Source organism: Hyperolius riggenbachi, chromosome 11 (genome assembly GCF_040937935.1).
Source record: "Hyperolius riggenbachi isolate aHypRig1 chromosome 11, aHypRig1.pri, whole genome shotgun sequence".
Classification (NCBI taxonomy): Eukaryota; Metazoa; Chordata; class Amphibia; order Anura; family Hyperoliidae; genus Hyperolius; species Hyperolius riggenbachi.
The window spans coordinates 27,338,540-27,474,499 of NC_090656.1; the positions used below are offsets into that span (position 1 = coordinate 27,338,540).

At 46.0% G+C, this 135,960-nt stretch overlaps 1 long non-coding RNA gene across 1 annotated transcript; it reads left to right on the plus strand.

Annotated features, from left to right (window-relative positions):
- Window positions 1-28,048: 28,048 nt before the first annotated feature.
- On the plus strand, window positions 28,049-111,181 carry LOC137538162 (uncharacterized). Its single transcript, XR_011024695.1, has 3 exons — window positions 28,049-28,098; window positions 86,719-86,835; window positions 111,028-111,181. It is a non-coding gene; the product is annotated as an uncharacterized lncRNA (long non-coding RNA).
- Window positions 111,182-135,960: the final 24,779 nt, after the last annotated feature.

The window sequence follows — 135,960 nt, forward strand, 5'->3', positions numbered from 1 at the left end:
TTATTTAGTATCAAAAAGGTATTTTTCATTGATTCATTGATTAATCATAATGAAGCCTGTAAAAAGTTTTATATAGCACACCATAATAATGCACAATTTTACATTAAACGGGGTGTTGCCCCACTGTGTCTCAAACAGAAGGTCCTAAAGGACCGTGCACAGACCAGAAAAAAGGTTGACCATATCACACCATCAACATGGGGAGAGGCGGGCACGGACACCTACAATGCCAAAAGATTAAAGCATCTAATATGCTAATTGCATGTCAAACGTGCCCGCATCACCCCATGCCCCAATACCAAAGTGGTCAACCACAATAAAAATGTGCCCCCCCAAAGCCCCCCTATGTCCCCCCGCAAATCACAGCACCATACCCTACATGCAGACCTCCACATCAATTTGCCAGCTAACGTGGGTCGTCACCCACAAAAATCATCAACATGACACTTGAACATATAAGTGGCGTATGTGAAAAGAATGTGTCCCACTGCAGATCCAACTTTCAAAAATGGCAAAAAATAAAGTTCCACATTCAGCATCGAAAAATCACTATGTTTCTTCAAAAAGTCTTTTCAGACCGTTTAAGGCTGGTGCACCTAGCCGATTAGCTGTACTGTGAATTTATAGGCCTATGCAGACAAGATAGTTCAATATTTCAGCCAAGCCATATATCAGGACATCGGATTTTCCATGCATGTAATGCATATAAGCGTTGCAGATGTAGATGCCATATACGTTATTTCACATAGTTACCACCTCCTCTGTTGATGCGACATGCAGTGTCCGCATGGACGACTTTTCACCTGCCCATCTAACCGCAGTATCCACGATATATATTTGCGGGAGTATCAAACTCAGGGCCTCAGACTTGTATTTCATCGACCAAGCGGGAGTTCAGTCCTTGGAAACATACGCCATAATTCCGGGCACCGGATCGGAGCGCGGTGCCCGGAATTATGGCGTATGTTTCCAAGGACTGAACTCCCGCTTGGTCGATGAAATACAAGTCTGAGGCCCTGAGTTTGATACTCCCGCAAATATATATCGTGGATACTGCGGTTAGATGGGCAGGTGAAAAGTCGTCCATGCGGACACTGCATGTCGCATCAACAGAGGAGGTGGTAACTATGTGAAATAACGTATATGGCATCTACATCTGCAACGCTTATATGCATTACATGCATGGAAAATCCGATTTCCTGATATATGGTTTGGCTGAAATATTGAACTATCTTGTCTGCATAGGCCTATAAATTCACAGTACAGCTAATCGGCTAGGTGCACCAGCCTTCAACGGTCTGAAAAGACTTTTTGAAGAAACATAGTGATTTTTCGATGCTGAATGTGGAACTTTATTTTTTGCCATTTTTGAAAGTTGGATCTGCAGTGGGACACATTCTTTTCACATACGCCACTTATATGTTCAAGTGTCATGTTGATGATTTTTGTGGGTGACGACCCACGTTAGCTGGCAAATTGATGTGGAGGTCTGCATGTAGGGCATGGTGCTGTGATTTGCGGGGGGACATAGGGGGGCTTTGGGGGGGCACATTTTTATTGTGGTTGACCACTTTGGTATTGGGGCATGGGGTGATGCGGGCACGTTTGACATGCAATTAGCATATTAGATGCTTTAATCTTTTGGCATTGTAGGTGTCCGTGCCCGCCTCTCCCCATGTTGATGGTGTGATATGGTCAACCTTTTTTCTGGTCTGTGCACGGTCCTTTAGGACCTTCTGTTTGAGACACAGTGGGGCAACACCCCGTTTAATGTAAAATTGTGCATTATTATGGTGTGCTATATAAAACTTTTTACAGGCTTCATTATGATTAATCAATGAATCAATGAAAAATACCTTTTTGATACTAAATAAATGTCAGGTGGTTGAACAGCATATACTGGTAGTGTGTTTGTGACTATTTTTGAATTTTTGACCAGTGCGTGTACCCACCTGTTTAGCACACCCTATTAATTACACTCCTTTGAGTAGTAGGTTTTTGTATCTATTTAAAGTGAACCTGAAGCCAAATTAAAATAATAAAAAAACGAGATACTTACCTAAAGAGAGGGAAGGCTCTGGGGCCTATAGAGCCTTACCGTTCTTTTCCTGGCCCCCTCGTTCCAGAACTGTCTCCCCCGTTAGCAGTCTCCGACCAATGGGAGCTCTCTTCCACCACATGGAGCTATGGAAGTCATCAGGAGCCTGAGTGCTCCCAAAGATGGGCGTGGGCGGCTCCATAGTGTGCACCCTCTCTTGCACACTCATGCATGCGCAATACGGAGCCACGGTCTTCTGGAGCACTCCAGCTCCCTAAGACTTGCAAAGCCTTCCACGGCGGGAGATTTCAACTGGGGAGCCAGCACTGGAATGTGAGGATGGTGAGAGGAACAGGAAGTCTCTATAGGACCCAGAGCCTTCCCCATTCTTAGGTAAGTATCTTTTTTTCTTATTTTAATTTGGCAACAGGCTTGCTTTAAATGTAAAATTCAGAAATGATTTTGTGTATTTTGCAGCATCACCCGTTACAATCTATTATTAAAATGTAAATGTCAATGCTTTTCCCTTGCATAGCGAATGTGATGCCCTTCTACACCTCCCTATAACAAGTACAACCAATGTCACCCACAAACCGTATCTGCATATTCTCCATACCTCCTGATTGCATGTGGCAGCAGCGGCAGAGAGACATATAATTTAATGGCAAGCATTATTATGAAGAAGCTTTTAGAAGAAGAAAAAAAATTCCAGCAAACAGCGCAAAATGATGAACCATGGTTGGGTGGGAGCGTTCCGAAAACTCATCGAGGGCTGCACCTTTGCTGGAGGCTGCTTTTATATTTGTGTCTGCTAATTCTCAATTTATTTTGTCATTAATGTGTAAATTGCCTGCGAGGTAGAAGACTTGTAATCAAAGTTTATAAATGAGAAACCGTAAAAATATTTGGATTCCACGACTAATGCATTTTGCTCTTTACTGTTTTTTTTTCTTGCTGTTTAAATATTTGTTTTAAAACCTTTCTTAAAAAAAGAAAGCGGTTGGTTTTGAACAGAGTTTAGCTTTTAGTTCTACAAATCAGATATTTTTAGATCTATGGGAATTAGAATTAGTAGGAATTAAAGCAAAACTTTTCAAGGAGCTAATCAGAATTTGGAGCTAATTATTTATTAGCTGACATCTTGATGAATTAATCATTATATTCCCAGCCTGGAGAGCCTCACAAAAACTTCTGACTTAGTCCCAGCTGTTTTGGATTCGGGCTGAAGTCAAATATGATTGGTGGCAATTATTATCAGGGGCGCCGCGAGGCATAAAGCGAACCAAGCGGTCGCTTGGGGCCTCAAGATCTTAGGGGCCTCGGCGGCTCCGTGACGTCGGCGTGACGTCACTTTTTCCCCGCAGCCCCGCGGGGCTGGCACTGGCAGAGCAGAGCAGGGCTACAGGAAGATGGCCGCCGCCAAAGCCCTGCTCTGGAGACTATGTCTCCAGTACAGGGCTTCGGGTGGCCATCTTCCCGTAGCCCTGCATGAATCAGCGCGGGAGATTGGAGGAGGGAGCCAGGGAGGGAGCTCCGTGGGAACTGCACGCCTGAGGAGCCGGCCGGGAGAGGAGACGGGGAGAGAAGACTTCTTCCAGTGCCAGCCTGCCAGGTGAGTAAATTCTTTTCTTTTTGCAGCCCTAATTGCGATTGATTTCTGCTGAACTGAGCCCTAATTGCATTTGATATCTGCTGAAAATGTGGCCCTAATTGCCATTGATTTCTGCTGAACTGTGCCCTAATTGCGTTTGATATCTGCTGAAAATGTGGCCCTAATTGCGATTGATTTCTGCTGAACTGTGCCCTAATTGCGTTTGATATCTGCTGAAAATGTGGCCCTAATTGCGTTTGATTTCTGCTGAACTGTGCCCTAATTACGTTTGATTTCTGCTGAAAATGTGGCCCTAATTGCATTTGATTTCTGCTGAACTGTGCCCTAATTATGTTTGATTTCTGCTGAAAATGTGCCCTAATTGCGTTTGATTTCGGCTGAAAATGTGCCCTAATTGCGTTTGATTTCTGCTGAAAATGTGCCCTAATTGCGTTTGATTTCTGCTGAAATGTGGCCCAAATTGCGTTTTTATTTTCTGGTGTCTGGGGTAACTGTTGCTGCATTTATTATTTAATGGTCATAGTTGGCTACATTTGCTGTGCTACGGTTAAGCTTCGCCCATACAATGTCATGGCCACGCCCATATTTTGGCGCGCTACGCGCGCCTCAATCACCCCCACATCCATTTTTCCCCGCAAACAGCCCCGCCCCAATCCGCCCTCCTGCTCCACCCACATGTCATGGCCACGCCCACTTATGCGGGATAACCACACCCATTTTTCGCCGCGGCGCACTTCGCGCGACGCAGGATAGGGCCTCTTGCTACAGTCCGCTTGGGGCCACAAAAACCTTAGCTGCACCCCTGATTATTATGGCCACTTCAATCTTGGGGCACCCAGAGTTGAAGAAAGGACACGGTCCGTCTGTCCTGCCAGTCTCATCCACAGCTCTGTCAGTCTTGTCAGTCAGTTCTGCCACTCCTGGCCACACTTAAAGAGGAACTCCAGCCTAAACAAACATGCTGTCATTAAGTTACATTAGTTATGTTAATTAAAATAGATAGGTAATATAATATCTTACCCACCCTGTTTTAAAAGAACAGGCAAAGGTTTGTGATTTCATGAGGGCAGCCATCTTTTTGGTTAAAAGGAGGTGACAGGAAGGATGAGACACAGTTCCAACTGTCCTGTGTCCTGATCACCCTTCCCAGTTGCTAGGCAATGAGAACAACAACATCAGAAATCCCATCATGCTTTGCATAGCTTCAGGGGAAAAAAGCCCGGGCAGTTTTCTTTGATGGGGCGGAGCTTAGCTAAATAATGCAGCTAAAAATGACACTTCTATAAGAAAAACAGAGTTCTGATGCTGTGAAACTGTTAAAGAAACACCAAGCCTTTTCAGTTCTGCTGAGTAGATTTTTAGTCTGGAGGTTCACTTTCAGTAAGTCTAGTCAGTCAGTTCTGACAGTCCCGTCCACACTTCAGTCAATAAGTCAGTCCTGCCCACAGCTCTGGCTGTCTTGTGAATCAGGTCTGCCAGTCCTGTCCACAGTTCAGTCAGTCTTGTCAGTCAGTCCTGTCAGTCTTGCCCACAGTCAGTTCTGCCAGTCCTGTCCACACTTCAGTCAATAAGTCAGTCCTGACAGTCCTGCCCACAGCTCTGGCTATCGTGTCAGTTAGTTCTGCCAGTCCTGTCCACAGCTCAGTCAGTCTTGTCAGTCATTCCTGACAGTCTTTTCCCCACTTAAGAGTTCTATCAGACTGCTCCCATCAGTTCAGGTTCACAGTGTGTCCCCTCAACTCATCCAGCTTGTCCTGTTTTCTTTCCGTCACTAGTGGGGCAATCCTGGGGGGCTGTGACTCAGTAGCTAAGCAGCACAGCACTCAGCTGCCCCCTAAGCAGCTGAGCTGACTTATCTGAAATGGCTAACTGAACTATTCACCAATACTCTAGTAACAGCCAATCGGCAAATAGTACCCACAAATCTGGCCTTCCCATAGTCACATGTAGGCCATCTTTCCCTTTTAGGAGGACCACATAGTGCCTTAGTTTCTCCTTCTGTCGATTCTCCTAACTTCCTTAGCAACTAATTTCTGTTGTTATGCTGGAGGTGTGAAGCACATCTATTTAGAGTGTCAAAAACTACTTTGCCGAGCTGATTTACCGCACCTCAAGACATAAAGTTTGTAATGTTCATAAACTGCACCATTGAAATTCCGGAGAGAGCATAAACTCTCTCTGCTTGTATTCCATATGTTTACCGCAGAGGCAAGTTATCTGCCATTTATAAACCACAAACTTGTGTTCTGTAAACTCCAATTCATCAACTCCGGACTGATTTATTCCTGGCACTTTTCACTCCTTGCTGCAATTAAATCTATTGTTTTCATTAAAAAAAAAAGGTCTTTTTTTTCTAAGGAGCTGAAAAGGCTCCCACGACTGCCGGTGGGTTGAAAAGTCCACAGCGGCTATTAACCCAGGGGTTCTAAATCAGCCTGCTGTGCTGACTGAGTCAGTCTGATGTTTAAAAAGGAGAAAAACTAATGTGCCACAACAGATGAATGTTGGTTATCAAGATGACAGCGCCGAAAAAGTCAAGGTGACTCCGACTTTGAGGAACAATTTATTTCCATTTAATTTTTATACCTCTTCTGTGGCTGGCCCGGGAATGTGTAATTCCTGCTATTTTATGCTCTGTGTTTTCTACAGGTGGGAGCCATATTTTGACTTTAGTCAGGCAAATGCTGTTAGACACACGAGTGTATGCTGAACCCACGGTTGTTTTTAGGCATAGGCAAGCCAGGCAGTTGCTTGGGGTGACTTTGGTAGGAGGGGGCACCACACAGCTAATCTAAGCCAAATGGGCTTTATTATTATTATTATTTAGTATTTATATAGCGCCGACATCATCCACAGCATTGTACAGAGAACTGAGTTTAAAAACCATTTTCCTTGCATTTTTAAAATTGATTTCTCAAACGACAAAATGTTTGTGAAAACGTATTTTCTCGAAATCTTCTTCTTACAGTGAACCTCCAGACTAAAAATCTACTCAGCAGCACTGAAAAGGCTTGGTGTTTCTTTAGCAGTTTCACAGCATCAGAACCTTGTTTTTCTTACATAAGCCTTATTTTTAGCTTTACAACAGCTAAGCTCCGCCCCATCAAAGAAAACTGCCTGTGCTTTTTTCCCTGATACTGTGCAAAGCATGATGGGATTTCCTATGTTGTTATTCACGTTGCCTAGCAACTGGGAGGAAAACCTCTAGATCCCCCAGAGGTTTCCCACGTCCTCCTCCTGACCACCCACGTTCTCCTCCCAACCACTGCTAAGAGAAATGCAGATACTTACCTTGGTAGAGGGAAATCTCTAGATTCCCCAAAGGTTTTTCAACGTCTTCCTCCCGACAACCCACGTCCTCCTCCCAACCACCGCTGAGATAAAGTCACATACTTACCTAGGTAGAGGGAAGCCTTTGGATCCCCCAGAGGCTTCCCACGTCCTCCTCCTCCAGACAACCCACATCCTCCTCCCAACCAATGCTGGGTATCAAACCCTCTGGAAGTTTGTGTCCATGCTTCTGTCTTTGAATGAGTGTGGCCACATTATGCAGGTGCATGATGTCTAGCACTTGCTCAGTACTGTGCAGGTGTAAGCATGCCTGGATTTACCTCACAGGAGCCTATAGGCACAGATGTCCTGGCACATCAGACTCCGCCCTCCATGAACCTACAAACCGCCACCAAACTGAACCGCAAGTGTTCTGGCTGGCCCAGATGTCACTTCTCCCTTACTTCTCTTGCCTGTCATAGGTAGCTACAGGTGCCCCTTAGTATTAGGTAGCCGTAAGTACCCTCAATATTAAGTAGCTAGAGGTGCCCCCCTCTGCATAGGGAAGGAGGCGCTCGGGGAGGGGAGTGAGCCGCCTTTCCATCAACAGGCGCCTGTAGGCACATGCCTATAGTGCCTTATGGTTAATACGGCCCTGGGTGTAAGGCATCCTGGGCCTACACAGTGCAGCCACTCTTGTTCACTCTTTGACAAGCCCTTGTGAAGGAGGTTCGGCGGGTCCAAGCACTGGAATGCCGAGGTGGAGGGGGGTGAGGAACCCAATTTTGTTCCCTACAGGTACGTTTGATTTTAATGTGTCCCACAACTAACTTACACAAAAACAAGAAAAAATATATATAGTGTATATCTCGTTCTAGAAACGGCTGCAGACATACCTTTCCCCCTTTAGCTAGCTTTGCTTGCTATTATCTGAAACTAATTTGATATGTGGAGTTCAGCCGAGCAGAGTTAGTCATCTCATATAGGATCGGAGGGGGGAGTGGGTGGAAAACAGCATTCCCAGCGTTTCTGGAGATTGAAGGCAAGGCGGGAGCCCGTCGCCGGGTTCCCACCGATAATTAATGACAGCAGCCAGAAACAAAAGTCCAAGCCGGAGCTCCGAGCCATCTTCTCCGCCGAGCTCAAACGGATTCAAATTGTTATTGATTTCAAGCGCGGCTCTTTCTGTAGATTATTGGCTGGCTGTTTCAATTAAAGCTTTGAAAAAACCTAATGCTTCAAAATGGAATTGCCATCTCAGGGAATTGAATACAGACCATTATGACAAGTATGGAGTGTACATTTAGGTTAAGCATCCATAATGTAGTTACTAATTTAAGATTATTATCATAAATGAAAGCATAAGTCTTTTCCTTGTCAGAGATTTACAGTAAGCCTTGCGGGCCGGCGTTACCAGAATCCGCTGATCACATGACGCGATGGGCTATTTTCCTCTTAAGGGAACTTGAGAGGCCTGTATTTATTGGAAGTGGCCTTTGTGCTCCACATCTAGCACCACTTTCCATACCCCCTGCTAGATTTGCCATTATTACATTGCTGTAAGAATCTGGCATCTGGAATGTTATTCCGTTACATCCATTGTTGCACCAGAAATGCTGCATATGTGTGCAAATAGAAATGGCACAAACCAGGGGCGTCGCTAGCCCCAAAGATCAGTGGCATGTTCCCCGGATCTATTCTGGGGTGCCCCTAATGTCCCCCAGGCAGTGTCAGCTGTGTTGCTTCAATGGTGCACATGCTGGGAGCAGTAGTACATCAATCAAGGGTATGCTGGGCGCTGTGGTGACTCTATGTGGGCATACTGGGTACTGTAGTGCCATGCTGGGTGCTGTGATGCCTTTATGGGGCATGCAGGGAGCTGTGGTTCTTCTATGGGGGCATGCTGGAAGTTGGAGTGCCTCAGTGGGAGCACGGGAGGGGTCCACTAGAAGATCAGGGAATGCTATGGGGAGGAACGGCCAGATAACCTTGCGGCAGGCCAGCCTGCCCACCAGAAAGCCAGACCAGCCAGCACAGAAGCCAGGTAACTCTGCCTGGTTATGTTTAAATGACACTGCCTATTTATGTGATATGCTGCATTTTTTTTTCTGTATTAGTGGAGAGGGGGCAGGCCTACTTAGACCGCTTTTAAGTTCATGTAAATGTGGCTCCACCCATGACCACACCCATATTATGGTGCATGGCCCCACCCGTTTTCTGTCTAGAGTACCCAAAGTGCCCCGGAACTCTTAGGATCCTAGCAACACCCCTGGCCCGAATCCTTTGCAAGCGAACTGTCCCTGGGGAATGAACTCTGGGTCACTTCCGTGTTCGTAAGCTTCCATAGTACTGCGCAGACGCTTTCCCAGTGGCTGAGCGTCTATGAGCACACGCCGTCAGCCGGGAGCGCTCTGTGTGACATCATGCACATGGGACAGGGGACACGCCCTCAAGGACCCGCGGCTGCCGGGAAAGCAGCTGTGCAGTACTATGGTAGCTTGCGAACATGAAAGTGACCCCAAGGTCATTCCCCAGGGACTGTTCGCTTGCGAAGAGTTTGGGCCATCTCTATCTGCAAAAAATGTTTACAATTCAGGAAGTGAATGGTGTGCTTTGAGGAGGCCTGGGCCTGCAGCAAGAGGAGACACAACAAGTAAAGGGCCCTCTGGATTTTGCTTGAAGTAAGGAGGAGTTCCAGGCTCCAAACAGTACACAAACCAGGGGTAACCACTGGGAGAGAGAGCAGGATCACCCACCAGGCAAAACAAATCAAAAAGCACAAACCAGTATATGCTGCTCAAAAAACTGCACTTTATTAGAAAGAATTATTTAAAAATACACAAACACTATATTCTGGGTATGTCAGGAAATAAACTGACATAAGAATTATTGCAAATGCAATACAAAGTGCTGCTACTGTACTGGACACTATAGAGAGACCACCAAAAAATAGTACATTACCCCACTGCAATAGTCTGTCAATATAATCAAAGACTGTGCCTTTCGGTAACGCCCACTCTGTGAACATGTGAGGAGACCTGAGATTGAAGGAAAGAGTAAGGTCATAACCACTCACAGAAGACAAAAATAGGTGTGGCCAAATTATCCAGAATTAATCAAGTTGGTGTCACAATAAACCCAACGAATTGACTGTCTAATGAACATATCTTGGTGATGCCTATATCAGCCTCCGTGAGGAGACCATGGAGAAGATTGTTGCAAAAAGGTCATAACCACTCACAGAGGGCATAAATAGGCGTGACCAATATGGTTAATTATCTCAATAATCATAAGATTAGACAGACAGTTTCAGAGAATGACTAAGTTGGTATGAAAAACAACCACAGAGGAAAGCTGTCTAACAAATGTACCCTGGTGATACCTATATCAGCCTCTGCGAGGTGACCAAGAGGGTAGAGATTGCAAAAAGGTCATAACCACTCACAGAGGTCATAAATAGGCGTGACCAGTATGGCCCAATATAGGCAACAGATATATATCTAGACTGACAATAAACATGCTATATTACAGTAGGGATGTTGGAAACACCATATCCTAAATTCACTGAGGGACCTATCGGGTATCAATTTTGTACAAGGTTCATAACCACTCACAGAGGATAATAGGTGCAACCAATATGGTCTAATATATTGTCTATTCATAGAATACATAGATGCCAGCAATTGGTAACATGACTGGGAGCCACTCTCTAGTTAAGTATACCGAGTCTGAAATGTGCTATTAAAGTCACAAAAGTGGAGAAACCAGCCTAAATGTCAGCGCCAAAGCAAACGTTTCTATCTTGCGACAACATGCATGTCAAATCAGCATAATTTCCATATGAACAGCCATTAGGTCTGGCAGTATATGAATTGATCATCCATGGTATAGTTCACAGCCCACATGTAGATATGCAGTAGCTGTGAAGCGCAGAGCACAGTGCTTAAAGTCTCTTATGAGGATAAGATTATAAAATTCCAACACGTATATTGTATACGGATAATGGAGGACTGTGCACTGTACCTGGATTAAAGCAAAGTTCATCTGAGCTGACATGTTCTGCATAGTAATCCCGTAGAACAAAAAGTCACACAGCAGAAGCCAGGCTAGATATTATTATTATTATTTATTGTATTTGTAAAGCGCCAACATATTACGCAGCGCTGGACAATAAATAGGGATACATACAATATTTAGGGGTGACATACAGCAAAATGACAATACCGGAATACAAGAAACATCAGATCATGCAGCACAGTATGAGTACCAGGTAATGCTTAGTCACTGGATGGAGCATGGAGATTAGGCAAGTTAGGTTCACTCAGATGCCTAGCATGGGTTCACAGTAATGGAGGTGCATGATCAGGTAGGACACAAAAGGAGGAGGACCCTGCCCAAAAGCTTACAATCTAAAGGGAGAGGTAGGGACACGAGAGGTAGGAGACCAGAGTTCAGCTGTGGGTTTAGAGCACTTGTGAGGGGTAGTAGGCCAGAGTGAAAAGGTGAGTTATGTACTTCAGCCACCAGGCCGTGCACTGTGTCCAGAAGTATTATGAAACACCTTTTATGCATGCGTAGATTGCAAAGCAAGGCAGCGGTGGATGGCGTGAAGGCAGCTAAAGGTGCATTCACGCGCACGACAGCAGCCAACGACGGGTCCGTCGGCACCTCTCGCTGGGCGGGTTTTCAGTAGACTGTAGTGCGTGTATATGCACTGTCGGTGGACTGATGAGGCTGTTCCTGAACGATCCGCCTGGCAGATCTACCAGCCTTATAAGTCCGCCGACAGTGCGTACACACGCACTACAGTCTGCTGAAAACCCGCCCGGCTGGAGGTGCCGACAGACTCGTCGTTGGCTGCTGTCGTGCGTGTGTACTCACCTTAACATTCAGTCTCTGCAAAATGATCAAGTGCTCTTTGTAAGACACATGTCCCTTTAACATGCATGAACTGCAATACACATCAGCGGTGAGTGCCGCGAAGGGCGGCTGGCACGTAGTCACTGCGTGGTAAACAAGAGTGCATGTAAACTTTAGGCTGGTAGAAGAACATTAGCAGCACTTATCTGGCGTCAGGGCTGTACATAAAGTGCATGAATGGCCACAAGTGGCGGCTGATAGCGGCTGGTAGCAGCTTGGCAAATACAGGCTTCCACGTGCAGCAATGGCGGCGGCTCCTATCGGTCAAGCAGCGGCTCCCAGTACACAGTAGGGCGTAGCATGATGTCTACGCGCTTCGCCCTGCCCACCGGAGCTTCATCAGGACGTGCTATGTCATTCACCAGGCAACCTAGGCAGATGTGTGGGGCCTTGTGGTTGTCAAGGGGACCACCTACCACTTTCTTTGATCTCTCTCCACTTCAGCTTACTAAAAGGACCACGAGGGGCCCCAAATCTACTATCTTGCCTAGGGCCCCATTACATCCATCTTACAGATGCAAGGGGAAGGGTGTAAATCCTGTGAGGGGCTCTAACTACTACCTCCGAAAAAGAGACTCTTCTCCATAGCAGGCTGGTGGCCATAACTATTATATGACCCCTTCCATGAGGGTCAACACATTATGAAGGTAAGGGGAGGAGACTGCTGGTGGGGAGGAGAGGAAATTAGCAGTTACAGCCCCACCCTGGACTAAATAAAGGTGTGTCCTATACAATTTAGATAAAGCAAAATGAACTGCTGAGACACACAACAAAAGCAGGTCAAAGAGAAACTGTGACCAAGAATTGAACGTCATCCCAATCAGTAGCTGATACTCCCTTTCCCATGAGATATCTTTTCCTTTTCACAGATGGATCATCAGGGGGCTCTGCATGGCTGATATTGTGGTGAAACCCCTCCTACAGTGTGATGTCAGGAAGATGGTCCTGACAGTTTCCTGTCTGTGAACCTCATTGCATTGTGAGAAATAACAGCTGTTTACACCTGGGTCCAACTGCCAAAAAAGCAAGCAGCATCTCCTTCCACTGACATCACCTGCCAGCAGTAAAAATGTCACCATGTGGTCAATGTCAGAATGTAAATCAGGGAGAGGAAAGATTTTACAATGGGACTAAATCATGTATACGTAATTATTGTAAAAATGAAGCACTTTTTCATTACATTATTTTCACTGGAGTTCCTCTTTAACTTACCAGTAATGAACATGATTAGAACACAGTGGGCTTGATTCACAAAGATGTGATATAACTCTTATCATGGTCGCGCTAGCGTTTTTACACGCGCTATAATGCACGTAACGGTTTCCACACGCAAGCGCTAGTGCGACCTTGATAAGAGTTATCCAGTAAGCGGTACTCCAACTGTACTTCCACGGAGGCAGACGCATCATTTCTGGCTACTGGCATATCACAGTACTGTGTTCCCAAAAGGTGATTTATATTAAGGTGGCCCAGAAGTTATGAAGAGGGAGCCAAGGCTGGCTTGCTGCCCAATACCAAGATCTTCTCAGCTACTTCTACTAATTCTCTGCAACTACATTGGGTAATACTGTATGTCTGCAGAAGGTGGCTTCAGCTCAAGGCTGGATTTATACTTTTAGTGCCCCTAGGCCAACTTTCTTGTTTCTCCCTATAAATGTGCAGCAGTGCCCCTCCCATTCCATGTGCAGCCCCCTCTTCCATGTGCAGCAGTGCCCCTCCCATTCCATGTGCAGCCCCCTCATCAATATGTAACATCCATGCACAGCATCCCATCTCTTTCATGTACAGTTCTCTTAGACAGCAGAACCCTTCTTCTATGTGTTGTTCCCCTTTTGCAGACTCTCTTTTCAATTTGCCGCCTCCTTCTACCCATACAGTAATGGCTCTTCAATATCCAGCCACCAGCCACCCCCTTGGGCTGCGCCACCCAAAGCCCTGGCCTTCGTGGCCTATCTAAAAATCCGGCCTTGCTTCAGCTATGCAATTAAATGGAACCAGAGAGGAAGCTATGTAAAAAATAGAGAAAGCTTTTATACATACCTGGGGCTTCCTCCAGCCCCATAAACCTGGATCGCTCCCACGCCGCCGTCCTCTGCTTCGTCTATCGGCGGTACCGGGTCCCGTCACTTCCGGCGGACGCGGCTAATTTTCCGCATGAACAGGGGCTCCCTCGATAGCCTTACGTATGGCACGCGTAAGGCTAAGGAGGGAGCCCCTGTGATGCGGAATATTGGTCGTGTCTGCCCGCCGACTGGCCGACTGGCGGAAGTAACGGGAGTCAGTACCGGCGGACATAGGAAGCTGAGGACGGCGGCGTGGGAGCGATCCAGTCTTATGGGGCTGGAGGAAGCCCCAGGTATGTATAAAACCTTTCCTCTCAACATCTCTAGTTCCCTTTAAGAGATGTGATTGCTGCCTGGGAAGAAAGCTATGGCAAGTCTGGAGCAACAAAGTTCAGGATAGCTAAAGTGAGGTGAAAATAAACAGATGAGATAAACAATGATACCAATAGAACTAACGCTAAATAGGATTTTTCTGGAATCCCATGTTGTTACAAGTTAAAGCGGATCCGAGATGAAAAACTAACTATAACAAGTAACTTGTCTATATATCTAGCTGCAAACAGCGTCAACAGTATATGATTATTTCTTCCTGTGATACAATGACAGCAGCCATGTTGTTTGTAAACATTACACACAGGCAAAGCTGATCTGCATCTCCAGCTCTCTGCCTGTGACAAATTCACTCCCTTTCCCCCTCCCTCCTCCCCTCTGCCTCTGAAATCTCTGGCTAGTAACACCTCCTCCTGCTGCCTAGACTGAGCTCCCATAAGCCCTTGCTACAGTGCCAATGCTCTCTGAAAAAGCTGTGAGGAGGCTTGTTTAGTTTATAGGGAATTAGAGTATTAAAACAAAACAAAAAAAGTATTTGGCTTGCGGAATGCCCTATAAACTATAGGAAAGGAACACAATTATGCAATATGAGTAAAAGTTTATCTCGGATCCACTTTAAACAAAATCTATATTTAAAGGGCAACTGAAGTAAGAAGGATGAGATAACAATGCACATTGCCTGGCTGTCCTGCTGATCCTCTGCCTCTAATACTTTTAGACGTAGACCCTGAACAACAAGCATGCAGCAGATCAGGCATTTCTGACATTATTGTTTGTTTCTGGTGTTATTAAGACAAATAGACCAGCAGGGCTGCCAGGTAACTGGGATTAAAACAAAAAGAGGGACACCGAGAGCCCAATATAGAGTAGTATGAACTGGTAAATGAAGGTGTGTGGAAAGAGTATGTGAAATATACTCACAAGTCAGGGTTACCGCATAGGCAACCACTGTAAAAGCAGGTGGGGAGATTAGACCAGGCCCCACTGAGGATTAAAAAGTCGCTCTCTACAGATGAAGGAAAAAAGGGGTAACACCCCTCCACCAAGGGTGGATATGTATAATGTAGTATGGGTACAGAGGCAGCAGAAGAATGAAAAGATCTAAAACGTTTAAAAGTGAGGAGGTAGTGGTGGACTTACCTCCTCAGGGCAGACACAAGAAAATGCCGATCAATTTTCAGCAAAACAATTTATTTACATACCCCAGTAAAATACAACGCGTTTCGCGGGAGTGACCCGCTTCCTCAGGCAATAAGATGGAGCATATACAAAAACAGGTCTGGTACTATTCCAAGCGCCTCTGTCAGACAGAGACAGGGGAATGGCAAAGTACCAGACCTGTTTTTGTATATGCTCCATCTTATTGCCTTAGGAAGCGGTGTGAAAAAAACGCGGAAAAGCCGCCGCGTGTGCTCAGAACAAGGCGGCTGATTCCGCGTCCAACGCGGAGGTTGGCACGCGTAGGCCTACATCTAGTAGTATGGCCGAACGCGGAGAAACCGCCGCATGCCTTGATAGCGGTGTGCCGGTTTCCGCGTCCAGCGCGGCGGGTGCTTTACATCACATGTCTGGTGTGGCTGGGACTGATAGTCCACACAGGTTCAGAAGGACGCGCGCGCGCCGAGAGGCAGAGCTTATATGACAGCCAGAAGGGAGTCAGCTAACCAAGCCGGTCAGCTGACGGCAGTACCACTTCCCATTGGTCCAGAACTTAGGGGAGGCGCTGGAGAGCGCTTTGCTATATATACTGGGTGCTGGTCATTCTCTGGTTGTCTGCCGTTGCGATCACTACGTGGTAGCACTCAGACCTTATTGTTAGAATCTGTGTTATCTCTGTTATACTTCAGACTAGTTCCAGGGTGTTGATGATCAAGGACCTCACACCCAAGATTAGGAATCTGTGTTACCATTCTGTTATACTTCAGACTAGTTCCAGGGTATTGATGACTACGGAGCTCACACCCAAGATTAGGAATTAGCATTACCATCCTGTTATTCTTCAGACTAGTTCCAGAGTGTTGATGATCTAGGAGCTTACAGCTATAGACTAGACATTGTTGATTATTTGTTATGACCTTCTGCTTTCCTGACCTCTCTTCTGATCTCTGATTTGGTACTTCGCAAACCTTGCTTGCCTTAGGACTCTGTATTGTCTCTTCCTCTGTATCTTATCTGTTTGTCTGTTGCCGACCTGGCTTGTCCGACCTCGAGAACTATCTCCTCTGTTTAGAGATAGTTCACAGATCTGTCAGTGACACTCCACCATTGGTGTCACTCACACTCTGGTCCTTCCCACTCTCAGCCTGACTCCTCCCCTTGGGGAGCCTCAGGCCATTAGAAGGAGCTTGTTCTTGGGCAGTATCTCTTACTGCCTTGCACCCTCAATACGGGTGCTCTCCTCAAAGTATTACTGTTGCACCAAACACTCATCTTACTCAGGTGTTCAGAGGTTAGAGATATATCTGATTATCGGTGATACTGCAGATCATCAATAAACGGGTATATATCTGTATTCTCGGTGATACTGCAGATCACCGATAATCAGATCCTCTCTGTGTTACACCGATCGTTACAAACGGGAAGCGGGTCACTCCCGCGAAACGCGTTGTATTTTAACCACTTGAGGACCCACCCTTTACCCCCCCTTAAGGACCAGCGCTAGTTTGATTGATCTGTGCTGGGTGGGCTCTGCAGCCCCCAGCACAGATCAGGGTGCAGGCAGGGAGATCAGATTGCCCCCCTTTTTTCCCCCCTATGGGGATGATGTGCTGGGGGGGTCTGATCTCTGCTGCCTGCGAGTGGCTGGCGGGGGGGGCACCTCAAAGCCCCCCTCCGCGGCGAAATGCTCCCCCTCCCTCTCCTACCTGGCCCCCTTTGGTAAGCCGGGCTGCACAGGACGCTATCCGTCCTGTGCAGCCAGTGACAGGCTGTCTCCTGTCACATGGCGGCGATCCCCGGCCGCTGATTGGCCGGGGATCGCCGATCTGCCTTACGGCGCTGCTGCGCAGCAGCGCCGTACAAATGTAAACAAAGCGGATTATTTCCGCTTGTGTTTACATCTAGCCTGCGAGCCGCCATCGGCGGCCCGCAGGCTATTCACGGAGCCCCCCGCCGTGATTTGACAGGAAGCAGCCGCTCGTACGAGCGGCTGCTTCCTGATTAATTAGGCTGCAGCTGGCGACGCAGTACTGCGTCGCTGGTCCTGCAGCTGCCACTTTGCCGACGCACGTTATGAGTGTGCGGTCGGCAAGTGGTTAATGGGGTATGTAAATAAATTGTTTTGCTGAAAATTGATCAGCATTTTCTTGTGTCTGCCCTGAGTCCACCACTACCTGCTCACTTTTAAACATTTTTTATCCTTCTGGCGCCTCTGTGTCCATACTACATTAGGTAACTGGAATTGTTTCAAAAAGAAAATAAATATGGCAGCCTCTATATGCTTCTCACTACAGATGTCCTTTAAGACATTCAGAGTAATTATGACCTATTAAGCCTTTTAAGTGTTGTATGACCTCTAATTAGTTATCAGGTAGAATTGCAGCAGTTGACTTTATTGACTGCAGATAAACTGTGATTAATAGCCCTGGTTTATTAATAGTTCAATAAATGTGTGTGTGTGTGTGAGAGAGAGAGAGTGCGTGCGTGTGCGTGGTCATAGACAAGTTTTATATAGGTTTGGTACTGTATGTGTACAAGCTTATCTCAACGTGCCCCCATGTCACTTCAGGTACTTTTTACATAGCTGTCAGAGCTGGACTGTAAATAAGAATGAGTACAAAAAATTGCTACCTTTACATTAAACGCTGCAGAAGATGAATGGGGATTCCCTGGACAGCAAGAAAATCTAATCAATTGGTACTTAAAGACTCTAGTTTGCTCGCCCAAGGATTTATAGTAAAATTAAAGCTTAAATAGCTTGGCCACAAGAATCATCGGAGAAGATTCTGATAGTAGCAAAAATTGAGGGGTGGGGGTGTCAGGAAAATGTGCTAGCAAAGGCTTACAGTGAACCCGAGGTGAAAATAATTTTAATTTCTAGTTTCCTTAAAGTGTCCCTAAATGTAAATGCACAAACCATTGACTTTTTTTTTTATCCCCCCTGCTCTCAGAAGTTGTATTTTGCCAGGAAAACTTTTATGGCTGTAATCTGCTCATTAGTGATGTTTACTATATTCCTGACAAGGTGCCGACAAGGCAGAAGCTGTCACTTCCATGCCTAGAAATCAACTCTTTCAGGCAGCAAAATAAAGTAAGACAGCCTGGTAATTAACCTTTTCACCACAAAGGGTTTTTCCTCTTAAAACGGGATTTCCTGCAGGGCTTCCCCGGTCGCCATGGCGACGGGGCGGGATGACGTCACCGACGTCATGGACGTCAGGACGTCACAGGGAATCCCGATCCACCCCTCAGCACTGCCTGGCACTGATTGGCCAGGCTGCGCAGGGGTCTGGGGCGGGGGGGGGACGGCTCGACGCGGCGGGTAGCGGCGAATCGGCGGGTAGCGGCGGCGATCGCGTACTACACGCAGCTAGCAAAGTGCTAGCTGCGTGTAGGAAAAAAAATTATGCTAATCGGCCCAGCGGGGCCTGAGAAATCCTCCTGCACAGGTTACCTCGAGCTCAGAGCTGAGATCAGGATAACCGGCAAGGAGGTTAAATCGTGGTTTAGCTCAACCTTATCTCTTTTTTTTCATGAATAATCTCTCCTTGCTTGTTTATCTCCTGCATTAGCACTCCTTACAGTTAAGGTGAATAATAAGTAACCTTTGTGAATGAACCTCAATGAGAGACAGTTGAGATAGGAGCTTCAAAAGACAGTGCTGTCCACGACTTTATAAAGTTGCAGAGCTCATAGGAGCTTTTTTGTATAGATAACAACTGAAGTTTCTTAACTCTTCCTGCACTGAAAACAATATTAGACTCATATCTGTGCTAATAGTTTGTATTTCTTAGCTGTGCTATACATACAAATCATTAGATCATATTTTTTTTTTCATTTCAGATTTCCTTTAAAGGACACCCGAGGTGACATGTGGCATGATGATATAGACATGGGTATGTACAGTGCCAAGCACACAAATAACTATGCTGTGTTCCTTTTTTTCTTTCTCTGCCTGAAAGTTAAATGTTAAATATCAGGTATGTAAGTGGCTAACTCAGTCCTGACTCAGACAGGAAGTGACTACAGTGTGACCCTCACTGATAAGAAGTTCCAACTATAAAACACTTTTCTAGCAGAAAATGGCTTCTGTGAACAGGAAAGAGACAAAAAGGGTCAATTGTTCATAGATTTTAGCTCTGGCTTACTTAAATGAATGTGTCATTGAGCAAAAACATTAAAACAGTTAAAACTTAAAAAGTAGATTTAAAGGGACTCAGAGCATAAATATAAAAAAAAGATTTATACATACCTGGGGCTTTTTATATTTAAGCTCTGGTACACTTTAAACGTAAAATACAACTGTGGAATATCTTAAAAAGTCATTTTTAGGAGAAGGAAGATAGATACAATCGTTTATTTCATTCGTTTATTTTCCCCTCGGGTGTCCTTTAAGGAGTTGATGAAAATGAATATTTATATATATATAGATAGATAGATAGATAGATAGATAGATAGATAGATAGATAGATAGATATGATTCATTCACTTCCAGCACGTGAAGGTCGAGAAGCTTCGCCGCAATCCATCATTAACACGGACGCGTGTGATCTCAGATAAGTCAGAGACCTCACCAATCTCGCAATTATCTTCTGAGAATTGTGCAGTCAAACACAATACGCATTAACGGTAAATGGCCATTGCTATCTTGAATAGAGAAGTATCCATCAGTGTCGTCAACCTCGGGGAGTAATTATGCACTAATCACATGTCTGCGCCAGGGTTGCATTAATTTCGCAACATCTTAGTCTGGCCTTGTGTCTAAATTACAGATATTTCTTCTGCCGCAGAGTCTGGGGTTATCTGCAATTTTAATCAACTGTATGGAATAATTAGCAGGGCATGTGCCAGCGGCAGAGGGAGCGCACGCAAGATTAATGAGAGAGGTACCTTTGCATTAAAAAGTTTTTTTGAACATCTTTATGTTACCAAGCAGAGGCGAATCAGCACATAAACATTCATCTATTAACGGTAAGAGCTCTCCAGGACTCAGAATGAAGCCTGGAACAACATTCAGAGAATACAGAATAGTTGTGACACGTCCGATCCATCCCCTACTTAAAGTGGACTTACACTTTAATTCCAACAATGGATCAGTGGCGTGCGTACCTAGGGAATTTGACACCCACTGCTGATTATTTACAGACCCAACCCCCAAAAAAAAAAACAACTAACAAACAAAAATAAAAACAATGGGTTAACGGTTTGGGACGCTGAGCAGGTTGCTGCAAATTTTGGGGGATTTTTGGGGAAAAGGAGTCATCAGGATTTGGACAGAAAAAACGTTATGCAACTCTGTAGTACTCTATACAGTGCTGCAGAAGATGTCAGTGCTATATAAATACATAATATTAATATGGTAGGACATTAGAATATGACTATGGTACCATTAGATTGTGAGCTTCTCTGAAGACAGTGGGAAATGGGGAACATACGAAAGAGGGGGATGCATAGGACGTAGTGTTGGGCGAACAGTGTTCGCCACTGTTCAGGTTCTGCAGAACATCACCCTGTTCGGGTGATGTTCGAGTTCGGCCGAACACCTGATGGTGTTCGGCCAAACCGTTCGGCCACATGGCCGAACTAAGAGCGCATGGCCGAACGTTCCCTGAATGTTTGGCTAGCGCTGTGATTGACCGAACGGGTCACGTGGTTCGGACCCGAACGCGCTCTGATTGGCCGAACGTGTCACGTGGTTCGGGTAAATAAATACCCGAACCACGTAATTTCTCCGCCATTTGTCTGTGGGTTTAGCTTTGGGTAGGCAGGCAGGGTAGTTCTCTCTCCAGCCGTACTAGCCAGGGTCCCCCCCAGTCATTGTGTCGCTGCTGGGAACAGTAGTACACCGCTCAGCCACACTATATAGCATTGTGTTTACTGCCACTCTGTGTACACCGCTCACCCAGCACTATATAGCATTGTGTTTACTGCCACTCTGTGTCTGCTGGGAACAGTAGTACACCGCTCACCCGCCACTGTATAGCATTGTGCTCTGTGTCGCTGCTGGCAATAGTGGTACACCGCTCACCCGCCACTGTATAGCATTGTGCTCTGTGTCGCTGCTGGAAATAGTGGTACACCGCTCACCCACCACTGTATAGCATTTCTGTACTGCCACTGTACTGCTGCCAGTCAGCGTGTACTTTAAGGATAAGTGAAATGAGGAAGAAATCCGGTGAAAGAGGGAGGGGCAAGGGAAGAGGTGTTTCCCCTGACGGTTCACGTACAGGCCACAGGGGAGCACCCAAGAAAACCCACTCAATACCGCCCATGTTGTCCAGGACAACAACCCTCAAAAATCCAAAAGAACAGGACCAGATAATTACTTGGATGACCTCTCAAGCGTCCAGCAGTGGGTTAAGCAGCACCAGCACATCACGCACGAGGTCCGAGTCCTCAGCTAGTTACAAGGAGCCAGTGGGCACAAAGCTGACACAACCGGCAGCGACACCACGCACACAACTGCCAGATAACCAGGCCGAAGAATTACCTCAGGACACAATGGGGTATTCGCAGGAGCTATTCCCAGCCCAACAAACTTCCACCTTTGAAAGGTCAATGGAGGAACAGCCAGAAATGTTGTGCCCGGATTCACAACCATTAACTGTGGGAAATGCATCGCGCACTGAAATACAAGGCGAGTCCGAGGACTTTAAAACCAAAATCCCAGAGCAAGTTGGGCAGGAGGGGTTGCAATTGCAGGAGGTCGGCCGAGAAGATCTGGAAGACGACGTTGGAGTGAGCTGCGCAGAGGTTGTTCTGGGGAGCTCTACTCCACGGCGGCCCCCACAATGACATATGACGAGTTTGAGGAGATGGAAGAGGAGGGTATGGACAATGTGGACATAGACCCAGATTTTGTATGTGAACGACAACATCGCCATCGTAGCAGCACAGATGAGTCTGTTGAAGAACCCACTGCTGCATGAGTTCGCCTTGTGCCACAATGTAGGCGGCGCGAAATTTCAGGCACCACAAGCGTGGAAGTTCCTTTGAGACGCAAAAGAGGCGCAAACAGAAATCGCCAGCAAGGCAGGTGCTCCAAAGTCTGGGCTTTCTTTGAAGACTGCACTGAGGATGGTACCATGGCGATTTGCAAGGTGTGCAAGACCCGCCTGAGCAGGGGGAAAAGTATTAACAACCTCTCCACCACCAGCATGAGCCGCCACATGCTATCCAAACATCCCACTCTGTGGGCAAACGCGGCAGGACAGGGTACCAGCAACACTGCCTCCCTTGGGGTCACCAGACTCACCACCAGACCCGCCTCAGCAGCAGCAGTAGCCCAGCCATTGCGTGGTTCACAACATTCACAAACATCAGACGACGCTGACACTGTCACTTTCCGGAGTAGTGCTCTTGAGGTCTCCCAGTGTTCATTAAACACAACAACCAACAGCCCTTCAGTGTGCAGCCCTACGGTTCAGTTGTCTGTCTCGGAGATGTTTGAGCGCAAGAGGAAATTGCCAGCAAATGACCCCCGGGCCGTGGCAGTAACAGCCAGCATAGCCAAGCTTCTGGCCTGCGAAATGCTGCCATATCGAGTGGTGGAGACAAACAGCTTCAAGGGCATGATGTCAGTGGCCATCCCACGTTACGTGGTTCCCAGCCGCTACCACTTTGCGCGCTCTGCAGTGCCTGAGTTGCATGAGCACGTGGTCAGCAAAATAACCCGAAGCTTGAAGAATGCCGTTGCCTGCAAGGTTCACCTCACCACTGACACCTGGACGAGTGCGTTAGGCCAGGGTCGATACATCTCCCTTACCGCGCACTGCGTGAACCTTGTGGAGCCTGGCAGCGATTCCTCACCTGCTACGGCGCGGATATTGCCCACGCCGCAAACAGCTGCACCGCCGTCCCTCCCACTGGATAACAACAGCAGCACCTACCTCTCTGACTCCTTCTCCTCCAACGCATCGCAAAGCTGTACCTCATCCGGAAACGCTAACCCAGCACCAGCAGCAGTAGGATCGTGGAAGCAGTGCAGCACAGCTGTTGGCATGCGTCAGCAAGCGTTGCTGAAGCTGATCTGCCTTGGGGATAAGCAGCACACAGGGGAGGAAATTTGGAGGGGAATAAAGGAACAGCCGGATTTGTGGCTGGCACCGCTGGACCTGAAACCGGGCATGGTTGTGTGTGATAATGGGAGTAATCTCATTCGCGCTTTAAGGTTGGCTAAGCTGACACAACTCCCTTGCCTGGCGCACGTGATGAACCTAGTAGTTCAGCGGTTCCTGAGGACATACCCAGGCGTGGCCGATCTTCTGTTGAAGGTGCGACGAGTGGCCAAGCATTGTAGAAATTCCAGTACTGCTTCGGGGGCACTCGCCAAGATGCAGGAGCGCTTCAATCTCCCCCACCATCGCTTGCTGTGTGATGTCCCTACGCGCTGGAATTCTACGCTGCACATGCTAGCCCGCTTTTACGAGCAGAAGAGTGCAGTGGTCCAGTACATGACGGCGCAGTACCGAGGCGCATCCGGACAGCTGCCAAGCTTCTGTGGATCCGATTGGGCCAACATGTTGGACCTCTGCCAAGTCCTCCAAAATTTTGAGCAATCCACGTTGCTTGTGAGCAGTGACAACTCTTCAGTCAGCATTACCATACCACTGCTGTGTTTACTGAAGAGGTCAATGTTGAAAATCAAGGTAACAGCTGTCATGATGCAACAGGGGGAATCAGAAGGAGAAAACGATCAGCGTGATGGTACCAACATCAGGCCATCTGCCTCAGGAAACGCTGGCCCCAGCAGCTATGACGAAGAAGAGGAGGAGGAACAGCTGGAGTTGGAGCAGGAATTTCATGCCACCACTGACGAGGGCCAGAGCGGTGCACGTTGGACTTCCACAATTCAGCGCGAATGGTCAGCAGAAGCAGACCAGGAAGAAGGTGACGACTATGATGCATCACAACAATCACAACGCCCACAAGAGGATGATGATGGTTCTGGCAGGACTCTGGCACACATGGCTCAATTCATGCTAGACTGCATTGAATGCGACCCACGCATTGTGCGCATTCAGGACAACACCTATTACTGGGTTTATACCCTTCTGGATCCACGGTACAAACACAATGTTCCAAAACTGCTTGAAGAAAGAGTCAGACAGGTCAAAATGGAAGAATACCAGCAGGCACTTGTGGAGACTTTAGCCCTTGTGGAGACTTTAGAGAGGAGATTGACATCCTCACCCTCCTCTAGCCAGTTGTACGCCAACAGACTGACTTCCGCAAACCCAGGACGACCAGGAGGGCAGCAAACAACACAAGCCGCAGCTAGTGCACAAAAGGGAATGGCATCGGCAGTGTCCTTGGAGTGGGAAAATTTTCTGACACCCATGCAGCAGCCCACAGAACAGCAAGCGTGCACATCCACCTCCAACACCGATCGCCTGGAGAAGATGGTCAAGGACTACATGTCAGATGGCGTAGCTGTGTTGAACAATCCATCTGCACCCTTCAACTATTGGGTATCGAAGCTAGACACCTGGCACGAACTGGCAATGTACGCAATAGAGGTGCTGGCTTGCCCGGCAGCCAGCATTATGTCGGAACGCTGTTTCAGTGCTGCCGGAGGCATCGTCGCAGATCGGCGTATCCGCCTCTCCACAGAAAATGCAGACCGTCTGACTCAAATTAAAATGAATCAATCCTGGATTGGAAACGACTACGCAACACTCCAGGACCCCAACCAAGTAACATGAACAATGAACATCTGTGATGCCGGTCTCTTGTTACGGAACCTCTCATCTGTATTACATTTATGACTGCATGGCGGCAAAAAGCATTGCTATATCCGCACGCTTTGTCCTCATGCAAGGCCTGGGTTGTTGTGTCTCAAAAAGCGTGGCCTTCTCCTCCTGCGCCTGCTCCTGTTCCATCACGTGTGCTGCTGCTGCTGGGTTAGCGTTTCCGGTCCCTGTTTATGGAACCTCTTATCTTTATTACATTTATGACTGCATGGCGGTAAAAAGCATGCTATCCGCACGCTTCTTGTCCTCATGCAAGGCCTGGGTTGTTGTGTCTCAAAGCGTGGCCTTCTCCTCCTGCGCCTCCTCCTGTTCCATCACGTGTGCTGCTGCTGCTGGGTTAGCGTTTCCGGTCCCTGTTTATGGAACCTCTTATCTTTATTACATTTATGACTGCATGGCGGTAAAAAGCATGCTATCTGCACGCTTCTTGTCCTCATGCAAGGCCTGGGTTGTTGTGTCTCAAAAAGCGTGGCCTTCTCCTCCTGCGCCTCCTCCTGTTCCATCACGTTTGCTGCTGGTGCTGGGTTAGCGTTTCCGGTCCCTGTTTATGGAACCTCTTATCTTTATTACATTTATGACTACATGGCGGTAAAAAGCATGCTATCTGCACGCTTCTTGTCCTCATGCAAGGCCTGTGTTGTTGTGTCTCAAAGCGTGGCCTTCTCCTCCTGCGCCTCCTCCTGTTCCATCACGTGTGCTGCTGCTGCTGGGTTAGCGTTTCCGGTCCCTGTTTATGGAACCTCTTATCTTTATTACATTTATGACTGCATGGCGGTAAAAAGCATGCTATCCGCACGCTTCTTGTCCTCATGCAAGGCCTGGGTTGTTGTGTCTCAAAGCGTGGCCTTCTCCTCCTGCACCTCCTCCTGTTCCATCACGTGTGCTGCTGCTGGTGCTGGGTTAGCGTTGCCGGTCCCTGTTTATGGAACCTCTTATCTTTATTACATTTATGACTGCATGGCGGTAAAAAGCATGCTATCCGCACGCTTCTTGTCCTCATGCAAGGCCTGGGTTGTTGTGTCTCAAAGCGTGGCCTTCTCCTCCTGCGCCTCCTCCTGTTCCATCACGTGTGCTGCTGCTGCTGGGTTAGCGTTGCCGGTCCCTGTTTATGGAACCTCTTATCTTTATTACATTTATGACTGCATGGCGGCAAAATGCATGCTATCCGCACGCTTCTTGTCCTCATGCAAGGCCTGGGATGTTGTGTCTCAAAGCGTGGCCTTCTCCTCCTGCGCCTGCTCCTGTTCCATCACGTGTGCTGCTGCTGGGTTAGCGTTTCCGGTCCCTGTTTATGGAACCTCTTATATTTATTACATTTATGACTGCATGGCGGCAAAATGCATGCTATCCGCACGCTTCTTGTCCTCATGCAAGGCCTGGGTTGTGTCTCAAAGCGTGGCCTTCTCCTCCTGCGCCGCCCTCCTCCTGTTCCATCACGTGTGCTGCTGCTGGTGCTGGGTTAGCGTTACCGGTCCCTTTTCCTGGAACCTCTTCTCTGTATTACATTTATGACTGCATGGCGACAAAAAGCATGTTACCTGTGCAAAGAAACATGACATTTTCCGCATTTAAAAGACAGTTTTTCCTTTGAAACTTTACAATCAATTTTCTCAAAAACTATAAGCTCTATTTTAAATATTTTTTTTCCTCTTGTACCCACTCCCAAGGTGCACATACCCTGCAAATTTGGGGTATGTAGCATGTAAGGAAGCTTTACAAAGCACGAAAGTTCGGGTCCCCATTGACCTCCATTATGTTCGGAGTTCGGCGCGAACACCCGAACATCGCGGCCATGTTCGGCGAACGTTCGCGAACCCGAACATCCAGGTGTTCGCCCAACACTACATAGGAGGAAGAGGATGGATAAAGAGGTAGAGGCACAAGACAGAGAGCCTGGTGGGAGAGGAGAAATGGCAGGAAGACCTCTCACCAGGACTGCAGACATCACCGGTGCTGTTTAGCAGGGACATGCTGTTAAAAGAAGCCACTAAAACCTGAAAAGAGGAAAGGGTCATGGGGAAGACAACAGGGTGGGAGGGGGAGCTGGGAAAAGAGATGCGACCACCTGCAATCAAGCTAATCTAAATTGCCTGGAGCTTGCTTCTTTGCTCACTACAGAAGTCGGCTGTAAGCACCTGTATCACTGGCTTCTGCAACGGCAGACTGTCCTGCATCATATTTCACGCACACATTCTGAGTGGAGCATTACGGTTGAAAAAGAAGGAAATGCAGCAGTCACATGACTATGAAGACTAGGTGAAGGATACCTATCCTACCTAATAAAAGCCCTGTGTCTCTGCGTCCCATGTCCGTGTGTGTGTGTCCCTGCGTTTGCGCTACTGCGCCGCAGGGACAGCCGTTGTTCGAATGGGAGCAGGACAGCCAGGGGGCCGGCCGGCCGAGGGGGCGTGTGCATGGTCGCGCATGCGCGTTGACAGGTGGCGGCGGTGATGGACCTAGAGCCCGTTATTAAACAGGCTAAGGTCCCTAGTACTGTATAATGTTTCTGTAGCCAACTGAGCTTAAGTAAGGTTTTGAAAATTGTCTCTGTGAAGCGGGGAAAACAGCTACGTTACTTTGATAAAATTGCTCTGTGGTAACAATTAAAAAATGAGGATTCTGCTTCTTAAAAACATCCTCTCTTTAATATAAGTGAGACTTCTTATTTTCCTTAACGGAAATTGAATTTATTTTAAGTGTCAAACTTTTGACAACTTGAGATTTCCATCTCCTGCACTCCTCTTCACAAAATGAGCTTTTCCGCCCGGCGCTCTACCACCCTGACCCAGCTGGTTTATTCAGAAGAAAGTTTGCTGCATACAAATAGCTAAGCAGATAATGTGACAGTTTAATAACAGCTATTTGCTTTTTTTCACTTAATAACAGACATTTTCTGTACAGGAGAGGAAAAAATCTCGGCTCCATTCAGCTAATGTATTTGCAACAAGGTCTGAGGTGAGCTCTGTGTCCTAAGATTTGCACTAGAAATGAAGCTAGTGGTTCCACTGGTGGGATTAGAGTCAGGTAACATATTAGAAGGAAATAGTCCAGGCAACGTAAGCTTTTGAATATGAGTCGGCCTTAAAGAGAATCTGTATTGTTAAAATCACACAAAAGTAAACATACCGGTGTGTTAGGGGACATCTCCTATTACCCTCTGTCACAATTTCGCCGCTCCCCGCCGCATTAAAAGTAGTCAAAAACAGTTTTTAAAAGTTTGTTTGTAAACAAACAAAATGGCCACCAAAACAGAAAGTAGGTTGATGTACAGTATGTCCACACATAGAAAATACATCCATACACAATCAGGCTGTATACAGCCTTCCCTTTGAATTTCAAGAGATCGTTTGTCTGTTTCTTTCCCCCTCCATCTCACTGAAGAGTTATAAGCTGATTGTTTGTTTACTCTTGCAGACAGCTCTGCCCGGTTGTCTGTAATTCTGCAGTATATGACTCATCAGTATGTGAACAGAGGATTTATCCAGCTTGTAAAAGATAAGAGAGCAAAAAAAAAAGCTGGCTAATGTAAATAACACACACACACAGGGGAGTGTGCATAGAGGGGGCATGCATAGCAGATCACACTGAAGAGTTGGCAGCCTTCCAGACACAGGATGACAAGTCCGACAGGGGAAAGATAAGCTGATTTATTACAGAGATGGTGATAGTATAAAGTGCTGCAGTAAGCCAGTGCACATTATAATAGGTTTAGGAACCTGTAGGATGGTAGAAAACACAATGACATTTTTGTTACAGAGTCCCTTTAAAGAAAACCTGAACTGAAATTGAAAGTCAAAATAAGCATACACAAGTCATACTTACCTTCCATGTAGTCTACTCCTCAGTGTCTTTCTCCTGTCCCGCATCCTGTTTGTTCACTGTGATCAAGGGAATTTTCCGTCCTCCATTTTGAAAATGGCCATTACCCATAACAGCTTTCTGGTCAGCACACAGTTAAACTGTAACATTGCCCACTTGAGCCATAGGGAAACATGGACATTTATCTGGTACATCAGTTTTCCTCTCAGCTATAACTGACAGCGACTGATATTTTACTGACAGCAACTGAAATATTTCAGATCTGACAAAATATTGTCAGAACAGGAAGGGATTAATGTCAGAAGAAAATGGTGAGCTTCTGGGAGGAACTGATGGCAAGGTAACTATGTAATGTTCATTTCAAGTTACCTCATGTGTTTATTTTAAATATTTTTACTCAGTGCAGGTCCTTTTTTAAGGTCGGTTTTACACCTGGCTGATGCCCAGCCCTGTCGCATCACACCTCAGCACACAAAATGTCACTCATATGACTCTGCGGCAGAGTGCGCTGACAGGGCCATATATATAGCGCTGCCCCCAGTGCGAATTTTCGCCAAGGTCATTTTCGCATTGAAAATCCTATATTCGATTCGAGAGCATTTTTCACACACAAAAAAATGTCATGTGTTTTTTGCGTTTTTCACAAGAAAAAAAAAACCTCTATATTTTTAAAGCAAAAAGCATGAAAACATGGACAAATTATATTTTTACAGTGAAAATTCACGATAAACGTGAAAAAAAAACAAATTTTTCTATGGATTTTTCAGTCAAAAAATTGAATTTAACATATATTTGTGAAAATGTGTAAAGAATATTGGCATTTTCACTCTTCACTGGGCGGGGCCGTTAGCTCATCACCCCCTCCCTGTATGCTTCTCGCCCAGTGACGTACTCGCTGCTTAATAGGGTTTCATATTCCCGTCATTCCGCGCATGCGGCCACACCACTTGCGCCACGGCTCGGCGGCTGATCAGGCATTGCCTTGCATTGCCATTGCGATACTCTGCAGTAAAACTGGGTAACACAACTCAGAATTCCAATGCAGGTGTAAAAGGAGCCTAAATGTAAAGTTAGAGCAGAGCTTGGAATCATATAGGATTTGGTTGAAGATATCAGATATCGTGGTCTTGTCCCCATCTCCCTGTCCCCATCTCCCTGACCCCACTTTCCTTAACCATCCCCTCCCACACCTAACTTTATCTGCTCCCCATCCAGCCCCCCCCCCCCCCCCCCGCCTAACCCTTTGAGAGACAAAGGTGGGCTCAAAAATATATATATATGAGGCTACTTGATCCTGCGGGAAGGGGGGGGAGCGCAAAAACTGCCCCTCCCCGCTGCTCCCGGGGGCCGAAATGGCCCACTTTCGCTTTCGTGATCTACAGGTCACGCCGCTGCATGGAGAGACTGTGTATCTCTTACAGCGTGCAGGGAGACGAGGGAGCGGCAGGGGGTGCAGCCAGGGAGAGAGAGCTGCCTAATGGCAGCTCTAGAAACCCTACAGGATTGCCCTTGTTGGGCGTTTTGAACAGGGAATCCCTCTCACAAATATTGTTGCTAATCTCAGGGGGCTATAGCGCAGCAGTGGGGGAAGGCAGAGAGCGGCAGTGGGGGGACACAGAGGCATGTCATGGGGCAGATAACATGCCTCTGTTTCCCATCTGCCCACCTCGGGTGCTCTTTAAAAACACTCCCCTCAACGCCCAACCTTAACCAAGTTCCCCACACCTAAACTTAACCAACCACAGCCGCCCTTCCACTGCTATTATGATAATGTTGGGGCACTGACATAGACGTCATTACAAATAGCGGCTATAGTGGGACATTTTTTATTTATCCGGCACCCTTAGTGTGAAATTTGCTATTTATCCGGCGCCCAAATTTCACACTATAGCCGAGATATATATATATATATATATATATATATATATAGATATAGATATATATATATATCTATATATATATACATATATATATATATATATATATATATATATATATATATAAATATATATTTATATTTATATATATATATATATATATATATATATATATATATATATATATATATATAATGGCGCCTGTGGCAGCGCTTCGACAGGGTCTTTCTACATTTAAAAAAATAGGTACTTACGTATTATCCCATCTGGGAAGTTTGGCAGCTTTTTGGTAAAGTTCTTTTTGCTCCCCCAGGAACATCTTACCACTTTTGGAAAGCTAAAAGTCCCAGCTTTCTATTGCACTGGGTCCTGATTCATTATAATTTTCAGTTCCCAAGTTATGGGGTTTTGAAGGAGGGGTGTCCCTTGAACTTGGCTGCAGAAAGTGCAATTACAGAAGTACGGAATGGACCCGACATAATGATAAGCAGCACACCCAGGAGGTCTTCTTCCTTTGCAGCATAAATCCGTGTCTTCAAAACTTATGTCAAGTGCCCTGGGTCTCTCACTGCAGATGAAGGAGCAGCGCAGCTATGCACCCTCGTCTCCTCTCTGTCTTACTGGCATGGGCCGGAGGCTCAATTCCACTGGGCTCTCTGCAGCAAAGTGCAGGGGACCCAGTGCAAAAGAAAGCCGGGACTTTAACCTATTTTGGTTCCTGGACGTAGAAACTACGTCCAGGAACCATGCGCGCTACCGCGCACTACCGCGGCTGATCACGCGCGTGCACGCGCACTCCCGGCCGCGGATTCGGTAGCCAAGGAATCAATGTATCGGGCTATGGTGCCCGATCACTGATTCCTCTCCCCCGCTGAAAAGCGACAGCTTCTCTCGGAAGCTGCACCTTTTCTGGCCGTTCCCTTCCCGATGAGTCACTCTAAGCGTGAGTTACGTTTAGAGTGACGTCATGTAAACAAACTCATGGCCGCCATCTTGTGGCCAAAAAGTAAAACTACAACTAAAATTAAAAAAAAGTTAAACATAACACACAATTACATTATAAAACTATACTTTACATCCCACCCTCCCAAAAATACCCAAATAAAATGTTTAATATAAAAAAAACAAAAACATTGCAATAAAAAAAAAAAAAACGTAAATATTTACCTAAGGGTCTAAACTTTTTAAATATCAATGTAAAGATGAAATATTTCTATATTTTTTTTATTTTAAACTTGTTAATAGTGATGGATGCAAAACGGAAAAAATGCACCTTTATTTCCAAATAAAATATTGTCGCCATACATTGTGATAGGGACATAATTTTAACGGTGTAATAACCGGGACATATGGGCAAATACAAAACGTGAGTTTTAATTATGGAGGCATGTATTATTTTAAAACTATAATGGCTGAAAACTGAGAAATAATGTTTTTTTCCGTTTTTTTCTTATTCTTCCTGTTAAAATGCATTTACAGTAAAGTGGCTCTTAGCAAAATGTACCCCCCAAAGAAAGCCTAATTGGTGGCGGAAAAAAACAAGATATAGATCAGTTCATTGTGATAAGTAGTGATAAAGTTATAGGCTAATGAATGGGAGGTGAACATTTCTCAAGTGAAAACGACGGAACCTGAATGGGTTAAGCTTTCCAAACATGATTAGATCTGGCTAGGGGATCAAACAGAACATTAACAAAAAGCTGCCAAACTTTCCAGATGGGATAATACATATGTACCAAAAAATAAATACATCGGTTACCTTGTTTACATTTTTGTGGTGGTGCTTTTGGCCCACATCGTCAGATTTTTATTTCTGACTGTTTTATAGTTTGACCTGTTTGGGGTTTTCTACCCTTGCCGCACATACTCAGGGTCTCATCAGGCCCAGCTCTACCGCTGACCCCCTTTTGTGCCCACCAACAGAGCATTCTGTTGGTGGGCTCTGATGGCTGCCACTTTGTTTGTTTATTTATTTTTATTTATTTGTTTGTTTTTAAATAAATTTGACTATTTTTTTTTTATATTCAGCCCTCTCTCACTCCCCCCGCCAGCCGATCGCTCTTCTGCCTCCCAGGGGGACAGTCGTGTCACACGGCTGTCCCCAGTACAGCGCTGCCGTAGATTGAACACTGTACAGTGTATATAGATGTTGGTTTCGCCATCTAACAGTCTCCTAGTGGTGATCGCCACTGGGAGACTGATGACAGAGCAGCGCTCCGTCATTGAAGAGGAGATGCTCACGCATCAGCGCGCGCAATCTCCTGCAAAACCCCGCCCCAGGATTTCACACAAATTGGTGTTGATTGGTCCTGGGGCTGCCAGTTTCCGAACAGCAGTCGGCTAAAGGTTAAAGAGGAACTGTAGCGAAAAGGGGTAAAAAATAAATCAAGTCATTGCAAAGTGAGAAGTTAAAAAATAGAAGAGAGATCAATAAATAATTGATATTCGCCATGTAATGTGTTCATATTGTTTGATCTACAAGCAGCCAGCATGTAATCATCTTTACTACTGGTAGACATGAAAAACACAGACAGCACCAACTGCCATCACCTTTAACCACACCCCCTAACAATGTGATAGGCTAAAAGGTTGTCTTTTTTTAAAGATATACAAATGCACAGAGGGAGATACCGTTTTTTCAGCAGTTGGAAAAAACTGTTATTTCCCACAATGCAACAAGAATCACAGACATAAAACTGTCATGACATCACACTGTGGGAGGGGTTTTACCCCAATATCAGCCATACAGAACCCCCGATGATAAAAAAAAAATGGTAAAGAACTTGAATGGGAAAAGGGGTATCAGCTACTGATTGGGATGAAGTTCAATCCTTAGTTATCACTCCTCCTTAAAGTGAGACCGTAACCAGGAATTGGACTTCATCTCAATCAGTAGATGATACCCCATTTCCCATGAGAAATCTATTATTTTTCTCAAACGGATCATCAGGGGGCTGTGTATGGCTGATATTGTGGTGAAACCCCTCCTACAGTAAGATGTCAGCGCCACATAGCTCTGAGGTCCTGACATCACACTGTGGGAGCCTTGTTGCATTGTGGGAAATAACAGCTGTTTCCAACTGCCAAAAAAGCAAGCAGCATCTCCATCCAGTGACATCACCTGCCAGCAGTAGAAATGTTACCATGTGATAAATGTCTGAATGTAAATCAGGGAGAGGAAATATTGTACAATGAGCAAACACTGACTAAATCATTTATACATCATTATTGTAAAAATTAAGCTCTTTTTTATTACATTATTTTCACTGGAGTTCTGCGTTAAGCCCTTTGATGTAAACAAATCCTGTGAATGGATGCCTAATCATAGATGGATTAAAGGACAAAGTGACGTAACATGATGAGATAGACGTGTGTATGTACAGTGCCAAGCACACAAATTATGCTGTGTTCCTTTTTTCCTTTCTCTGCCTGAAAGAGTTAAATATCAGGTATGTAAGTGGCTGACTCAGTCCTGACCCTCACTGATACGAAATTCCAACTATAAGACACTTTCCTAGCATAAAATGGCTTTTGAGAGCAAGAAAGAGATAAAAATGAGAATATCTTATTAGTGAAGGTCACACTGTAGTCACTTTCTGTCAGTCAGGACTGAGTCAGTCAGAAAAACAAAAAAAGGAACACAGCCTAGTTATTTGTGTGCTAGGCACTGTACATACACATGTCTATCTCATCATGTCACGTGTCACCTCTGGTATCCTTTAGGATGTAACGAAGCTCTAGGCAATGTAGTAGATTTGGACCCCTCTTGAGGTCTTTTTGGTAAGCTGAAGCAAAGATAGATCAAACAAGCTGGCAGGGGGGCACCTTGACACACACTAGGCCCCAGGCACCTGTTTAGGTTGCATGGTGGATGATCCCGCTCTGGGCCTAATTCATGACTGTTGACCAATATGCTAACAGAACGAAGAAGAATCAGAAGCACAAACCAACCCTCCATTTCCTCCCAGACTACAATGAGAATTTAGATTTTTCGGTAAGAATAATGGTGGAATTAAAGATGGCATTTCTGTCTACACTTCCGTATTCATATATTCTTCCGTTCTGCTATAACCTGTCTGCAAGGAGACAATCACTTCTATTTCTGTGCATTTCCTAACTGGTGGCTTTAATAGACCACGGCTGATCAGAGACAGGCTCTCTTCCCCGTGGGGAACTGCAGCCCTGGCAAGCAAGTCCTGCCGGTTCATTAAACCCTTCAGGAAGCCACCACGTTGTCACTTTAAACTGTGAAGTGCATAAACATGTCGGCTAGGAGAATCATTAATTGCTGAAAATGTTTGTCATAAATGGTCTGCTGATAAATGAACGCGTCAGGGCTGTAGTCAAGATTCGCCTCATTTCAATATGTCTTCTCTAATTACGGAACATAAGTGGATTGACCTTGAACATGACTCGAATGCTGTCTTACCACGGCTAAATACAAAGAATATATTCATCAAGCGGCAGTGATTATCGTACAGGAATCTATGAAATAAGCCTCCCGGTCACGCCAAACGTAGCGCTTCACCCTCACATTGTGTTTCAAGGATTAAACCAAAGACGTGTTTCAAATAATTTTGTGGAAGTGTGTGTGGACAAATCTGCTTAAAATACTGATACAATTCTGATAAAAAAGAAAATGTATTTCTTCAAACAAAATGGTTATTTATTCTAAATAATGTCTGGACCCGAGATTACTGGGGACTAGTGTTGGGCGAACAGTGTTCGCCACTGTTCGGGTTCTGCAGAACATCACCCTGTTCGGGTGATGTTCGAGTTCGGCCGAACACCTGACGGTGCTCGGCCAAACCGTTCGGCCACATGGCCGAACTAAGAGCGTATGGCCGAACGTTCCCCGAACGTTCGGCTAGCGCTGTGATTGGCCGAACGGGTCACGTGGTTCGGGCCCGAACGCGCTCTGATTGGCCGAACGGTCACGTGGTTCGGGTAAATAAATACCCGAACCACGTCATATCTCCGCCATTTGTCTGTGGGTTTAGCTTTGGGTAGGCAGGCAGGGTAGTTCGCTCTCCAGCCACGCTAGCCAGGGTCCCCCCCAGTCATTGTGTGTCGCTGCTGGGAACAGTAGTACACCGCTCGCTCAGCCACACTATATATAGCATTGTTTACTGCCACTGTGTACCTCGCTCAGCCACGCTATATATATAGCATTGTGTTTTCTGACACTCTGTGTACACGGCTTAGCCTGACTAATATAGCATTGTGTGTACTGCCACTGTGCACCTCGCTCAGCCACGCTATATATAGCATTGTGTGTACTGCCACTGTGCACCTCGCTTAGCCACGCTATATATAGCATTGTGTGTACTGCCACTGTGCACCTCGCTTAGCCACGCTATATATATAGCATTGTGTTTTCTGACACTCTGTGTACACGGCTTAGCCTGACTAATATAGCATTGTGTGTACTGCCACTGTGCACCTCGCTCAGCCACGCTATATATAGCATTGTGTGTACTGCCACTGTGCACCTCGCTCAGCCACGCTATATATAGCATTGTGTGTACTGCCACTGTGCACCTCGCTCAGCCACGCTATATATAGCATTGTGTGTACTGCCACTGTGCACCTCGCTCAGCCACGCTATATATATAGCATTGTGTTTTCTGACACTCTGTGTACACGGCTTAGCCTGACTAATATAGCATTGTGTGTACTGCCACTGTGCACCTCGCTCAGCCACGCTATATATAGCATTGTGTGTACTGCCACTGTGCACCTCGCTCAGCCACGCTATATATAGCATTGTGTGTACTGCCACTGTGCACCTCGCTCAGCCACGCTATATATAGCGTTGTGTGTACTGCCACTGTGCACCTCGCTCAGCCACGCTATATATATAGCATTGTGTTTTCTGACACTCTGTGTACACGGCTTAGCCTGACTAATATAGCATTGTGTGTACTGCCACTGTGCACCTCGCTCAGCCACGCTATATATAGCATTGTGTGTACTGCCACTGTGCACCTCGCTCAGCCACGCTGTATATAGCATTGTGTGTACTGCCACTGTGCACCTCGCTCAGCCACGCTATATATAGCATTGTGTTTTCTGACACTCTGTGTACACGGCTTAGCCTGACTAATATAGCATTGTGTGTACTGCCACTGTGCACCTCGCTCAGCCACGCTATATATAGCATTGTGTTTACTGCCACTCTGTGTACACCGCTCAGCCAGACTATATACCGTTGTTTACTGACACTCTGTGTACACGGCTCAGCCTGACTATAAAGCATTGTGTGTACTGCCACTGTGCACCTCGCTCAGCCACGCTATATATAGCATTGTGTTTTCTGACACTCTGTGTACACGGCTTAGCCTGACTATATAGCATTGTGTGTACTGCCACTGTGCACCTCGCTCAGCCACGCTATATATAGCATTGTGTTTACTGCCACTCTGTGTACACCGCTCAGCCAGACTATATACCATTGTTTACTGACACTCTGTGTACACGGCTCAGCCTGACTATAAAGCATTGTGTGTACTGCCACTGTGCACCTCGCTCAGCCACGCTATATATAGCATTGTGTTTTCTGACACTCTGTGTACACGGCTTAGCCTGACTATATAGCATTGTGTGTACTGCCACTGTGCACCTCGCTCAGCCACGCTATATATAGCATTGTGCTTTCTGACACTCTGTGTACACGGCTTAGCCTGACTAATATAGCATTGTGTGTACTGCCACTGTGCACCTCGCTCAGCCACGCTATATATAGCATTGTGTTTTCTGACACTCTGTGTACACGGCTTAGCCAGACTATATAGCATTGTGTGTACTGCCACTCTGTGTACACCGCTCAGCCAGACTATATAGCATTGTGTTTACTTCCACTCTGTGTCTGCTGGGCCTGGGAACAGTAGTACACCGCTCACCCGCCACTGTATAGCATTGTGCTCTGTGTCGCTGCTGGGAATAGTGGTACTGTATAGCATTTCTGTACTGCCACTGTACTGCTGCCAGTCAGCGTGTACTGTAAGGATAAGTGAAATGAGGAAGAAATCCGGTGAAAGAGGAAGGGGCAAGGGAAGAGGTGTTTCCCCTGACGGTTCACGTACAGGCCACAGGGGAGCACCCAAGAAAACCCACTCAATACCGCCCATGTTGTCCAGGACAACAACCCTCACAAATCCAAAAGAACAGGACCAGATAATTACTTGGATGACCTCTCAAGTGTCCAGCAGTGGGTTAAGCAGCACCAGCACATCACGCACGAGGTCCGAGTCCTCAGCCAGTTACAAGGAGCCAGTGGGCACAAAGCTGACACAACCGGCAGCGACACCACGCACACAACTGCCAGATAACCAGTCCTATGAATTACCTCAGGACACAATGGGGTATTCGCAGGAGCTATTCCCAGCCCAACAAACTTCCACCTATGAAAGGTCAATGGAGGAACAGCCAGAAATGTTGTGCCCGGATTCACAACCATTAACTGTGGGAAATGCACCGCGCACTGAAATACAAGGCGAGTCCGAGGAGGACTCGGAAACCCAAATCCCAGAGCAAGTTGGGCAGGAGGGGTTGCAATTGCAGGAGGTCGGCCGACAAGATCTGGAAGACGACGTTGGAGTGAGCTGCGCAGAGGTTGTTCTGGGGAGCTCTACTCCACGGCGGCGGCCCCCCACAATGACATATGACGAGTTTGAGGAGATGGAAGAGGAGGGTATGGACAATGTGGACAGAGACCCAGATTTTATTTGTGAACGAGAACATCGCCGTCGTAGCAGCAGCACAGATGAGTCTGTTGAAGAACCCACTGCTGCACGAGTTCGCCTTGTGCCACAAGGTAGGCGGCGCGCAATTTCAGGCACCACAAGCGTGGAAGTTAGAGTGAGAAGCAAAAGAGGAGGAAACAGAAATCGCCAGCAAGGAGGCAGGTGCTCCAAAGTCTGGGCTTTCTTTGAAGACTGCACTGAGGATGTTACCATGGCGATTTGCAAGGTGTGCAAGACTCGCCTGAGCAGGGGGAAAAGTATTAACAACCTCTCCACCACCAGCATGAGCCGCCACATGCTATCCAAACATCCCACTCTGTGGGCAAACGCGGCAGGACAGGGTACCAGCAACACTGCCTCCCTTGGGTTCACCAGACTCACCACCAGACCCGCCTCAGCAGCAGCAGTAGCCCAGCCATTGCGTGGTTCACAACATTCACAAACATCAGACGACGCTGACACTGTCACTTTCCGGAGTAGTGCTCTTGAGGTCTCCCAGTGTTCATCAAACACAACAACCAACAGCCCTTCCGTGTGCAGCGCTACGGTTCAGTTGTCTGTGTCGGAGATGTTTGAGCGCAAGAGGAAATTGCCAGCAAATGACCCCCGGGCCGTGGCAGTAACAGCCAGCATAGCCAAGCTTCTGGCCTGCGAAATGCTGCCATATCGAGTGGTGGAGACAAACAGCTTCAAGGGCATGATGTCAGTGGCCATCCCACGTTACGTGGTTCCCAGCCGCTACCACTTTGCGCTCTCTGCAGTGCCTGAGTTGCATGAGCACGTGGTCAGCAAAATAACCCGAAGCTTGAAGAATGCCGTTGCCTGCAAGGTTCACCTCACCACTGACACCTGGACGAGTGTGTTCGGCCAGGGTCGATACATCTCCCTTACCGCGCACTGGGTGAACCTTGTGGAGCCTGGCAGCGATTCCTCACCTGCTACGGCGCGGGTGTTGCCCACGCCGCAAACAGCTGCACCGCCGTCCCTCCCACTGGATAACAACAGCAGCACCTACCTCTCTGACTCCTTCTCCTCCAACGCATCTCAAAGCTGTACCTCATCCGGAAACGCTAACCCAGCAGCAGTAGGATCGTGGAAGCAGTGCAGCACAGCTGTTGGCATGCGTCAGCAAGCGTTGCTGAAGCTGATCTGCCTTGGGGATAAGCAGCACACAGGGGAGGAAATTTGGAGGGGAATAAAGGAACAGACGGATTTGTGGCTGGCACCGCTGGACCTGAAACCGGGCATGGTTGTGTGTGATAATGGGAGTAATCTCATTCGCGCTTTAAGGTTGGCTAAGCTGACACACATCCCTTGCCTGGCGCACGTGATGAACCTAGTAGTTCAGCGGTTCCTGAGGACATACCCAGGCGTGGCCGATCTTCTGTTGAAGGTGTGTCGAGTGGCCAAACATTGTAGAAATTCCAGTACTGCTTCGGGGGCACTCGCCAAGATGCAGGAGCGCTTCAATCTCCCCCACCATCGCTTGCTGTGTGATGTCCCTACGCGCTGGAATTCTACGCTGCACATGCTAGCCCGCTTTTGCGAGCAGAAGAGTGCAGTGGTCCAGTACATGACGGCGCAGTACCGAGGCGCATCCGGCCAGCTGCCAAGCTTCTGTGGATCCGATTGGGCCAACATGTTGGACCTCTGCCAAGTCCTCCAAAATTTTGAGCAATCCACGTTGCTTGTGAGCAGTGACAACTCTTCAGTCAGCATTACCATACCACTGCTGTGTTTACTGAAGAGGTCGATGTTAAAAATCAAGGAAACAGCTGTCATGATGCAACTGGGGGAATCTGAAGGAGAAAACGATCAGCGTGATGGTACCAACATCAGGCCATCCGCCTCAGGGAACGCTGGCCCCAGCAGCTATGACAAAGAAGAGGAGGAGGAACAGCTGGAGTTGGAGCAGGAATTTCATGCCACCACTGACGAGGGCCAGAGCGGTGCACGTTGGACTTCCACAATTCAACGCGAATGGTCAGCAGAAGCAGACCAGGAGGAAGGTGACGACTATGATGCATCACAACAACTATCACAACGCTCACAAGAGGATGATGAGGATTCTGGTAGGACTCTGGCACACATGGCTCAATTCATGCTAGACTGCATTGAACGTGACCCACGCATTGTGCGCATTCTGGACAACACCAATTACTGGGTTTATACCCTTCTGGATCCACGGTACAAACACAATGTTCCAAAACTGCTTGAAGAAAGAGTCAGACAGGTCAAAATGGAAGAATACCAGCAGGCCCTTGTGGAGACTTTAGAAAGGAGATTGACATCCTCCCCCTCCTCTAGCCAGTTGTACGCAGACAGACTGACTTCCGCAAACCCAGGACGACCAGGAGGGCAGCAAACAACGCAAGCCGCAGCTAGTACCCAAAAGGGAACGGTATCGGCAGTGTCCTTGAAGTGGGAAAATTTTCTGACACCCATGCAGCAGCAGCCCACTGAACAGCAAGCGTGCAGATCCACCTCCAACACCGATCGCCTGGAGAAGATGGTCAAGGACTACATGTCAGATGACGTAGCTGTGTCGAACAATCCATCTGCACCCTTCAACTATTGGGTATCGAAGCTAGACACCTGGCACGAACTGGCAATGTACGCAATAGAGGTGCTGGCTTGCCTGGCAGCCAGCGTTATGTCGGAACGCTGTTTCAGTGCTGCCGGAGGCATCGTCACAGATCGGCGTATCCGCCTCTCTACAGAAAATGCAGACCGTCTGACTCAAATTAAAATGAATCAATCCTGGATTGGAAATGACTACGCAACACTCCAGGACCCCAACCAAGTAACATGACCAATGAACATCTGGGATGGTGTAGCGTTTCCGGTCCCTGTTTATTGAACCTCTCATCTGTATTACATTTATGACTGCATGGCGGCAAAAAGCATTGCTGCTATATCCGCACGCTTTTTGTCCTCATGCAAGGCCTGGGTTGTTGTGTCTCAAAAACCGTGGCCTTCTCCTCCTGCGCCTGCTCCTGTTCCATCACGTCTGCTGCTGCTGGGTTAGCGTTGCCGCGTGGTCCCTGTTTATTGAACCACTTATCTTTATTACATTTATGACTGCATGGCGGTACAAAGCATGCTATCCGCACGCTTCTTGCCCTCATGCAAGGCCTGGGTTGTTGTGTCTCACAAAGCGTGTCCTTCTCCTCCTGCGCCTCCTCCTGTTCCATCACGTCTGCTGCTGCTGGGTTAGCGTTGCCGCGTGGTCCCTGTTTATTGAACCACTTATCTTTATTACATTTATGACTGCATGGCGGTACAAAGCATGCTATCCGCACGCTTCTTGCCCTCATGCAAGGCCTGGGTTGTTGTGTCTCACAAAGCGTGGCCTTCTCCTCCTGCGCCTCCTCCTGTTCCATCACGTCTGCTGCTGCTGGGTTAGCGTTGCCGCGTGGTCCCTGTTTATTGAACCACTTATCTTTATTACATTTATGACTGCATGGCGGTAAAAAGCATGCTATCCGCACGCTTTTTGTCCTCATGCAAGGCCTGGGTTGTTGTGTCTCACAAAGCGTGGCCTTCTCCTCCTGCGCCTCCTCCTGTTCCATCACGTGTGCTGTTGCTGCTGCTGCTGGGTTAGCGTTGCCGGTCCTTGTTTATGGAACCTCTTATCTTTATTACATTTATGACTGCATGGCGGTACAAAGCATGCTATCCGCACGCTTCTTGCCCTCATGCAAGGCCGGGGTTGTTGTGTCTCACAAAGCGTGGCCTTCTCCTCCTGCGCCTCCTCCTGTTCCATCACGTCTGCTGCTGCTGGGTTAGCGTTACCGGTCCCTTTTCCTGGAACCTCTTATATGTATTACATTTATGACTGCATGCCGACAAAAAACATGTTACCTGTGCAAAGAAAACAGACATTTCCCGCATTTAAAAGACAGTTTTCCCTTTGAAACTTTAAAATCGATTTTCTCAAAAACTATAAGCTCTTTTTGCTAATTTTTTTTTTCCTCTTGTACCCACTCCCAAGGTGCACATACCCTGTAAATTTGGGGTATGTAGCATGTAAGGAGGCTTTACAAACCACAAAAGTTCGGGTCTACATTGACTTCCATTATGTTCGGAGTTCGGGTCGAACACCCGAACATCGCGGCCATGTTCGGCCTGTTCGGCCCGAACCCGAACATCTAGATGTTCGCCCAACACTACTGGGGACTGCTGTAAATAATAAGTCATTCTGGTTAGACCTGGTCTGGATTTTTTGAAAAATGTTGATTTTTAGGGAACAAAAGTCCAAAGAACTTATCTGGACCATATCAGACAGTACAGAGGAGTGTACAATGCTTAGTGAGTCTACAAGTGGCCAATAGCCATACACTACTCGATTTTGCAGGTTGATTTGATAATTCTAGCCAACCCCTAAGTGTATCTGTATCCCCCCTCCCCAGTGGCAAAGGCTCACCTATCACACCAGCGCAAATCCTGGCATCCTACGGTGTCCGCCATCACCGAGAGCACATCAGTAGTACTACATAACCCCGCACATGTTGTGATGTCTCACATGCACTAGGGCCACGTGGTACAGTCACTAGCAGTGACCCTGGAAACTAGAGGATGTCAGGCATCAGGCTGGTGGCCTGGTGAGCTTTTATGGTCACAGTAGGACACATCAATTTAGAGGGTGGCCAGGCAGGTGACAGAGGCAGCGGCACTAGGCCGGTTTCTGATAGATTTCATGCTTATCGAAAATCAGTGTGCACTGCAGTAGTGTATGAGCAGCCAACACATCCCGCTCTAATCAGATTTGGTCAGAGAAGGTTCTATCTCATGGTCGATCTGTCCATACATCGAGTAGTTTTAGAATGTAAGCCTTGAGCAGCTAAATGTTCTATATTTTTATACGAATGTGATCTGAACAACGTCTTATTTTCAAACAAATTCTTCAAGTAGATGCCAAAAATCTAAAAGAATACAGCAAAACATTATTATACTGTGTTTGTTCATGTTTTTCCTGAAAAAAATCTTTCCGCAACAGTTCATTTAGATACTTTGGCTTGGCCATTCCACAACAACCACTTTATTCTCCTTTGGACCCTACCTTAAGTGACATGTGAAATGATTAGCTAAGCATAGGTACATGTACTATAGTATTAGCCCTACTATGGAATTGTATGAAGTCTCTTCCTGTTTTCCAGTACAGCAAAAGATAAACAACTTGCTAGCTATGTGAATTAACTTTGTTGCCTGAAAAGTTAATAGAAGCCAAAAAAAAGCCACAACTTCTGGGGGTTTGCCACAGCTGCTGTTTAGATTGATGAAGTTTTAAAAGGAAACACTTAAACTTACATTTAAAATATCAGACTCAGTTCTATGTTTAATTTACCTTTAGCAAAAACACAAACAATTAATTATCTCATATGTTTATTTCTATTTCATGTTTTCTTTTAACATTCTTTGGTAGAACGACTTGTGTATTTGGGATGATTGTCTTGTTGTATGACTCGCTCTCTCTTGAGATTCAGGTCACAGACAGATGTCTCAAAGTGATTTATGTTTTGCACTGTACATATACATGTTTATCTCATCATGTCACATGTTGCTTCGGGTACACTTTTACATTTTCCTTTAGAATTTGCCGGTACAAATCAGAATTCATTGTTCCATGAATGAATGTAGCGATACAGGCCTAGTTGCAGCACATCAGGCCCAAAAGAACATCTACCACCATGTTTCACAGACGGGATCAGTTTTTTTTCTGGAATCCAGGGTATTTTTTCCTCCAAATGTCAGGCTTGCTATTCGAGACTAGAATTCTATTTTGGATTCACCTATTCACTAAACATTCTTCCAGTATCCTTCTGATTTATCCATACCACTTTTAGCAATAAGCATTTGGGGGGGGGGGAGGGGGGGGCAATGGCTTTTTCCTTGTCACTCTGCCATACATGAAATTGCTATCGAGCCTTTTCTTGGTGATGGGCTCATGAACATCAACATCTGCCAATGTAAAAAAGGCCTGCAGGTACTAAGAAGCTACCCCAGGTTCCTTAGTAACTTTTCAGACTATTACACACTTACACACTTTGCAGCTGGAGTTATCTTTGATGGTGGACTTCATCTGGATAGAGAAACAAGGGTCTTTCATTTCCTCCATTTGTACCCAATGACAGTTCTTTAAATCACACTGAGGGCCTAATCCAATTTACTTTTTTTTCCTAATGCTGGGTACACACGATGAGATTTACCGTTCGATTCCCGGATCGATTCGATTAAATCAAACATGTTCGATTGGATTTCGATCGATTTTTTCATGATAGGTATGCAAAATCGACGGAAAAAACGATCGAAATCCAATCGAACATGTTTGATTTAATCGAATCGATCCGGGAATCGAACGGGAAATCTCATCGTGTGTACCCAGCATAAGTCTTCTCCTGGGTGAAATTTTCATATCTTAATCTTATCAATAAAATGCCTTTTAACCTCCTTGGTGGTGCATTTCTGTCCGGAATTAAGTCAAAAGCGGTAAATTTGTTTTCAAGAATTTTAGGCCTCCAATTGTTAAGTCATAACTTACCAAAATATATCAGGCCTGGTAGACATTCTGCATCTAAAAAATAAAAGGCTAGAACACAAATTGTTGAATTACATTTATGAGTAAACTTAAAAAATTGTGAAACTGTGCAAATAAGGCAGGCAGAAAGTAGTCAAAATCCAGGCAGAGGTCAGTGGAGGCGGCAGGCAGAGAGTAGTCAAAATCCAGGCAGAGGTCGGTGCAGGCGGCAGGCAGAAAGTAGTCAAAATCCAGGCAGAGGTCGGTGCAGGCGGCAGGCAGAAAGTAGTCAAAATCCAGGCAGACGTCGGTGCAGGCGGCAGGCAGAGAGTAGTCAAAATCCAGGCAGATGGTGCAGGCGGCATATATCTGCGTATATATACATGTGTATATACACATGTATATACATATACATGTGTATATACACATGTATATACTGTACATATATACATATATATGTATATGCATGTATATACATATATACAGTATGTATATTCATATATATGTATATACTGTACATGTGTATATACATACTGTATATATGTGTATATATATGTGTATATACATGCATATATACGCATATATATAAAATCGCTCAGGTCCGCTTAAAATTTACTCCCACACCCCGCTAACGTCACGCCGCAACTACCGCACTGATTGGCCGCCGGGTCCCTGGAAGAATAGCAGGGATGGAGGGGATCCCGGCGGCCTGGGATGAGGTAGAGATGCGGGGGAGAGAAGCCTGGGTTCCGCTGCACAGCTCCGATCATGCGCGGGAACCAGAGAGTGTGCGCACGCAGATTTTTTGCCTGCCCGTCCTGAGCACGGGCTTACCGCCCTCAGCACACAAAGCGGAGCCCATGCTCAGGTCGGGATTACCGTCAGGGGGGTTAAGCCACCCGCAAGATAGAAAACACTCAGAATAATTTTGGCAGTGCTTTTTCACCTAATTTTTAGTACTTTTTCAATTGCCGTGTACTGAAATTACATTTTGAACAGAAGATGTAAATTACTGTATATTACTAATTCTAAAGAATCCCTTTGTTTTTCAATCAAAATCCAGTCATTTCCAACTCTTTGTGACCCCCATGGACCACAGCATGCCAGGCCCCTCTATCCTCTATTTGCCAAATGCAGATGTTTTATTGGATTAAAAAAAAAAATAGGTAGCCATATACAATATTTTTTGTTTTGTTTGTTTACCTAGATATTTTTCATCAACATTTAAACCTTAAAATGGAACTTTGCACCAACAAATTGTGTAGTATATTTCAATTATGTATGTGGGACTTGTTGTTGTTACAATGTTACAAATGAAATGAATTTTTTTTTTCCAAAATTTTGCATTATGATTATGTGAAATGACAGACTCTGACTGGAAGAACTTGCTTATCTTTCTTAAAGGAAGGAAGTACTGTACAAACATCTTCTGATGGGTCACTTAAACTGGGACACACTAAAAGACTTATTAAGTCCCACAGGTGGGGGTGAGCTCTTTGCCCATAGACTTGTCCTGCAAAGGGTGGTGGAGGCTTTGCCCTGTGTGCAAATTACCAGTCAATCCTATGCACCATGCATAAGGGTATTGCTCAAACAGTAGAGCTCCATACTCGTGGGCTCTGCATTCTCTGGGGAACACCAGTCGTCAAGTCTGCATGGGGACAAGTTGTTTAAGTGCTTGACAATGTAGAACTTAGACCAGTTGACTTGAGGAAGAAAAAAAAATACTCTCTGTAGTAAGCAGTTATTGTATTTCAAATTTCAACTCTGGAATCTCAATTCCTAATCACAAAGTCAAAAATCATAATACATAGTTACATGGTTATTTGGGTTGAAAAAAGACATACGTCCATCAAGTTCAATACAGATTACTGGTCCCTAAGAAAGGTATCCAAAGGTAATATTGGCAAATTATTATTATTTTTTTTTTGTTAATGCTAGTTCTGTACAAAAGACCAAGGGCCTTTTCACATTGTGTCCCTTGAATGGCCTCTATTCACTAAGCTTATCTCCTGTCTTTAATAACGTGTCTAGAGTTAGCACCATGGTGATGGGGCATGTAGTATTCAGGAAACATTTTACCTCAGGCACAATTAAAGTTAACTCTTCTGTCTTTAAGATAAGGTGAGATCTCTAAAGTTAACTCTTCAATCCTCAAAATAATAATATAACTACGTTCAGCTTATGCGTAATTGCGTAATTTAATGCATTTTGACACCGGTAGGTGAAAGCTGGTTACACCTACGTAATTACGCTACGCGTAACTGCGAAAAATTACACGTAATTAAACGTAATCGTAGTTTGCTCATTACGAGCAACCCTACTCATTAGTTTATTTTCACCTCGGGTTCATTTTAAGGTATAGAGATAAGTTTTCACAGTGAGAGAGTTATTTTATCACTTCAATCCTTAAGTTACCTCCTCTGTAGTTATTTTCACATGCAGTTAATTAACAGCCTGTCTTTAACTTTAGAATTCTGGAGTAAAGGTGGCCATAAACTGGTCGATTTGCATTTTTTTAAACGTATATCGAGTACATTAGTTCAATCCGAAGTAGTTTCTGCTCACCCCTGTTAATGAGATAAACAATTATATTTATCCTCCTACTCCTCAAAATGACTTTTTATGTACCCCAGGGTTTTCTTTTATATTTAAACATTCACAGTGTAGGTTGAATGTTTTACTATCTCTAATCAGTGGCAGTCTATTAAGTGTCCCAGAGTGAAAATACATGAACTATTGACCTTGTCCTATCTCCTCCTGTTCTCAGAAGTTGTATTCTGCTGAAAAAAAAAAAACTTGTATGGCTCCAATTTGCTTATCTGGGATGTTTACTATATTTCTGACAAGCTACTGACAAGACAGAAGCTGTCACTTCCATACCTAGAAATTAACTCTTTCAGGCAGCAAAATAAAACAATTAAAACAGCCCGGTTATGAATATGTTTAGTACTGTACATACACATGTTCATCTCATCATGTCACATATTGCCTCAGGTTCACTTTAATAAGATAAGATCGATGTGTGGAGGTAAGTTCTCTCTTGTATTATTATCTACAGCATGATCTTAGCGAGTTGTGCCCAATCATTGCATCACAGCAGCAGGTTCTGTCAGAGTAATGCACAGCATGCTGTGTGTTCTCAAGTCAATGTGCAGGTTTAAAGTGACACTGAGGCATACTTTCATTATACCGTATGCCTCACTGTATGGTTGCAGCACAACGATACTGTGCAATGTGATTTTTCAGTTCCATTGCAATGTCATCACATAGCATCATGCAAAATATGAAAGAACCCAAAAGGACAAGAACTACGTATGAAGATTAGGAGACATGATTGACCTTATGAACAGAACTTCTTCACAGTAACAGTGGTTGAAGTGGTTAAAGCGTGAAATGTATTATCACAGTTATGAAACATTATATACTAGACCTAAGGCCCGTTACAATAACGTGTGCTAGGCCTTTCCCCTCACAACCCCCCTCCCCTCCAGCCACTGCCGTCGTATCGGCCACAGGTCAGCATACATGCGCGCACAGCCATGACGCGTTACCACACGCGCAACCCTGATGCATACCCGCGTGCGCACACACACCCGCGCCCCCTGATCTAGTCCTGCAGTCCCATGTGCCGCACGTGCCCGGTAAACCAAACGCACTGACACAGGAACAAAGGAGGACGCAGGGACACAGTGGGCAGGGGCGTAACTAAAAATCGCTGGGCCCCCCTGCAAAAGCTTTGGATGCCCCCCTCGCTTTCTGCACAGGTAAACTGAGAACCAATTTCGTTCAGGGATGCTCGTAGTCAGTCAACTTCGCTATGCTCGAACTACGTGTAGTTTTACGCAATTACGCTTCACCAAACTACGGCTTTGAAATCAAATATTCACTTTGTATGCAATTCGTAGACTACGCCTTAAAATATGCAATTACGCGTAGTGGGAAGCGTAGTGTATGCGGATGCTTAAGCCCGTAGGCAGAAAATTTTACGCATTAATTCCTATGGGAAATGCTTATACTGGTAACTATTCTATGCGTACATTCCCCTTTCCAACGCATAAATTTGTAAGCATGCAATTGCACGCGGAAAATTAGCGCATTCGTAGTTCACTACGCAATGCACATGTTAACTACGCATATTGGGCGTAAGCTACGTGTAGCCGTACTTCGCTACGCGTAAATTTTTAAGCGTAGTTTTGAAACTTCACCTACAAACTACGATGCGTAGATGCGAACTACGATGCATAAATTCACACTGACGTAGTTTCTGCTCATCCCTGATTTAATTCAAATAGTTAGTGCACACTTTAATGTGTTTTACCCTTGCAGGTAAAAACAGACAGCAGTCAAGCACATGGCGTGCAGAAAACATATAAAGAAACCCAACAGATGAGTGTGCTCGTAGCCTCAGCTTCTTATTCCTCTGTTGGAACAGAACTCGCTCTGCAGACTTCTCCAGCATCACTACAGAATATAGCACTTGGGGAGGGGTGGAGAGGTTGGGGGCTGGGCGTTGTACACAAGACCCTGCTGCACACTAAACAGGGACTGTCTACAAATCTTTGTTTACAAAACTTTGTGTGATTCCTTACCAGTGGCTGAGCAGATGCAGTCATTGAGACAATTGTACAGAGAGCAGAAAGGTTCCCCCCCCCCCTCCCTGCCCTTAGTTGTCAGTCTCTCAGGACAGGGAAAAGAAACTTCTCCCCCCTGTGGATTCTAGACCCCCCTGCGGCTACATTCCTTGCAGGGTCTATTGTTACGCCCCTGACGGGATTATTATAGAGGATGTAAGGGAGATTTAGATACACCAGTCAGGTTTAGGATGGTGATAACTTGAGTCAGTCAGTGAGAAAACTTCACCCTTGTAACTGCACCTTCCTCTGAATTAATAAAATGGGAAACTCAGAAGGTTGAATTTGATTGCCATGTGTCTTTTCTCTACCTAGATAATACTGCAACACTAGTCAGTAGCCTTTATTGCAACATAAAATGACATACTAATATAGTATTATGAATAGTTGAATGTAAACACAACACAATATTGCTGGCGTGCTAGAAAGAACGTCTCTAGTAAACATTTTTATTTCTTTATTTAATTTCTGAAGCCTTGTTTGAGGTTTTTTTGTTGTTGTTGTTGTTTATATCTTCTTTTGGCGTTTTATGTGTTGCTATTATGGAACGTTATGGCTTTACTCAATTCAAATAGCTTTTAGCAGAAACTCAGGAGGAGACAAAAGCTCAGTTTCAGCTGTACATTGTGTGTCACTCTGCGGTGAAATGCATAGAATTCTTTGGCACGCGCTATAGTCTCGCATACGTGCAGACTGCGCGGAACTTTTGGCACCTCTCGCGTCTGTTATTATTCACTAAGCAGCTCAGGATATTTTAGCAATTATGGCTTGAATAACATCAAATAACACGAGTTTCAGAGCAAATATTTAAGCCTACAGATAAATAAACATATTGTAGAGAAAGAGAATACATATACAGTATACAATATTAGGCGGGTATCAGAACAGATTGTAGCAGATAAGCTTTTCAATTTGATGAAAACTATTATGCAGCCTTGCAAATGTGGCTGTCTTTGGCATTTCAAACTGAATATGCTTCTCTTAGAATTGTTTTTCTGGTTTATAAAATCTAGAACAGCGTTCCTACGCAGGAATACATATATCTGCAGACTGCTCTTTCTTTTCAAGTTGTTAAAGGACAACTATTAAAGTTAACTACAATTCTAAATGCCACATATAATTCCAGTAATTACTAGCAGATAGCAATACAAAGGTGTTTTTTCTTTTTATTGTTTATGTGAAAACAAATATGACATTGACAGAGTTTTCGCTGTGGGCATTACTATGGAGGACTGTGTCCAGCACACCCAGCATACAGAAACAATCTTCACTCGCTGTTATCTTACTCATGTTGTATAAAGTAAACAGAGATTGCAGCCAGGAAGAGCTCATTCTGAATGGGGTGTACGCATGCAAGTACAGGAATAAAGTACAGGTCCTTCTCTTCAGATCCTTTCTCTGTTGCTGAAAAAATCCCTCAGCTGTTCTCATATGATCTATGAGAAAGCAGTGTGTGGGGGCAGGGCAGGAACAAACAGTAAATCATTCCTCTGTGAATAGTGACAGAGAAGTGGAACCTATCTAAGTGGTATAGCTCTGGCCCAGACGTTGACTTTCTTACAAAAAGCTGATACACAAGGCATTTTTTAACACAGGATGGGATCAGAGACTTCTGTAAAGCCTTCTATTGTTACTGGATCAAAGCTCTATAGGTATGTGGGGTTTACAGAATCACATTGTCTTTGATAGTTCCTCTTTAAAAAGAAACCATAACTAAGAATTGAACGTCATCCCAATCAGTAGCTCACACCCCCTTTCCCATGAGAAATCTATTCCTTTTCTCAAACAGATCATCAGGGGGCTCGGTAAGGCTGATATTGTGGTGAAACTCCTCCCACAGTGTGATGTCAGAGCCTCACAGTACTGAGATACTGACATCACACTGTGGGAGCCTTGTTGCATTGTGGGAAACAACAACTGTTTCCAAATGCCAAAAGAGCAAGCAACATCTCCTTCGGGTGACATCACCTGCCAGCAGTAAAAATGTCACCATATGATAAATGTCAGAATGTAAATCAGGGAGAGGAAATATTTGAAAATGAGCAAACTGACTGAATTATTTATACAGTATTTTTGTAAAAATTAAGCACTTTTTTATTACATTATTTTCACTGGAGTTCCTCTTTAAGTGCTCAAGCCTGGTCATGAACACTCTGTTTAAAAGGTTAGGGAGCTGAGTAGAGTGTGATGATGTCACTGCATGACTCCTCCCAGCACCTGTTATGAAGGTAGTGTTAAATAGATACATTAAATCAATGGGATGCTTTTTCTGTGGAGGGGTAGAGGTTGATAAATTTGCATATGTTGAAGTAGAATTACTTTTCTTTTTAAAGCCTAGGCATAATGAGATTTACTAAGACGCCTCCCGAGATCCCCAAACCTTAATAGAAGGGATATCATAAGTGATCAGGAAAACTGTTATTATACGGTTAGAATTGACCATCTCACCTGGGTCATATTAGATCATGTTAAAGATTGCTGACAGTTCTACCGCCTGAGGAACCCACCTCTCCCGGCCTCATGGGCGGCCCGGGGCTGCTCACGGTCTCTCCCTACTTCTCACCTATTTATTATTGGTCCCCCCCCAAAAAAAAAAATACAATACTAACAATGGGAAAGAGGCACCCAGGTTCAGGGTCATCCCTGAAGTAAGTCATTTCCTTTTATTGCTTTCATCCTTTTATTGCATTTAACCTTGGTGCCTTTTTATTATAACCTGGGCGCCTCTTTTTATAACCTCAATGCCCCTTTATTATGACCTGGGAGCCTCTTTATTATAACCTGGGTTCCCCTTTATTATAAACTGGGTACCTCTTTCCATGCTCTTCATCAAGGATACAGTACTTGCCCAGAGCACCCAATCAGAATCCTCAATCTGAACACCTGATTAGTTGCTCTGGGATTTTGCTCCTGTTTGCTTTGCACCCGTCTGGATGTATCAGCCGCTCCGTGTCTAAACAGCATCACTTTTAATCTACATTCCTGGTGATCAGATTTAAATTACTTTCGGCGAGTTGAAGAAACTTTCCCGTTTCTAGTTGGCAGACGCGATGTTGCTGTCACAGCATGTAAAAATTGAAAGTGATGAGCATAATCTTGTCACATCGATTCTGTTACACAAAATAATGTGAGAGGAGGACGGGGAGATCTGCACACTGGCTCCAGTTAGTGGCACTTCTGCTGTTCTAGAAGTTTTTCTTCTCTGATTTAAAGCAGACCTGTCACTTTTCCAGGAGAAAAAACAGGTACTTTTTATCTATTTATTTTTTTTGCTGCCACGGCTTAAAAAAAAAGTTGTTCCTGAACTTAAAGCGGAACTTTACAAAAAAATTTTAGTATGAGGAGAACATAAATCAAGACATTGCAAAGCAAGAAGCTAAAAAAATATAGGTCAAAAAATGATTGAAATTCACCGTCTAATTTGTTCATGTTGTTTGATCCACCGTGAGCCTAGAGGTCATCATCTTTAACCACTTCAGGATTCTGCGTACGCTTAACTACGCCCCTGAATCCTGAAGTGGTTTCCATGTTCCATGTCAGTTCACGGAGGGTGTCTCCGTGAACACCCTGCGAGCCACCGATTGCGGCTCGCAGGGTAAATGTAAACAAGCGGGGAAGATCTTCCCCGGTGTTTACATATATACGGCGCTGCTGTGCAGCAGCGCCGTAGAGGAGATCGGCGATCCCCGGCCTCTGATTGGCTTTCCGTCCTGCGCCACACACAGGGGACGGGAGAGGGAGGGAAGGAGGCAGAGGGAGGACTAGTGCTGCGGAGGGGGGCTTTGAGGAGCCCCCCCCCCCCCGCTAGGCACAGCAGCGCGGCGGCGATCAGACCCCCCCAGCAGGACATCCCCCTAGTGGGGAAAAAAGGGGGGAGGTCTGGTCGCCCTGCCTGATTTCTGATCTGTGCTGCGGGCTGAAGAGCCCCCGCAGCACAGATCAGCCAAACCACCCGGAATCCGGAAGTGGTTAATGCTGGCAAAAAAGAAAACAAAAACAGACAGCACAAACTGCTATTATCTATAAACACACCCACTAACAATGTGATAGGCTAAAAGGTTTCGATAGATAGATAGATAGATAGATAGATAGATAGATAGATAGATAGATAGATAGTAGAGAAAGCAAATGAATTCCAGGAGAATATCTGCTTTTGCTTTATTGACTATTCAAAAACTTTTTTGACTGTGTAGATCGGGATAGACTGTGGCAGATTCTCATGGAAATGGGTATACCAGGCCATCTCATTTGCCTTCTGAGGAATCCAGGGGCATTGCTAGCTCCAAAGATCAGTGGCACGTGCCCCGAATCTATTCTGGGGTGCCCCGGATGTCTCCCAGGCAGAGTCAGCAGTGGTGCCTAAATGATGGGCATGCTGGGAGCTGGGGTGCAACAATGGGGGGTATGGTATGTTGCCTATCTGTGGTTATACTGGATGCTGTGGTGCCATGCTGGGTGCTGTGATGCCTTTGTGGGGGCAAGCAGGGAACTGTGGTATGTAAATGTGGCTCCACCCATGACCACACCCACATTCTGATGCATGGCCCCACCCATTTTCCGTCTGGAGTGCCCAAAAATGCCCTGGATCTCTTAGGATCCTAGCAACGCCCCTGGAGGAATCTATATGCAAACCAAGAAGCAACAGTTATAACTGAGTATGGAATAACAGACTGGCTCACACTTGGTAAAGGAGTGTAACAAGGTTGCATATTGTTTCTTTGTTTATTTAAATTGTATGCCGAATATGTCATCTGGAAAGCTGGTTTGGAGGAGTCACATCCTGGAATTAACATAGCGGGCAGGAATATTATATAACAAACTGAGATATGCCAGTGATATCACTCTGATGGCCGAAACTGGGAAAGAATTAAAGAGCTTAGTCATGAATGTCAAACAAGAAAGTGCCAAAGATGGTCTACTGCTTGAAAGTTGAAACCAAGAAAACTAAATACATATCATATTGCTTGTGGGTAGTGTTGGGGCTTGAATCCTGGGTCCTTTTAGTGGAGGTTGCACCTTGGGGATCAGGGCCGGTCCTAGACTTTTTGCCGCCTTTTTGCCCCCCCTTCCTCGTCTGGGTCCCCCGATCTGCGCTCCCCTCCAGCTTTAAATAGCGAGTAAGCAGCCGACAGTAAGAGGCACGGGCGGGGGATCACTCACCTCTTCCTCGTTCCAACGTGCGCTCCACTGACATCACTTCCTGCAATGCCGGCCATGTACAATACAGTGGGCGGCGTTGCAGGAAGTGACGTCAGTGGAGCGCACGCTGGAACGAGGAAGAGGTGAGTGATCCTCTTACTGTGGGCTGCTTACTCGCTATTTAAAGCTGGAGGGGAGCGCAGATCGGGGGACCCAGGCGAGGGAGGGGGGGGGTCCGACCCCCCTCCCCACCGCTAGGCCCAATACCCCCGTCCTGCCCGCTACCCCTCCAGCTCGGCAGCCGGCCCCCCCGCACCCACGGACGGGCGGATGCCACCCCTAGAAGTTTGCTGCCTGAGGCAAAAGTTTCACCCCGCCTCATGAGCGGGCCGGCCCTGTTGGGGTTATACACTGCATTGTCTTTTATAGATTATTTAGTAATACATTGATTTATACTTATGTAATTATGGGTGTTTGAACTTTTTTTCATTAGTGTTACAGTGTGCTAAGCACACAATTGTATGTGAATTGTTGACTAAATACATATCATCTGCTCCAATGGACCATCTGCAAATAGATGGAGAACAAGTAGAAGTTGTAACAGATTTCATCTTCCTAGGATTGTAGTTCTCTGCAGGTGGTGACTGCAGCCATGAGATTAAAGGGCACTTGTTGTTACTTGGGAAGAAAGCTATGGCAAATTTGGACAAGATACTAAAGGATGGAGATGTCACCTTACCAACAAAGACCACAATAGTCAGAGCTATAGTTATTTCAGTCGTAACTTATGGCTGTGAAAGTTGGATCAATAAGGTCATGCATAGAAAAATGTATGCTTTTGAACTGTGGATGTGGACAACACTCTTTGGAGAAATCCTTGATGCTTGGAAAAAGGGCATAAAAAGAAGAGCATGACAGAGGCTAAGATGGATAGACAGCATTTGTGAAGCTATGAGGACTACGCCTATTCAACAGCTGAAAGAAGCAGTAATTGACAGAGACACTTGGTGTGTAGAAGTACATATGGTCATGAAGAGTTGGTGTCAAATTAACGAGTTGGAAACAGCCATTATTTCCACAATGCAACAAAGTGCACAGACAGGAAACCGTCAGGGCCGTGGCTCTGACATCACACTGTGGGAGGGATTTCATCCTAATATCAGCTAGACAGACTTCCCAGATGATCTATTTGAGAAAAGGTAAAGTTTTCTCGTGGGAAAGGATGTTATAACTGAGATAAGCCAATGCAAAGCTACGTGGTGTGTGTTAGTACATGTGTGGGCGTATGTGTGTATGTGCCCACCTCTCTGCACTCCAACCTTTGCCACCACTTGGTTTACCGAATTTCGTGCCGTATAGAGAGGCTGTGTAACACTGGACAGTCGACAGTTTGTTGAATTTCTCTCTGAGGCAAGGCCACTCCCCAGGCATGGAATCTAAAGGTGGCCATACATGATACAATTTTTTTCATCCAATCTTACCATTTCTATGTAATATAAGGGAACTGCCTAAATTATCCTTTCAGTATATTCACTTAATTTGCCCTTATACTACATAGAAATGGTAAGATTGGATGAAAAAATTGTACCATGTATGGCCACCATAAGTGACCACAGAATTTCACTAGAACGTCCCTAAATGATCTATGGACTTTGATGCCTTGTGGCCTCCCGGTTGATGTGTTGTTGGGGAGGTTCTGTTTAGGTGCAGAGAAGGGGTTTATGTTGGAGGAATGTTATGTATAGGTGATAGGAAGGGGTTTATGTTGGAGGAATGTTATGTATAGGTGATAGGAAGGGGTTTATGTTGGAGGAATGTTATGTAGAGGTGATAGGAAGGGTTTATGATGGAGGAATGTTATGTATAGGTGATAGGAAGGGTTTTAGGTTGGATGAATTTTATGTATAGGTGATAGGAAGGGGTTTATGGTGGAAAAATGTATGTATAGGTGATAGAAAGGGATTTATGATGGAGGAATTTTATGTATAGGTGATAGGAAGGGGTTTATGTTGATTCGCTCAGCACATATATAGATTCGTTTGAAACAGAGAAATGGATGGTCCTTAAAATTATCCCAACACTTTGATCCAAGGGATTGATGCTATGCCTGATTTTATCCAGATTTCTTTCTTTCTTTTCTTTCTTTCTTTCTTTCTTTCTTTCTTTCTTTCTTTCTTTCTTTCTTTCTTTCTTTCTTTCTTTCTTTCTTTCTTTCTTTCTTTCTTTCTTTCTTTCTTTCTTCCTTCCTTGACCTTTGCATTCTGTTTTGTTCCATCAGTCTGTGAACTTTTGCTTGTTTTGGAAAACCAAAAAAAGTTGAGAAGTGTTTTGAAAGCACTGATTTTCTACATACTACTTATATATTCTTCCTCCGCCAGAAACCGTCGTGCTAATGTAGAGGCATTTTCCGCGGGGAGGCTGTTGAATTCATTCCAGAGAACACTTCAGTCCTTGTTTGTTTGGAAACATTAAACTCTACACTCTCCCTGTAAACTTTCATGTTCCTACAGAGGATAAGGCAGGAGAACGTCTGGCTTTATTGACAACAAACAAAAAAAGTCTAATTACAAGTCTTACCAAAGTGATAAAGGAGCCCGGTTTAACTAGATGTTCTTTTAGCGTTGACCTATTTCAAATGCTCTTCAAATACCCTTATTTGATTTGCTTTGGATTCCATCCTGGATCGAGTCCAAGAGCTCCGTTTTTATGGTGTAATTTTATGATCTTGTGTATTTTTTACAACCTAAGACCTGCCAGCTTCTTTTGTGACCTTGAATGGCGTCTGATATTTATACACAATTAATAGATTCACCTCTGCAGTCTCGCGGCTCCCAGCGGCACTCGAGGACGCAATGACGGATTAATCCGAAGGGTGTCACAATAGCGCTTCAAATAATGCACAACAAAGACAAATTGTCCGATGCCTCGACAGCCTCATCGAGCCCTAATGTCACCTCGATATTCAAAGGAGAGGGGAGAAAAAGTCTAATAACGAGCCTGTCCCATTACGGAGATGATTAGCAGAGACTTAAAAGCGCCGTTTGCCATTCATTCCAGAGTGCAATGTATTTATAATAGTTCTACAAAGCGAGATCTTATTTTTGCCATCATTCGGTGTCCTCATTTGATGCTAAATAGACTGCCTGCGAGATGAGTGAGATGACTTCCATCTTTGCCGAAGACCTCTATAAAGCGGAATAGAGTAAGGTTGTGTGTATTAGCAAACATGCTTCTAAATTATGCATGAAGAAGATGTAAAATAAATCTGCAGGCACATAATGGCTTATTGCTTGCTAGGCATTCTTAAAACATTAGCGAAATATCACACAATCTCCATTGTATTAAAGGGAGGCTTGCCTTTTGGAGATGTAATGTAGTCGGAGAGGAAAGTGATGTTGCTGTCCTTGGTGCTGGTCAAATGCAATGTGGGGTAAAGTGTAACTGTCGGGCATAAAATCAAAAATCAATTCTTTATTTGTATCTGGTAAACAAGTAATGAGGTTGCTAACCAGGCAATCCAAAAGTTAAAAAAAACACTCTTATTTTTCTTCTCCATAAAACATCATTCCCCAGTTTCCCTGGCTCTTATTTGGTACATCTGCCGCACAAAGGAAGTTGCAGGGCATGCTGGGTTTTCTTTTTTCTTCTTTACTTTCCCCTGAGACTTAACTAATGCAGCCTTATTGGCTGAAGCCTCTTTCTTTCCTGTTTTCCCCTCCTGTTTTCCCCTCCCACACTTCTGTTCCTGTCTGATTGGCTAATATTTCTCAAAGCACTTTCTACTGCAGACCTGGGTGGGAGTGTCTGAAGACTGGGAGGGGGGCGGGCAATAATACACAGACGGTGAGGAAATTATGTCAGGATTGGTTTCAAGATAGACACAGACAAAATGGAAAATCCTAAGAAGGATTTTCTCTTTTTTTTTAACTATAGAAAAATCACTACAATAAAAATTTGGACAGTGAGTGCAATACATAAGTTATGTAGAACAAGTATTTATCTACTTATATATGTGTTTTTTTCTTCTGAGATAGTATGGCTGACAGCTCCAAAGGATGCGTGTACTTACAAAATTGTTTTACACATTTTTTGTAATGGCAGCGGAGATGCCACCGCAGCGGTGAGCGTCATGGCGGCTGTCTCCACGTTTCAGCCGGCGGCCTTCGCCGCGCAGTTACATGGTGGAGTTTTGCCTGGTCCATCAGTTGCACATAGACTGAGGGCTACGCGCGCGCCCGCCAGGCGACAGGACCTTTATGCGAATAGAAGGGGAGTCAGCTGATCGGCCGGTCAGCTGACTCCAGCAGTGCTCCTGATTGGCTGAGTGACTGGGGCGGCGCTGTGGGACGCTCTCAGTATATATAGGACCTGCCTGTCAGTAGCTCCTCGTCTGCTGTTGCAAATGCTATGTGTTAGCACTCAGACCGTAGTCAGATCCCAAAGTGTGCTATAACCAGCAGGAGCTGGGGATCCACACTTAGTCAGATTCTGTTGATAGCTAAAGTACTAATTGAATTGTATTATTTGTTATGACCTTCTGCTAGCCTTGACTACTCTTCTGCTTACTGATTCTGTGCTTCTGCCTATCTGATCCTGTTGCCGACTCAGCCTGAACACTACTCTGATTTAAGCCTTGTGTCTTTGTACCGTATCTGTCCGTTTGTTGCCAAATCTGCTTGTCTGACTCTCCTGCCCTCACCAGTGAGCCTAGTCTCTGTTGAGGGATTCTCTGTACAGCTTAATCACCTGCTCCTTAGGTGACCAGTAGCTGCAGTACAGTCTTAATCACCTGCTCCTCAGGTGACCAGTAGCTGCAGTGCAGTCTTAATCACCTGCTCCTCAGGTGATTAGGAGTTGCAGTACAGTCTTAATCACCTGCTTCTCAGGTGATTAGGAGTTGCAGTAAAGTCTTGATCTCCTGCCCCTCAGGTGATCACCTGCTGCAGTACAGTCTGAATCACCCGCTCCATGGGTGATCAGTATATGTTGTCTTACTGTGCACCACCCGCTCCTTGGGTGAACTGATTACTAGTTCATCTGCATCTCCAGCTTGCTGGAGTGCTGATCCCTGTGTTCTATAGAGATATCTCCCTCTACCAGCTTCTCTGGGGGAGTTGGTATCTCTATCTGTATTACTGTTGCACCAAACACCTATCTTTACATCTGGTTGTCCTGTGTCTGGCTATACTCGCATTATTGGTGATAATGCAGATCACCACATAATCAGGTATAGCATCTGTATTATTGGTGATACTGCAGATCACCAATAATCAGAAAATCTGTTCTTGCTGACACCAAACGTTACATTTTTGTAGTCATTCCGAGACTCCAGGCCGCTTGATGTACGCTCACCCAGCGGGCGCTCCAGCCAAACAGGCCTAAACAGCTAGCTCCCTCCTCTGGTTGGCGGGCATCTCTAATGACCCTGAATGGGTGGCCATGACCCTGAGCTCAAGTCCTCTAGCAACCAGAGGGCCATTTTGTTACTTTGGCAGCCAAAGCTTTGCCCCCATCAGAATAGAGTCAGAATTCCAGTTGCATCTGTATGTTCCAAATGATGTCTCTCTCTGCACTAGGGATTTTCAGGGAATATATTAAACACTTGAGGATATTAACCACTTGAGGACTGTAGGTTTACACCCCCTAGTGACCAGGCTATTTAGGCCAATGTAGCTTTAAGGCCTGACTGCAGGGCCGTACAACTCAGCACACAAGTGATCCCCCCCCCCCTTTTCTGCCCACCAAAAGAGTTTCCTGTTGGTGGGCTCTAATCTCTCCCAGGATGTTTATTTATTTTGTTGTAAATATTTATTGTTTTATTTTTTCAATAAATGTTTATTTTTTTTATTATATTTATACTCCTCTCTCCCTCCCCCTGCCAGCCTATGACAGCGATCGGCTGTCATAGGCTTCAGCCAATGAGAGCTGATTGCTCTCCTGCATCCCAGGGGGACAGCCGTGTCACATGGCTGTCCCCAGTACAGTGCTGCGTAGATCAGAGCGCTGTACAGACAATTAGACGGCCGTTTCAACGTCTAACAGTCTCCTAGCGGTGATCACGGATCCTAGCAGAGCTCCATCATCCATGCGGAGATGCAGGCGCATTGGATAGCCTGCAAATACCCTACCCCCCCCCCCCAAGGACTTTACAACGATCGGCATTAGGCGGTCCTGGGGCTGTCGCTGCGGTCACGTCCATCGGCGTGACACGGTCGGCTAGAGGTTAAACAATACCAGTTGCCTGGCAGCCCTGCTGAGCTCTTTGTCTGCAGTGGGGTCTGAATCACACACCCAGAACAAGCATGCAGCCAATCCAGTCAGACTTCAGTCAGAGCATTTGATCTGCATGCTTGTTCAGGGTCTATGGCTATAAGTATTAGCCTGAGCCCAATGACACAGTTGTGTCTGTTTTCAGTTATACATCAATGTTAAAGATGCTTAATAGTGGACAGAAGCGGATACAACTGCATCAGTGGGCTCAGGACTAGAGATGGCCCGAATGGTACCCAGTGAATATCGGTGGTTCGCATTCCCCCACGAACGCAAACTTTATGGCGGTTCGATTCGCCTCCTATACTACATCATTAGGGTCAATTTTGACCCTCTACATCACAGTCAGCAGGCACATTGTAGCCAATCAGGCTACACTCCCTCCTGGAGCCACTCCCCTTATAAAAGGCAGGCAGTGTCAGGCTTTTCACTCACTCGTTTGCCTGCATTAATTAGAGAAGGGAAAGCTGCTGCAGACTCTCTTAGGGAAAGCTTAGTTAGGCTCTTGTAGGCTTGTTAGCGTGCTCCTGACTGATTCTTATTGCTAAAAAAGCACCCCTCAACAGCTCTTTTGAGAGCTAATCTTGTTCTTGTGATCCAATTTTGTGTGTGTGTGTGTGTGTGTGTGTGTGTGTGTGTGTGTGTGTGTGTGTGTGTGTGTGTGTGTGTCACACTGAAACTTGTGTTGCACAGACAGCCTTGGTAATTCCTATTGTGTGTGTCACTGCCAAGCCCAGCACATTCAGTGACTACCTTTGTGTGTGACAGGTGCACATTGTAATACCCATCACTGCATATACCTACTACCTGTTGTTCACTTCAGTGCACCCACCTACTTACGTGAGCGCACGCAGTGTCACTGAGCCTGTCCGGTACCTGTCTGTGTGTGACAGGTGCACATTATAATACCCATCAGTGCATATGATATACGTACCTGACAGTCACTGTTGTTCTATCATTGAGCTACCTCAGCCTGGCGACCATATAGGCTTGAAAACCGCCACGGCCTGCACTCTGGCCACGGTGCGCACCACTCCAGCATGGCCATCACTACACAAACAGCTGTTTGCGGTACATTACATAGTGAGTTTGGTGTGTCAGGGTGAAGCAGTACGCTAATTACACTCCCTGATTGATATATACACATGGAAGATGTTGTAAAGCACTTTGGGCCTGCAATTTAGCATTCAATGTGATTTCTGCCCTTAAAACACTGCTTTGCATCAAATACAGATTCTTTTTTCCAGGGACTTTTTGGCGTCTATGCCACTCATCCATGCAAAAACTCAGACGTTAGACCCCTTGAAACATTTTTTCCATCACTTTTGTGGCCAGCATAAGTGTTTCTCGTTTTCAGAGTTCGCCTCCCCATTGAAGTGTATTGCGGTTGCAAAAGTTCACGCGAATCGAACTTTAGCGGAAGTTCGCGTTTGTGGTTCGCGAACCGAAAATCGGAGGTTCAGGCCATCTCTACTCAGGACCTGAGAGTCAGAGGATCAGCAGGACAGCCAGGCAACTGGTATTGTTTGAAATTGAATAAATATGGCAGCCTCCATATCCCTCTCCCTTCAGGTTCCCTGTAAAAGGAAATAATTATGGCAATCTATATCTCTCTCATCTCAGGTTCATCTTTAATTCTCTTTGCCCACCCAAAATATTCTCAACATGATCATGGCTTCTACACTATTATGTGTTCTAATGTACTTCTTTTCCATTTTACAAACGACCTCAAAAGCATCAAGGTTGCTTGGCGGTTAACAATGCCTTTATTATTCTGTATCACGATGATGGTGCCTGTATTATGATGCACATAATGATCATTATAATGACCGTACTGGATAGGCTGTGACTCTAAGTATAATTACATACTCTCAGGCATGCATGTCAAGCTCATGTTTATGCAAAATCCATAATAAAATTTTGCTACCCCCCCCCCCCCCCCCCTCAAAAAAAAAGATCCATAAATACATAAATAAAAAAAATAAGTTAAAGATTTCAATTCTATGTAAATTCCTGTTCACACACATATACCTGGGATTTGCAGTAGAATTACCACCAAGTACGGTACTCTTTCCTAAGAACTGTACGCTTCACTGGAGATTGCGGCTTTATATGGAATGTGTGTCAGTGGCTGTGTGCAAATTACCTCTCTTAACCCAGCCATCTGTTTTGTAATACCTACGCATGGTGCAGATAATAATATTATTATTTTCATTTCATATTTACGTAATGCTGACAACATCTGTTGTACTTTGCAGAGTACATAGTCATCTCACTGACTGTCCTCAGAGGAGCTGACAATCAAATCTACCATAGTACTAGTCTAATGTCCTACCATATTGTAGCACTGACGTCTTCTGCAGCACTTTATAGAGTGCATAGTCAGGTCACTGACTGTCCTCAGAGGAGCTCATAATCTAATCTTACCATAGTCGTTGTCTAATGTCCTACCATATTATTATTATTATGTATTTACATTGCACTGACATCTTCTGCAGCACTTTACAGAGTACATAGTCATGTCACTGACTGTCCTCAGAGGAGCTCACAATCTAATCACTACCGTAGTCATAGTCTAATGTCCTACCACATTATTATTATGTATTTATATTGTAATTACAGTGGGATGCTAAAGTTTGGGCAACCTTGTTAAAGAGAATCTGTATTGTTAAAATCGCACAAAAGTAAACATACCAGTGCGTTAGGGGACATCTCCTATTACCCTCTGACACAATTTTGCCGCTCCTCGCCGCATTAAAAGTGGTTAAAAATAGTTTTAAAAAGTTTGTTTATAAACAAACAAAATGGCCACCAAAACAGGAAGTAGGTTGATGTACAGTATGTCCACACATAGAAAATACATCCATACACAAGCAGGCTGTATACAGCCTTCCTTTTGAATCTCAAGAGATCATTTGTGTGTTTCTTTCCCCCTGTTCTCATGCACTGACGTTTCAGGCTGCTCGTTTCTTCCTGCAAACAGCTTTGCCTTTGTCTGTAATTCCTCAGTATGTGAAAGCCCAGCCAGCTCAGAGGACGATTTATCCAGCTGATAAGAGAGAAGCTGCCCTAATCTAAATAACACACAGGCAGTGTGCATAGAGCCTGGAAGGGGGAGTTCATAGCAGAACCACAACACTGAAGAACTTGGCAGCCTTCCAGACACAGGCTGACAAGTCTGACAGGGGAAAGATACATTGAATTATTACAGAGACAGTGATAGCAGAAAGTGCTGCAGTAAGCCAGAACACATTAGAATAGCTTTTGGAACTTGTAGGATGATAAAAAACAGGATGCAATTTTTGTTACGGAGTCTCTTTAATCGTCATAATTTTCCTCAATAAATCGTTGGTTATTAGGATAAAAAATGTCAGTTAAATATATGATATAGGAGACACACACAGTTATATTTGAGAAGTGAAATGAAGTTTATTGGATTTACAGAAAGTGTGCAATAACTATTTAAATAAAATTAGGCAGGTGCATAAATTTGGGCACTTTTGTCATTTTATCGAGTGAAAAGACGGTAGTTTCACTGTCTATTTACAGTCTCCTAGCGGCCTCCTGCCACTAGGAGCATAAGAACACAAAACTTACATACGAGACCCATGCAATGGGAACCCCAAGAAAGTTGCACGTGTGTATCGGTCAGCAGTATAGGACAGTATAAAGAAGCCACCTGTCTCCTTCTCAACCGGTTTTGCAAACTAGCATCATCAGGTTTGCTGTCATGCTATTTTTTATGCTGTTTTTACTATGAAAACTCTATATTAAACGGTTTGCACTTAGAGTTGCCGTTTGTTTGTTTTTTATGATGTTTACTGATATCCATTCGTGAGATGAATCATTGCTGAATTGGTGGATCCTGGACGGACTGTTGCTTCCTAATGTCCTACCAAAGCCTTGATACAACCTTATAATGTGGGTTGTCACCAGCTGGTAAGCCTCTTTCCTTTTTCTGGGTATCCACCATGAATGCAGAGCTGTGCTGTGACCCCAATATTTATTGTGGTGGATATTTGCCTGCTCTTATTATTTTTTGAAGACTTGTCTTCTTTTTCTTTATGAATAGGCCCCAACATTTACACTACACTGCGCCCCTCTGACAACTAACAACCCCCCTCCCCCCGAGCTGTCAGCGCCAAACCAAACTTACTAACTACAGAGACATTAACCCATTGGGGACCGGCTGCCTAACCCTCCTTAAAGACCAGGCCATATTACATGGGGGGGGGGGGGTCAGGCAGCCGGATCCCTAGTAGGGCTAGCTGGGCATGGTGTCCCCAGTGTGGCCAGGTGTCCCCCATATTACCAGAAGCCTTTACTCATCTCCCAGGCTCCAGCAATGAGCAGCTCTAGCCCCCTCCACTCTGGCCGGCATCCGGCATCGTACTGCTGCTCAGTTCCGGGTTGCAGCTTGATGACGTCATCAAGCCGGGACCCGACACTTATGTCAGAGTGAGCGGGGATGCCGGCCAGAGTGGAGGGGAGCGATGATCGCCGGGGGAATGTCAGGAAGGTGAGTGAATCCTCTTCTTCCCCTCGTACTGCCGCTACCCTAATAGTGATCACTATGATCCACCAGCAATCATAGTGATCACGTGATCAGGAACCAATCGCGATGGCTCCTGATCACTGAGGGGAGATGTCAGCTGTCACATGACAACTTAATCACCCCTCTCAGGTACGCAAGGTCACGTCGGGAGCAAAAATGGCAGGTGTCGTAAATCCTACGCCGCATAATGCTTAGATAGCCACAAGTGTGGTGTAGGATTTACGCTCAGCGGTCCCCAAAAGGTTACACTTGATGATCGATTCTCTCTAACATCGGAGATGGTGGAGTCAGGATCATGGCCGTGTGCTTCTGCATGAATTAGGCCCCGCGTGCTCCTAAAGACTACAGCTGCCGCCTTTCAGAAGTTCATTTAAAAAACCAAGCTACGCCTTGTGTTCATCTGTTTTGGTAATTAAGAGGAAATTGAGCAGAATTTTTAAACCCCACTTCCTGATCAGACACACCGTAAACTTAATGAACGTGGATTAAGCAGGTGATGCTCCAGCGTACGCTGGAATTTTTATATCCCATTATTACACAAATGTCAGAAAAGCCCGGTACATTTAGCACAAGAAATATGCGCCTGACTGCGTGCGTGGCTGCTAAGTATGTAAAATACACCTCAGTCCAATTAAAAGCCGATCACGTCTGTGCAGCAAGACACCTTCCCTCCTAAGCCACCGTGTGCCCTGCTTCTCCAAGAGCAGGAGATTCTATCATGTACCGGCATGTATAATACATTACAATGCCCTCGATTCATGCTTGGATCAGAGGAAGTCAAAATTCTAATACCCAGATGTTCTGTGTGTGCTGCAGCAATCTGGGCTTTTACTTCCAGCTGACTTGATGCCATTGAATTCCCTAAGCAAGCTCATTTTTCTCTTGGATATATCACAATGGTGCATGCTAGGCTGGCTTCAATATGTAGCATTGTAGTGTGTTGTGTTGGTGGTATAATGGTTAGGATAGCAGCCTACCGAGCACTAGACCTGGGTTTGATTCCCGGCCAATGTATGTAAGCTGGCTTTTGAAATCCTACAATTCCCTAAGCAAGCTCATTTTTCTCTTGGATATATCACAATGGTGCATGCTAGGCTGGCTTCAGCATGTAGCATTGTAGTGTGTTGTGTTGGTGGTATAATGGTTAGGATAGCAGCCTACAGAGTGGTAGGCCTGGGTTTGATTCCTGGCCAATGTATGTGAGTTGGCTTTTGACATCCTACAAATCCCTAAGCAAGCTCATTTTTCTCTTGGATATATCATAATGGTACATGCTAGGCTGGCTTCAGCATGTAGTGTTGGTGGTGGTATAGTGGTGAGGAGAGCTGCCTACCAAGCACTAGACCTGGGTTTGATTCCTGGCCAATGTATGTAAGCTGGCTTTTGAAATCCTACAATTCCCTGGAAGACAAGACACTCCTCCTCCGGAGGATGAAGGGAAGAAGAAAAAGGGCTAAGGGAACAGTCAATAGGGTCTATGGGCTACCATATAGCATAAACAAGGTTCCATTTGCGATTAGTTCAATTTTTCCACCGTAATCCAGAATTCCGCGGAATTTCGCAAAATTCCGGCTGAATTTTCATAGCAACGGAATTAGGCGCTGGCGGAATCCGCAAATTTGCTCTTTCCGATCATCCCTAGTTGCAGTAGTCTAAGCAGGAGGGCAGGGGCGTAGCAATAGGGGTTGCAGCGGTAGCGACCGCATCGGGGCCCTTGGGCCAGAGGGGCCCCAAAGGGCCCTCCCTCAAATGCAGTATTAGCTCTCTATTGGTCCTGTGCTGGTAATAATCACTTCTATAGACACTTTGAATAGTGGTAATCATTAACAAGCTGTTCCCCATCCCCTTCTTGCACCTCTGACACTGTAGTTGTCCTTGGCATGTTTTGGTGCGCCGTATAAATTGTTATGTATAGAGTGCTTGGGGGGCCCCAATGTAAAACTTGCATCGGGGCCCACAGCTCCAAAGCTACGCCACTGCAGGAGGGTACAAATGCATGAACCAGGGCAGGTAGGTCTTCAGCTGGGATAAGGTGTTTTATTCTCGCTATATTTCTTAGAACCGGCCCTGCCATTTATGCCACAGGATTTCAGCTAAAATAAAAAATAAGATCATGAAAACTTTTGTGATTCGAACCAGTTTCTGGTTTCTGATCACCTTGTCCCAAAATTTCACAGATGAGCTGAATATTGCCGCTAGCCATGCTCTGTAAAAACCTGTCTGAAAGTAATTTTCGATGCAGCCTCCAATTTTTTTCTCTTCCTCGCTGTGCCTAGTTCCCATGATGGCAGTATTACACAGACAAAGGACCTGGCACTCTTAACACAGAGATGCCAGCTTTAAGCAGAACAGTAAAAAAAAATAAAAAATTTCAGTGTGTTCAAAAGGAAAATACATTTTTGTTTTAAAAAAAAAGATAAAACATAGAACTTTGTTAGAAAAGCCATTTTCCTATAATAATTGAATGCTATTAAAAGTGACCTTTCCATTTCACTCAATAGCTAGACAGAACTTTCTAGTACCACAGGAAAATAAAAAAAGAGGAAAATAAATCAAACTGTCCTGTTGTCTTCAAGTCATTTGGCTCTCTGCACCCAGCAGACAATAAATGCATCAACATCGCCAGGTTAAAGAGGAACTGTAACCATTGATTGAACTTCATTACAATCAGTAGCTGATACTCCCTTTCCCACGAGAAATCTTTGAATGAATAATATTGTGGGAAAACCCCTCCCACAGTGTGATGTCATGACCATGGTCCTGACAGTTTGCTGTCTGTGAACCTCGTTGCCCTGTAGGAAATAACTTTTTTTTCTCCAATGGCCAAGCAAGCAATATCACCTTCTGTGCATAGTTCTCTCAGTAAACAAACATTCTGTACAGGTCAACGATTCTGGAAAGAAGAGAAGGAGCGGGCACTACACAGTGGTTAGCAGCAGGGACGGATCTAGGGGGGGGCAGACGGGTCTCTTGCCCCAGACGCAGTTTGTTGAATTCTTAAAAAGGCGGCAAAATTTGGATGGGGAATGGAACTTTAGGCGCCAAAACCTGATCTTTAGGGCACCAAAACCTGACCTTTAGGCGCCAAATACTGGATGGGGAATGGCAGTTTAGGTCCCAAAACCTGACCTTTAGGCGCCAAAACTGGATGGGGAATGGCTTTTAGGCGCCAAAACCTGACCTTAAGGTGCCAAAAACCTGGCCTTGCCCCAGGCGCAACTTGGTCTAGATCCGTCCCTGGTTAGCAGTGGGGGGGGGGGGAGTACACCTGACAGTTGTTTCGCAGGTATATAACCTGCTTCTTCAGAGGCTTCTTTCCAGAATCGTTGATGCCGCATCGGAGCACGGTGCAGGTAAGCCCACCAGTGGCTGTTCCATCCTGCCGATGTTTTTCTTTTATCTTTTTTATATTCCATACAGATCACCTGGCAGAACACCAGTGATACATTTTAGAATGTAAATCAGGGGATGAAATATTTTACAATGGGCAAACACTTACTAAAAAAATCTATGAATGCATATTGTAGAAAATAGAGAATAGTAGAACATTTTTATTTGTTATGTTATTTTCATTACATTTCTTCTTAACTTGTTACGTTCCACGATTTTTATTCCTTAAAGGAAATGTCCGAGGTGCTAAAAAAAAACGACTTACCCGGGTCTTCCTCCAGCCCCTTGCAGCTGTCCTGTGCCCTTGCCGCAGCTCCACATTCAACTGGTGGTCCTGGGGACCCCTCCGGTGCAGATGCTGACCTTGCTAGGTCGGCATCTACTGTGCCTATGCGAGTGCTGACGTCATCTGGAGTGTACTGCGCAGGCGTAAAACCACTGCGTCTGCGCTGTACACTCCAGATTATGTCAGCGTGACAACGGCATTCACGCTGGGTATGTGAGCTTGCGCTCACATTTGCTGGGGATGTGGAAAGTGATTACAAGAGGAAAAGAGGATTTTTAGAGTACAAGACGATCCTCCTGATCCCTATTGGTCTGTTAATAGACCAATGGGGAGACTTGGAGCCAAAATTCAAAAAGTGCCATGCGGTTGTGAGCGGCGTATATGTCGGCGGGTGCGCGTCTTTGATCTTTAATCAACATGAAGCTCGAAAGATTAGAGGATATTGGCACGAGACATTTCCAAGGATATAGGCGTGGGAAGGATATTCACATTTGAAATTCGTAAACCGAAAATTTGATGTGCAGGCCATCTCTACCCCCAGCAAGCAAACAACAATTCTAAATAATTTTGACAGTACTTTTTCATCTACTTTTTGGTAGTTTTTGCATTGCAAAGTGTTAAAAAGTTATTTTAAATTGAAGATGAAATATTATCTCCTAGGAAAAAAAGTTGGGCCAGTAAGTGTGAAAGTAGTCTTAGTGTTAGAAGGTCTCAGTTGTGACTCTATTCAATTCACTTTATCTACTAGGTGACATTTTCACAACTTAATACAATTCCTTTTAAGCCACCAACAAGCAAGATACCAGTAGTACTCAAAATAATTTTAATAGTACTTTTTCACCTACTTTTTGGTACTTTTTCTTATTTCCGAGTACTGAAAAGTTATTTTAAAAAGAAGATGAAAAATGACATCCTAGGAGAAAACTCAGGAGAAAAAGTTAATTGCAGATGACCACAATTTCTCAAGGTGCTCCTGCATCAGCCAATAGGACTGATGGCCGATAGGACTTGCCATGGTATGGGACCAACCAATAACCTGTCTGCCCACAGCAAGGGTTGTCCTATTAGTGTGTCCACAACAACTGCACTGGAGGGGCATGAGGGTAAGTAAAATGTGTGTGGCGCCCCTGAAAGTGTTGAGCCCTCCTGGGGCTAGAGTGGCTTCTCCCCCTATAGTGACCATCAGTACGAGGGTCTCACATAAAGAAAGGAGTGTAAGATACTTTCCCAGTGGTATTCAGGTCCACAGCACTCCTTTGTATTCTGGAAAATAAATAATGTGGAATAACAGCCCATCCAGTATAACAAGTTATACAATCCATCTTTAACATTTCTTTAGGTGTTGATGACTGTCAACCCAACATACAGTTAAATCAGTGATGTTAGAGGCTGTGAACATGGCTGGTCCCCAGGGTGACTTGTCACCGACGTCTGAGGAGATGCAAATGTCATGGGCTATCTGGTGGGGCTCAAATAATTTACATATTCAATTCTCACATGTCATTTCCATTAGTGAGGTTAACAGTTGCACTCGGTCCGTGACATGATTCATATTTCTCCTTTTTGCTGAGTTTCTTTCATTCTGAAGTGTTAACGAATCGTGTTAATTAGGGATGTTGTGAATTCAATTGCACCATTTCCTGCTGTCAGCAAAAACTCGCCACAAGAATCTGAGACACTCCTCAGCCGAAAATGTTTTGCATCTGTACACAGTTTAGATGTGTAGCTAATTCTGTCCAAGCAGGTGCTTTTGGCACATGGCGCCGGCCATATGTCCCCTGACTTGGGCACTGCTATGGCGCTATAGTCTGCTGCCCGCGCATGGGTAATTAGGGGTTCGAACCCCGAATCACTACTCCCTCCAAGTTGCTATGACGCGGAGGGGAAATAGTATTTTATGCTGCCGGGAATTTTAGCAGCAGCAGGGTGAGCTGAATGATGGCATACACTTATGTACGCAATTCTGTGATCATGTGACCATTAATCACTGCATTAAACTGCTTGTTTGAAGAGACTAGATTACTGTCAATGTTATATGTTGAATGTTTTGAGATTTTAATCAAATGATATGTCATTGACGGATTTTGATTTTTACATTTGGCTAAGGGCCCTGCCGGATGAGAAATTATATCTGTACGATGTCATGAGATTGAGATATCAAAGCTATTGTTTAATATAGTGATACTTATACAATATTGGTCAATGGATATACAGTATATAATGCTAACTTGATTTAGAATGAACATTCAGAAGTCCGTTGAGCAAATGTTCCTTTCCTTGTGGAATTTAAGGTCACAGATGTCAAGACTATTCATCACTAAAAGTGTAAAAAATAGATCTCTGTCAAGCCAGGCTTCTGGTTGCAGAAATTGTATCCTGGTTACATAATCAACAGCTGGTTATTATGTGACGTAATGCAACCTTAGGTTATTCTGAGTTAGGAAAAGAGGCTCCGCACCATATGTAGTTGAAGACTCAAAAAGTTACGTCATAGCCTTATTGCTGGTCCAATCAGAAGGCAGAAAAGTAGGAATACTGAGAACTAACATATATATAAGAACCAGCAGGAAGGTCTGGACACTGACACACACATTCATTCATTCTCTTTACATGACAGACACATATACACATATACATACGCTCAAAGAGGATTACTACAGACAATAGAGTCGATATACAGATTACACAGCAATTTAATCATTCTGTTTTTATATCTTTTGTAACTGATTTTGATGTACCAAAGAAATGTACCTTATTGATTTTTGAATATCTAAGGAGATCAATAACGTTTAATTAAAATTCACATTTTACTGTCTCCTGAGGACTTTGTTTTTAAACTAACTTTTTAAACCCCATATAACAGTCACTCTTTAGGATCATTAATCTATCGTTAGGGTGACGGTTTCTGGAATGATTGCTGTAAACACATTGTGGGCCTTATTCAGTTCCCTTTTTTTCTCCTAAGTTTTCTCCTGCATCTTCTGGTTGAAATAACTTTTCAGCAATTGAAGGTAACAAATAGTAGATGAAAAAGTACTGTCACGGTTTATTCTGAGTATTGTCTTGCTTGCTGGTGGCTTAAAAAGCATTTTAATGATATGGGCCTGATTCAATTCACGTTTTCTTTAAAGTTTTCTACTAGGAGATCATTTTACATTTTCCGTTTAAAATAGCTTTTTTACTAGGTGACAAAGTACTGTCAAAATAGCTCTGAGTATTTTCTTGCTTGCTGGTGGCTTATCCTCCTTGGCGGTATCGTCCATGACCACCGGAGGCCGCCGCTCAAGCCCCACTGGGTCGATTTTTATATATTTTTTTCAAAACACGCAGCAAGCACTTTGCTTGCTGCGTGTTAGGGACGATCGCCGCCACTCACCGCTGATGCGCCGCTGCCCACTGTGTAACACGCCGCCCCTCCCCCCCCCCCCCCCCCGTGCAGCCTGGCCAATCAGTGCCAGGCAGCGCTGAGGGGTGGATCGGAACTCCGTCTGACATCACGACATCCATGACGTCCATGACGTCATCGCGATCGTCGTCATGGTGACGGGGGAAGCCCTAAAGGAAATACCGTTCAGAATGGGACTTCCTTACGAGGGTACGCACCGGCGGCGATCTCAAGGTATGGGCGGACGCCGCAGGGAGGGGGGCATCATGAAGCTAGCGCTAGGCTAGCTACATGATTTAAAAAAAAAATTAAAAACTGATTTAAAAACTGCTGCGCCGCCACCCTGGCGCATTTAATAGAACGCCAGGGTGGTTAAAGGAGTGATCAGGCAAAACAGCAGGCTGATCAGTACAGCTTTTTTTTTTTTATCTTGCCTGATAACTCCTTTAAAGGTGATCTTTCAGGTTTTTTTTAAAAAAAAGTTTCACTTACTTGGGGCTTCTACCAGCCCCCTGCAGAAATCCTGTGCCCGTGCCGGTACTCTGGTCACTTTCAGTTTTGCTAACTAACGAGCATTACGCCTGCACGGCCCTGGCTGCGCGCATCCTCGCTCCCGCTGACATCGCCAGAAGTGATCTGTGCAGCCGCAGTATGAGTAAACCTTGTAAGTTGGCGAACCTGAATGTGAGTCACAGCGGGGGACCGGAAGATCCTTAAATACTGTGCAATCCTTAAATACTGTGCAATACTACTGCAGGAGGCCTGTAGAAGCCCCAGGTATGTGAAACTTTAAAAACAAACAAACCTTAAAGACCTCCTTTAAAGGGTATTTTATTTGTGAAAATATCACCTAGGGGGGCTGTCCTGGGACTCTGCCCGGTTCACGCTACCGGTGCATGCAGCTTTTCCACACTGCGTGGTGGTCACTCCCTACCATGCAATCCAGAGGAGGAAGAGGTGGTCAGCAAGCAGGGACACAGCAGTGCAATGCCGATCGGGCACCGGTCCTGTCATCCCAGCACAGAGCAAGGTTATCAGCTGTGTGCTGGGATGACAGGGCAGGCGCCTGATCAGTACCATATATTACCGTGCAATCCAATGGTGTGTCAGTGTGGGAGCTTATACAGGAGGCATCATTAGATCCTACCTGTTCTTCATTCTTCATGGTGTTCATAGAAATATAAGACCTCTCCTGAAAATAAGCCCTAGCACATCTTTTGGAACAAAAATTAATATAAGGTGCTGTCTCACTGTCAAGGAAACAGGGTATTTACTTTATACAAAAACTCTGATCCCGCCCCCCGGATCAGTGAATAATGGCGCACAGCGCCTATGCATAAAAATGGTGCCGCATTAAAAAGATACGCTTATCGCTATTTATCGTTAGTGCTGCATAATAATGGCGCACAGGGAAAAAAAGAAGAAAAATGGCACACACTAACGTTATTTATCAATAGTGGCACACACTAACGTTATTTATCAATAGCGCCGTTCATTTGCCAAACAGCAGATGTTATTGCCCACAGTAATGTTATTTATCAATAGCGCCCTACATAAGCCAAACTGCAGACGTTATTTAACTGCAAAACGGTGAATGGATTTAATGCAACACTGTCAAGGTTAGGGTTAGGCACCACCGGTGGGGGGGGGGTGTCTTAGGGTTAGGCACCATCAGGGGGGTGGTTAGGGTTAGACACCACCAGGGGGGTGGGTAGGGTTAGGCACCACCAGGGGGGGTCTTAGGGTTAGGCACCATCAGGGGGTCTTAGGGTTAGGCACCACCAGGGGGGGTCTTAGAGTTAGGCACCACCAGGGGGGGTCTTAGAGTTAGGCACCACCAGGGGGTGGTTAGGGTTAGGCACCACCAGGGGGGTTTAGGGGTTAGGGATAGGTACAGAGAGGGTTCTGTGTGTTAACACTAAATAACGATAAGGCTTTAACGCTAAATAACAATAAGGCTTTAACGTTAAATAGCGATAAGCGACAAACGGATTAGCGGCAACACCATGCGCCATTATTCTCAGGCGCCATTTTCGGATGGATCCCCCCCCCCCCCACACACACACACACAAAATCAACACATATTTAAACCTGCAGGAAGGGTGTCAGGTCAGGTGTCAAGATGGTTGCTTTAGAGCTGCTTATGGTGTCTAAAAGACTCTATTGGGGAGCCGTTCATTTTCTGAATTTTCACAAAAATGTATAGAAAGAGAAAACTGGTAGTTTGAGGCCATCTCAGGTCTCAATCCCCGACACTAAATGCAGTCCGAATGTCCTATCTCAAACTTTGGTAAATTGCTTCTCACCTCTGACGATCTAATATAAAGCTTGACATTTACTTACTATTTTTACGTCGGGAGCCGGAGCATTACATCTTTAGCGTCTTTAAGAAATATAAGGTGAAAATGAATAAGCCTGCATGACATCAAAATGATACCTTGGTAGCTCCGTCTTTAGAATCTCTCTTCCAACCTAACAGGAGATATTTTCTACCGAGGCTTTTAAGATTATTTCTCTTCTTCCGAGGTCAAACGGCACCTTCACATTTCAGAGCGTGTCTGAAATATATACAGCTAGTGATGATAATAAAACTACTACCTATCAATGAGAGGCTCTTTCCTCTCTACAATTTCATAAAAAAGGGGAATAAGTCCAAAGGTAAGGGGTGTTTTTTATAATAATAGAAAAGTTTACACTTACAACACTTAAAGGAATGATCCGCGGAAATTAAAAAAAAAAGTTCGACTAACCTGGGCTTCCTCCAGCCCGGGGCAGCCGTCCTGTGCCCCCGCCGCAGCTCCTACGTCTCCCGGTCCTCTTCGCCGGTGGAGCCGACCTCGCCAGGTCGGGTTCCGGGTCGGCCTCTTTTGCGCTCCACGACGCGGGTCACGTGGTCTGGCCGACGTCATCTGGCTGCTACTGCGCAGGCGCAGAGCTACTGCGTCTGCGCAGTAGCGTCCAGATCACTTCGGCCGGACCACGTGACCCGTGGCATGGAGCGCAGAAGAGGCCGACCCGGAACCCGACCTGGCGAGGTCGGCTCCGCCGGCGAAGAGGACCGGGAGACGCAGGAGCTGCGGCGGGGGCACAGGATGGCTGCCCCGGGCTGGAAGAAGCCCCAGGTAAGTGGAACTTTTTTTTTTAATTTCCGCGGATCATTCCTTTAAAGGAACACTATCAATACCCAAGTGTTCTAAAACAACGATGTACAGATAATGTCTAATTAGCTGTGTAAACACTTTCCTACTTTTCATGTTAAATATCAGATGCAAAAGCTTTCATTTATTGAGTCTAGGATTTAGCTTTATTTGGGGCAAATCAATTGCAGAAGGGGTGTCTGTTTCAATGTACAGGCAGTGTTGCATAACAGACTACAGAGTATTGTTCTCTGAAAGCAAAAACAGTATGAAAAGCTGTGGTGTCGCAGACAATTACAAATGTTTATAACAATTCACATTTCCTCTGCTCTCTTCAGACACTTCAGTCAGAGATACAGGACACAGCAGCTGCAGATGCTGAGAGATTTCTCCCTCACATACACACAGGGTTAATAGATGAAGTGTGAGGGGAATTCCCCCTCCCGTCATGGTTCATTTTGCAGTCAGTTTTGGCATCAGTAAAGTGTGAAAGTATTTTGATAACAGTAAACAAAGAGGTCACCAGTGAAATGTATACACCAGTACTTAGCAGCACTTCCCAGACAGTTCTTATTTCAATTGAAAAAAAAACATGTCAATTGATAGTGTTCCTATAAGTTTTAACGCTGAAGGCTCCCGTGCATGGGACGCGATCGCGCATTTCATACTTACCTTTCCATCAGGTCCTCTCAGAAGCCATTTTCTTCTAATAATGAATGCTTCTGGTTCTGGCTAGATCTAGTCAAACATGTCTCCCTCTGAATGCTGAAAACCTTAGGGTCCTTTTTCACTATATCACTTGCTGTCAGTTATAACTGAAAGGACAATTGATGTGCAAGGTAATGTCTATGTTTCTCTATGGCTCAAGCAAGATTACTGGATAATGGAGTACTGACCCACAAGCCATTACGGGGTCACATCGCCATTTCTAAAATGGAGGAGGAAGAATTCCATTGATCACAGTGGAGAAACAGGTCGCAGGAGAGGAGAAAGAGACAGAGTACATGGGAGGTAAGTATTATGTGTGTATGTTTAATTTACTTTTATCTTTCAGTTAAAGTGGCTGGACCTTGAGGTTCGGAATGAGTTAAAGGAAACTTACAGTGAAAAAAAAATTGCCCATTTACGTACCTGGGGCTTCTTCCAGCCTTCCTTCTTCCAGCTCCCTGAACTCTTCCTGGTCCCTCGCCATCATCCTACACTTCAGCGTTCCACCAGTGTGTCCCCCTCCAATGCTGGTTGCACGGCCCCATGCCATGCAATACCTCTATCATGCTCCCATGGCCAGGAGCACTCTGCGCTGGCTACTGCATATGTTAATTAGGCAAGCTTCTTTACTAAAATTAACACTTAAAATTACAATTGATGTGTGGTGATAAGTTTTCACCTGCCTCATTATCACTAGTAGGGATGATCACAGATATGCAAATTGTTCCAAGTTGATGCAAATTGATGCAAATATTTATGTAAATGAATGCAGCTTAAAAAATGGACCAATCGATTTAAACGCAGGTTTAAATTGATTGGTCCCTTTTCAAGCTGCATATATTTGCAAAAAATGTTTTGCATAATTTTGGAACAATTTGCATCTCATTGATAAACATGCAGGGTATATTTCTCTATGTTTTCCTTCCGTCCTGTGCAAGAGTTCAGGTCCACTTTAACCAATATATCTGGCACAATCCTGCTTGTTTAAAGAGACTCTGTAACAAAATTTTCAGCCTTATTTCTTCTATCCTATAAGTTCCTATACGTGTTCTAATGTGGTCTTGATTACTGCAGCCTTTTCTAGTTGCACTGTCATTGTAATATATCTAATCTTCTTTTCTTTGTCAAGCTTTGTCGACCCAGGGAGGAATGGGCTGCCTCTGTTGTAATGAATAGAAGTTATGCACGCCCCCTTCAGGCTCTGTGTGCTTTGTTTACTCTTCACTCTCTGCTCTCAGTTTCAGTGATGCAGCATGTGAGGCTGCGGGGGGGGGGGGGGGGGGGTTTGGGATCTGCCTCACATGCTGAGAAGCCTATGATATAATGAGAGCAGCCATATTCTGCTTGTCATCACACAGGCAAGCTGCTCTGCATCTCCACCCCTCAGCCTGTGAAGACTCCACTCCTCACTCCTCCCCTTTCCGCCCCCTTGCCTCTGAAATCTCTGGCTGGTAATGCCTTCTGCCTTGCTACATGAGACTCAGAATGCCTAGGCGCCGGAGGAGTTGTGGGCGAGGCTTGTTTAGTTTATAGGTAATTAGGGTATTAAAACAAACAAAAAAAGTATTTGGCTTGAGGAATGCCCTATAAACTATATGTAAGGGGCACAATTATGCAATGAGTTAAAGTTTATCTCGGATCCAAGACAGCGGTAGCACAAGCACCAATTCAAGAAAAATATAAGACTTCACTTTTATACAAAATATGCTAAGAGCACAAAAACAATAAAAACACACATAAACAAAGATCTCCATAATCTCTCAAGAGCTGACATAACCATTAATCACAGAAGTTTCAGTAATAATGATGCAGGAAGTTAAATAACCTATTAATACTGAAATTTCCCAGTGATTTATGAATATATCTGTCCTTGGGAGATTGCCGAGGTTTTTATCTATCTTATGGTCTTGTGGAGACAAAGCTTGACAGTTTTTGGAACTGGTGCTTGTCAGAGATGTTCAATGAGATGCGTATAAGTAACTGCGGTTTGTGTACAAATTTAGTGCAGGTTGCATGCAGCAGAAAATTAAGCAAATCAAATGCACTTCCTGACAGTTTTAACTGGCACAGCTCCAGGGGCGTTACTAGGGTCCTTGGAGATCAGGGCCACCTGTGGGCAGGTGTAGGTGGGGTGTGTATGCAGCGCACGCAGCACACCACGGCAAGAGAAGGGCGTGGTCATGCATTGAGTGGGCAGGGCCATGGGTGGGGCCAAATGTACATGAACTTAGCCGCTATAGATAACGGGCCTGCCCATCAAAATATTGGATGGAGCCCACTGTCCTTTATTTAGATAATTTACAATCAGTATAGGCATAGATCAAAGATATATAAGCACATACAATTTTGATTGGTCAATCACTGACCAATTTTATCACCCCCATGCAGTTAGTGGGCCAACAGACAATTCATTTGATGAACAGAGCTTAAATTGGCTAATCAAAATTGTATGTGTGTACCAGGCTTTACAGCTAATACTGTACATACTGAAAGTAGCAGGGATCAGCATACAATACAGCTGGTTTACAATCAGTAAAGGCACAGAGTAACACCTTATACTGTACACACTGGAGGTAGATCAGCACACAGTGCGGGCACTAGAGAACAGCGTATACTGTACATACTGTAGGCAGCAGAGATCAGCACACCGCAGCTAGCGCGCCCAAAAATATGTGTGTTACATTGTGCGGTGCGCTATGCGCGCCTGATGAAAAATGGGTGTGGCCATGGACCAGAATGTGGGTGTGATCATGGGTGGAGACAAATTTACATGAATCTAGCAATGGTGGGACATTAGATTAGGACATTGGTGGCGAACCTTTTGGAGGCCGAGTGCCCAAACTGCAACCCAAAAGTCACTTATCTATCGCAAAGTGGCAACAGCAATTTAAACTAAATACTGTACAAACGTTTTAACTCATACAAGAACATTATGGAAAATCCAAGTTGAAAATAAACTGTGAAGATAAACAATTTCATCCATCCTACTCCTGAAAAATGTATTCATTTTTTTTTTAGAACCTCAGTTTTATTTTCTGTTTTAAAAAGCTAAAAAAGTAGGTTTAATGCTATTGTCTTATATGATGATGATTCAGCTTTTCCCATAGTCTCGAAGTTAGCAATCATGAGGCTCCCAACAAGACAAATTCAGCAATCATGAGGCCCCCAACATGACAAATTCAGCAATCGGGAGGCCGCCAAGAAGACAAATCCAGCAATCATGAGGCCCCCAACAAATCATGAAGCCCCCAAAAAGACAAATTCAGCAATCATGAGGCCCCCAACAAGACAAATTCAGCAGTCATGAGGCACATAAATAGACAGCATTTCACATATATAGCCAGAATGCCCCCTTAATATGGTAAACACCTCTCACCTGGCTTCTGAATTCTCCTCTACTGGCTGCTGTGCCAGGCAATACTGTTTTTGGCTGGATTGGGGATGATGTGTGGGCTGAAAGGCCTGGCAGTGATGCTGTGGCCTGGCTGGCGGTGATGCTGTGGCCAGGTTGGTTGGCTGGCGGTTATGCTGTGGCCGATGCTGTGGCTGGATTGGCTGGCGGTGATGCTGTGACCTGGCTGGCGGTAATGCTGGGCTGTGCTTGGCTGGTTGAAGTAAATGCTGGTCTGACTGGTGGTGATGCTGTGGCCTTTTTGACAGTGATTTTGGGCTGGTTGGCTGGTGGTGATGCTGGGCTGGCTGGCCTGGATAGTTTAGGTAGTGACAGGTGCCCCCTAGTTAAGGTAGCTGTAACGATTGTGGAATTATTCCCGTGGTCAGCGCTGACACTGCGGAAATCCTCCACAAACGTAAAATCTGAGGGAACCCAGCAAGGGTGCTATGCACCTGTAGAGGGTAATTCCTACCGGCAGATGGAGCCGTGGAGTGCAGAGAAACAGATCCTCTGCACAGCCACAGATGCCAGATAGGAATTGTACGATGGGAAGCAAGGCAGGGCAAGATAGCCCTTAAAGAGAGAGAGAGCACAGAGATAGACCAAATGCGTGTTCCCCAATCTAGTCGCCACCCGGCGACGGTGAACACACATCCGCAGAAACCAAGCGAGAACGCAATCGCAAGAATGGCGATTGCCAAATAGTGACACAAGGTCGAACGGGACAGAACACGAGAGTAGCAAAGGCACAGCAAACAACAATCAGAAGGTGCAGAAAATAACAAACGCTAGCTAAACGCGAACACCGCACTTATTCGCAACAGCGAACGCGTTTACGGCGCGATCTCCGCACATTAAGCACAACAGGGTTAAAAGCACGCCACCCTGACTAACAACTCAACACAAAAGAACAAATAACAAGCGTTTGCTCCAGACAGACAAACGAACGGAAAACAGGAATAGGTTAGATAAGATCCACCGCTCTTCCGCCTGAGCGAGTGCTGTCCGGGTTCAGGGATAGGACAGGAAGGATCCACTGCTCTTTCCGCCAGAGCGAGTGTGATCCAAGTACAGAAAAAGAGTTATCAGGATCCACTGCTCTTTCCACCAGAGCAAGTGTGATCCAAGTACAGGAATATGCCTAGCAGGATCCACTGCTCTTTCCACCAGAGCGAGTGCGATCCACACGGCAAGACAGGCAGAAGGAGTAACCAGTAGCACCCGCAGCTACGGTACAACTCCAAGACTTAGATAAGAGAGATCCACTGCCGCTACCTCTAGGGCAAGTGCGATCCAGGCACAGGACCAAACGATTCACTATCGCCTACCGCTGGCGACAGTGCAATCGCAAGGATAAGACAAACAGGCAATACAGATAATACAACCTGACTACACTAGAAGGATTACCTAGTGCAGTCCCCAGGAATTACTCTAAGATAATCTTTAGCAAACAGTAACAAGGCTGACACTCCAGGAGTGTATTAACAAACCATCATGACCAGCAAAGGATTGTGGGAGAATATGGCTTTTATACTGCCAGGCCAGCCTTCAAAGGAGGCAGGTAGGCGATTTGCATAACGAATGTATGCAAATTCCTAAGCAGCAGAACAGGTCTGAAACCTGCAAAGCAAAGACAAGTCTCTCTTCCAGAGACCTGCAGCCCACAGACTTGAGGAATGGTCAAACAGCTGTCTGCCTGTGCAGCCAGCTGAGCAGATCATTACAGTACCCCCCCCCCCCCTCTAGAGACGGCTTCCAGACGTCTCTCAAAACTGGTATTGGCAAAAAACTCTGACTGAAGACTAATGAAGGTCGGGACAGCCCGACTAGGCCCACTTCCAGAGTCAATCCTCCCGAAACTGGCCTCATCGGAAGCAGAAGCCATCGAAACATGCCCATCAGTACTACAAGTCTCAGCGTAACACCCATCAGAACCGTGAATGCCCGAGAAGACCCTATCGACACCCTCCGAGCCATGCCCACCACCTTCCAGGGATTGTCCAAAAATACCAAACCTGCCACAATACCTATTTGAAGTGTCTCTTTCCACAGCGAAGCCGCTGTTGATCTCATCCAGGGTACCAGTAAATATTTCTCCCAGAATCTCCCAGAACACTTTGAAGCTCCGCAGAGATCCCAAAAGGGCAGAACGATCACCAGGCTCACACGGAGAACTACCAAGAACCCCTATGGAACCAATGACAATTCCGGATTCAGGATTACCAGGACAAGTATCAACATCAGGGCTTTCAGGGTCCACTTTTGGGCATGCAAGCAGGCAGGCAATATCAGGACATTTCGCCACTGAGGAAGCATCTGAGCATGCTGACAACCGAGACACACTTGGGCTTTCTGGGTCACAGAGCACATCGGGGTACACTAGCACAAGAGAAACCTCTGGACATGTCGAGGAACTGCCAACCTCAGAGTCCGTCACGACAAGATCAAAACCAAAACCAGGCAGAGAATCATCACGAGTAGTGGTCACAAGCACTGGACTTACAAAAGAAGTCCTGGACTCCAACTTAGAAATTTCCGTGACTGTACTGGTATCCAACCAACACTCATCATTGACTACGCATGACTGAAGCTCCCCAAGAGCTGCAAAGGTAGTCAATATAGCAGCGATGCCTACTGAAGTGGGCAACACCTGAGGTGGCCCTGTGGGACAGGAGGCACCTCCTAAAAGTTCTGCACCCTTTGGGAGCAAGTCGGAGATCTCCAGAACAACAGACAAAAGCTCAGGAGCATCGTTTACCAAGTTTTCTTACAAAAAAATCAAGGATTCTGAACTATCCATGTTACAGGGCAAAACATCAAATACATTTTGCGGACAGACCAAATGTCCCCGGAATGGTTCTACAATCCGCTGAGACTGAATTTTATCTTCATGAACATGATGCACAGGAATATTTACTGGAACACACACTGACTCCCTAACTCGAATCTTACTGCACACAGAATTCTGCATAGCAGCAAAACCAGCCCGCAATTCCAAAATGGCGGAAAAACAGGTGAGAACGGTAGCAATACCTAGACGAGCCTCTAGGGTCACTGCAGGAGATTTTATGCAAGGCAATACTGACTCATCCAGAGTACAGGGTGGAGAGTTAGCACCAGGAGTGACAGGAGCCCCCCAGTGTATGTAGTGACAAGTGCCCCCCAGTGTATGTACTGACAGGTGCCCCCCAGTTCAGGTAGTGACAGGGACCCCCCAGTGTATGTAGTGACAGGAGCCCCCAGTTTAGGTAAAGACAGGAGCCCCCAGTTTAGGTAGTGAGTGACAGGGACCCCCAGGTTAGGTAGTGAGTGACAGGGACCCCCAGGTTAGATAGTGAGTGACAGGTGCCCCCCAGTTTAGGTAGTGACAGGGACCCCCAGTTAGGTAGTGACAGGCGCCCCCCTTACCTTGACAGCCAGCGTCAGACACGGCCAGGGGCGTAATTAGGAATCGCCACCCCCCCCCCTGCAGAAATTTGGAGCGGGCCCCCCAGGATATGTTTTGGAGGGACAGTCCCTTTTGGAAACACAATCCCCTTGTCACTCTTTCTACCCTATTTGTCCCTCAATTTTTTTTCAGGACTATATGTATTTATCTACTAAAAAACGTGTCTAATTGACTCTAAACTTTAATCCCATCCTTTACAGTTATATATTTCTTATTTTCAATTTTTAATCTGGAAGAAAATGAACCAGGAGAGAAAGAACCAGTGTGGTTTGAATTATAAACAACATATTTTTTTTTTATTAAAACTTTATGAAATGCATTACTAGCAGTGTGCTGAGGGCATGATTAAGGGTGTGGCAGAGGCATGTCTTAAAGGGACCCTGAGTACTAAAAAAAAATGAAACTAGTACTTACCTGGGGCTTCCTCCAGGCCACCGTAGGCTGCGAGGTCCCCCGGCATCCTCCTGGCTCCTCTCCCGGTCCCGCTGGTGGCTCCGTTATTGGTGACTTTCGGGCAGAAGTTCAGCCGGTTCTTCCTGAATGGAGATGCTCAACATCATCACGCTGGCCGCTATGCATCATCATGCCGGCTGCCGTGACAGTCCTGCGCATGCACAGTTCTGAGTTAGAAAACCGCGCATGCTCAGGATTGTCACGTCAAGTGCGATAACGTGTAATGGCCAGCGTGATGATGTGGAGTGTCTCCGTTCAGGAAGAACCGGCTGACCTACAGCCCAAAAGTCGGCGGTAACGGAGCCTCCAGCGAGACCGGGAGAGGAGCCAGGAGGATGCCAGGTGCCCTTGCAGCCTACGGTGGGCTGGAGGAAGCCCCAGGTAAGTACCAGTTTCATTTTTTGAGTGCTCAGGGTTCCTTTAAAGGGAGTCTGAGCAGAGGCTAAAAATGGAATTGTGAACTTACCTATGGGTTCCTCCAGCCCCCATACTATAAAGGTACATGACTTTTCCCCGAGTCTTATGCAGCTGCACATGCATGGCTCATGCACGCGCCCAGATCGATCACATACCCATCGCCATGAGTCGGGCAAGTTCGGTTCAGCCTTTTCGAGAACCATGCTTGCGGCAACAGGCCCACGATCGATCTGGGAGCGTGCATGGGCCACACATGTGCAGTTCCGCAAGACTTCGGGTAAAGTCGCACACCTTATAGAGCCACCAGCGGGAGCGTAGAGGAGACCCAGAAGATGTTGAAGGACCTCACGGGCTACGGGGGACTGGAGGAAGACCCAGGTAAGTTCAGATTCCCATTTTTAGCCACTGCTGAAATAAGCTGGGAGGTATGCTTCAGGTACTATATATATATATATATATATATATATCCTATATTTGTAAATATATTATATATAGATCAAATGTTTAAAGCAACCACAGAGAGAGAGAGAGAGAATTCAAGTACCTTTCAAATTATATACGTATATAAGTAAGCCCATTGTCAGCCGAAGACTGATTTTTACTTTACAGGCTTAACGGTACTTGAATTTATTATGTATTTTTATACTGTATACTTCTGGTATACAAAAGCGTAGTATGTGGGTGGTGAATGAATCATTGATTCAGCGAAGAGGATCGGGGGGGGGGGGGGGGGGGGACTGTATGAGGGCAAATCACAGGTAGCTAAAGGCTCAAGCACTGAAAAGGATAATTTCTGCAATACTCTGAATAGACATCACCTATTCTCTATGTCCAATGTAGCTTGAGCAAATATATTCTATCAGCTGATTATTATTATTATTATTACTATTGTTATTATAACCCCGTTCCAGCCCTCCTAGGGTCATTTCTGCTAGATTTAGCAACATTATTACTTAAACTGCAGCATAGTAAAGCAGCCACAAGATGTCACTGTCTGTAAAATGATGCAATTATCTCTATGGTATTGCGATTTCCTGTATTCACTCTGTGATTTTTTTCTGCTCTAAGTAAAGAGTTATAACCGGGTGCCTATCTGCGTGTACATACCACTCTGCTCCATCAATTTCACATTGTGGGCTAATATGGATGGATCAAATGTTAAAGAGGAGCTGTCAGCCATACTATCTCAGAAAAAAAACACATATATAAGTAGATAAATACTTGCTCTACTTAGATAACGTATGTATTGCACTGTCCACAGTTTGATTTTAGTGATTTTTCTACAGTAAAAAAAGAGAAAATCCTTCTTAGCCTTTCCCATTTTAAGTGTGGCTTTTTTGAAGCCAATCGTGATGTCATTTCCTTCCTTACTCTCCTCTGCCTGATTTGCCCACCCTTCACTATAGAAAGTGCATTGTCTCAGCATGAGAAATATTGGCTAATCAGAGAGGAACAGAGGTGTGGGAGGGGAAAACAGGAGGGAAAGAGGCTTCAGCCAATCAGACTGCATTAGTTAAGTCTGAGGGGGAAGAAGAGAAGCAAAAAAGGACAACCCAGCATGCCCTGCAAGTTCCTTTTTGCGTATCAAACTGTGTGTACCACATAAGAGTCAGGTAACTGGGGAATGATCATTTATCAACAAGAAAAGTAATGGTAATTTTAACTTTTGGATTACCTAGTTAGCATCTTTATTACTTGTTTACCAGATAAAAATAAATAATTGATTTTTGATTTAATGCCCGACAGTTACACTTTAGACATAGGATCTGTTTAGTCATGCTGCATTCTGTCCATTCAGTTCCATCCATTGCAGTAACGGAAGCCAAACATACTGCATGGGCCCTGGACAGAAGTCGTACATGCCATGATACCAGTACAGTCACACTCCACGGTACTGAACCCTGTAGTGTGAGCCCTCTGCCCAGCCTAACTTCCTGCCCAACCCATTTCTAGCACAATACATGCAGCTTCTTGCTACTCCTCCTTCCCACCTCTCCATAGGGCAGTGTGTGCAGCCTCCCCATTCTTCCAGCCCTCCCCTCTCCATAGGGCAGTGCATGCAGCCTCCCCATTCTTTCAGCCCCCCCCCCCCCCCCCCCCTCTCCATGGAGCACATGATCGTTTTTTTTCCCCAATTATGAAAAAAAAATGCTGAACATTTATTGGGTCTATAAATCAAGAAATTGACAATTTGTCCTACACTGTTCAATTTTCTTAAAAATTGATCTGAAAAATCAGTCACTGCCAGTCAACTTTTATCAATAAAAATGTAAAATTTGATCAGGTTTTTCAAAAAAAAAAAAAAGTTTACTTTTTTTTGTACAACCAATTGTCTTTATCTAATTATTGTAAAATCAAGTAGTTGTATTCTATTGTGTGTGGCCAGTGGCCACCCTTACAGATCACAGGAAGTCAGTGGTGATTGGTGAAATATCTTAGGATATTCGCAAACAGGAGATGTTAAATCTGTGTGGAGAGGTGCACAGCTGCAGGCAAGCAAAGCTTCAACATTTGAAAAGTATGTATAATACTTATAACATACACTAATCAAAATGATTGCTTTGACACTTTTTAAAGAGAACCCGAGGTGGCTTTGTATAACGTTAGTGGGGCACAGAGGCTGGTTGGGCACACTAACACCAGCCTCTGTTGCCCCATTGTGTGTGTCAAAGACCCCCCTGCTCGCCGCTATCCTCCCCGCAGTGCTGGCGACACGCAGCGCGTCGCCAGCACAATGTTTACCCTAGCGCTGTCTGTCAGCGCCGCTCCCCCGCCTCCTCCGCATCGCCGCTACCCGCCCTCGTCCCTTCCCTCCAATCAGCATGAGGGAAGGGACGAGGGCGGGTAGCGGCGATGCGGAGGAGGCGGCGGAGCGGCGCTGACAGACAGCGCTAGGGTAAACATTGTGCTGGCGACACGCTGCGTGTCGCCAGCATTGCGGGGGTATAGCGGCGAGCAGGGGGGTCTTTGACATACACGATGGGGCAACAGAGGCTGGTGTTAGTGTGCCCAACCAGCCTCTGTGCCCCACTAACGTTATACAAAGCCACCTCGGGTTCTCTTTAAATTCGTGTTTAGCTATAACTTAATCACTGCATAGAAAATGGGTTCTGATAGTGGGGAGGAGGATAAACATAAACTGGAAATCAGATATTTGGAATTTTTTAGTGTTAAAAACTGTGTATGCATTAAAATGGAATAGGGGAAAGGGCGCATCTTACTGAAATGGGTGCCGATAAAATAGCCGTCCCCACTATTTGTAGCCGCAGCTTGCATAGTGGGCGGCCCTGCTATTTTATTAGGTGCACTTTTCAATAGGACACTGGTAGGCTGGGTTAAGCATTGGCGTGGCCGGGTGGGGGTGGGGGAGGAGGTTCTTTAGCGTCTTTAGTGTTAGTCTGTAGCAGGAGGTTTTTAGTGTTAGGAGTGGAGGGGGTAATTACTGTTAGATATTTGAGGGGGGTAAAGGTTATGCGCCTCCAGGGTGGTCTTGGGGTTAGGCATTAGGCACCACCAGGTGGGTTTAAGGTTGGGCACCACTGGGGAGATTTAAAGTCGGGCACCAACAGGGGGGTCTTAGGGTTAGGAACAGTGGTAGGCCGAAATTTTGCATTGAAATAGGCAATTACGCATCGTAATCATAATGCAAAATTTCAGAGAAAACAGTAATTAATTTTGCATGTAATAGTAATATTTCATAATTTTGTGAAATTTTTGCGTAATTTCGCGCAATTTTGTGCCAACTTTGGCAGTTAATAGCAAAGCCCCCATAGATGCTATTGCTACCAAAATTGTTACATATGTTAAGGAGAAGAGTGGGTACAAGTCAAAAAACATTTCAAAAAGACCTTGCAGTTTTTAAAAATGCTAACAAAAATGTTTTTTTTAAACTGTCATTTTTCAGAGTTTAAAAAACATTTTTTTTCTTTGCATTTTTAAAATCGATTTTCTCAAAAACTACAATGTCCTTTTGGAAAAAAAAATGTTCACTTGCACCCCCTATTCTCCTTAACATATGTAGCAATTTGGTGTGCAATAGCATGTATGAGGGGGCTTTGCTATTCAATGTTAAAGTACAGTCCTGGCCAAAGGTTTTGAGACTGTCAAAAATATTAGTTTTCACAAAGTTTGCTGCTAAACTGCTTTTAGATCTTTGTTTCAGTTGTTTATGTGATGTAATGAAATATAATTATAAGCACTTCATACGTTTCAATGCTATTATTGACAATTACATAAGATTTATGCAAAGAGTCAGTATTTGCAGTGTTGGCCCTTCTTTTTCAAGATCTCTGCAATTCGACCGGGCATGCTCTCAATCAAAGTCTGGGCCAAATCCTGACTGATAGCAACCCATTCTTTCATAATCACTTCTTTGAGTTTCTCGGAATTAGTTAGGTTTTTTTTGTCCACCCGCCTCTTGAGGAATGACCACAAGTTCTCAATGGGATTAAGATCTAGGGAGTTTCCAGGCCATGGACCCAAAATGTCAAAGTTTTGGTCCCCGAGCCACTTAGTTATCACTTTTGCCTTATGACACGGTGCTCCATAATGCTGGAGAATGCAATATTCTTCACCAATAGAGATGTCGCGAACCTTCGATTTTCGGTTCGCGAACCCGATTTGTGAACCTTCGCGGAAGGTTCGGTTCGCGGAAAAGCTCGCGAACCGCAATAGACTTCAATGGGGATGCGAACTTTGAAAAATAGAAAAAATTATGCTGGCCACAAAAGTGATGGAAAAGATGTTTCAAGGGGTCTAACACCTGGAGGGGGGCATGGCGGAGTGGGATACATGCCCAAAGTCCCGGGGAAAAATCTGGATGTGACGCAAAGCAGCGTTTTAAGGGCAGAAATCACATTGAATGCTAAATTGCAGGCCTAAAGTGCTTTAAAACATCTTGCATGTGTATACATCAATCAGGGAGTATAATTAGAGTTCTGCTTCACACTGACACACCAAACTCACTGTGTAACGCACCGCAAACAGCTGTTTGCGTAGTGACGGCCATGCTGGACTGGTGCGCACCATGGCGAGAGTGTAGGCCGTGGCAGTTTTCCAGCCCATATGGTCGCCGGGCTGTGGTAGCTCAATGATAGAACAGTGACTGTCCAGCTGATCAAATTTGGTCTGTCCACAATGAAGCAACGACCTTATTATCTTCTTGTATGTAGGTAGGCATAGGTAGGAGTCCCAGTAGTTAGCTAGGCATAGGTAGGAGACCCAGTATAGGTAGGTAGGCATAGGTAGGTGCCTCAGTAGTTAGCTAGGCATAGGTAGGAGACCCAGTATAGGTAGGTAGGTGCCTCAGTAGTTAGCTAGGCAAAGGTAGGAGACCCAGTATAGGTAGGTAGGTGCCTCAGTAGTTAGCTAGGCATAGGTACGAGACCCAGTATAGATAGGTAGGCATAGGTAGGTGTCCCAGTAGTTAGCTAGGCATAGGTAGGAGACCCACTATAGGTAGGTAGGCATAGGTAGGTCCCCTAGTATAGGTAGGTAGGTAGGTGTCCCCGTATAGGTAAGTAGGTGCCCCAGTAGTTAGGTAGGCATAGGTAGGTGTCCCAGTATAGATAGTTAGGCAGATCCTGGCTGGCTCAGTAATAACAATTACCAAGGTCCAGCTGTAACAGATAGGGCTGTATAATATCAGTGTCAGTGAGCAACACACAAAAAAAAAACACATCAGGAAAACATTATCTCTAAAAGAGAGCTGAGGGGTGCTATTTTAGCAATAACAATCATCCAGGAGCAAGCCAAGAGCCTAACTAATCTTTCCCTAGGGGAACAAGTCTGCAGCAGCTGTCCCTAGTCTGTCTAGCAGGCACACAAGTGAGTGTCATGGCCAGCGAGCCTGCCTTATAAAAGGGGTGTGGGGCTCCAGGGCTAAGTGTCGCCTGAATGGCTACATGGCTACAATGTGCCTGCTGACTGTGATGCAGAGGGTCAAAGTTGACCCTCATAGTGCATTATGGGGCGAATCAAACTTCCGAAAAAGTTCGCCTGGTGCAGGTGAACGCAAACCCCCAACGTTCGCCTGGAACCGTTCGCCGGCGAACCGTTCACTACATCTCTATTCACCAAACTCAGGGCAGTTTCTAGGCTAAATTTCACCCAGGACAAGGGTGTAAAAGTCGCCCCCCCCCCCCCCCCCATGGAGCCAGGCATAGGCAGTGATGCTCGGATACCCCTTTTTATTATTCGAGTTAAGTCGAATTCTGTTGGTAAATTATTCGAGTTCGGTCGAATATTCGAGTCGAATATTTTTTACTATTCGATTCGACCTCGAAATTCGAGCTCACTATTCGAGTTGGTATTCGAGCTCATTATTCGAGCTGACTATTCGAATTGGCCTTAAATAGCTTCCAACACTTGTTTTGGGGGTGAATGATGCAAGAAACATCTTTTTTTCCAAGTAACAACAGCAAGTGATTATGTGGGGATGTTCCTTTAAAAAAAAACAAAAGGTGGAAAGAGAAGTTGTGTCCAAAATTCTGTTCAATACTGTATATACTTATTCTTCTTCTTTATCTTCTATATCTTCTTCTTCTTCTTCTTCTTCTTCTTCTTCTTCTTCTTCTTCTATATCTTCTTCTTCTATATCTTCTTCTTCTATATCTTCTTCTTCTTCTTCTTCTTCTATATCTTCTTCTTCTTCTTCTTCTTCTTCTTCATCTTCTTCTTCCTCTTCTTCTTCTTCTTCTTCATCTTCTTCTTCCTCTTCTTCTTCTTCTTCATCTTCTTTTTCTTCTTCATCTTCTTCTTCCTCTTCATCTTCTTCTTCTATATCTTCTTTTTCTATATCTTCTTTTTCTATATCTTCTTCTTCTTATTATTTTTTCTATTTCTTCTTCTTCTTTTTCTATATCTTCTTCTTATTACTATTTTTCTATTTCTTCTTCTTCTTCTTCTTTTTCTATATCTTCTTCTTCTTCTCCTTCTTCTTCTTCTTCTTTTTTTATATCTTCTTCTCCTTCTATATCGTCTTCTTCTTCTTCACTTATTTCTCTTCTATATTTTTTTTTTAAAGAAATGCAGCTATTTTTGAGCGTAATAAATAGCTGGTGGTGCATGGTGGAAGCGCCATTGTATGTGCTCCCTGGCAGGGGAAACACACAGACAGCAGGAGGAAAATTCAGCAGCAGGAGGAGGATGATTGTGTGGCAGCAGGCAGTCAATGAGGCAGGCAGCGAGACATAATAGGCTGTGGTACCTAGCGGTGGTACCAGGCCGTAAATACACAGCATGAGGTTCCAGACAGCGGTCGTGAAGCCCACATCGTGTCCAATACACAACTGGGACAACACAGTTTTCAACCCGGAAAACTCTAAAAATAATATCACAAAGTATTAAAAAGTATATATATTTTTTTCGTTTTTTTAAAGAAATGCAGCTATTTTTGAGCGTAATAAATAGCTGGTGGCGCATGGTGGAAGCGCCATTGTATGTGCTCCCTGGCAGTGGAAACACACAGACAGCAGGAGGTGAATTCAGCAGCAGCAGCAGGAGGAGGATGATTGTGTGGCAGCAGGCAGTCAATGAGGCAGGCAGCGAGACATAATAGGCTGTGGTACCTAGCGGTGGCACCAGCCCATAAATACACAACAGGAGGTCCCAGACAGCGGTCGTGCAGCCCACATTGTGTCCAATACACAACTGGGACAACACAGTTTTCAACCCAGGCACCTCAGAAAAATTAAACCTTTTTTTTTAATGTTTTTTTTGTTTTTGTTTTTTTACAGCAAATTACACAGATATAGGTATTGTTGGACGTAATAGCTGGTGGCAGAGTGGCAGCAGAAGGTAAATCTGTGTACCCTGGCAGTGGGAAACACAGACCGACAGCAGCAGCAGGAGGAATGGAGGAGTAGTGTGAGTGTGGCAGCAGGCAGGCAGCTTGACATAATAGCCCTGGTACCTAGTGGTGATACCAGGGCTGTAAATAAACACAACAGGAGGTCCCAGACAGCGGTCGTGCAGCCCACATCGTGTCCAATACACAACTGGGACAACACAGTTTTCAACCCGGGCACCTCAGAAAAATTAAACCTTTTTTTTTTTTTTTACAGCAAGTTACACAGATATAGCTATTGTTGGACATAATAGCTGGTGGCAGAGTGGCAGCAGAAGGTAAATCTGTGTACCCTGGCAGTGGGAAACACAGACCGACAGCAGCAGCAGCAGCAGGAGGAATGGAGGAGTAGTGTGAGTGTGGCAGCAGGCAGGCAGCGTGACATAATAGCCCTGGTACCTAGCGGTGATACCAGGGCTGTAAATAAACACAACAGGAGGTCCCAGACAGCGGTCGTGCAGCCCACATCGTGTCCAATACACAACCGGGACAACACAGTTTTCAACCCGGGCACCTCAGAAAAATTAAACCTTTTTTTTTTTTAATGTTTTTTTTTTTTTGTTTACAGCAAATTACACAGATATAGCTATTGTTGGACGTAATAGCTGGTGGCAGAGTGGCAGCATAAGGTAAATCTGTGTACCCTGGCAGTGGGAAACACAGACCGACAGCAGCAGCAGCAGCAGGAGGAATGGAGGAGTAGTGTGAGTGTGGCAGCAGGCAGGCAGCGTGACATAATAGCCCTGGTACCTACCGGTGATACCAGGGCTGTAAATAAACACAACAGGAGGTCCCAGACAGCGGTCGTGCAGCCCACATCGTGTCCAATACACAACTGGGACAACACAGTTTTCAACCCGGGCACCTCAGAAAAATTAAACCTTTTTTTTTTTAATGTTTTTTTTTTTTTTTTCACAGCAAATTACACAGATATAGCTATTGTTGGACGTAATAGCTGGTGGCAGAGTGGCAGCAGAAGGTAAATCTGTGTACCCTGGCAGTGGGAAACACAGACCGACAGCAGCAGCAGCAGCAGGAGGAATGGAGGAGTAGTGTGAGTGTGGCAGCAGGCAGGCAGCGTGACATAATAGCCCTGGTACCTACCGGTGATACCAGGGCTGTAAATAAACACAACAGGAGGTCCCAGACAGCGGTCGTGCAGCCCACATCGTGTCCAATACACAACTGGGACAACACAGTTTTCAACCCGGGCACCTCAGAAAAATTAAACCTTTTTTTTTTAATGTTTTTTTTTTTTTACAGCAAATTACACAGATATAGCTATTGTTGGACGTAATAGCTGGTGGCAGAGTGGCAGCAGAAGGTAAATCTGTGTACCCTGGCAGTGGGAAGCACAGACAGAGAGCAGAAGGGCAGTACACAGCAGCCCACTGTAGGTGTAAAATGTGTGGCTACAGGCAACGTAATAGTCAAACTAAACCAGGCTGGCTTAGTAGTGAGCAGGAGCCAGGAGGTGGTAAAGGGTGGTAAGGCATATTAACGATGGTTCCGGCAGCCAGTTCATGTCCCCCTCTCGCCGACAACAGGGGCCAGGAACTCGCCTTCCACCCACGCCTGGTTCATCTTGAGAAACGTCAGTCTGTCCACAGACTTGTGAGACAGACGTGAGCGTTTCTCGGTGACCACGCCACCAGCTGCACTGAAGCAGCGCTCGGACAGCACACTGGAAGGGGGACAGGACAGCACTAGTGTTGGGCGAACATCTAGATGTTCGGGTTCGGGCCGAAGAGGCCGAACATGGCCGCGATGTTCGGGTGTTAGACCCGAACTCCGAACATAATGGAAGTCAATGGGGACCCGAACTTTTGTGCTTTGTAAAGCCTCCTTACATGCTACATACCCCAAATTTACAGGGTATGTGCACCTTGGGAGTGGGTACAAGAGGAAAAAGGTTTGCAAAAAGAGCTTATAGTTTTTGAGAAAATCGATTTTAAAGTTTCAAAGGGAAAACTGTCTTTTAAATGTGGGAAATGTCTGTTTTATTTGCACAGGTAACATGCTTTTTGTCGGCATGCAGTCATAAATGTAATACATATAAGAGGTTCCAGGAAAAGGGACCGGTAATGCTAACCCAGCAGCAGCACACGTGATGGAACAGGAGGAGGGTGGCGCAGGAGGAGAAGGCCACGCTTTGTGAGACACAACAACCCAGGCCTTGCATGAGGACAAGAAGCGTGCGGATAGCATGCTTTGTACCGCCATGCAGTCATAAATGTAATAAAGATAAGAGGTTCCATAAACAGGGACCGGCAACGCTAACCCAGCAGCAGCAGCAGCAGCACACGTGATGGAACAGGAGCAGGCGCAGGAGGAGAAGGCCATGCTTTTTGAGACACAACAACCCAGGCCTTGCATGCGGACAAAAAGCGTGCGGATATAGCAGCAATGCTTTTTGCCGCCATGCAGTCATAAATGTAATACAGATGAGAGGTTCAATAAACAGGGACCGGAAACGCTACACCATCCCAGATGTTCATTGGTCATGTTACTTGGTTGGGGTCCTGGAGTGTTGCGTAGTCATTTCCAATCCAGGATTGATTCATTTTAATTTGAGTCAGACGGTCTGCATTTTCTGTGGAGAGGCGGATACGCCGATCTGTGACGATGCCTCCAGCAGCACTGAAACAGCGTTCCGACATAACGCTGGCTGCCGGGCAAGCCAGCACCTCTATTGCGTACATTGCCAGTTCGTGCCAGGTGTCTAGCTTCGATACCCAATAGTTGAAGGGTGCAGATGGATTGTTCGACACAGCTACGTCATCTGACATGTAGTCCTTGACCATCTTCTCCAGGCGATCGGTGTTGGAGGTGGATCTGCACGCTTGCTGTTCAGTGGGCTGCTGCTGCATGGGTGTCAGAAAATGTTCCCACTCCAAGGACACTGCCGATACCATTCCCTTTTGGGCACTAGCTGCGGCTTGCGTTGTTTGCTGCCCTCCTGGTCGTCCTGGGTTTGCGGAAGTCAGTCTGTCGGCGTACAACTGGCTAGAGGAGGGGGAGGATGTCAATCTCCTCTCTAAAGTCTCCACAAGGGCCTGCTGGTATTCTTCCATTTTGACCTGTCTGACTCTTTCTTCAAGCAGTTTTGGAACATTGTGTTTGTACCGTGGATCCAGAAGGGTATAAACCCAGTAATTGGTGTTGTCCAGAATGCGCACAATGCGTGGGTCGCGTTCAATGCAGTCTAGCATGAATTGAGCCATGTGTGCCAGAGTCCTGCCAGAATCCTCATCATCCTCTTGTGAGCGTTGTGATAGTTGTTGTGATGCATCATAGTCGTCACCTTTCTCCTGGTCTGCTTCTGCTGACCATTCGCGCTGAATTGTGGAAGTCCAACGTGCACCGCTCTGGCCCTCGTCAGTGGTGGCATGAAATTCCTGCTCCAACTCCAGCTGTTCCTCCTCCTCTTCTTCGTCATAGCTGCTGGGGCCAGCGTTCCCTGAGGCGGATGGCCTGATGTTGGTACCATCACGCTGATCGTTTTCTCCTTCAGATTCCCCCAGTTGCATCATGACAGCTGTTTCCTTGATTTTCAACATTGACCTCTTCAGTAAACACAGCAGTGGTATGGTAATGCTGACTGAAGAGTTGTCACTGCTCACAAGCAACGTGGATTGCTCAAAATTTTGGAGGACTTGGCAGAGGTCCAACATGTTGGCCCAATCGGATCCACAGAAGCTTGGCAGCTGTCCGGATGCGCCTCGGTACTGCGCCGTCATGTACTGGACCACTGCACTCTTCTGCTCACAAAAGCGTGCTAGCATGTGCAGCGTAGAATTCCAGCGCGTAGGGACATCACACAGCAAGCGATGGTGGGGGAGATTGAAGCGCTCCTGCATCTTGGCGAGTGCCCCCGAAGCAGTACTGGAATTTCTACAATGTTTGGCCACTCGACGCACCTTCAATAGAAGATCGGCCACGCCTGGGTATGTCCTCAGGAACCGCTGAACTACTAGGTTCATCACGTGCGCCAGGCAAGGGATGTGTGTCAGCTTAGCTAACCTTAAAGCGCGAATGAGATTACTCCCATTATCACACACAACCATGCCCGGTTTCAGGTCCAGCGGTGCCAGCCACAAATCCGTCTGTTCCTTTATTCCCTTCCAAATTTCCTCCCCTGTGTGCTGCTTATCCCCAAGGCAGATCAGCTTCAGCAACGCTTGCTGACGCATGCCAACAGCTGTGCTGCACTGCTTCCACGATCCTACTGCTGCTGGGTTAGCGTTTCCGGATGAGGTACAGCTTTGAGATGCGTTGGAGGAGAAGGAGTCAGAGAGGTAGGTGCTGCTGTTGTTATCCAGTGGGAGGGACGGCGGTGCAGCTGTTTGCGGCGTGGGCAACACCCGCGCCGTAGCAGGTGAGGAATCGCTGCCAGGCTCCACAAGGTTCACCCAGTGCGCGGTAAGGGAGATGTATCGACCCTGTCCGAACGCACTCGTCCAAGTGTCAGTGGTGAGGTGAACCTTGCAGGCAACGGCATTCTTCAAGCTTCGGGTTATTTTGCTGACCACGTGCTCATGCAACTCAGGCACTGCAGAGCGCGCAAAGTGGTAGCGGCTGGGAACCACGTAACGTGGGATGGCCACTGACATCATGCCCTTGAAGCTGTTTGTCTCCACCACTCGATATGGCAGCATTTCGCAGGCCAGAAGCTTGGCTATGCTGGCTGTTACTGCTACGGCCCGGGGGTCATTTGCTGGCAATTTCCTCTTGCGCTCAAACATCTCCGACACAGACAACTGAACCGTAGCGCTGCACACGGAAGGGCTGTTGGTTGTTGTGTTTGATGAACACTGGGAGACCTCAAGAGCACTACTCCGGAAAGTGACAGTGTCAGTGTCGTCTGATGTTTGTGAATGTTGTGAACCACGCAATGGCTGGGCTACTGCTGCTGCTGAGGCGGGTCTGGTGGTGAGTCTGGTGAACCCAAGGGAGGCAGTGTTGCTGGTACCCTGTCCTACCGCGTTTGCCCACAGAGTGGGATGTTTGAATAGCATGTGGCGGCTCATGCTGGTGGTGGAGAGGTTGTTAATACTTTTCCCCCTGCTCAGGCGGGTCTTGCACACCTTGCAAATCGCCATGGTAACATCCTCAGTGCAGTCTTCAAAGAAAGCCCAGACTTTGGAGCACCTGCCTCCTTGCTGGCGATTTCTGTTTGCTCCTCTTTTGCCTCTCACTTGAACTTCCACGCTTGTGGTGCCTGAAATTGCGCGCCGCCTACCTTGTGGCACAAGGCGAACTCGTGCAGCAGTGGGTTCTTCAACAGACTCATCTGTGCTGCTGCTACGACGGCGATGTTCTCGTTCAGAAACAAAATCTGGGTCTATGTCCACATTGTCCATACCCTCCTCTTCCATCTCCTCAAACTCGTCATATGTCATTGTGGGGGGCCGCCGCCGTGGAGTAGAGCTCCCCAGAACAACCTCTGCGCAGCTCACTCCAACGTCGTCTTCCAGATCTTGTCGGCCGACCCCCTGCAATTGCAACCCCTCCTGCCCAACTTGCTCTGGGATTTGGGTTTCCGAGTCCTCCTCGGACTCGCCTTGTATTTCAGTGCGCGGTGCATTTCCCACAGTTAATGGTTGTGAATCCGGGCACAACATTTCTGGCTGTTCCTCCATTGACCTTTGAAAGGTGGAAGTTTGTTGGGCTGGGAATAGCTCCTGCGAATACCCCATTGTGTCCTGAGGTAATTCATCGGACTGGTTATCTGGCAGTTGTGTGCGTGGTGTCGCTGCCGGTTGTGTCAGCTTTGTGCCCACTGGCTCCTTGTAACTGGCTGAGGACTCGGACCTCGTGCGTGATGTGCTGGTGCTGCTTAACCCACTGCTGGACGCTTGAGAGGTCATCCAAGTAATTATCTGGTCCTGTTCTTTTGGATCTGTGAGGGTTGTTGTCCTGGACAACATGGGCGGTATTGAGTGGGTTTTCTTGGGTGCTCCCCTGTGGCCTGTACGTGAACCGTCAGGGGAAACACCTCTTCCCTTGCCCCTTCCTCTTTCACCGGATTTCTTCCTCATTTCACTTATCCTTACAGTACACGCTGACTGGCAGCAGTACAGTGGCAGTACAGAAATGCTATACAGTACCACTATTCCCAGCAGCGACACAGAGCACAATGCTATACAGTGGCGGGTGAGCGGTGTACCACTATTCCCAGCAGCGACACAGAGCACAATGCTATACAGTGGCAGGTGAGCGGTGTACTACTGTTCCCAGGCCCAGCAGACACAGAGTGGAAGTAAACACAATGCTATATAGTCTGGCTGAGTGGTGTACACAGAGTGGCAGTACACACAATGCTATATAGTCTGGCTGAGCGGTGTACACAGAGTGGCAGTACACACAATGCTATATAGTCTGGCTGAGCCGTGTACACAGAGTGTCAGTAAACAATGCTATATATAGCGTGGCTGAGCGAGGTACACAGTGGCAGTACACACAATGCTATATAGTCTGGCTGAGCGGTGTACACACAGTGTCAGTAAACAATGGTATATAGTCTGGCTGAGCGGTGTACACAGAGTGTCAGTAAACAATGGTATATAGTCTGGCTGAGCGGTGTACACAGAGTGGCAGTAAACACAATGCTATATATAGCGTGGCTGAGCGAGGTGCACAGTGGCAGTACACACAATGCTATATAGTCAGGCTAAGCCGTGTACACAGAGTGTCAGAAAACACAATGCTATATATAGCGTGGCTGAGCGAGGTGCACAGTGGCAGTACACACAATGCTATATAGTCAGGCTGAGCCGTGTACACAGAGTGTCAGTAAACAATGGTATATAGTCTGGCTGAGCGGTGTACACAGAGTGTCAGTAAACAATGGTATATAGTCTGGCTGAGCGGTGTACACAGAGTGGCAGTAAACACAATGCTATATATAGCGTGGCTGAGCGAGGTGCACAGTGGCAGTACACACAATGCTATATAGTCAGGCTGAGCCGTGTACACAGAGTGTCAGTAAACAATGGTATATAGTCTGGCTGAGCGGTGTACACAGAGTGTCAGTAAACAATGGTATATAGTCTGGCTGAGCGGTGTACACAGAGTGGCAGTAAACACAATGCTATATATAGCGTGGCTGAGCGAGGTGCACAGTGGCAGTACACACAATGCTATATAGTCAGGCTAAGCCGTGTACACAGAGTGTCAGAAAACACAATGCTATATATAGCGTGGCTGAGCGAGGTGCACAGTGGCAGTACACACAATGCTATATAGTCAGGCTGAGCCGTGTACACAGAGTGTCAGTAAACAATGGTATATAGTCTGGCTGAGCGGTGTACACAGAGTGTCAGTAAACAATGGTATATAGTCTGGCTGAGCAGTGTACACAGAGTGGCAGTAAACACAATGCTATATATAGCGTGGCTGAGCGAGGTGCACAGTGGCAGTACACACAATGCTATATAGTCAGGCTAAGCCGTGTACACAGAGTGTCAGAAAACACAATGCTATATATAGCGTGGCTGAGCGAGGTGCACAGTGGCAGTACACACAATGCTATATAGTCAGGCTAAGCCGTGTACACAGAGTGTCAGAAAACACAATGCTATATATAGCGTGGCTGAGCGAGGTGCACAGTGGCAGTACACACAATGCTATATAGCCAGGCTAAGCCGTGTACACAGAGTGTCAGAAAACACAATGCTATATATAGCGTGGCTGAGCGAGGTACACAGTGGCAGTAAACAATGCTATATATATAGTGTGGCTGAGCGAGCGGTGTACTACTGTTCCCAGCAGCGACACACAATGACTGGGGGGGACCCTGGCTAGCGTGGCTGGAGAGCGAACTACCCTGCCTGCCTACCCAAAGCTAAACCCACAGAGAAATGGCGGAGATATGACGTGGTTCGGGTATTTATTTACCCGAACCACGTGACCGTTCGGGCCAATCAGAGCGCGTTCGGGCCCGAACCACGTGACCCGTTCGGCCAATCACAGCGCTAGCCGAACGTTCGGGGAACGTTCGGCCATGCGCTCTTAGTTCGGCCATGTGGCCGAACGGTTTGGCCGAGCACCGTCAGGTGTTCGGCCGAACTCGAACATCACCCGAACAGGGTGATGTTCTGCAGAACCCGAACAGTGGCGAACACTGTTCGCCCAACACTAGACAGCACTTCCAGGGCGTACTGCGCCAGCTCGCTCCAGATCTCCAGGCGCTTGACCCAATACTCCATGGGATCAACAGGGGCATCGCTGTCAAGCCCGCTGTAGGACCCCATGTAGTCAGCCACCATGCGGGTCAGGCGCTGGCTGTGACCGGAGGAGGATGCTGCTGCATGCACCTCCTCTCTAGTCACTGCTGGAGCCTCTACAGTCCTGTAGAGCTCGTTGCTGAGAGACAGCAGGTCTGTGGGGCGCTTGCTGCTGGATGCAGGCACCTGCTGCTGCCTCTGTGCTGGCTGGACAGTGGGGGTGGAAGGCTGGGGGAAGGCTTCCTCCAAGCGCTCAACAAGGGCCTGCTGCAAGCTCCGTATTTGTGGCGCTGGGTCTCCTCCTGCAGGAGGCAGGAACTGGCTCAACTTCCCCTTGAGGCGCGGATCCAACATCATGCTGATCCAGATGTCCTCCCTCTGCTTCATCTGGATCACCCTGGGGTCCTTGCGCAGGCACGTCAGCATGTGCGCTGCTATTGGGAAGAGGCGGGCCACGTGTGCTGGCACATCGACGGCAGTGCTGTCCTCATCCTCCTCCTCTGCCGCCTCATCCTCTCTCCACCCCCGCACCAACTCAGCTGCACTGTGCTGATCCCCCTCATCAGCAGCAAGGTCAGGGACCTCCACCAAGTCCTCCTCCTCCTCCCCCTCAGAGGTGGACTGTGCAGCTGCATGCCGCCCCTGCTGGGCCAAGGCTGCCGCTCCCTGTTCCAGCAAAGCATCGAGGGCCCTGTTCAGCAGACAAACCAGGGGCACCCACTTGCACACCATAGCATGGTCCCTGCTCACCATGTTGGTGGCCTGCAGAAAGGGAGCCAGCACTAAGCACACCTGCTGCATGTGCCCCCAGTCGTCATCGGGGACAATGGACGGAATGTTGCTGATCTTGTCCCTTTTCTGAGCGGCGGACACAGTGGCCAGGGCAAGGTACTGGTTGACAGCATGCTTCTGTTCAACCAGATGCTCCAACATCGCCAGGGTGGAGTTCCAGCGAGTTGGAACGTCAAGGATCAGCCGATGGCGTGGCAGCTCCAGCTCCCTTTGCACGTCTTCCAGGCTCGCAGAGGCTGCAGCCGAGCGCCGGAAGTGACGCACAACATTCCTTGCCGTTTCCAGCAGTTCGCCCATCCCCTGGTAGTTGCGCAAGAACTTCTGCACCACCAGGTTCAGCACGTGGGCAAGACAGGGGATGTGGGTCAGGTTTCCCCTGTCGATTGCGGCAACCAGATTGGCCCCATTGTCGGCCACCACCTCTCCGACTCTGAGGCCTCTGGGGGTCAGCCAAATCCTCTCCTGCTCCTGGAGTTTGTCCAACACATGGGTTGCCGTCAGATTGGTCTTCCCAAGGCTGACCAACTACAGCAGCGCTTGGCAGTGGCGTGGCTTCACGCTGCTGCTGAGGCGGGGGGGTTGGCCAGGTGTGCCGGAGGATGGCAGAGGATCGGAGGAACCTGCTGCAGTTCCCCTGACCCTGCGGGGTGGCACCACCCACTGTGTTGCTGCTGCTGCTCTCCCATCCTCACCCCCTTCCACCAAGCTGACCCAGTGGACAGTGAAGGACAGGTAGTGGCCTGTCCCGAAGCGGCTGCTCCAGGAGTCCATGGTGACATGGACCCTTTCACCAACCACGTGCTCCAGCCCTCGCTCCACATTGGCCATCACAAAGCGGTGCAGTGCATGCATGACCTTGCGGGCGAAGAAGTGTCTGCTGGGGAGCTGCCAGTCTGGGGCTGCACAAGCAAGCAGCGCACGCATGTCGCTCCCCTCCTGCACAAGCGTGTACGGCAGGAGTTGGGAGCACATGGCCCGTGCCAGCAAGCCGTTCAGCTGCCGCACGCGACGGCTGCTGGGAGGCAGAGCCCTAACCACCCCCTGGAAGGACTTGCTCAAAAGGCTCTGGCGTCGCATTTTGCTAGCACGGTAATCAGCGGAGACAGCAGAGGAGGCCACTGAGGACTGGCTGCCAGAACAGGCCTTAGTGTCAGCGGCAGGAGTTGCAGAGGGGGGAGGAGCAGTGTGTTTCCGCACTCCTGCTGGTGGTGCTGGAGGAGCAGGAGGACGGGTGGCTGCTGTTGCTGCTGCTGCTGCTGAAGGCTGTGCAGTGATGGGTGTGGTGCCACTGCCAGCACCAGATGCCTTCAGCCTCTGGAACTCCTCATGCTGGTGGTAATGTTTAGCAGCAAGATGGTTGATAAGAGAGCTGGTGCTGAACTTTAAGGGGTCTGCACCTCTTCTCAACTTCCGCTGACAGTGGTTGCAAGTGGCGTACTTGATGTAAACTGTGGGCATGGTGAAAAATTGCCAGATTGGTGACAAGAAAACCCCCCTACGGCCTGGAGCCGCTGCTGCCTGTCTCCCTGTGGTGGTTGGGGAAGGGGGCTTGGGTGCGGCTGGTGGTGGTACTGGCAGATGCTGCTGCTGCTGCTGCTGAGCCTGAGACACCAGCAGGCTGTGGGACCTGCCTACTGCTGCCAATGCTTGCAATGATGCGCCTCCTTGCAAGGCCCACAAGCGCATCCTCCTCCTCCTCCTCAGAGCTGCTGATGATGACATCCCCAGGTGCTGGTGGTGGCACCCAGTCTTTGTCCGTCACCCTGTCATCAACATCATCATCATCATCCTCCCCCTCCTGAAATATGTCCTGCTGGGATGATGACCCCCCAAACTCCTCTCCTGATGCATGGATGGGCTGCTTGACTGTCGCCACAGTCTTGCTGTCCAATCCCTCCTTCCCCAAAGTGCCCATCAGCATCTCCTCCTCAAAATCGCCAACAACAGCAGACAATTGACTCATGATGCCTGGGGTCAAAAGACTGCTGAATGACAGGTCGCCAACTGACGGTGAACTGGCCTCCTCCCCAGGCCCTGCTGGGCGGCTGCTGCGAACAGGGGTGGTGGTGGTGGTGAGGGTGGAGGCCTCGGATGCAGAGCTGATGGCGGGCTGCTCATCCTCCGTCATCAGTTGCACCACAGTGGCTGCATCCTTTTCCTCAATGGGACGTTTCCGACCCGGCTGGAGGAAAATAGGAGCAGGTACTACATGCTGCTGCTGCTGTGTCTCTGCAGCGTGAGTTGCAGATGCTCCTGCTGGGCGCCCAAGGCGTCCACGGCCAGTGGCTATAGGCGGAATGTTAGCCACTGACGCAGCTGCTGCTGCTGCGGAACTGTGCATAGTGGCGCGGCTTGCCACAATGCTGCTCCCTCTCCTCCTGATTCCCTTGCTGCCCTTCCCCTTGCCCAAACCGCGCTGGCTGCCACTTCCAGACATCTTAGATGTTTTGGGCGTAAACAAAAAAGTTTTTTAAAAGGGCGGGTGAAAAAGTGGGGTACTTTAATGGAGTGGGTTGGTGGGTGAGGTGACACTAATCACTAAGTGATTAGATCGCTAAGTGATTACTAGTACAGTACAAATACAAAATACAATAATCAGTAAGTGTGAACAGTGAGTGTGTCCCCTAGTACACTAGTACAACTAGAAAATACAATAATCAGTAGTAATCAGATTCAGTAGAAGGAAATAGAGTGTGTGTACACTACAGACAGTGCACGCACACACACACGCAGGAGCTAGCCTATGAACAGTGACTGAGTGTCCCTAGTACAGTAAGTACAACTAGAAAATACAATAATCAGATTCAGTAGTAACTAATCAGATGATTCAGTAGAAGGGAATACTGTGTACTGTGTACACTACAGACAGTGCACACACACACACACGCAGGAGCTATGAACAGTAACAGTGAGTGTCCCTAGTACAGTAGTATAACTACAAAATACAATAATCACTCAGTACAGTAGTAAAGGACAAGACAGGGTAGAATACACAGCAGAAACACTGGTATAGATGAGAAATAAACTAACAGAGGACAGGAGGACAGCTGCCCACACAGGCAAGGCCCTGAGGCCTAAAGCTGTGTAAGCTTGCCTGCAGCAGCAGCTGTCTCTATGTAACACACAAGCTACTAACTAAAATACAATCTCTATCTAGCTAACAACAATATAGGTGTATATAGCAGGTGTACGTGAGCAAAAACGCTAGGTGATTGACCACAATAGAGCACTTGCTAAGCCAAAGCACAAAGGAGCAGATCTCTCTCTGTACAAGTCAAGCAAGGACGGAAAAACCGAACATGGCGGCCGCTATTTATAGGGTAGGGGCTGGCCAGGGTCCCCTTCTGTGATTGGCTGCCGTCAGAGGGCCTGGGAGCCCTCTGATTGGCTCTAAGGACATCAATCTGGGCTATGACGCTATTCGAGCTCGGTATTCGAGCTCGAATAGCGCTGTTTGCTCGAATAGCGCGAATAGTGAGTGGGCTATTCGAGTTCACTCAAATAGCCCATTCGAATAGCTGCAGCTATTCGAGCTCGGTATTCGACCTCGAATAGCTGAAAAAGAGCTCGAATATTCGAGCTACTCGAATATTCGAGCTCTGCTGAGCATCCCTGGGCATAGGTGCCCGCAGTACAGGTTAGCTACGTAGGTGCCTCCAGTATAGAGTAGCCTGTATAGTTGCCCCCAGTTTAGATTAGATAGGTAGTTGCCCCCAGTGTAGGTTAGATAGGTAGGTGCCTGCTTTATAGGTTATCTATGTAGGTGCCTCCAGTATAGGGTAGCCAGTATAGTTGCCACCAATGTGGGTTAGATAGGTAGGTGCCCCCAGTGTGGGTTAGATAGGTTGGTTCCCCCAGTATAGGTTAGATAGGTAGGTTCCCCAAGTATGGGTTAGATAGGTAGGTGTCCCAGTATAGTTTAGATAGGTAGGTTCCCGCAGTATAGGTTCGATAGGTAGGTTCCCCTAGTATGGGTTAGATAGGTAGGTTCCCCCAGTATAGGTTAGATAGGTAGGTTCCCCCAGTATAGGTTAGATAGGTAGGTTCCCCCAGTATGGGTTAGATAGGTAGGTTCCTGCAGTTTAGGTTATATAGGTCGGTTCCCGCAGTATAGGTTCGGCAGGTAGGTTCCCCCAACATGGGTTAGATAGGTAGGTTCTCCCAGTATGGGTTAGATAAGTAGGTTCCCCCAGTATGGGTTAGATAGATAGGTTCCCGCAGTTTAGGTTATATAGGTAGGTTCCCACAGTATAGGTTAGATAGGTAGGTTCCCGCAGCTTAGGTTATATAGGTAGGTTCCCGCAGTATAGGTTAGTTAGGTAGGTATCCCCAGTATAGGGTAGTTAGGTAGGTTCCCCCGGTATAGGTTAGTTAGGTAGGTTCCCGCAGTATAGGTTAGTTAGGTAGGTTCCCGCAGTATAGGTTAGTTAGGTAGGTTCTCCTGTATAGGTTAGTTAGGTAGGTGCCCCGCAATATAGGTTAGTTAGGTAGGCTCCCCAAGTATAGGTTAGTTAGGTAGGTTTCCCCAGTATAGGTTAGTTAGGTAGGTTCCCGCAGTATAGGTTAGTTAGGTAGGTTCCCGCAGTATAGGTTAGTTAGGTAGGTTCCCGCAGTATAGGTTAAATAGGTAGGTTCCCGCAGTTTAGGTTAGTTAGGTATGGACGCAGAAGCTGGGGGGGGAGCGGACATAATAGTAATAACTCACCTGCTTCCGCCAAACCCCGCGCTGCTTCAATGATCTACCTTTCCCGGCATCTATCTCTTTAGTAACAGCGCTTCCTGTGATGACATGCGGTACGTCATCACACGGGGCGCTGTTACCAGGCGACGGACGCCGGGAGAGGAAAGACATTGAAACTACGGGGGAACGGATGAAGAAGGTGATTTATAACTATTAAGTCCGTTCCCCCGCTCTGGCGCCCCCCCTCCTGCCGAACAATCGAACAATAAAGCGCCCAGGGCGATTGCACGTATCGCACGCCCATAGAAACGGGGCTGACCAAACTGTTGTTGGATTGTTGGAAGAAGTAGCTGTTGGAAGGTGTTTTTGTACCATTCTTTATTCATGGCTGTGTTTTTTGGCAAAATTGTGAGTGAGCCCACTCCCTTGGATGAGAAGCAACCCCACACATGAACGGTCTCAGGATGCTTTACTGTTGGCATGACTCAGGACTGATGGTAGCGCTCACCCTTTCATCTGCTGACAAGCCTTTTTCCAGAAGCCCCAAACAATCGGAAAGGGGCTTCATCAGAGAATATGACTTTGCCCCAGTCCTCAGCAATCCATTCACCATACTTTCTGCAGAAGATCAATCTGTCCCTGATGTTTTTTTGGGAGAGAAGTGGCTTCTTTGCAGCCCTTCTTGACACCAGGCCATCTTCATAAATTCTTCACATCACTGTGGATGCAGATGCGTTCACACCTGCCTGCTGCCATTCCTGAGCAACCTCTGGACTGGTTGCACTCCGATCCCGCAGCTGAATCCTCTTTAGGAGATGATCCTGGTACTTGCTGGACTTTCTTGGACACCCTGAAGCCTTCTTAACAAGAATTGAACCTCTTTCCTTGAAGTTCTTGATGATCCTATAAATTGTTGATTTAGGTGCAATCTTAGTAGCCACAATATCCTTGCCTGTGAAGCCATTTTTATGCAACGCAATGATGGCTGTATGCGTTTCTTTGCTGGTGGTCACCATGGTTAACAATGGAAGATCAATGATTTAAAGCATAACCCTCCTTTTAACATGTCAAGTCTGTCATTCTAACCCAATCAGCCTGACATAATGATCTCCAGCCTTGTGCTCGTCAACATTCTCACCTGAGTTAACAAGAGGATTACTGAAATGATCTCAGCAGGTCCTTTAATGACAGCAATTAAATGCAGTGGAAAGGTTTTTTTGGGATTCAGTTAATTTTCATGGGAAAGAAGGGCTATGCAATTCATCTGAACACCCTTCATAACATTCTGGAGTATATGCAAATTGCTATCTTAAAAACTTGAGCACCAACCTTTCTCATTTCCAATATTTTTGACAGTCTCAAAACTTTTGGCCAGGACTGTAGGCATGAAATTACACAAGAATTATGTGAAATTTTACGCGAAATTACAAATAACAATACAAAATCAATTGAATGTACAAATCGTAATTATTTATAGGCATAATTGCGAAAATGTATGCATAATCGTAATTAGCTGATTACGATCATCATCACTAGTTAGGAATTGGTAGAGGAAGGTTTCTGATTGAGAGTAAGATTAAAGGGGCACTACAGCGAAAAACTGTAAAATTTAAAATCTGTGCAAACATATTCAAATAAGAAGTACATTTTTTCCAGAGTAAAATGAGCCATAAATTACTTTTCTCCTATGTTGCTGTCACTTACAGTAGGTAGAAGAAATCTGACAGAAGTGGCAGGTTTTGGACTAGTCCATCTCTTCATAGGGGATTCTCAGCAAGGCTTTTATTCTTTATAAAGATATTCCCTAAATAGGATTTAAACAATGATGCTGGCCAGCCTCCCTGCTACCTACACAGTTTTTTGGCAGTTGGACAGAGCAACTGCCATTCACTAAGTGCTTTTGAAAATAAATATATCCCTGAGAATCCCCTATAAAGAGATGGACTAGTCCAAAACCTGTCGCTTCTGTCAGATTTCTACAACTTACTGTAAGTGACAGCAGCATAGGAGAAAAGTAATTTATGGCTCATTTTACACATTTACATTTTACAGTTTTTCGCTGTAGTGCCCCTTTAAGTTAGGTCATAGTGAAATATTGTTAAATAAATATTACTGATTTTACTATATGAATTAAGCATTAGAATATTTGACAGATATTGTACTATCGGGGGTTTCCTGTGCCCTTTTCAACAGGGGCCTCTTTATTGAATGATCACTTATTTATCTGCCAGATAAAGGCATACGATGTATAACTTCAAAGCAAGCACTGCATGTAAGTCTGTTACTACTGCACCATATTAGCTTTTAGAACGTTAATTAGGCTGTCTACAAATGGTAATAATGTGAAATTAATTAAAGCATGGTTCTTTTATACACAACACAGGCTTATTTGTATTTAATTTAGAAGTGAGCTACCTCAAGGCATTTTTGCAGAAAATAGTATAACAGGTGTGGGTGCAATATACGTATATTAGCTTGCGAATAGCAACATCTGTTTAGTGCCCTCCTCGGCCCGTAATGCTCACTATAGACGAGAAGTGAGAAAATGAGTTTTCTGCGAGTTCGGTGAGCAATATGTGCAACTGCTGCCATTTCTGATACAGATTTCACTCCTTACCTACCAGAAAACACCTCCTGAAAACACACATTGAGGTAAACAGATAGTATAAGTAGCAGAAATTATCTGCAATCTGTTCAGTGCTTTTATTTTTATGAAACGCTGATGAGATCTGAGGGTCCCATCATCATGCACAGGTGGATAAGACTTCAGGACATCAAGTATCGACTGAGATGGCCACACACGACTTATCCTATTCCAAACCAATCAATGTTCCCCCCCTTTTTTTTAATAAACATTATCAATTGTATACAAAAAATTCAAAAAAGCAAAACAAATTTGATCAAGGAAAAGACTATCGATTTTTAGATGAAGCCTTCCATATTGCTTGGGTAAAGTTTCCTGTAAAGTGTACCTGAGATGGAGCATTTAAAAAAATATACATACCTTTGCTGGGGCTTCCTCCAGCTCCCTTCAGGCTGATCGCTCCCTCACCTCCTCCTGCACCGCCTGAATCCTACGCCAGTTGGAGCATGCGCAGTCCGGTTGCGTGCTCCCCCATTGGGGTCTCATTACCGGGAGCATTCTGTGCAGTACTACTAGTAGTAGTAGTAGTGCTAGTAGTAGTACTGCACAGGTGCAGAATGCTCCTAGTGACAGGAGCATGATGGGGGCGCGCGGCCAGACCACGTATGCGCAGTATGCCCCAGACTGAAGGACTTTATGGGCCAAATAGTGGAGGATACAGGCGACGCAATAGGACAGCGAGGGACCAACCAGCCTGAAGTGCGCTGGAGGAAGTCCCAGGTATGTATAATTTTTTTATATCCCCTTGTCTCGGGATTTGACTTTTTTGTAGTAATTTTTTGATTAGAAATAAAGCTAAATTGCAACTTCTACAAAGTGTATGTTGGTCTGACTCCCCCAACAATTTCCTAAGGTCTCTAGCTGGGCATACATGTAAAAGAAGCACCTAGCACTTTGGGCACCGGTACATCCGGTAAAGTGATTCCAATAGATAGACTACGTATCTGTAATGTTACCAATATTCTACTATTGTCTCCCCTAACCTATCCCTCACACCAACTCTTACTGCAACTCTCACACCAACTCTTACTAACACCCCCCTCCCCCATGTCTAAAACAAACCTTCCCCACTTACACTTCAACTCTAACCCCCCCCCCCCCCCCTTACCTACACCTAAAACATACCCCCCATGTGGTGTGCAAGGAACCCAAATGCTGCTCACTCCCCTTTGCTGCTACATCTGCTGATATCCAGAGCTCAGCTACATGAAAGCCAAACTTTGTGCATTCCTTACAAACCCCTGTTGCCAATATCCGAAGTTCAGCTACATGATAGCCATACTCTGGACACCACTAAGAGACCTCCACTGCTGCCTGCGTCTTTAGCTGGAGTTAGGCTAAAAGCCAAACTCAGTGGCCCCTGCTATTAGCCGAAGATGCCCAGTGCCCTCAGTACACACTCAGCGATGCCATAGTTATAAATTGCATTGTGGTCTATGGCAGCACCCAATATACTGAACAGGCTTGTGTACCCAATTCACCTGCTTCAAAAGCTGCTACGCTTAAACCCTGACTCAATCCCCATTGGCCATACTGGGTATTATAGGACAAAAGTTCTCCGTTAGCGAACAGTGGTAACGACTGTGCATCCAACACATTCCCTAGAGGTGATCTTGGTCTCAAGTCACAGGGCCACATTTTTACTTTTTACCGCCTAAGACCCACTATCACCAGCTGCCTCCTGACAACAGCATCCTAAATCCCCCCCCCCCCCCCCCCCCAACACGGCAGGGATTAGATAGAAGGCTCCTCTGAGGTCAATTAGTGAAGTGATAGCAGGGAATACATTATAAGATCCTCTGAAGACAGTTAGTGACATGATGGCAGGGGCTGAATTATAAGCTCCTCTGAGGACAGCTACTGACATGATGGCAGGGATTAGACTGTAAACTCCTTAGCGAGCGGCACATTCGGTGAGGGACAGGCAGCTCAAAGATCACTGTAAGTGCCCATTCGCTGCCCCTTCATCCCCTGAGTGCCAGATCAGGTTGTTGGTAGCCATTCATTGCTATGTGCAAACTCTGTATAGCAGGATGAATGTTTGGCAGGTTAACTGCTACTGCCACCCTGCTGCCCACATCCCTCCCCCACCTTGCTTTCCTGGTACCCTAGGCCATGGCCTTTGTGACTTTGCCTGGAATCCAGCCATGCCTGAGGGGCATAAGCATGTAATAACCTTGGAAATGGCAACACATTTACTGCCTGATATATATTGTGCAGGTTATGAATGTTGGACATCCCCCATATCTGGTGCAAACACATTATACTAAGGCAAACCTTCCCATCAGATTATATCAGTGAGGAATGGGGAAGGTAAGTATAGGTCACATGCTTCAATCTCCATGGCTGGCTCTACAACACGCAGCTCAGCTCAGTTTTCGTTCAGGTTTGTGTTATAGGCACAGTTATCCTTAAAAGCCTCGGTTACAAATGGCAGCTTCTGTCATTTACGCACCCTGCCCCCTTTAAACAGCCCCGTTATAACACAAATAAGTCATTGCTTTAATTCACATTCACAGCTTTTCTACAAACACGCCGGAAGGGAGAAGCCAGACAGATGTGAGCGGCAGCAGATCAGAGCGTCTCCGCCATGGCTGCGAATTCTGCAGCTCTCGCGGAACACCTTCCGTTACTCTCATGATTAGTGTGGATGAAATGACCTTTCCGGCTCAGTAAGGCATGAAAAGCACATGAATTATTAAGAAATTATTATGTACAGGTATCGCGGGTAGGAAAATCTACTGCTTAGGGCTGTACATTATTCTACGTGAAGGGGAAGGGGGGGAGGCGGGTGGAGGAGACGAGGTTTTAAAGGGAAACTGAAGTGTGTATTCCGCTGGGTCTGCAGAGCACAGGGAGACATTGTACAATAGCCGGGGGTGGTTCTAGACTTTTTGCTGCCCAAGGCAAACTTGTGTGGATGCGTCCGTCCCCCCCTAATTAGGAATGATCGCACAGCACCCGACAATTTACTCTGCTTCATTTAATGTTCTCACATGACATGCTGCAGCTCAACTCAATAGCACACTGGCTGGCTGCGAGTCTGTGACAAACTAACTGCTCACCCTCAGCCACTCCATTCCTCCTCAGTCAGGACAGCAGTGCCACCTCCTCCTTACTGCTGTGCAAGTCAAATGAAACACTGCAGCTCTCCTGCTTCCCCTTCCTCATTCACTGTCAGACTCCTCACACCAGTGCTGGGCCGAAATTACGCATGAGCGTAATTACGCATCGTAATTCAATGTAAATTTACGTGTAAGCGCTACGCGTAAATTACGGTCTTCCGCGTAATTATTTACGCGTAAGCAGTAGAGTGGTATCGTAATTACACTGTCTACCGTAATTGCTAGGTATGCGTAATTTTACGAACACTTACGCGTAATTTTACGCGTAATTACTAACGTAAAAACTCCCCTTTTCTAAGAGTAGCCAATCAGTCAACATCCTAAGCAACCAATAGTATCTTCTCCCGCCCTTCAGTATAAGCGTACGTTTTGACGCATACGAATGATATGTACGCAATAACTGTCACATTGACGGCTATTGCGTACATATCGTCCGTATGCGTAAAAAAAAACGCATTAATGGGTATTACAGCACTACGCGTAACATCGTAGTGTAAGCGCCTACATTACAGTATCCTTACGCGTAACTGCGTAAGTTTACGCATAATTACAGTGATGTACCGTAGATAATTTCTTACGCCGTAACCATAATTGCGTAATGCGTAATAGCGTAAAATTACGCGTAATGATCCGTAAGCGTAGATTTTTCCATTACGACCAGCACTGCCTCACACAGCACAACAAGCTGCTTTTCCCCAATGATGACCTCTTCACCACGCTCTCCTCTCACTTCTCCTCCTACTCTGACTGCATGCTGTACACACAGTACAAACATGCTGCCCCTGTAATCTTTGTGCCTGATGCAATTGTTTCACCTTGCTTCATGAGAGAACCGGCCCTGATAATAACGTGTGACATAAAAGGGGTTCTGATGCTGTATCCAGACAAGCCAACAAGCAGACCTGTCATTTGTGCAGAGATTCCTGAAACTTTGCCATTAACCTTAGACTTCGTACGCACTAGAGATGGTTCTTGGCTGAGGTGGCTGGTTGGGGCTGCCTCTGCCAACAATCCTAAGGAGGATCTGTAACCTACGATTAACTTCATCCCAATCAGTAGCTGATACCCCCTTTCCCACAAGAAATACAGTATATACCTTTTCTCAGATAGATCATTGGGTGTGTGTGTGTGTGTGTGTGGGGGGGTCTGTATGCCTAATATTGTGGTGTAACCCCTCCCCCAGTGTGAGATTATGACCATGGTCCTGACAGTTTGCTGTCTGTGAACCTCATTGCATTGTGGGTAATAACAGCTCTTTCCAACTGCCAAGCAGACAACATCTCCCTCTGTACATAGAACTCTTAAGCTGGCCACTAACGGTCCAATTTCTAGCGAAAAATCGTTCGAGCGATCAGAAATTCTGATCGGTCGAAAAATCGTTCACTACACCATCAACTAACCAATCATTGCTTTCTATCTATCACGACCACCAAGAAAATCCAAATTTTCGTTTGACAAAAATTCATTCGGGCGACATTTTTTTTCACTCGTTCATAATCGATTGTGTCCATCAATGGAGATTATGTACAACCAATCCGATAAGAATTTCTGATCGCTCAAACGATTTTTCGCTACAAATTTCACCATTAGTGGCCAGCTTTAGGGCTGGTGCACACCAGAGCGGTTCTGAAGCGTTTTTTAAAACTCTTGCAGGGGGAAACCGCTTGGCTAATGAAAGTGAATGGGATGGTGCACACCAGAGCGGTTCGTTTTTTCCACAAACGCAAACTCGGGGGCTGCAGCATTTTTGAGATTGCTGAGGCGTTTCTGCCTCAATGTTAAAGTATAGGAAAGTGGAAAACCGCTCTTAAAAACGCTAGAGCAGATCGGTTTTCCAGGCGTTTTTATTACAGAAGCTGTTCAGTAACAGCTTTACTGTAACAATATATGAAATCTGCTCCAGAAAAATGCTCCAAAAAAACTAGGCATGTTTAGAAAACGTCTCTAAACATGCCTAGAATCGCTCTGAAATCAGCTTCAAAAACCTCTAGCGTTTTGCAGATCTGCTAGAGGTTTTTGGTGTGCACTGGACCTTAGTACGAACATTCTGTACCGATCACCTGGCAGAACTAAACATGTCACCAGCAGTGATTAATTTCAGAATGTAAATCAGGGTGAGGAAGGATTTTACAATGGGCAAACACTGACTAAATAATGTATAAATAAAAATTGTAAGCACTTTTATTCATTATGTCATTTTCACTACAGTTCCTCTTTAAAGGGGAACTGAAGAGAGAGGTATATGGAGGCTGCCATATTTATTTCCTTTTAAGCAATACCAGTTGCCTGCAGCCCTGCTGCCTCTAATACTATTAGCCATAGCCCCTGAACAAGCATGCAGCAGATCAGGTGTTTCAGACTTTAAAGTCAGAACTGTCAAGACTAGCTGCATGCTTGTTTCTGGTGTTATTCACATACTACTGCAGAGAAATAGACCAGCAGGGCTGCCAGGCAACTGGTATTGATTAAAAGGAAATAAATATGGCAGCCTCTGTATACCTCTTACTTCAGTTCCCCTTTAAAGTGAGTCTGAAGCGAAGAAAAAAAAAAGATACTTACCTGAGGAAAGGAAAGGCCCTGGGTCATATACAGTCTTCCCTCTCCTCTCCTGGTGCCCTCTTTGCAGTGCTGGAGCCCCCTTTAGCAGTATCCGACCGATGGGTCAGAGACTGCTCTCTTTGGGAGCCTGAATGCTCCTGAAGATGGGCCACTCTGCACTGCGCATGCGCAAGCACACTTTCTCATGCATGCGCAGTATGGAGCGACCCATCTTCGGGAGCACTCGGGCTCCTGCAGATTTTCGAAGCCTCTGGAGATTTGAATGGGGGACCCAGCGCTGAAACGAGGGGGCCATCTGAGGAACGGAAAGGCTCTATAGGATTCAGAGCCTTGCCTGTCCTTAGGTAACTATCTATTTTTTTCTTTGATTGAGACTCCCTTTAAAGGATACCATAGCTTGAATGTTTTTGACAAATGGGGGGAGCAGGCATATACTGTTACCTGTGCTGATGCGTACCACTCCCCTCATTCTCCCCTCAACCCCCCTAACTCACCTAACAGCGCCCCGGGATCCTCTTCTGTTCAGCTGGGTCGGGACTTACTGCACAGGTGCCGGCCAGGCTGCAGGCGTCCTACAGAGCGCGCCCGTGGCCAGGCGCGCACTGCGTCATGGTGGGGCTGAGAGGAGAACGGGAGGGGGGGAGGGAGCAGTAGGCATCAGCACAGGGAGCACTATATGCCTACTCCTCCCATCTCTCAAAACAATTTGAGCTCTGGTATCCTTTAAGTGTGCACAGCAACCCTAATGCGTCACCAAGAGATCCAGATTGCCCCCTCCTTAAAAATCTCCAGATTGACCAATTTTGGATTAAAATCAATTGTACAATCAATTGGCTGCCCACTGCATCGATTTCTAGGCGAATTATTGATTTAATTGGTCGGATATTGACGGGAATAATTAGTAACAGTATCACCACTTTTAGACATGTCTGCAGACAGCTGAGAAAATTGTCTCTGTAACCGGGGCTGCTCATTTGTATTTTGCTTAATTTAAATTTCCAATCAGAAATCGGCATTTGCGACCAGAAATAAAAAAAAAAAAGAAAACCCCATTTCTGCAGAAATACAGCATTACTGCAACTCGGTAATTTTACCCCAATCACAGAACTCAAAAGCATTGGACCAATCAGAGAGTCAACTCGGAAGTATTTGGTGGCACAGTGGTTAGTGCTCTTGCCAAACGCTGGGTCCACGGTTCAAATCCCAGCCAGGTGAACATCTGCAAGGAGTTTGTATGTTCTCCCCATGTCTGTGTGGGTTTCCTACAGGCACTCTGGTTTCCTCCCACATCCCAAAAACATACAGATAAGTTAATTGGCTTCCCCCTAAAATTGGCCCTAGACTACAATACATAGATAGACATATGACTATGGTAGTGACTAGATTGTGAGCCCCTCTGAGGGACAGTTAGTGACAAGAAAATATACTCTGTACAGCGCTGCATAATATGTCGGCGCTCTATATATACATAAAATAAATAATCAGAGAAAGCAAAAAATTACCCCCAAAAAAAGACTCATCGAAAAACAGAAATCAGAAATTAGTTATTTGCATTAGCGGCAATCGGTATTCCTGTGGAATCTGAAACGGTCAGTTCTGACCATCCCTATCTGTAACTCTGTAAATATTCTGCAACCAAAATTGTCCAGATAAACACTTTGGTCAGGGCTGGGGTAGTCACTAGTCAGAGCTGCCTGGATGTCCATTGCACTCCACTGGAGCTGAAGATCGTGCTGCAATTAACTCTGCTCCCATTGCTTGGAGATGAGTATTTTGACAAACTTGGTGGGTGACTGAGCCTGGGTATCCCTTTGTTCTTTATCATTACTGCCCAGTGTCTTTTATTATTGCTTTGAACTAAAAGACTTCCCTTCGGCACCTGTACAAAAAAATGCTCTTCAATGGTGGCCTCTGAGGATGTCACTACAATCCTTTTGTTACTATTCTTTTCATCTTCTACACAGAGATCTGATGTCAAACACAACAACTTCTATGTGTTTCTTTTTACAAACCTTGGCCTGGGTTTCTTAAATAATTGCCTGCTACTAGGCAGCAAGAGTTTGCAGTGCCTGCCGGAGTCCGGTACGACAGTTGCTAAAAAGTTAATGAATTAGCAGCAGTGTGACTGCAGGCATTGCTTGGCAGGCATTGCTTGAAGTACAGCAAAAAAAAAAAAAAAAAAAGAAGAAGTTTCCGTTTATTGTTTGTTTTTATTAAATCCAAGCTATCCTGCATCAATTATGTTTAAAGGGAACCTAGACCGAATAAAAAAAAAGTTTCACTTACCTGGGGCTTCTACCAGCCCCCTGCAGCCACCCTGTGCCCGCTCCGGTACTCACCGGCCCTCCGGGCCCCCGCTGCCGCTTAGTTTTGCACTTGCCGACTGGCCAGTCGATGGCCACTGCGCCTGTGCAGCCCTGGCCGCTTGCGTCTTCGATCATGCTCCTCGAGAAATATCTCATTCTACGAATGTGCAGGACGCACCCAGTGGCTGGAGTGTGATCGAGGACGCAAACGGTAAGGGCCACACAGGCGCAGTGGCCATCCACATGGCTGAATTAGCAAGAAGAAGACGCTTAGTGGCAGCAGGTGACAGGAAACTTGATCAGTGGCGGTGTGGGCATAGGGCAGCTTAAAGAGGAACTCCAGTGAAAATAATGTAATAAAACAAGTGCTTCATTTTTACAATAATTATGTATAAATGATTTAGTCAGTGTTTGCTCATTGTAAAATCTTTCCTCTCCCCGATTTACATTCTGACATTTATTACATGGTGACATTTTTACTGTGGGCAGGTTATGCAGCTGCTCCGCCTCCTAGCTGTTTTCGCTGTTAGAGACTGTGAACCTGGTTACATTGTAACAAACTGCCAAAAGTACCGCGGTCCCAGAGCTTCTTGTGGGAGGGGTTTCAGCACAAAATCAGTCATACAGCGCCCCCTGATGGTCTGTTTGTGAAAAGCAATATATTTCTCATGTAAAAGGGGGTATCAGCTACTGATTGGGATAAAGTTCAATTCTTGGTTGGAGTTTCTCTTTAAGGGAGCAGGTAAGTGAAACTTTTTTTCAACTCAGTTTAGATTCCCTTTAATTATAATCTCCAACTTCCCGAACCACAGTAGATTGAGCCCAATGGCCTCAATTCACTAAGCTTTATCAAACACTTTATCAAACGTTTGATAATTTACCTCATAGGTAAAATCTAATTTTGAATTCACTAAGGTGTTATATATTTATCGAATGTGTTATCGATGAAACATTTAATGAATATGTAACACCTTAGTGAATTCAAAATTATATTTTAACCATGAGGTAAATTGTCAAACGTTCGATAAAGTGTTTGATAAAGTTTAGTGAATTGAGGCCTATGTGTGCCTGAGTTGATGCAAATTGTATGCTAACGTTGTGCAAATTTGGCGCCAGGAACAGCTGAGCAATAAACCTTTAAATTGGAGTGAATACAGCAATAAAGTCACTCACTATTTACAACACATGAAGCCCATTGAAGTAAATTGAGACATAGATGATCGATCACCTTTATAGGTCAGAGCTTGCAGGGCTCTTTCACATCTGAGCTCAGTTTGTGCATTTTGACGCAACGCCCATTGTGTGCATTTTCCAAGGGCAAATGAAAGTCCATAGAAATGCGTTGCATTTCGACGCTTCCCAGAGCTTTTCCTTGCCCGACGCTTGTGGTATGCGTTACAATGTAGATCAATGGACAAGCAGTGCATGTGTTTTTAAAACATTTCAACACACGCAGTTACAGTTGAAATTCAAAAAATGATAACATCACCTGTGTTTTCCTATGTGTTGTAATGGATTGAAACCACATTAAAAATGCATACTCACTGCGGTAAAATGCAACACAATGAATAAAAAACGAACGAAAACGCATACATCAAAACGTATGCGTTGATCTTTCACCATCACCATCTCAGATGTGAAAGCGCCTGCAGGAAACCTGTGTTGGAATGTTGTGTCTCCCACAGACAATTACCTCTCCTGCAGAGCCATGTGACCCATGATGTCACTTCCAGGAGAGGAGTAAATTCATGTTATGTATACTTTTCAGAAGTAATGCTGCAACTCTCAAGTTCTCAACACAGCTTCCCTGCTGGCTCAGCAGCATGCATAAATACCAACAGATTTCTTCAGTCTAGACAATGGCCTCAATCAGGGGCATTGCTAGGATCCTAAGAGATTCGGGGCATTTTTGGGCACTTCAGCTGGAAAATAGGTGTGGCCAAGGACCAGAATGTGGGTGTGGTCATGGGTGGAGCAAAATTTACATGAACTTAACAACAGTCTAAGTAGGCCTGCTTAGCAAAATGTTGGATGAAGCCCTTTCTGCATTAATACAAAGAATAAATATATAAATGCAGCATATCACATAAATAAGCAGTGGCACTTAAACATAACTAGGCAGAGTTACCTGGCTTCTGTGCTGGCTGGTCTGGCTTTCTGCTGGGTGGCCTGACCTGCCGCCAGGTTATCTGGCAGTTTCCCCCATAGCATTCCCTGACCTTCTAGTGGACCCCCTCCTATGCTCCCACGGGCCTCCCATTGAGGCACCACAACTCTCAGCATGCCCCATAGAAGAACCACAGCTCCCTGCATGCCCCCATAAAGGCATCACAGCGCCCAGCACGGCACCGCAGCACCCAGTGTGCCCACATAGAGGCACCACAGCTCCCAGCATACCCCAATTGATGCACCACAATTCCCGGCATGACCGCCATTGAGGCACCACAGTTGACTCTGCCTGTGGGACATCCGGGGCACCCCAGAATAGATCCGGGGCCCATGCCACTGATCTTTGGGGCTAGCAACGCCCCTGGCCTCAATTCACTAAGCTTTATCAAACACTTTATTGTAAGTTTTATAATTTACCTCATAGGTAAAATCTAATTTTGAATTCACTAAGGTGTTATATATTTATTGAATGTTTTATCGATGAAACGTTTAATGAATATGTAACACCTTAGTGAATTCAAAATGAGATTTTAACCATGAGGTAAATTGTCAAACATTCGATAAAGTGTTTGATAAAGTTTAGTGAATTGAGGCCTATGAGTGCATCCCACTCACCCTCCACCCTGAGCTGTCCTGCTCTAAAAAGATCCTGAGGCAAAGGGGCATAAAGAGATCATTTGCTTATTCAGTAGTGAGGCATTGTGGAAACCACAGTTACTCACTGAGGGCTCGCTCACACTGCAGGCGTTTTCTCAATTTTTTCTCACACGGGCGCTTTTTAAAAACGCCCCCCGATCGCTTGTGCAATGAATGTCTGTGAGAAGGTTCATATCAGCGTGGGTTGTGCGCTGTGCGTGCAGCAAAGCGGTGCGTGGACCATTTTTGAGGCAATTTCGCCTCAATGGAAGGCATAGGAGAAATGCAAAGCGCTCACAAAATCGTTTTGTGCATCGATTGCGTTTGCGTTTTTAAGAATAAATACATTGTATTTATTCTGTTTCGGGTCAAAGAGTTCACTTTCTGACTTGCGTCAGGGAGTGAATTACAAAACGCTTGGGAAAAACGCTTAGAAAACCGCTTAGCACAAAGCGCCCACCCAAGCGCCGGGAATTGAAAAAAAAGACGCGTCAAAAACACCCCAACGCTAACGGCCATGCGAACGGAACGCAATATGAACAAAGCCTTAAAGCTGAATTATTGCAAAAGCCTTTTAAGGCGGCAAATTACACTAAATATAGATTTAAAGTGACCATAAAGTAAATTGAATACATAACGCCATACATAGCAATAATCACCGGCGTACTTACCGGGAATGCGACCCCCTCAGCCGCAGGGGGGCCCGGGGCTGCTCTGGGGCCCGCTCACTGTGCGTGGGGGGAGCGCTGCTCTGGACCCCCCAGCAAGGTGCTCAACTGGCCGCAGCATCTAATAGACGCTGCGCCAGTTCATTCCCCGCAGCCCCGCTCCAGCAGCCTGTATAGTCTCCAGCAGGCAGAGCAGGGCTACGGCAAGATGGCCGCCGAAGAAGCCCTACACTGGAGACTATTTGTGTCTCTAGTACAGGGCTTCGGCAGCCATCTTGCCATAGCCCTGCACTCTGCCTGTCAGCGTGGGAGATGTGCTGCAGGAGGACTCGGGGAGCTGCGAGCCAGATGCCAGGAGAGGAGAAGACTTCTGTCAGGTAAGTGAATTGTTTTTTTTTTCACAGGTGCATTTTTTTTCCTAGTGTCTGCTGCCTACATTGTGATTTTCAGGTGTCTGCTGCACACATTACGATTTTCTGGTCACTGCTGCCCACATTGCGATTTTCTGGTGACTGCTGCCCACATTAGGATTTTCTGGTGTCTGCTGCCCACATTACGATTTTCTGGTCACTGCTGCCCACATTGCAATTTTCTGGTGTCTGCTGCCCACATTGCGATTTTCTGGTCACTGCTGCCCACATTGCGATTTTCTGGTGTCTGCTGCCCACATTGCGATTTTCTGGTGACTGCTGCCCACATTGCGATTTTCTGGTGACTGCTGCCCACATAAGGATTTTCTGGTGACTGCTGCCCACATTAGGATTTTCTGGTGTGTGCTGCCCACATTATGATATTCTGGTGACTGACTGCTGCCCACATTAGGATTTTCTGGTGACTGCTGCCCACATTACGATATTCTGGTGACTGCTGCCCACATTGCGATTTTCTGGTGACTGCTGCCAACATGGCGATTTTCTGGTGACTGCTGCCCACATTGCGATTTTCTGGTGTCTGCTGCCCACATTGCAATTTTTTGGTGACTGCTGCCCACATAAGGATTTTCTGGTGACTGCTGCCCACATTAGGATTTTCTGGTGTGTGCTGCCCACATTATGATATTCTGGTGACTGACTGCTGCCCACATTAGGATTTTCTGGTGACTGCTGCCCACATTACGATATTCTGGTGACTGCTGCCCACATTAGGATTTTCTGGTGTGTGCTGCCCACATTATGATATTCTGGTGACTGACTGCTGCCCACATTAGGATTTTCTGGTGACTGCTGCCCACATTATGATATTCTGGTGACTGACTGCTGCCCACATTAGGATTTTCTGGTGTATGCTGCCCACATTGCGATTTTCTGGTGACTGCCGCCCACATGGCGATTTTCTGGTGACTGCTGCCCACATTGTGATTTTCTGGTGAACTTTGCCCACATTACGATTTTCTGGCCCACATTACGATTTTCTGGTGAACACTGCCCACGTTACGATTGTCTGGTGAATGCTGTTCACGTTACGATTTTCTGGTGAACGCTGCCCACATTACGATTTTCTGGTGAACACTGCCCACGTTACGATTGTCTGGTGAATACTGTCCATGTTACAATTTTCTGGTGAACGCTGCCCACATTACGATTTTCTGGTGAACTCTGCCCACATTACGATTTTCTGTCCCACATTACGATATTCTGGTGAACGCTGCCCACATTACGATTGTCTGGTGAATGCTGTCCACGTTACAATTTTCTGGTGACTGCTGCTCACGTTACGATTTTCTGGTGACTGGTGCCCACATTACGATTTTCTGGTGAACTCTGCCCACATTACGATTTTCTGGTGAACTCTGCCCACATTACGATTTTCTGGTGAACTCTGCCCACATTATGATTTTCTAAAGGCCCACATTACGATTTTCTGGTGAACTCTGCCCACATTACGATTTTCTGGCCCACATTACGATTGTCTGGTAAAATGCTGCCCACTTTACAATTAATTTACAGTGAAACGCTGCCCCATTACGATTATTTGGCACCTATGGGGGGGGGGGCCATCCAAATATTCGCAGGGGGGCCCAGTGATTTCTAGTTACGCCCCTGGCAATAATAATAGTGCTTATTATGACATTCTACATAATCAGAGTTTTTCTTCAGTAAAACCTTCAGGACAAAATGATTTCTTGTTCCAGAGATATATCCAGAAGTAGTTTTACTGTTCCTAAGAGTGTCAGGAGAAAACTTTGCAGTATCTGGAGGCAGCTTCCCTCTTTTAGCATTTCAAGTGTCCTGGTTGGCTCTTTAATCTCCTGTTTGGCTTCACTGACAAAACAGACAGGCCCAGAAGCTCAGCTCACTTTTGTCTCAGCTCCACTGACACCTGTTTCTATCTCTGAAACTGCTGAACATTAATTCAGAGTTCTCCCTGTAGGCAGCCTCTGTGTATGTAAAATAAAGGCACCAGTGAATTTCAGTGCTGGGAACAGCCGACAGTAGAATATTGGTAATATTTACCAACATCCAACTATTTTACAGTGGTCATTTTTGTTAGTAAAATATTGATAAATATTACTAATATTTTACTACAGCTAAACCTAACCCTACTCTCACAAAGATCACCCCCTACAAAGCCTAACCTTGACCACCCCCCCGACACCTAACCTTAAACCCCCTTCTTGATGCCTAACCTTAACTGCCCCACCCCACCACAAACCTCCTTCCAGGCACCTAACCTTAAAGTGAACATCCAGACTAAAAATCTACTCAGCACTGAGAAGGCTTGGTGTTTCTTTAACAGTTTCACAGCATCAGAACTTTGTTTTTCTTACCTAAGCCTCATTTTTAGCTGCACAAGAGAAAACTGCCCAGGCATTTTCCCCCTGATGCTGTGCAAAGCATGATGGGATTTCTGATGTTGTTCTTCTGCTGTTTTGGCACAAACTTTTTTTTTTTTTGAGATTTGAAGCCTAGCGCGCGTAGCTGGGAGGGGTGATCAGCACACAGGACAGTTGGAACTGTGTCTCATGCTCCGTCACCTCCTTTCAACCAAAAAGATGGCTGCCCAGTGGCGTAGCAATAGGAGGTGCAGAGGTAGCAAGCGCACCGGGGCCCTGGACCGGAGGGGCCCATTAAGGGCCCTCCTTCATCCATCTTATTAGCTTTTTATTGGGGCTATGCTGGTAATGAACTCCTCTATATGTGCATCGCGTAGTGCTAATCCTTAAAGAGTAACTGTTAGCCCCCAAATTGAAATTTAAAACACTATTGCAATTATTTATTTATTATATAAGTGAGCCAAAAAGCCAATGTACAAGTTAAAAATCAATCTAATTTTGTTACTATCTAACCTTTTCCCCCAGCTCCGGACGCAAGCCGCATATCAGATACTGTAGCATGCAGAGCATGCCTATGTCTGGCCGACCCCCCTCTCCCCCCCAGGACCAGGTGCCGATATATTCTCCCCACCGCAGCTGACCGCTCTGACACGGAGAGAGAGCGGGAGCACTTCCAGCGCCGCCACCGCAGAGCAGCCGCCGCCGTGCATCTCTCTCACATGTGACTCGGCGGCGGCTGCTCTGCGGTGACGGCGCTGGAAGTGCTCCCGCTCTCTCTCCGTGTCAGAGCGGTCAGCTGCGGTGGGGAGAATATATTGGCACCTGGTCCTGGGGGGGAGAGGGGGGTCGGCCAGACATAGGCATGCTCTGCATGCTACAGTATCTGATATGCGGCTTGCGTCCGGAGCTGGGGGAAAAGGTTAGATAGTAACAAAATTAGATTGATTTTTAACTTGTACATTGGCTTTTTGGCTCACTTATATAATAAATAAAACATTGCAATAGTGTTTTAAATTTCAATTTGGGGGCTAACAGTTACTCTTTAAATAACTGTTTCCTTGCACATATTACACCCCCCATATTACACCTCTGTGACACTGCAGCTGTCCTTAATTTGTTTTGGGACTTCATAGCAAAAGAGTGCTTGGGGCCCCATGGAAAAATCGCACCAGGGCCCCAAGCTCCTCAGCTACGACACTGTGGCTGCCCCTATGAAAAAGATGGCTGCCACCATGAAATCACAAACATGTGCCTCTTCTTTTAAAACAGGGTGGGTAAGAGATTATATTACCTATCTATTTTAATTAACATAACTAATGTAACTTAAAGTGGAATATAACCCAGTATTTCTTCTTTGCTCTAAAGATGATTTACAGCGTATAATATACTAACACAATGTTGTTGTTTTTTTGTAAAACAGCATTGAAAGGTTTACATCACAGGGCTGACTGTTTCTCCTGCAGGGGCTGCCACATCCGAACTGGTGATTAGCTTATCTTCTGTATACATTCTTCACTTGATACAATTAAGTAAACATTCTCTGGCTGTGCAGAAACTTATGCTAATGAGTCCTGGAGTGAAACACAGGTCAGAAATCACTGATGGCTGCATTTAAAACAGAATTACAACAGTTATGAATAAAATGCACCAGCAGCTTTCAAAGTAAATAAACTGAACTTTGGGAAGTTATAATTTATAAATGAATTATAATACTTGTGCACAAAAGCAAATATGATAATTGTATGGGTTATAAAAAGTAGGAAAACACATTTTTCTTGAATATTTTGTCAGAGTTTTAAACCGCTTTAATGACAGTATGTTTGTTTAGGCTGAAGTTTCCCTTTAACCGCCCCCAGCCCAAAACCCCTTCCTGACACCTAACTTTAATCACCCTTCTTCCCAGCACAAATTCCCTTTTCTAACACCTACCCTTAAGCGCCCCCCCTCCTTGAAACACCTTCCTGATGCCTAACCTTAACCGTCCCACCCCCTAGACGCAAAACCCCTTTCCAATGCCATAGGCGCCCATGCAGATATCGTTTATGGGTGGAAATGTGTGCACTGGAGGAAAGTTGCAGCTCCAAACAGCAGGCGCTTTCCCTAGCACCCAAATTTCCTGTTCCCCCCTCTGACCATATAGTTTTCATATATTTGTCTTCCACGTGTACTTGTCTGGGGTCACTTTAAGTGAGGACTCGTAGGATTTAGTCCTAGATGGTGAAAAACATTCTCAGAATCAAATACGGTAGAATTGAAAGTAGCTCGGCTTCTCGTTCGTCCTTTGGAAATAAATAATATGAAATAAGGTTGTGGAAGTGACGGAGAATGGTGAGTTATGCTCGCCCGGAGTTGCAATGCATTTAGATGTAAATTAGCTGTGCTCTCTTAAAAATGTACACTTTCCTTTCAGGCAAGAGGAAGATGAACGAGCCCGCGAGCCACTTAATGATATATGGGCCGCTATAATTACACAATTTTTAATTAAAGTGAAATTCCTTAACTTGGCAGTAACTTACCCAGACACAAGAAGTAATTGATTTTAGCGGACCCTGGAAACAAATAGGAGTTTCTGTACCAAGGAATGAGGTGTCTTTTCTCATTCTGGAGAGTGAAGGACTTTGAATCTAGAGGAGCTCCAGCATTAGAGGCACTGGGGACCTGATTTCCTGCAGTTCTGAGAGGGAGAGCATCGGGTTACCTGGATCCTGTAGACCTGGGCTGACTTAATAAAAGCACAGGGGCGTTGCTAGCACCAAAGATCAGTGGTACGTGACCCTGATCTATTCTGGGGTGCCCCGGATGTCCCCCAGACAGAGTAGAGGCCCCATAGCACCTAGCATGGCACCACACAGTACCCAGAATGCCCCACAGAGACACCACAACACCCAACATGGCATTACAGCACCCAGTGTGCCCCATACCCCCCCATTGCTGTGTACTGTGGTGTCATGTGGGTGCTATGGTGCCTCTATGTGGGCATATTGGGTGCTGTGATGCCATGCTAGGTGCCGTGGTGCCTTTATGAGAGCATGCAGGGGTATTTCTTCTATGGGGGCATGCTGGGAGTCAGGGGCGTTTCTAGGGTCCTTGGAGATCAGTGGCACCTGTGGGCACCAGGCGGGGAGGTACATGCGGCGCTGCGGCAAAAAATGGGCGTGGCCATGTGGTGAGTGGGCGTGGCCATGGGTGGGGCCAAATGTACATGAACTTAGCAGCGGTGTAAGCTACGGATAACGGGCCTGCCCATCGAAATATTGGACGGAGCCCCCTGTCCTTTATTTCAATCATTTACAATCAGTATAGGCATAGATCAAAGATGTATACGCACATACAATTTTGATTGGTCAATCACTGACCCCCAATTTCCCACCCCCGTGCAGTAAGTGGGCCAACCGACAATGAATTTTATGAACAGAGCTAAAATTGGCTAATCAAAATTGTATGTGTGTACCAGGCTTTACAGCTAATACTGTACATACTGAAAGTAGCAGGGATCAGCATACAATACAGCTGGTTTACAATCAATAAAGGCACAGAGTAACACCTTACACTGTACACACTGGAGGTAAATCAGCACACAGTGCAAGCACTAGAGAACAGCGTATACTGTACATACTGTAGGCAGCAGAATTCAGCACACTGCAGCTAGCGTGCCAAAAATATGACGATCACGTTGTGCGGTGTGCTTATCGCGCCGCACCAAAAAATGGGTGGGCCATGGACCAGAATATAGGTGTGGTAACGGGTGGAGACAAATTTACATGAACCTAGCAATGGTGGGACATCAGATTAGGACAGTGGTGGCGAACCTTTTGGAGGCCGAGTGCCCAAACTGCAACCCAAAAGTCACTTACCGGTATCTATCGCAAAGTGGCAACAGCAATTTAAACTAAATACTGTACAAACGTTTTAACTCATACATGAACATTATGGAAAATCCAAGTTGAAAATAAACTGTGAAGATAAACAATTTCATCCATCCTACTCCTGAAAAATGTATTCAATTTTTTAGAACCTCCCAGTTTTATTTTCTGTTTTAAAACGCTAAAAAAGTAGGTTTAATGCTATTGTCTCATATGATAAGGATTCAGCTTTTCCCATAGTCTCGCAGTTAGCAATCATGTGACCCCCAACAAGACATATTCAGCAATCATGAGGCCCCCAACAAATCAGGAGGCCCCCAACAAGACAAATTCAGCAATCATGAGGCCTCCAACAAATCATGAGGCCCCCAACAAGACAAATTCAGCAATCATGAGGCCCCCAACAAGACAAATTCAGCAATCATGAGGCCCCCAACAAATCATGAGGCCCCCAACAAGACAAATTCAGCAATCATGAGGCCCCCAACAAATCATAAGGCTCCCAACAAGACACATTCAGCAGTCACGAGGCACATAAATAGACAGCATTTCACATAAATAGGCAGAATGCCCCCTTAATATGGTAGCCCCCCCAAGTTAGGTAGTGAGTGACAGGGACCCCCAGGTTAGCTAGTGAGTGACAGGCGCCTCCAGTTAGGTAGTGAGTGACAGGGACCCCGATAGTGAGTGACAGGGAGCACCTTTAGGTAGTGAGTGAGTGCCAGGGAGCCCCTTTAGGCAGTGAGTGAGTGACAGGAAGCCCCTTTAGGCAGTGAGTGAGTGCCAGGGAGCCCCTTTAGGCAGTGAGTGAGTGACAGGAAGCCCCTTTAGGCAGTGAGTGAGTGACAGGGAGCCCCTTTAGGGAGTGAGTGAGTGACAGGGAGCCCCTTTAGGGAGTGAGTGAGTGACAGGGAGCCCCTTTAGGGAGTGAGTGAGTGACAGGGAGGCCCTTTAGGGAGTGAGTGAGTGCCAGGGAGCCCCTTTAGGAAGTGAGTGAGTGCCAGGGAGCCCCTTTAGTGAGTGAGTGCGTGCCAGGGAGCCCCTTTAGGGAGTGAGTGCGTGCCAGGGAGCCCCTTTAGGGAGTGAGTGCGTACCAGGGAGCCCCTTTAGGGAGTGAGTGCGTGCCAGGGAGCCCCTTTAGGGAGTGAGTGCATGCCAGGGAGCCCCTTTAGGGAGTGAGTGCGTGCCAGGGAGCCCCTTTAGGGAGTGAGTGACAGGGAGCCCCTTTAGGGAGTGAGTGACAGGGAGCACCTTTAGGGAGTGAGTGACAGGGAGCCCCTTTAGGGAGTGAGTGACAGGGAGCCCCTTTAGGGAGTGAGTGACAGGGAGCCCCTTTAGGGAGTGAGTGAGTGACAGGGAGCCCCTTTAGGGAGTGAGTGCGTGCCAGGGAGCCCCTTTAGGGAGTGAGTGCGTGCCAGGGAGCCCCTTTAGGGAGTGGGTGCGTGCCAGGGAGCCCCTTTAGGGAGTGGGTGAGTGACAGGGAGCCCCTTTAGGGAGTGAGTGCGTGCCAGGGAGCCCCTTTAGGGAGTGGGTGCGTGCCAGGGAGCCCCTTTAGGGAGTGGATGCGTGCCAGGGAGCCCCTTTAGGGAGTGAGTGAGTGACAGGGAGCCCCTTTAGGGAGTGAGTGAGTGACAGGGAGCCCCTTTAGGGAGTGAGTGAGTGACAGGGAGCCCCTTTAGGGAGTGAGTGCGTGCCAGGGAGCCCCTTTAGGGAGTGGGTGAGTGACAGGGAGCCCCTTTAGGGAGTGAGTGCGTGCCAGGGAGCCCCTTTAGGGAGTGAGTGAGTGACAGGGAGCCCCTTTAGGGAGTGAGTGCGTGCCAGGGAGCCCCTTTAGGGAGTGAGTGCGTGCCAGGGAGCCCCTTTCGGGAGTGGGTGAGTGACAGGGAGCCCCTTTAGGGAGTGAGTGCGTGCCAGGGAGCCCCTTTAGGGAGTGAGTGAGTGACAGGGAGCCCCTTTAGGGAGTGAGTGCGTGCCAGGGAGCCCCTTTAGGGAGTGAGTGAGTGAGTGAGTGACAGGGAGGCCCCCCCTCTAGCCGCCGCCGCTCCCCCCCTACCTCTCAGCAGACCTCAGGATCAGCGGCGACCCGACCAGATGTACGAGCGGGCGCTGGACGCACCCGCTCGATATGCGGAAGTGATGTCACTTCCGCATATCAGTGCGGGCGCTGGGTCCTAGCGCCCGCACGATTGGTCGCCGGCTCGCCGCCTGATCCTGAGGTCTGAGACTGTCAGTGACGCGGCGGCTGGAGGGAGCCGCTGAGTCTTGACAGAGGGGGCGGCCGGGCGGAGATCCGTGGCACCCCAGGAAAGATTGGGGGCACGTGCCCCCCTAAAACAGGGCTAGCGACGCCCCTGCTGGGAGTTGTGATGCTTCAATGCGAGGTCCGTGGGAGGATGGGAGGGAATGCAGTAGAAGGTCAGGGAATGATATGGGGGGACTGGCAGCAGGCCAGCTCGCCCAGCAGAAAGTCAGACCAGTCAGCACAGAAGCCAGGTAACTCTGCCTAGTTAAGTGGCATTTCCTATTTATGTGATTTTTTTTGGATTAATGGAGAGGGGGGCTTCATTCAACATTTTGCTGGGCCTACTCAGACCACTGCTAAGTTCATGTAAATTTGACTCGGCTCATGACCACACCCACATTCAGGTGCGTGGCCACACCCATTTTTGGCTAGAGTGCCCAAAAGTGCCCCGGATCTCTTTGGATCCTAGCAATGCCCCTGTAAAAAGCATAAAGTGAACTCATGTCAGAAATGTGTTTAACCATTCTATGAACGCCTAACACATGGCCCTCCTGGGACCGCATATTGCCGATTAGTGTCCTTGCAGTCCTCACGAGATTAGCAGGGAACGAGCGCTCGCTCATGTGCACATTCCCTGCAGGGGACACAGGAAGCCGCCGCAATCAGCCTGCCAGCTGCGGTCGGAGCTGGCAGGCTGAAACTAAGAAAAAATGATCGCAGCACTGTACTTAGAGTGCAGTACAGCCCGGACCGGAGAACTTTGCGTCCGAATTGCAGAGGATCCAGATGGCGCAGGAGGATGGTGAGGAAGTGATCAGCCTGAAAGGACCTGGAGGTATGTGCCATTTTTTTCATATGCTCCCATCTCGGGTTCCCTTTGAAGTAAACCTGGGAGATCTGGATGCCAACATTTTAGGTACTTACTTTTGGAGAGAGAAGCCTCTGGATCCTGCAGAGGCTTCCACCATCATTCTCCATCCCTCCGTTCCAGCTCTGGGACTGATGAAGTGCCATGTAGCTCATCCGCACTGCACAGGCGTAGACAACTCACACCTGTGCAGGAGCATGAAGTTGGCGCTCAAGCTCAGCTCAGTTCCATGCTGGTGTGCATTAGCGAGCCATCTGCATCTGCGCAGTGTGGACAAGCTCCATTGAACAACATGGAGGAGATCGATGACGGTGGCCTCTGGAGTCTCTTGCTTTAGTTTTATCTATTTCAATAAAAAAGCTGCCTTAGATTATCTTGAGACTGATGTCCACTAAACCTGTCATCAAGATCACATCACTAGAGGCAGTTGCTAAGTGTGACCGGAAGGGGCGGGCACAATTTGTGAGTTATGAGTCTCATTAAAGAGGAACACCAGCCTAAACTAGCATACTGTCATTAAGTTACATTAGTTATGCACAAAAGAAAACCGGCACCGTCCAAAGTTGCTCTTTTAGTATTTATTGCACATGTGTCATGGAATAAATACAACGTTTCGGAGTGACATACTCCTTTCTCAAGTTCATGACATACTGCATACATATTACAAAGCAATTCTTATATACAGCCTACATCTTAAAGCAGCCAATCAGCACGCTGCACTAACTATCCAATAAGCGCTCCTCTACGAGCGCGGACTTGATGGAGAACTACATAACAACATTTGGAACCAATCACTGAAAGAAGCCATCTCACGTGACCGCAGGGCAAAACGGGGCTGGTATAGGTAGGCGCCACCTCTTGTGACGAGTGAGTGCCCTTCCTCCGCCCGACATCATAATGCCCACCCCCCTCCCTAGGCACGGACCTGATGGGAAACAGGCTTGCCAGACGTCAAAGCCAGACACACCTCCCGGCCGCGGCGTCAGACTATGGACACCACGCCGACAGAAGGAATGTACGCTGGCCACGCCCACAGACCAGCGCCGCCTGTCCCCCCGCTACCATGGCGGCATTAGTTATGTTAATTAGAATAGATAGGTAGTATAATCTCTTACCCATCTTGTTTTAAAAAAAAACAGGCAAATGTATGTGATTTCATGGGGGCAGCCATCTATTTGGTTGATAGGAGGTGACAGGGAGCATGTGACACAGTTCCAACTGTCCTGTGTCCTGATCACCCCTCCCAGTTGCTAGGCAATGAGAACAACAACATCAGAAATCCCATCATGCTTTGCACAGCATCAGGGGAAAAATGCCCAGGCAGTTTTCTTTGATGGAGCGGAGCTTAGCTTCTAAGCAGCTAAAAATTAGGCTTGGGTATGAAAAACAAAGTTCTGATGAGGTGAACCTGTTAAAGAAACATCACGCTTTTTCAGTGCTGCTGAGTAGATTTTTAGTCTGGAGGTTCACTTTAAAAACAAGATTGAAAGCACACAAAGTGAATAATTAAACGATTAAAAAGGAAGGTAGGTAGGTAGGTGCAATTACCTAATGAGAAGAAATATTTTTGGCCACAAAAAAACCCTAGATGTGCTGCTGTATATGTTTCCTAAAAGGTCTATTGAACACCAAGGGTATCGTCTCCTGTAGGGATACAACATCTATTCTATTTCATTCAGGTTATTTTTATAGCGATGAGGTACAATTGATCAATGCTTCCCTGCATTCTCTGGATCCCATTGCTTTTCCCAGTCCCCACGATAATGACATTGGGTATCCCCTTTCCTAAAGAGAGATGGTGTGTGAGAGGCTAATCAATTTAATGCAAATTTAAGCAGCTTGGAAATGGAGCAATCAAATGCAACAGCAAAATTCAATATTGCTGCCCAATGATTATTGTAATTATTTTTTTTATTATTAGTATATTTTTTATGTACAGGCCTCATAGTATATTTTGTGGACAATAAGGTTGTCTTCAATGCTGCTGCTTTGTATTGGTCTGTTTCCAGGCAGCATAGATTTGTATACAATTTGCATAAAATCTGCATGAACCCAAGGCTAGCGTTAACCACCTCTATGCTGACCATCATTGACCATCTCTAGGTTAAACATGATCTCACCTTAACTTGTCCTCATATAACCCAACAGCACTGCTCAACCAAGCTTTTATGTTCAGTCCGATTTTGCATAGCTGGCACCTGCTATTATTTAGGTGCCTTAAGTGCCTCAGGTGACTAAATTTGCCACCATAGCCGATATTAGTATGGGCACTTATGGTGATGCCCAAACATAGGCGCCCAATATTTTTCAGTCTTTGAAGCAGGTTGGTGGTGGTGGTTGTGGTGGTGGTGTAACATTGTAAAACGAAAAAAAGTTAGATACTCACCTAAGAAAAGGCCAGAGGGTAGGCTCCGGATCCCTTAGAGCCTACCTGTTCCTTTCCCTTGTTCCACTGCCAGGTTTGCTTTTAACTCTCCTGCCAGCTGCATCTTGAGGTCTCCTAGGAAGTACTTGGGTCTCTGAATACTTCTGAAGATGCGTTGCTCTGTACTGCACATGCACAAGTCCACTCTCACCCAATGCACGTCCTCGGAAGTACTCTGAGACTTTAGTACTTAATGGCCTTCTGAGGAGACTCAAAGGTCTCTTCAACATTAAAAATGAAAGATTCCAAACTCCTAAACGAGATCAAATTAAAGGAACAGAAGAAAATTACCTCCCCTTCCCACCAGAACCAAATTACTCTTTTTAAAATGAGACAAGAACTGAGAGCAATATGGCTTAATAAATATCATTGGATGAAACAAAATTCCAAATCCCTATTCTACTCCTGTCACAACAAGGCAAGTAAGTTACTAGCACAGAAGATCAAACAAAAAAGGGCCAAAACCACTATAAAAAAAATTATCCACCCACTCAGCAAAAAATTACTAACAAACCCCAAAGATATAGCAGATGCCTTAAGTGAATACTACGGGTCCCTATATAACCTCTCGGACGACCCGACTACATTCCAACCCACCCCCCAAACGATTCAGCAATTCTTAGAACAGTTACAATTACCTAAAATAACCGAACCCCAACTACTTACCCTAAATTCCCCTATCTCAACACAAGAAATTTTAAAGACCCTTAAGCAATTAAAAAAAAATAAAGCCCCAGGCCCAGACGGGTTCACAAATGAATATTATAGAGAATTCTCACTAATCTTGGCACCCAGGTTGATGAGACTGTATAACTGCATTATCAAAACAGGCAAACCTCCTGAAGAATTTCTATCTGCTACCATAACTGTTATCCCAAAGCCAGGAAAAGATGCGACTAACACCACAAACTACAGACCCATCTCACTACTCAACAGCGACAATAAAATTTTTGCTAAAACATTAAGCAATAGGTTACTAAACATCCTACCCAACCTGATAGCCCCAGACCAAGTCGGCTTCATAAAAGGCCGCCAGACTTCTGATGGGACAAGGAGAATTATTGATCTCATGACCTTCACGGAAACAACTCGGATGCCTTCTCTGTACCTAACCTTAGATGCAGAGAAGGCATTCGATAGAGTACACTGGGAATTCCTACACCAAACATTGCTCAAATTTGGTTTCCAAGGTAGAATACTACGAGCTATATTGTCACTGTATACAACACCCTCAGCCACAGTATCTCATGCAGGTTTCCAGTCAAAACCATTCCACATAACTAATGGAACTAGACAGGGATGTCCCCTGTCCCCACCAATTTTCGTCCTCATAATGGAATCCTTAGCCGAAACCATAAGAACAAACGACAAAATCTCTCGGATCAAAATTGGCAACTATGATCACAAAATAGGGCTGTTCGCCGACGATGTGATTCTTACACTAACAAACCCCTCAACCTCACTTGGCCAAGTAGTAAAAGTACTGCATGACTTCTCCAGAGCATCACTTTATAAAGTTAACGCCAATAAATCATTACTAATGTGTAAAAACGTTGATAGAGTAACAAGGGATCAATTAAGTACCATCTCCCCTTTCCCTTTCACCCACTCCTCAATCCCATACCTGGGCATCCAGCTCCCACAAAACGTGTCTGACCTTTACAAGGTCAACTACACTCCCCTAATTAAAGACCTAACAAAAGATCTGGAAAAAATAGCCAAAGTAGAACTATCCCACGCGGGCAGAATCTCGGCCTTCAAAATGCAGCTCCTCCCTAAAATGTTGTACCTATTTAGGACGGTGCAAATACCTGTAGCCAAAAAATTCTTTGCAGATATGTACAAAACCCTAGCATGCTTCTTCTGGAAAGATAAAAAACACAGAGTAGCCATAAAATATCTACAAATCCCCAAAAAGCTAGGAGGTTTCGGAATCCCATGTTTAGAATCATATAGGCATGCCTGTATCTTAGAGGCAAGCAAGCACTGGTGGGAATCCACAGACAGGAAACTATGGGTGGATATAGAGCAGGAAATAAGTGGTATCCCCACAAAACATCTTCTGGCACTAACTACCATGGATCTCATGAAAACAACATCAAACCTCCCACCAGTCACCTCCACAATTCTCTCATGGAAAGCTTTAGTCTCCGCAAATATAATTTCGGAAGACTTTATCCCCCTTAAACTTCCAATACTTGCCCTCCAACACACCATCCCTAACCTCCAACTACATACCTGGACACAAGCAGGCATCCACTATATAAATGATCTATTCCACAATAGAAAGCTGAAATCACTAGCTCAATTAAAAGAGCAATATCATTGCACAAACTCAATCACTTACCAATACATCCAAATAGCCCACCTTTTTAAAGACAAACCATGCCCACCCCTCTACCTCCCAAGATCTCTAAATGCTATGCTATGCAGCAAAATACCCCTAAAAGGAGGGATATCACAGTGGTATGACCTATTAACCAGCAACCACACAACAAGACAATCAAAATTTGCAAAAGCGTGGTCACAGAAACTCCATATCAACATAGACCACCACGATATAAAAACAGCCACGGAAGCAGTCTTAAAACACTCCTCACACAACGCACATTGGGAATCCCTTCAGAAAATTATCATGCAATGGTACCTCACACCGGACAAATTAGCCAAATTCACCAACTCCAGCAATCCCCTATGCTGGAGATGCAACCTACACACAGGTACTCTAGAACATATCCTATGGGACTGCCCAAGAATCTCTCAGCTCTGGTCAGCAATTAACCACCAAATAAATTGCATAATACATTCCTCATATGTCCTCACCCCACAACTGGCTATGCTACACATAGGCCTGTCGGAGTTCCCCATAACACATCATAAAGAAATAACACATCTACTATGTGCAACCAGACAATCAATCCTACAAAACTGGGGCTCCAACACTGTCCCCACCCTTACACTCATTTTAGCTACAAAAGACAACAACCTCAAAATGGAACACATTTTCAAAGCATAAATCCACAAGGAAAAGAATATGAGTTAGGAGGTATGAGTTTCCCATACACGTTACCTCCCCCTTTCAGTTACCTGTTTGTCACCCTTACTTATCCTTTAAGTTTGCAAGTTCACAAACGAAGTAAGCTATAACCCCCATCAGGGCGCTTACTGCTCCCTGCTCTACATACCCACCAACAACCAGACTATCCTCACGGGCCGGCACTAACCCAACAGTCCTTGCAAATTACAACAAGGTGTTGGGGTACCCCCCCCCCTTCTGCATACACCAACACCTCTGAGGATACATCACCCTAGGTCCTTCACAGGCAGATGGCACTTTGCCCCTGTAGAGAGACATATCAAGCTCACCTCCCACTCGACAATGTCATCAAGGGTGAGAACAAGTCATCAATCTAAGGCTTTTCTCACCATTTACCACTAACCCGTAGAGGAAGCTCTGGCTCACAGAGAACAGAGACTACCCACCCACAGACGGCCCACACGGCTCACACTTAATGTGACTCTGTTTCCGTCTTTTTTGAATTGACATAGATAAATATTGATCTCTGTAAAATGTGATTAACATGTACTGTTATCTTTGAAAAACTAATAAAAATCATATAATAAAAAAAAAAAATTGAAAGATTCAATGGGGGCCTGACGGTGGAACAAGGGGATGCAAAGAGAAATGGGAAGGCTCTAAGGATCTAGAACCTTCCATCCTTTTAGGTGAGTGTCTAACTTTTTTTTTTTTTTTACAATTGTCCTTTAACCTCCCTAGCGTTCTGGACGAGCTGAGCTTGTCCAGAGACGCCGGAGGT